This window comes from Ammodytes marinus (assembly GCF_949987685.1).
Source record: "Ammodytes marinus genome assembly, chromosome: 4".
In the NCBI taxonomy this organism is placed as follows: domain Eukaryota; kingdom Metazoa; phylum Chordata; class Actinopteri; order Uranoscopiformes; family Ammodytidae; genus Ammodytes; species Ammodytes marinus.
This window is the reverse complement of record NC_137233.1, coordinates 24569682-24692917: the sequence shown is the minus strand read 5'-3', so window position 1 is coordinate 24692917 and position 123236 is coordinate 24569682. Positions and strand designations below refer to the sequence as shown.

Genomic DNA, 123236 nt, shown 5'->3' with positions numbered 1-123236 from the left:
CCTATAGTCATAAACAGTAGTTGATGTGCACGCACTCACACACACACACACACACACACACACACACACACACACACACACACACACACACACACACACACACACACACACACACACACACACAGTACATTATCACTAGTGTTTGCTAGGTAAACTTATGCAATGTCGGAGAACAGCTGGAGAGACTCTCCCTAATTACAGCAGAGTGACAACCTCACACACTCTCTCACACAAACACACACAGAGAGTAAATTACCATCCTCATTGTAAGAGTGTGTCAACACACCTCTCTTTGCAAAGGGACTAACTCTGCAATCTAAATGAAAGACAACATATTTAAATTAATAACAAAATGTTTCTCCCCTCCTTTAATCTTCATTATTCATCATGACTCATTGATATGCTGCTCAGTCCACTGCTGTGCTCAGGAACATCTCGGAATGTGTCAGCTCCAACCATGCCTGACACCTCCGCTGAGCCATCGGTGTAGTGCCACTGCCCCCTGGTGGGGAGCAAACTGATAACAGCTGCCCTGGATGAGCCAAAGATCGGAAAGAGGGACCTCTTACACAAGAAAATATTACTATATAAAAACTAGCAGGTAGTGAACGTGAGAGAAAGATGAATAACCTTTCAAAACAACCTCTAGGAGGGAAACAGACGAAGAGATGTGAAGGTAAGATAATGAGAGGAGAGGAAATGAAAAAGGGAAGACTACGGAAAATACATTGTTTTAATTTGCATTTGTTTGTTTATTTGCGTGTGCAGCATCTATGACAGTGTTGGTGTAGTTGTGTGTCAATGTGTGTGAGTGTTTTATTCAAGTACAGTATGCTAAAGTGTGAGAGGGGCATGTGCTGTGTGAGCAGGGTGATTAGGCATGCTGCATGGTAGCACAGTAACCAATTTCTTATTCTCTTTTTAAAGGCTGGGCAATGGCATGCATTTTTATCAGCTTTGTTCTCTGATACACTCATTAAAAGAGCACAATAGTGCATGTGTGTTCATGTGTGTTCATGTGTGTGTATGTGTGTGTGTGTGTGTGTGTGTGTGTGTGTGTGTGTGTGTTAACAGAATTTAATTTGCTTTATTGTATAATATTTTAATGCACAATACATGCTTTCTGGCTGTTGAACTTTGTCCCAGTAAACTTAAAGAACTCCAAAGTGTTTTGCTACAAGTTGTTGTTTAGCCTTGAAGAAGAAACTGCCTAATAAGATTTTGGCACATACAGAGGTATGACGCATTCATGTGCACAGTAGTTTCACTCCCCATATTCTGTTATCAGACATTGTATGAAGGATAACACCAGCTGAGATGAATTTCTGGGAATATCTGCCTAATTAAAAACATTTCTGCTTTCGCCAGCAAAACAAGGGCTGGACACACCAAACCTAGTATGTGTTTGCGCACACACCACCTTCTCTTGCATATAATCTCTGTACACTGTTCATTCGATGTATTCAACCATGTATCAAGCCAGGTACATTGTTGATTCCCTTGTATGCTGTTTGCAAGTAAATTTCACCTGCTTTCAAGAAGGCCTGACTCAGTTTCAATTATTCAAACACTTGATGAAATAATTCTAGTAACAGTGTGTGTGTGTGTGTGTGTGTGTGTGTGTGTGTGTGTCTGTGCGTGCGCGTGTGTGTGTGCATGCGTGTGTGTGTGTGTGTGTGTGTGTGTGTGTGTGTGTGTCTGTGCGTGCGCGTGTGTGCATGCGTGTGTGTGTGTGTGTGTGCGCGCGTGCGTGCGTGCGTGCGTGCGTGCGTGCGTGCGTGTGTGTGTGTGTGTGTGTGTGTGTGTGTGTGTGTGTGTGTGTGTGCATAAGTGTGGTCTCCAGATGCAGCTCAGTCTCGTCAGGGCTTCAGGGACAATATGTCTCATCAGTCACAGCAACGTTGTCACCTCTTCTGGGTCTCACACGTACACACAGACTGTGGCCTTATAGGAGAGCATCATGAAGGAAGCTGAGGTGTGTACGGGACTCATTGGATCAGTCATTGGATTTGACAGCAGAAAGGACACACACACGTGAAAGAATAATAATAAACAAAGGTGTGTGTGTGTGTGTGGGGGGGGGGGGGGCTCATTGACAAGCAACGTGACGTGACAATCCAACTCGCGTCCAGAAATGCCCTGCATCCAAACAGCATCGTTTGACAGCAACTCTCTGAGCACACATGCACAAACATACGCAAATGAATTTACAAAATTTGGCATGTACGCAAAAGCCTCAGTGACCTCATCTGACACATCAGGAAGCAACACATCAGAAACAAAGCAGTGAGACACTCTCTCAGCATGATGGGCATGGGGCTGACACTCACAGGGATTATATCATTTTCCCAACAGTACAGGAAGTTCTTGTTCAACAGAACTGGGCTCCCAGGGAGAATACAAACTACAGCATTACTTGATAACCTCCGTGTCACCTGTTATGTATGCACCCAGTGTTCACATTTGGGCTTTTGTGAGTATTTCTGGCTTATCTTTCTTCAATGGATGAGCTATCTCTCATTGGACAAATTTAGAGTTAACGATCTTAATATCATTCCTGATCTTAAGAAATTGATACCTTTTGGGGAACTTTGACCTTATGTGAAGCACAAAAATAAATTTTGGTCAGGTAGAGGAATAATAAAAATCAAGGGAAAATATGCCTTGAGCTTTTATTTTGATGAACGTTTCTCTGACCCCCTTGAGTGTTTAAATTATCTTACCAAACCAAATCAAAATGAGCAGAATGGAATTGACCCTTTTAAAAACCCTCCCTCTTGTGCTTTATCTTAAGGTGTTTCTAGTGGTGTTTCTGGTATAGCTCTATAGTGTTCGTCCAACACTTATATGCTGTGGGACGGAATCATCGCTATAATCCTCTATTCCTGGCTATTTATTTTGTCTCTCACACACTCTCAATTTACAAACCTGCTCTACAGTCAGTATATTTTTACTAATTCAATTGACCAAACACTAAAATAATTGATTCATTTAATTCAATACAAATGTATTTTATATAGATATAATGAAATTAAATTAAATATAGCAACGAAAAAAGGATGTATCATAGAAAAAGTGTCACGCACAGTGTCAGTATTGGCTTTGTGATGTGGGCTTCAGTTGAAATCCAGTGTGCATCTGTGAAAAAAAAGACTGTGAGATTGAAGACCACACAAGCATCGCACCAGTATCTCAGTTTGCTGATTCTCTATGCCCAGACACATACACTAGCAGACAAAAAGCATATCAGTGTAAAACAATGTGCATCTCCCAAAGGCGGAAAGATACTGAAAATGAAACGGGCCAAAGCACAAGGCCCAATGGATTCTTATGCGATGCGTTTCAGATTTCTGCCGATATGCAGCGTATTAACATTCAGTTAGTGTGTGTAATGTTCTTCTTCGATATATTTGTCTGCCTTCGTCTCTAAACCATTACAGAATGCAGCTCCTCGCTATTTCCTCTGGGTCACTGGGCAGATAGAGTGGGTGTGTGAGCACACACAAAAAAAGCAAACACTCTCACACAACTTTAATTAAGACACCAGTATGTATTCAGAGGCCAGACAGAGCCCATTGCATTTTTATAACTCCTTAGGTTCAGGCCCCACAGCCTGCTATTTTGCTGTTTTTTGTTTGTTTCTCCTTATGTCTCACTATTTCTCTATACAGTATTCATGCTTCCATACCTGTGTCTTTTACTGTTTTTTTAATCTTCTATAGACAAAGTCAATACCATCCGAATACATGTTTGCGTGTGACACGCTAGACTGGGTAACTACTTAAGGTCCGCAAAAACTGTACATTTATATCATTGTACAACATAATATTATTTTATACGGTAAAGGTCAGGATTCGTCTGGGGGACACAATGCAGCTTTTTACTGCCAGCCATCAATCCATAGTGCCACACCTCCTCCTCTGTATTACTTCCTCCAGTAAACCAACAAGCAATTAAGTGGAGTACCCTCTGTTGGGTGGAATGGCCAGGTGGGGAGAGAAAGTTGAGAATGAAAGTCTGAATTCTGAACCAATACCTCTAGCCTCTGGTATTGACTGCAAAGTTCAAAGAATGGCCTTGGCACTAAGGTACCATTACAGCCCAATTGATCGGACTGCACTCAAGTCCAAATCCCACCTTGTTGCACAAGCCATCGTCTCAGTATCCGGTGACCAAGAGATATATGTGAGTGTGTGCATGTGTGTGTGTGTGTGTGTGTGTGTGTGTGTGTGTGTGTGTGTGTGTGTGTGTGTGTGTGTGTGTGTGTGTGTGTGTGTGTGTGTGTGTGTGTGTGTGTGTGTGTGTGTGTGTGTGTGTGTGTGTGTGTGTGTGTGTGTGTGTGTGTGTGTGTGTGTGTGTGTGTGTGTGTGTGTGTGTGTGTTTGTGTGCTTTGGGCGTGCATGTGCAATTGCTCAGAAATGTTATGTGTCTTGAGTCTTTGGTGTTTTCCAAGGTTGCTCTTTGCCCCCCACTTCTTTTTCTCTCTTTTATTCTCTCTCTCTTTTCCCTGCTCCACTTTCATGGATAAAAGGCAGAAATCATCTGAGTCCCAATGGGTGTTTCATGTGTCAAGGCGGGGAGTCTGGACCAAAACCTCCAGCTAGAACACACATAAAAACCCTGTTAGCAGACCACATAATCACACATACGATACCCATCCTGTTCAATCCTCTTACACAGTTTACAGAGAACGAGCAGGTGCATTTGTTTTTTTCGTTGTCGGATTTTGCTGAATGTACCTGTCACATTCACACATTGCAGGCAAGTCTCATTAGAGAATTTTTAACAATCTCTCCAACTTTAGCAAAGGAGGGGGAGAGGCAGATGCAAGCAGTTACTTGTTTTATGGAGGGGTAAAATCGCACTAACAGTCTCAATAATATTAGCTCAGTAACACAACAAGTCTTAAGCCACAGCCCACTCCCTGGTATCCTCTTTACAAGTGTGTTGTTTAAAACCCAGACAACATGTGCCAACATAGATCAGAGCGCGACCCTCCTCAGAGCCGCTGACAGACAGAAGGCAGAGCCCAGACTGTAAATCCAGCGCACTCTAATAAAGCAATAAAAGGCCATTAAAAGTCAGTGTCCCTCAGCACCGGAAGATGGATGGAAAGGTGCAAAGCAATGGAGACACTTTGAGATGGCTCTACACACCCACACACACTTTGACGGGTTTTCTCTTCTCCTCTCTGCTCGAGACAAACTAGGCATCTGCAATATTGATGCCTTTGTCCTGTTATTACTCCTCTTTTATCCTTGACGGCTGCGCCTTGCTTTTTGCCCTGAAGAAAACAAAAAAATAAACAGTGATTTAGAATGGTGAAAAACAATCTTTATGTAGTGCTATGCTCACTCAGTGATCACTCAGATCTCTGCCTCCACTACAGCAACATTTCCTGCTACACTGATCTCTTACCAGCCCTATAACACATTTTGTTCACACTATCTTGCAGAAAAAAAATATGTAAAGTTACTTCTGACATCTTGGCTTAGGTACCTAAGGAGCTATACTAGACTTCCTTATTAGGTCTTGGTGTTTAACTATTTAACACAATTATGAAAAATTGAACATTATCACTGAGGATAATGTTCCAGTCATGGGAAAACTCTTGTGTCAACTCTTATTTTCTTCCTTTCCTAATCTCATTCTTTCACTGCAAGCATCTATTTTTTTTCTTCCCTTTCCAACCTGTGGAGGGATCAAAAGGAAGAGATATCTACTAGAGGAGAAAACGGGTGAACCACAGCAGGACAAGGCGGTCAGCAGGGAAACAGGACAATGTAGCCAAGCAATAAAACACGGTTTCTACAAACCCATTGACTGATCCTTGCTACTATGTGTGTGTGTGTGTGTGTGTGTGTGTGTGTGTGTGTGTGTGTGTGTGTGTGTGTGTGTGTGTGTGTGTGTGTGTGTGTGTGTGTGTGTGTGTGTGTGTGTGTGTGTGTGTGTGTGTGTGACTGCCCCGACTGGACCCCTTCCTCTGTTGCTGCTGAAATCGAATGGCGGCCCGGAGCCAAACAAAAGCAGACCATAGGCCTTGACAGTGAGTCTCCCGAGAGCGGCGGCCATTCATTGTGCGTTGTACCCAAATTATGATTAATGGAAAATAAACAACCTTGATATGGAGCCTGCTTTGATTTTCTATGAGCCTTGGTCTTGCTGTAGACGTAGCGAGACTGCTCTGGCCAAGAGAAAAGTGCTGGGCAAATGCTCACAAAAGCTAAACTATTGGGCCCAATGACACTTTCAACAGCTTTATAGCAATTGAAACACAGACAAAGAAGCATCCTCTAGCTCGATACACCCACAGACACACACACACACACAAACACACACACCCTCTGTCTTTTGCAAATCTCTGCAAATCCGTACACTCACAGAAATGCATATGCAAACTGAAAATCTTGATTATATCAGTCCCCTCTGCTGTTAATGACCAGCTTGCGAGTAATTCTACATTAATTACCATACGTGCCACGCCTCTCAATGGGCCAGCCAAAGGAAAGGGAGAGCTTGATACAAGTAGATGGGAGAAAATGAGCGAAAGGAATGCATAGGAAAATACTGCCAGATGAAGGAGTTGGAGAGTTGCCGGAGTGGGAAACGGCAGAAAAGGAGGGAAGAAAGGAAGGAGGGAGGGAGAGAGAGAAGACGGGAAGATAGAGTGCAAGAGAGTGATGGAGAGACAAAGCCAAAGAGCAGGGGAGAGAGAGAGGAAACCTGATCAATTGTTCATTTTACAAAGTCACTGAGACGTGTCAGCAGTGTCAATAAGTGAATTAATTTGTCTGTGGGTCTCTGGAGCATGACACCATATCACTCTCCCCTGAGACAAGCGAGGCCTCTAACCCTCTCCCTGATACACACACACACACACACACACACACACACACACACTCACTCACAAGCAGGCACGCATACTTGCACACTTGTACAGAGCCATTCCATACCTACTTGTTGTAGTTTTGTTCTGGCTTTGCGAGACTATTCCATACCAGGAGGATCACGGACGGTTATCAGTTCCGAACAGATATGCTGACACAATAACATTTTCATACAAATGTTTGTGGATAATCTCACACATGTTTTTTTATCATATGTTAGGACAATCTGGAGACATGTACTCATTCCCTGCAGACTTACCTTAACTTAAGCCATAATCACAAGTGTACAGTATAACCCCTAAAAAAACTGTTTTAACCCAAAATGTATGGATTTTCCTCTAGGGGGACCCAGCTTTGTGTTTCCAAAGTGGATATGAACAGATTTTGATTCCCACATTGAGGTTAATACAAGACAACTTGATGGCAAACAACCATCAATTCTCTGCTATTTCACAGTGGATAGGATATGCGTGATCCTTTTGCGTAAATCCACTTGCTGGAGGATTTAAAGTAGAGGCAGGTAAAATGACTATAGTACACACACACATACACACACAAACCCACAGACAATCATGATTCACCCTCATCCGAGCAGCTGTCTCCAGGGGAGGCTATTGTCCGCTAGTGACTGACATCAGTCAGCCACCAAGAGGGACCCTCGACCGCTGCCTGCCTGCTGCTTTCATTACAAAGCCATCACTGCCAGCTCACACACACACACACACACACACACACGCACACGCACACACACACACACACACACACACACACACACACACACAAACAACAAATAGACTGCATGCACGGACATAGAGATACACACTTACACTTAACACTTACACTCACTCTCTTAACAAACCCGTCTATGTTGAAGCCTTTCTCTCATGCTATTCGCCTAACACACACACTGGGCCATGGGCTGAACCCCCCTATGAAGCATGGGTGTTGTTCGAGGCTGTTGCGACGATCACCCTGGGCTACGCCACCTCGCAGTGGACCCACACTGCAAAGCATGCTGGGAGCTTCTCATATAATCCCTCAAACCTAACACTCCCACACGCTCACACTGTCTCTAACAGTAACCGGCACATCTGCCAGCTGCCAGAGGGGAGCGAACAGGGACACACACAATGTCTGTCGCACAGACACACGATTGGACACACGCAGGCACACACACACACATACACACATACACACATACACACAAGTGGAAGCAGCCGATTGCATCCAAGGTGATAGATGGAGCACTGTAGGAAGGAACTGTGCCTGTTCAATTACAATCATTACTAGCACTTCGGGAGATTCGCCATGGTCGGGAGTGTGAAGAAAGCACCTTGAGGCCTGTGAGTTGGTGTCATTTTTGTGTTTTTATAAAAAGGGTTACAAAGTTCTCAAAATTGTCTCCCGATCAAATGACTAAAATGTTCAATTCATCACTCCGAAATAACAAACATATGTTGAAAACAGTAACCCTTGGCACTACATGACTGACTATTTAAAAGCATAGCAATAATCGGTAACACTTTATAATAACTATCCGTTGTAACTCGTTAATAGATCATTAGTAAACTCTTAATTAATGATTATTAATGATTTGTTAAGTGTTTGTTAGCAGTTTGTTAAGGATTTATAACAATGGTAGATAGTTAATAGCTTAATAATTGAATCAGTTCATCTGGGAGGTAATCCGAGATTAACTGATCACGTCACGTTCAAGTCCATGGCATGCACAGTGTGTATTGAGTTTATTTAAAAATATTTGAAAATGGGGCTGCCCTCAGTTGCCCATGCACTGTGTATAGTCTATAGCCTATTTCAGCCTCGTCGGTATCTCGGATTACCTCCCAGATGAACTGATTCAATTATTAAGCTATTAACTATCTACCATTGTTATAAATCCTTAACAAACTGCTAACAAACACTTAACAAATCATTAATAATCATTAATTAAGAGTTTACTAATGATCTATTAACGAGTTACAACGGATAGTTATTATAAAGTGTTACCCAATAATCCACTCACATGCTGCCAATCTGTCAACTATGTTCAAGAGAGCAGGAAGCTTGAGTGTGGCTACTGCTGTGCCTTTCTCCGTCTGCTGGGGTTGAAGAGGGTGGAGGCCGCATGGCAGTGTGAGCTGTCAGTCAAAGCAGGACCTGTTAGATGGAGAGTCTGGAAGGTGTGATGGTGCCACACAGGACTGATTGACAGAGGGGAGAATGGAAGACAAGGCACACACACGACCTCCACTGGTGGGGCCGGTCGGTATGTGATCTTACAATGTAATGACTGTGTAAGGGTAAAATTAGAATCAACTTCCACACCTTCAAACAGGACACATGTAGAAACTACAATGTGTTTAATTGTAAGGGTGCAAGATCCCTGTCTGTGCTGTGTTGGTGGTGAAAGTTTAAAAAGGTTCATTGGTGATGTCAAATGTCTTCAAATATTTCAATAAATAGATACTATGCTACAATGGCGTGTTATTAACAAAAAGGCAGCAATATTGTATACTATTTTGATGTTTTTCTGAAAAAAGGGGAGTATGTACAACACAATAAATGGAAAATATAAATTACAAAGGGATTGTATTTATAGCAGGATACTGGATTTTTGGTGCCAATATCAATATTAAGGATATTAAAATCCAATTACAAAATAGCGTGGGCACTAATACCAATGGAGCTTCAGTAAGCTATAGCGTCCTGTACAATTTATCATTCTCACTCTAATTGTAATACAAATGTGCGATGTTGCTGCTCTAAATATGGACTAAACAAGAGCTGCACAGGCTAAGAAAATGATTTCAATTGAGATCAAATTAAATCTTTTGATAAAATAAATAGCCTAGTTAGGTATTTTGACGAAGACTACACCAAAGTTAAAACCACTCTCACCTCTTGAGCACTTTGACAGATTTAGTTATTGATTACAATTAAAACCCTTTACTTATGCATGTAGAATACACCATAGATGAAACTACCCCATCCTGATTCACGGTAGTACAAACTCACTTACAGTAACATAAGTCTGCCGAGCAGTATAGACAACATGGGAGAAGACATGAGAGAGTGTTAGTTGAAGACGAGGACTATGTTTTCAAGTGGAATTTCTTCAGAAATTATTTCTGATTGTGAGCACCCATTTCATTCATGGAGGCCTAACCCATGTGGATCTAGTCTGAGCCACTGTGCATGGTTAATGCATTTTACCACTGTCCTGTCAGCAGCAGCTGAACTTTACCCTTTTTTAACCATGGGTCATGACCTCTGTCCAGCTGTGGTTTTGAGGTTGATGCAAGTAAACAGATACACACCAAGCTCACACTCATTGATCTAATACCTATCTGTCCTCCGTTAGGAGTCATGGACCTCCCTGCTCAGGAAGATAAGTATATTAGGGATATCTGAACCTGCTTTCATGAGGATGAGAGAAGGCATTATTGTCCGCTGTTGCTCTCGCATGACTCCTATTAATGTTTTCTGACTCAATACACCCCGGAAACTGCCCAAGATGAAAGATCCAGCACACTGTCATTTAAAAAATTAGAGACCTTTGTCCATCTTTCTGCCCATGGCATGATGGAGTGCCGCTCCTCTCGTCTCTTTCCTCCTCCTCCTCTTCTCAGTCGGTACGTATCCATTTATCACAGTCAATCTGCTAATGCCAGTGTGTGTGTGTGTGTGTGTGTGTGTGTGTGTGTGTGTGTGTGTGTGTGTGTGTGTGTGTGTGTCGAGGTGATCTCGAATATGTCGCGCTGCTGTCAACTCACCAGTCCTACATGCCTGATCCTTGCTTATTCATATCATATCATCCAGAACGCACACACACACATCATTATCATCTCAGTTTCTTCTCTCCCTAACACATGAAAAAACAATTTTCTTATATTCAAAAGATTCCGTTGTGAAAAGTTCCTCTCAGTTCCATATAGGCACACGTGCAGGTCATTTGGCTGTATATTGCTCCCTTTCACGCAGGCACACACACACACACACACACACACACACACACACACACACACACACACACACACACACTCACACACACACACACACACACACACACACACACAATCCTTTTCCTTCGCCTCATCTCCCACAAACATTTGTTCTGTCTCTCCAGCTCATTTCTCCCCTGCCTCCCCTGCTCTTTGCTGCAGTTTGTCACCTCTCTGCTTGGCCGTGTCCTCGCGCACAAATCGCAAATGCACACAATCCATTGCCCCTTATTCCCAAGCAGTCATCCTGAACAGCCCCGCGTTGGGTAAGTAGATAGCGGGCTGTTGAGGCATGCAGAGCTGAATGGCCTTCTGAGAATACAGGCTGTCCCACCGCTGGGACCTACTACAGGAGGAAGAGGAGGGGGGCAGAGAAGAGGAAGGGTCCAGATGAGATTGAGCCTAGAGATGGGAGTAATTGCCCAGTGTTTGAATGTGTGTGTTGTGTCTGTGTGTATGTGTTTTTGTATGTGAGTGTGTGTGTGTGTGTGTGTGGATATGTGAAAAGTGCAGTGGGAGAGAGGGAGGGTGGGGTGTGAAGAGATGGCAAAGGGTGACAAAGACAGAGGAGAAGCACAGCCAGACGTCAACGTGCCACCCTCATATAGGTGAGTGTGTGTGTGTGTGTGTGTGTGTGTGTGTGTGTGTGTGTGTGTGTGTGTGTGTGTGTGTGTGTGTGTGTGTGTGTGTGTGTGTGTGTGTGTGTGTGTGTGTGTGTGAAGGATGGCTGGCTGGGTGACAGGGGGTCAGGTTGGAGAGAGTAATCTCCACAGGATTAAGAGTGCTGCTCCTGTGTTAATGTGACTGTCAATGAGAATTAAGTCCCTGGACCGATCCTCTCCAACAGGCTCTGCTCTCCACCTCTCCAACCCCCCACCACACCATCTCTCTCTCTCTCTCTCTCTCTCTCTCTCTCTCTCTCTCTTTCCCTCCCTCTCTCCCTCCCTCCCCTGTTGGCCTGTCACACTAACGACACCTCTTTCTGTGGAGTGCCAGTGCCGCGCGCTAAAAACAATGGGGAAATAATTACACTCTCCCAATACAGTACACATTTGCAGACCTGAGCAACGGGAGAGCACAGGATAGAAGCAAGGGGAGATGGAGGAAAGGAAAAAAATGGGTTGGGGGATGAGAGAGAGGGAGGAGTGGAGACAAGGATGACTAACAATTACAACACGATAGGGGTTGGGTCTCATTACTGCGCTATTAACATGCACCAAGTAATTTTCCCCGCCTCAGTTTGTGTGTACGTGTGCGCATGAGAGAGAGAGAGAGAGAGAGAGAGAGAGAGAGAGAGAGAGAGAGAGAGAGAGAGAGAGAGAGAGAGAGAGAGAGAGTATGTGCGTGCTGTGTGTGCGACCAATAGAGAGGTTGCAACTCTGCGCTGCAACACACCTCCTAGCCCCCGTGCGCAATCTGCCCGGGGAACCCGCGACAGGCACCTCATTTCTCTCCCATATGAGAGGTCCGCGCACTCTCAGGCTATCCATCCCCGGGTGATCGCAATCCATTCAGGGCGATTAGAAGGCGCGCCAAAAGGGCTCGGTCAGCGGATCAGCCTCGCAGATCACTCAATAGCCACTAAACCGCGCAGAGCTTTCCGACCGATCGCTTATTTAACCTCACGGGTGGCGTAACACTGCATCAATCTCACCTCAATCTTCCCTGCTATCTCAGCGCGGGACCGCTGCTGCACATGGTCAGCAGAACTGACTACGTTCAATTTTTACGCATGGCGATCACGCGCCGGGAGAAAGCCGAGAAGTCACTCGGGGGATCAGGGAAGGTGGAAATCCCGCTGTTCGTTTAGGAGGATGACCGTTCCTCAGCTAAATGTGTTCGCGCGGCGCTCTGAGCCAAGAACGTCAAAGTTGCTCACAGTTCAGTTCGCCACTCATTGTGTCACTCAGTCAGACAGGCAGCCGCCAGCTCTTGTATCTCTGCTGCCCGTGGAAACAATGTTCCACATCTTTACAGCCAAAGCCAACCCCCCCCCCCCCCCGCCCCCCTCTCTGACCCCAGCCTCCTTCCATTAGCCCATTGACCGTGCGCAATGCCAAAACACTTGGAATTGAAATACAAATCTATACAAATTGAATTTAAATAAAAAAATAAATAGAAATAAAACACCACCTTACCCAAATCTATAAAATCGATGGCATGATGACTGGAGATTATAAAGGATCCAGGTGAAGGACAGTAGAGCGGTTTGCCACTTTCTGCTTCAATACCGCAGAATTTTGTTTCCCCACTAAACGGGGCAATCCTTCAGAGCGTCCAGTCCAGTTCCAGGAGCCCGCGCACAGACACACTGAAGCAGGGGGTGAGTAGAGAGAGCTACTGCCACGCCAGAGTAGCAGCCCTCCAGAGTCGGGTGAGAAAAGAGAGCTCGCGCTGGAGATGTGTGGTCCAACAACCTGCCATGATCTCGCCGCGTCAGAAAGTCATAGAAAAGTGCGTAATTCCCCAAAACAGACACCGGTCTGATGTTTTTTTTTTTTTTTTTTGCGAACTCTCCACACAAGTTCAAATCTCCCCACTGCACGCGACAGTCACACAAGAGGCGTTCTAGTCGCCGAAAAGAGACGCTGATGAGAGTGATGGTGTAGTGATGCAGGAGTGATAGTTGCGCTCCCGTCGCTCCTCCCGCGAGCAGGGATCGATTGGACATGAGAAATGCGTTGCGAGTCCGTCTTTCCCCATTCAGAACACGTGCAGCAGCGCCCGCCCAGTTCACCAGCTCCCAAGTACACCCCCTCTCTTCCCCACTGATGTCATGTAGTTTACAAGTAGCCTGGACTGTTGGAGTGGAGGGGGACAGAGGGTGGGCATTTCCGTGCCTGTGTGTCCACGGAGAGATGGGACACATAGCAGTCATTCATACACTACTGCGAAGAGTTCATTTTAGCCAGCTATAGGGTGTAATACTTCATCACTTTGCATCGCCACTTTTTATGGTTTGTTTCAATGAATTATCTGTCTTAGAAGGTATGTGTGTGTGTGTGTGTGTGTGTGTGTGTGTGTGTGTGTGTGTGTGTGTGTGTGTGTGTGTGTGTGTGTGTGTGTGTGTGTCTGTGTGTGTGTGTGTGTGTGTGTGTGTGTGTGTGTGTGTGTGTGTCTGTGGGGGGGGGGGGTTAAAACTACAGTTCATTAACGGGAAAAACGTATACTGTATTTTATTCTATTGTGTTAGTATTCTTTTTTTCTATGTGTGCCTTTGAATCTTAAATCATGCAAGTTGCAACAGGGACACATGAATAATCTTTTTTTAAACGAGCTATAAGGGAGTTTGACGCAACAGAGTACACACCATGGCCATGCGCCCCTTAAGGGTTTCATTCATTTAACAGAGTAAGATGTACACTAAGTACAAAGTCTGTGCAATGATTTTCTTTTCACATACCTTGTGATTGGAAGGAGTGTGCCTTGAGAAAAAGGCTGGAGGACATATCTTCCACGTTTTCACCACTTCATTACTTGTTTATAAGTAGTGAGTGAGTTTGGGTTGAGGAGGGGGTTTGATGACTGCACCATACCTGACTGACATGTGCTCGCCTGTGCATTAGTCAATGACCCCACCTCATCATGACACAATAGTCCACCTCGCCTATACACTTAGATCATGTTGCAGATGGTGTCTGGATATCAATACATTCTTGTGTGCTCAGCTTTACCCCCGGCCCTACCACCCTCCCACCGAGATGTTAAACAGCATTTAATCACCGCCGCCTCTCCGTTACGCACCGAGAGACAGCCTATCAATTAATCCATCCCTAGAATATTCTAGCGTGTTGATGGCGATTGATTGCTTTGCGCTGTATTTGCAGTCGTTAAGACTTAGAGGGGGTCGATGTCTGCTAACGACCCAAGGTGAGGAGTATCCGATACATTGGGAAGTCTTCCTTGTTTTCTTGTTGCCAGCTTCGCTGGTTGGGCCACACGGTGAGGCCCGAGTCAGAAAAGGAAATCGTGTTTTGGGGCGATTTAAAGACATGTGGCTTTGAATTTATGGAAGCAAAAGAGAAAAAAGAGAGAGAAGGAGATAGAGAGAGCCACGCACCTTGAAATGTAATGACTTTCAGGACTACAGCATGGAACACGGGCATTTATCTTTACAGCAATCGCATGGCACTGTCCTCAACCCCGTATGACCACTTTGCTCCACGAGCGTGAGTGAGAAAGTGCTGTAGGTTATTTTCAACCGATTAATTTAAGCTCGAATCTATTACAAATCGATCCGTCTGACTTTGAACTGAGAACAGATTAGTCATTGATGATGTGGGGTTTGTGGGACATGCAGCGCTTTAGTTGCAAGAGTAAACTAAAGTAAAACAAATAAAAATAATAGTACTTTCAGCACCATGGACAGGGCCAGACGCGCCGCGATTCTATGTTGTTGATGTTGGACACAATCTGTAATCTGTTGTATATGGCTAATCCATTTTTCAGACTCAAATAGACAAATTTAAAGTGTATGTGAAGAAAAAAATATGTAAAATTTAACCATAAAATTGGTAAAACATACTTACCGGATTCTCTCTGCACCGATAATTGTTTTTGTCTGCAGTACTGAACCAGGGGGAAGGAGGCCTTTAATTTTAAAGTGAGATAGCTAATGGATGCAAAAGCACTTGCATCATAGCCTTCCTTTGGAGGCCCAGATAGAAGGCTTAAGAGGAAACTATATGTGATGTAAACTTTAAAGTGTGAAGTCGAACGTTGTGGAATATAATTCCCCTTCCATTACACCTATATGTTTTAACAGAGCTTTCGGTTACCTCAACATATGTGTGTAAGCCTATTCGTTTTAGACATAAGCAGGAATGGCGAGTTAAAGGTCGTAGAATAATTTGTCACATACTTCAGCATTGTGGAAAAAGGTGCTGAAGTTCTCCTATAGCGTGTCATGTATCAGAGGCCCGGGGTCATAGGATCTCCTCTGGGATTATTGGCTCCAACGATCATCGCCCAGGGGAGGAAAACATTAAGGAAATATCTGCTCTTAACTTGGGGATATTTGCTTCCTACTAAATCGATATCCCTGCATTAATCCTTCGGGAAGACGCGAGTTTTCCTGGTGAAGGGGGACGCCATGCACGAGAAACCGGGCCAAGGTAGGATAGGATGAAAGCATTGTGATTGATTTGGTCTGAGTACAGTGGTGGGAAATGTTTTGTCTTTTGAGATAAACTAGATGATACTAACGATCATTTAGTAGCCTAAAGCACGCAGATAAATGGATGTAAAGTCAGCTTTAGGCATTAATCGCTCTGGGAGCACGCGAACCGTTCAGAGCTGCTGATATTATGGCTGTTCCAGCGGAAATGTCGGATGGACAGTGTAACATCTCTCTTGAAAACCCCAAATTGTCACGGTTCAGACGTGATCTAATGACTTTACTTAAAGCTTCCACCTCAGTGATTGATTAACCCTCTTCCCTTTGCGTATATCAGCTCTCCTTGTGCCCATTTCTTTACTCCAAGGACTGTTTTAGGGCGACATAGATAATTAATTCAATATTTATGCAAGAAAACACTCGATCACTTACGGCAGGACGAGATAAGGCCACCCAAACATGGCTGATGATGAAGAACTCTGGGTGGGTGTGCGGCCTGTTCAGCCACCACAGGTGAGAGAAAGTAGGCCTATACTTGCAGCACCACTGATTACACGAGTGCACGTACGCTGCGTCCTGACGCCAGAGACGCATCTACAAAGGTGAACTGTGCGCACGAACTCCCTCCACACGAACACAGTATGGTGTTTTGTACCTGATACTTCGCACACCGTTTTTCTTTCACTCCTTACACTTGCAAGTCATAAAGGAGGCTTGTGTGATCCGATGTGTTTTCTCGCGTGCTGCTGACGTGTTCTCTTCAACTCAAACACGCCACTTTTGGATACATCCAGCCCAGGATGCGGCAGGCGGGCTTTGCGCTGTAGGACATGGCCATCGATTTGGAGCCGCCATGAAGGTTAATGTGAACAGACATCTTGGTTCCTCTGCTTTTGATCTCTCCCCCTGCATAGAGATTCTTCATTTCTTTACGAGGTCACTGGCAGTAACCCGAGAAGGGCCATAAATAGTGTCCATCCCAGACAGGCCCGGTGTCTGTCAATGCTCAGAAAGTTCAGACACAACATCCGCAAAGAGCGGTATGACATCAAACTATTGAAGCAAATATGCTTAAACAAATGCGGGTCTTCTCATGACCCTGATGATATATTTGAGAATCAATTGTTCTCAGATCTCTGCACTGTTTGGAACAAGTCTGTCAGGGACGATCATACTGCGCAGGGTGACGGTTCCGTCTCATTCGTGGTGTGCTACTGCCCCCACGTGGCTATGAGGCGTCACTGTTAACAGGTAGTTTTTGAGGTCATGCAGATATATTAGTGACAGTAAAAACTGAACTATTGGCCTTTTGCGAAGAGCCTTTTCCCTCCTTATACTTTAACTCGCAAAAATAATGAAACCCACGGTCTTCTATCAGCAATAACTGGCAAGACAGAGGCTTCACTTTCCCCCACCAAGGTCAGACTTCAAAAGATGACTGGTAAACATTAAGATGGATTCAATCTTTGATGCTTAATATGGCTGGCACAGACAGATTGGCATACCTCAGCTTTTTTTATTTTTTTATTATTTATTTCAAAACATTACACAGCTTTTGATCAGGAAATTACCAACAAGTCAAGCAAAGACCTGACCACAAAGGTCCAACCGAGTTCAACGCGGTTTCTTTGATAAATAAAACATGAAACCCACGGAGGCAAAGAAACATGAAAATTATCTTGTGAACCTCTCGACTGCATCAGACAGCATTTAAATTGTACTCATTCCATTTCAGACTCATTTACTGTAAAGTATTAAAGTAACAGCATTCAAAAGATTTTAGGAAAGGTAAAAACAGCAGCACTGGCATCATCTGATCACTCTGACATTATAATCCCTTTGGTAAAATGCAAAGGAATTACATTTTATTTATTTATTTCTGTCAAACCAACAATAAATACATTAGTTTAAATAAGAAATTCTACCAATGCAAAGGACAACAATGTAAACTGTAAATATAGTTGCAAAAATAAAATGTAGTTTTAAAAAGCTGCCTGATAATTTTTTATATTTAGCAGAAAGACGTGACATTTGTTACATTATGTTGCTTTTAAAATTGAGTGTTACATTTCATTGACAGATACTTGAATGTATGTTTCACAGTACTTATCAGTATTTGAGTGTTTAAAAACGTAACTTGCAGATATACTGTATGAACGCATATATTCTTATATAAAAGAAAATCCCTCGCTCTCCTTCCGTCTATTATCTTTAGAGTTACTAGTGTTTGTCATGAGCATAACTTCAATCAACATGTCAAATTATCTGGGGGGAAAAAATCTTTAACTGTATGCGTGAATCCAGCATAATACTGCATGTAATATTAGACCGGTGTAAGCTGGTTGTTCATACTCTGGCATGATTGTCAGCAACTCTGAAGAGGTGACTCTTATCGAATGTGACAAGAAGTCGCATGTGAAGGGCCGTCGTAACAGCAGCTCATTAGCGTACTTTCTCAGCGTGGAATGAAGTAGACGCAGCGGAGGTAATGAAGAAACATAGGACACATCTTATCGCTCAACAGATGCTTTGACTGCACGTGCCTCGTCCTTTCACAGATTTGACACCGCTAGTTGGCCGCCATACTGTTTTTATAAACAATTTATTTCTAAGGATAAAACATTGTTAGAAATGAACAGGTGTTTAGATCAGCACAAACGGCAACATTATCTTTCGAGTTCTTCAGCATCCAGTTGTCACTGTCCCACACTCACAGAGACTCTACAGTTCATCACGACGGCTACAATGCTGCCACTTGGGATGGTGTGTGACGTAATCGGCGGCCTCCAGCACAAGGCGCATGAATTCCGCCACATCAAATGAGTAGTTGGTAAACTTGGGATGGTCCCCGAGGGTTGGATGGTGACCCTGAAAGAAGCGATAGAGAAAAGTGGATACATTAAGATAATATATCTAGGGAATTTGTGTTGCAAGAGTGTCCTTGAAATAAGACTAGGAGAGATAACTCAAGTGAAAAGAAGAAGTCTGTATGTTTGTTCTGCTGTGCCTGTATTTGGACACATTCGAATGTGTGCATTAGAGTGTTAAAGGGGAAGTCAGCGATTCTGGAGAATGCTTGTTGTCAAAAACCCTTTTTCCATACTGTGTGTGCTGAAAAAGAAAATCTGGTGTTTATAGACAGCTAAGGCTCTGTAAATGAGCATGTTGCTAGCTTACGGATGGCACCCTTTGTTTACATCCCCTTTGTTTACATACCCATTTACAGAGCCTAAGATGTGTATCATGAGGAGATAATCACTGATTTCTACAAAAAAGTAGCAAAAAAATACAAAAAAAATCCAGACTCACACGATGAGCAATAGACCTTCCTAACTCAAGGGTCGGCATCATTGCATGAATTTCAAATACCACTGCACATAATTGGTTAGCACTACGACCAACCAGAGCAATGAACAAGGTGACGTATTAAGCCCCGTTCATTTAGCGAACGGTGGGGTTAACTGGTAAATTCAACTTTTGCCGTGGTCGGTCGGCAAAACGGAAAATTCTTCTTTCTTGCTAATGAAAGATTTGAGTGTTGACTTCGACGGCGCATGCACAGCACTGTCGTCATCCGCTTACGACCGCCCCAGAGCCCCATAAATAGGGCTCTGGCCCGCCCATATCAGATAGAACGATTTGAGTGGTAGCTCCACATTTTCCGACATAGTTAATGACCTTCAATGGTTCGTGTCCAGAACCAAAAGGCTGAGCAAATTTAAATATGCCAGCGGCAGGTCTAACAAAAAAGAGATTTTTACAACAGATGTTTTCCAGAGTGTGTGTATATGTGAGCCAGGTGGGGATGTTATGAGAAAAGTTCATGCTGAGGTGTCAGGGAGTTAATCGCTGGTACAGGAGTTTCCCCTACCTTGTCTTGTGGGAGCACTTTGTCCATTTTCTGCCAAGTCATATATCGAATGCCACGCAGCCGAGCCAAATCTCGATAGCAGCTCTCATCCTGACAATTATATCTGGGAGGGACAGATGCTGACAATGTATCTCTTGCTCTTCTTGGTCTGCATTACTTTCACTCTTTATTGGTCCATCTTACTCTTCCTTTCTCCCTCCCTCCCTCCCTACCTCTCTCTCTCTCGCTGTATACAGACTCTTGTTCAACAAAATCCACACACATGGGCAGGCAAAGAGTGTCACTCACAGCTCAAAGATGACAGCCCAGTCAGGGAGGAAGAGGAGGTGTGTGAGACCCGCCCCGTGCATTCCTATAAAGATGTCAGCGTTGTGGGTGATCTTCAGCTGCAGCAGGAAGGGAACATCCCTGAAAGACAAGACAGGGAGTCACACATCAATCATCTTCATTGTGTAGGAGCTGTCAACTATTACACAATAGAAAATACAATAAAAAGCAAAACCCCTTCTTCATTCACACACAGCATTGTTACATCCTGTGCCAATGCTAAGCAGCAGCACTGGATATCTCATGTGATAATGTGGCAAACACCCTATAACTCACTTGTATTTGTAGTCCACCACGTTGACCTCCAGTAAAGGCACAGTCTTGAGGGCATTTACCAGCTGTAACAAAAACAACAACAACAGAGGAACGTGTTCTCTTATCAATGAGAGCGCAAACAAAAATGGACAGTGACCATATAAACCACACGTCTTGTTCACTTCTTTATAGCAAATAAGATTTTAAATAGGCACTTAACAGATGTGGGCATTAAATCAATGGCGGAAAGGAGGAGCTGGGGGAGTGGGAGAGTTGGATAGAGTGAAGGAAGAGACATAGATGAGGTAAGAGAAATTCAGAGAAGAAAGGAAAAGGGAGGACAGATGGCAGAACAAAATTAAGGGAAGAAAAAAAGTTAAAGAAAGTAGGAGAGAGGTAAGGGAGAAAGAAGGATGGGAGGGAGAGAAGGAAGTGCTGGACTCACTTCCACTTGGTTTAATATCCTTCTGTATTCTGTGCTGCGCGCCAGCAGGGTGACACGAACACGCCCCTCCTGAAAACAGCAATGCACCCAATAATCAATCAGCCAAGGACAGAAAAGATAGGCGGCAGGGAAGACATGATGCTCATTCAAACTAACTACAAAAAGCCTTAAATGTTTCTTTTACACAGCCCAGATGAAAGAATCACTTAGCTCAAAACACATAACAAAGTATGAATATAATAGTGGTATCAAAGGTCTTCCTTTCTGATGTGCTCCTATTGGTTAACACAGTGTCTATTCAGACGTTTCTCCTTATGTGTTCTTCTACTGCCACCTTGTGTTCTGAAAGGGAATTTTTTACTTTTTTTAAAAAGGTATCAACATTTGTAACAGATGGAAATAAGCAAGAATGATCAAAATTTCACTTTCCTTAAATAAAAGTAATGACACTATCACTAGCTAAACCAGCTAATATGCAGTAGGCATATGTATGTATTCAACACAGACCAAATTGTTGTCTTCTACTTCAGAATTATTTTTTTAAAGTATTGAAACATATGCAATTTTGAGGAAGACCAGATCAAAGCAAACAATGATGAAGGTTAGATTGGGAAAATGCACAAACGAATTGGACACAATAGGGGAGAACGAAAGTGTGAGTCTCTGGCTGTGCCATTAATCTAGGGATGAAAAGAGGAGCTGGGAAGAGGGTCAGGGTTGGGAAGACCTCTCATTCAGTCACCAGCCTGCTATGACTAGCAGCCCTATGTCTCGCTGAAAAGCCTCTTAGCATATTTCCAATGAAGACTATGAATACCCAATGAGCTGCTTCACAGGAAGGAAGAAGTTATTGGGCTTTGCTGGTCATAAAGATACAGTGAGGTGCTTCAAAGCTTGGATCATAAACATACCTGTGAGGAGTGCTGCTGAGTTATAAATGTAGGAGATGAACTCGGAGGTAGGTGCAGGGCTTTGAAAGTATGTAAATGTTCATGGACGAACAGGACTCATGCATGTACTGTTACAGGAACTAGAAGGCTACTAGTACCAGGAACCCAATGAGTTGAGAGAGTAATGAGATCACCAGTGACATGTGGTTGTAGTGAGTGACTATGACCTCCATCACATATCTCTGCTTATTCTGCCATTCACAAAATATCAAATGTACTGTAACAAAATTAACTTGGCTTAAAAATTGCAAAGTCCCAAAGCTCAAAGCTCCAAAACCAATACACAAATAGGGCACTGTTTGAATACTGGTTAAGCAACTGCTCTGGTTATTAATGTTTAAAAAAAAACATTACATGGCATGGTTTACGGCACCAGTCACGAACCCCACGGTGAAGTCTGACTGACAGATGCATGTACTGTACTTTTCTGACAAAATAGTTAGGAAGGAATAGGTTAAAAAAAATCTGACAAATAGTTACTGGATCAAGACCATTAAGAGCTATGATAAAACTATTTTAAAATATATTCTGAAGTTCACAAGGAGCCAGTGCAGAGTCTTGACGTCTTATAATTGGTGTAATGTAAAATAAATGTAACTTTAGTGTGCATACCAAAGCTAAGATTGAAGTCATTAAAGCACAATGTTTTTATTTAATGCAATGATATCGAGGGTGACTGCAGAACAAAAGAGACAAATCCCTTCTAAGTATGGCTCTTGGATTCTTGTAGATTGTGTTTTTCTCCTGAAAATGACTGAAATATTATTCCGTGGTGTTTCTATGCAAAATAATATATAAGTAAAGTATGGAATCAGAGAGTGAAATATGCAAGAGTGTGAAGGGTTGTTAAAAGTTGGAAACAATATTCAATAGGAATAGAATGACCAGAAGGAACCAGAATGGCAAATTTCTGTCATGGTCTGTCTGTGTCTTGTCTTGTTTTGGTGGTGTCCCGGTGTTTCCTGTTTTAGTTTGGTATGTCTGTCTTGTTTCTCCCCATGTCCTGTCAAGTTTCCCTCCTGTTTGATTACTGGCCCCGCCCTGATGTGTTACACCTGTGTCTCGTTGTGTCTAGTATATATACCCCTTGTCGTTCCTTTGTTTGTTGTCCTTGCATTATGGTTTGTCGTGTGGTCGTTGGTGAGTTCTTGTCCTGGCTATGTTCCTTGCGTTACCTGTGTTTGTTGTCTTTTGTCTTTTGGAGTTGCATTTTGGACAATAAATTACCCTTACTTGAAACGTTCTGCATTTGGGTCCTGCTTGCCTGCCACTACCCTAACGCATGCATTTATTTTTAGTAGACTTGACTACTGTAATAGTGTCTTTGCAGGCCTTCCTAAAAAATCAATCAGACAGCTTCAGCTAATTCAGAACGCTGCTGCTCGAGTCCTCACTAGGACCAAAAAAGTAGATCACATGACCCCAGTTCTTAGGTCTTTACACTGGCTTCCTGTCACTCAAATAATTGATTTTAAAATATTGATGATGGTCTACAAAGCCTTAAATGGTTTAGGGCCAAAATACATTACTGATCTGCTGATACGTTATGAGCCGCACAGAGCCCTTAGGTCGTCTGGGACAGGTCTTTTAAAAGTCCCCAGAGCTAGGACTAAACAGGGAGAGGCGGCATTCAGCGTTTATGCGCCCAATGTCTGGAACGGACTGCCAGAGAGTCTGAGGTCCGCTGAGACTCTCAGCTCTTTTAAATCAGATCTCAAAACGTTCTTGTTTCCCTTTTAACCTGTAATTATTATTTATTTTTTTGGTAAAATGTTTTAATTATTTTATTTAAATGTTGTATTTTTATCCATGTTTTAAATGTGTTCCTTTTTTCTTTCTTTTTTTTGTATTTGTATTCTTTATTTGATTTTAACCCTGTGAAGCACCTTGAGTGGCCCTGTGCCTGAAATGTGCTCTATAAATAAAATTGCCTTGCCTTGCCTAACAATTTCCTAACCAGGAATGGAACCATAGCCACTAGACCACCAGGGACCAGTGTTATACAATTATCGGTAACATTTTACAATAAGGTAACTGAGTTATTACTTCGTTAATGCTATTAATGGTTAGTTAATGAATAGCTAATGCTTATATTAAAACCCGCAGACCATTTCTTTTTTCAGTAAAATGTGTCACTTCAATTGGAATCTTTGTCAGCAATGGTGCCTTATCAAAAATAGGACTTGAAACACTTTTCAATCTACATTTACAAATGCACATTATTTACTCACAACTGGAAGATCAACTGTACATTTGACTGAATGATAGACATTCCTGGACTTCCCTACTTGTCCATATTGCTTATAGGGCATTAACTTACTGTTAATGCTTTTTAAGTTAAGGTAAGTTAATGCTTGGTTAACAATTAACTATGCTTAGTTAACAAATGTTAGTTAAGCATTAACTAAGCATAACTGTTACTTTTGCTTAGTTAGTTCTTATTAAAAATGAACTAATCATATAATAACAGTTTGTTAATGCCTATTAAGCACTAACTCAACGGTATGTCACAATTAATGTACCCTTCCTGTACAGTGTTACCAAATTATCAATCATAAAATAGGAACATATACCTTTTATGTCATTCTTTGATGAACATATACTGTCAGAGATCTTGCTGCATTTTATTATGTAAATTAGCCAGAAAGGTCATGCAACTATGTTTATGATGACCATTTTAAAATGCAGTAATTGGAACTTGCAAAGACATGTAACCCAAGATAGGCAAACAACTGTCAGTTGCGTCATGAACTCTTGCTATTTTGGTTCATGTGTTATAAGATACAAGTATCTGATGATCACAAGAACCGTACTGTCAGTTAAGCTATTTAAGTAAACAAAATTGATTACTTGAACCTAAGTCAAAATAGACAACTGCACCATATGTATATACAAAAATTCATAAGGCTAAGAGTAGGTCCTAACTTGCTTTTAGGTTTCTTTATTTTATTTTAAATCTGGCTGAATGCTGGCTGATGAAACTAAAAATTAGCAGAACTTCCCCGACAATCTAGCGGCATTATTCACTTGAATACCTGGATTACAGACTGTAAGGTTGTAGGACCCACTTAGCACAGATGAACAACTTCTTCCCTGAGAGCGCCAAATCCTAACCACAAGACTACCAGGGAGCCATGCACAGGCCTTCGTGAGTATTAAAGGCAATCATATATGGCTTGTTTTCTCAGTTACATTACTTTATATTTAAAGTTTAAACAGTATTCCAATCCATAGGTTCAAATGAAGGTCTTTCCATACATATATCAAAGTATGGAAGTCCACTAAAAGCCATCCAACCCATTTCTGGTAAATTGAAAAATTTTCTATGTCCTATTTTTGATAAGGCACCATTTCAGACCAAAATTCCAATTGAAATGACAAATAAGGAAAAGTATGGAAGTCCAGGAATGTCTATCATTAAGTCAAATGTAAGTAAGGTTCTACCCACTTCACACCATAAACGAGTTCTTCCCTGACGGGGAATCGAACCCCGGCCGCAGCGGTGAGAGCGCCGAATCCTAACCACTAGACTACCAGGGAGCCAAGCGCAGGCCCTCGTGAGTACTTACTGCAGTCATATATGGCTTGTGTTCTGATTGGACGGTTTCAGACTGTTAACCGTTACAATCCCCTACCGGTTTTTACGATTGAACCTGAGATTCATTCATGAACACCACAACATGATTATAACATTTAACAGACTGAAACCGACCAATCAGAGGACACAAGTCCACTAAATGCCATCCAACCCATTTCTGGCTGCTGAAACCATGTTTTTACAAGAATCTGGTCAAGTTTTTCTAGAGACTAGCTGGAAAATAACCAAAAAGTCATGTGGGTGGTGCTATTGTATAACTGTAAGTGTTTTGTTCTTTTCATCTGGCTGAAGGTTCCCCGATGAAACTCATCGTGAGTAGAAGGTCCTCCGCAATCTAGCCGCATTATTGACCCATAGACCTGTATTACAGACAGTAAGGTTCTGCCCACTTCACACCATAAACAAGTTCTTCCCTGACGGGGAATCGAACCCCGGCCGCGGCGGTGAGAGCGCCGAATCCTAACCACTAGACTACCAGGGAGCCATGCACGGGCCTTCGTGAGTATTAACGGCAATCATATATGGCTTGTTTTCTCAGTTACATTACTTTATATTTAAAGTTAAAACAGTATTCCGATCCATAGGTTCAAATGAAGGTCTTGCCATACGTATATGAAAGTATGGAAGTCCAGGACTGTCTATCATTCAGTCAAAATTACAATTTATTTACCATTTGTGAGTGAACGATGTACATTTGTAAATGTAAATTGAAAAATGTTCTATGTCCTATTTTTGACAAGGCACCATTGCTGACCAAAATTCCAATTGAAATGACAAATATGGACAAGTATGGAAGTCCAGGAATGTCTATCATTCAGTCAAATGTACAGTTGATCTTCCAGTTGTGAGTAAATAATGTGCATTTGTAAATGTAGATTGAAAAGTGTTTCAAGTCCTATTTTTGATAAGGCACCATTGCTGACAAAGATTCCAATTGAAGTGACACATTTTACTGAAAAAAGAAATGGTCTGCGGGTTTTAAAAATCTAACCCTGCATTATTTATAATGAAAATGAATGCAAAATGTACTTTCCTTTTTTAATTTCCCAAATGACAAAACGCAACTTAATTTCAAAAGTACAACTGCAGGCTGAGCTTAAGCTTTTGAATTATATCATCTTCATTAAAATCACAAAAAAAGTGAAGGAAAGCGGGGTTTCCTTTTTCATTTGGATAATAACAAGTTTCCCCCGGGTTTGTTTTGTTAAACCTGACATTCTTTCATAGAACGCAACTAGTTAGAGATACTAAGGTTCTAGGACCCACTTCATACACATAAATAACTTCTTCCCTGACGGGGAATCGAACCCCGGCCGCGGCGGTGAGAGCGCCGAATCCTAACCACTAGACTACCAGGGAGCCATGCACGGGCCTTCGTGAGTATTAACTGCAATCATATATGGCTTGTTTTCTCAGTTACATTACTTTATATTTAAAGTTAAAACAGTATTCCGATCCATAGGTTCAAATGAAGGTCTTGCCATACGTATATGAAAGTATGGAAGTCCAGGACTGTCTATCATTCAGTCAAAATTACAATTTATTTACCATTTGTGAGTGAACGATGTACATTTGTAAATGTAAATTGAAAAATGTTCTATGTCCTATTTTTGACAAGGCACCATTGCTGACCAAAATTCCAATTGAAATGACAAATATGGACAAGTATGGAAGTCCAGGAATGTCTATCATTCAGTCAAATGTACAGTTGATCTTCCAGTTGTGAGTAAATAATGTGCATTTGTAAATGTAGATTGAAAAGTGTTTCAAGTCCTATTTTTGATAAGGCACCATTGCTGACAAAGATTCCAATTGAAGTGACACATTTTACTGAAAAAAGAAATGGTCTGCGGGTTTTAAAAATCTAACCCTGCATTATTTATAATGAAAATGAATGCAAAATGTACTTTCCTTTTTTAATTTCCCAAATGACAAAACGCAACTTAATTTCAAAAGTACAACTGCAGGCTGAGCTTAAGCTTTTGAATTATATCATCTTCATTAAAATCACAAAAAAAGTGAAGGAAAGCGGGGTTTCCTTTTTCATTTGGATAATAACAAGTTTCCCCCGGGTTTGTTTTGTTAAACCTGACATTCTTTCATAGAACGCAACTAGTTAGAGATACTAAGGTTCTAGGACCCACTTCATACACATAAATAACTTCTTCCCTGACGGGGAATCGAACCCCGGCCGCGGCGGTGAGAGCGCCGAATCCTAACCACTAGACTACCAGGGAGCCATGCGCAGGCCCTCGTGAGTATTTAGCGCACTCATATATGGCTTGTGTTCTGATTGGACGGTTTCAGACTGTTAACCGTTACAATCCCCTACCGGTTTTTACGATTGAACCTGAGATTCATTCATGAACACCACAACATGATTATAACATTTAACAGACTGAAACCGACCAATCAGAGGACACAAGTCCACTAAATGCCATCCAACCCATTTCTGGCTGCTGAAACCATGTTTTTACAAGAATCTGGTCAAGTTTTTCTAGAGACTAGCTGGAAAATAACCAAAAAGTCATGTGGGTGGTGCTATTGTATAACTGTAAGTGTTTTGTTCTTTTCATCTGGCTGAAGGTTCCCCGATGAAACTCATCGTGAGTAGAAGGTCCTCCGCAATCTAGCCGCATTATTGACCCAAAGACCTGTATTACAGACAGTAAGGTTCTGCCCACTTCACACCATAAACAAATTCTTCCCTGACGGGGAATCGAACCCCGGCCGCGGCGGTGAGAGCGCCGAATCCTAACCACTAGACTACCAGGGAGCCATGCACGGGCCTTCGTGAGTATTAACGGCAATCATATATGGCTTGTTTTCTCAGTTACATTACTTTATATTTAAAGTTAAAACAGTATTCCGATCCATAGTTTCAAATGAAGGTCTTGCCATACGTATATGAAAGTATGGAAGTCCAGGACTGTCTATCATTCAGTCAAAATTACAATTTATTTACCATTTGTGAGTGAACGATGTACATTTGTAAATGTAAATTGAAAAATGTTCTATGTCCTATTTTTGACAAGGCACCATTGCTGACCAAAATTCCAATTGAAATGACAAATATGGACAAGTATGGAAGTCCAGGAATGTCTATCATTCAGTCAAATGTACAGTTGATCTTCCAGTTGTGAGTAAATAATGTGCATTTGTAAATGTAGATTGAAAAGTGTTTCAAGTCCTATTTTTGATAAGGCACCATTGCTGACAAAGATTCCAATTGAAGTGACACATTTTACTGAAAAAAGAAATGGTCTGCGGGTTTTAAAAATCTAACCCTGCATTATTTATAATGAAAATGAATGCAAAATGTACTTTCCTTTTTTAATTTCCCAAATGACAAAACGCAACTTAATTTCAAAAGTACAACTGCAGGCTGAGCTTAAGCTTTTGAATTATATCATCTTCATTAAAATCACAAAAAAAGTGAAGGAAAGCGGGGTTTCCTTTTTCATTTGGATAATAACAAGTTTCCCCCGGGTTTGTTTTGTTAAACCTGACATTCTTTCATAGAACGCAACTAGTTAGAGATACTAAGGTTCTAGGACCCACTTCATACACATAAATAACTTCTTCCCTGACGGGGAATCGAACCCCGGCCGCGGCGGTGAGAGCGCCGAATCCTAACCACTAGACTACCAGGGAGCCATGCGCAGGCCCTCGCGAGTATTTAGCGCACTCATATATGGCTTGTGTTCTGATTGGACGGTTTCAGACTGTTAACCGTTACAATCCCCTACCGGTTTTTACGATTGAACCTGAGATTCATTCATGAACACCACAACATGATTATAACATTTAACAGACTGAAACCGACCAATCAGAGGACACAAGTCCACTAAATGCCATCCAACCCATTTCTGGCTGCTGAAACCATGTTTTTACAAGAATCTGGTCAAGTTTTTCTAGAGACTAGCTGGAAAATAACCAAAAAGTCATGTGGGTGGTGCTATTGTATAACTGTAAGTGTTTTGTTCTTTTCATCTGGCTGAAGGTTCCCCGATGAAACTCATCGTGAGTAGAAGGTCCTCCGCAATCTAGCCGCATTATTGACCCATAGACCTGTATTACAGACAGTAAGGTTCTGCCCACTTCACACCATAAACAAGTTCTTCCCTGACGGGGAATCGAACCCCGGCCGCGGCGGTGAGAGCGCCGAATCCTAACCACTAGACTACCAGGGAGCCATGCACGGGCCTTCGTGAGTATTAACTGCAATCATATATGGCTTGTTTTCTCAGTTACATTACTTTATATTTAAAGTTAAAACAGTATTCCGATCCATAGGTTCAAATGAAGGTCTTGCCATACGTATATGAAAGTATGGAAGTCCAGGACTGTCTATCATTCAGTCAAAATTACAATTTATTTACCATTTGTGAGTGAACGATGTACATTTGTAAATGTAAATTGAAAAATGTTCTATGTCCTATTTTTGACAAGGCACCATTGCTGACCAAAATTCCAATTGAAATGACAAATATGGACAAGTATGGAAGTCCAGGAATGTCTATCATTCAGTCAAATGTACAGTTGATCTTCCAGTTGTGAGTAAATAATGTGCATTTGTAAATGTAGATTGAAAAGTGTTTCAAGTCCTATTTTTGATAAGGCACCATTGCTGACAAAGATTCCAATTGAAGTGACACATTTTACTGAAAAAAGAAATGGTCTGCGGGTTTTAAAAATCTAACCCTGCATTATTTATAATGAAAATGAATGCAAAATGTACTTTCCTTTTTTAATTTCCCAAATGACAAAACGCAACTTAATTTCAAAAGTACAACTGCAGGCTGAGCTTAAGCTTTTGAATTATATCATCTTCATTAAAATCACAAAAAAAGTGAAGGAAAGCGGGGTTTCCTTTTTCATTTGGATAATAACAAGTTTCCCCCGGGTTTGTTTTGTTAAACCTGACATTCTTTCATAGAACGCAACTAGTTAGAGATACTAAGGTTCTAGGACCCACTTCATACACATAAATAACTTCTTCCCTGACGGGGAATCGAACCCCGGCCGCGGCGGTGAGAGCGCCGAATCCTAACCACTAGACTACCAGGGAGCCATGCGCAGGCCCTCGTGAGTATTTAGCGCACTCATATATGGCTTGTGTTCTGATTGGACGGTTTCAGACTGTTAACCGTTACAATCCCCTACCGGTTTTTACGATTGAACCTGAGATTCATTCATGAACACCACAACATGATTATAACATTTAACAGACTGAAACCGACCAATCAGAGGACACAAGTCCACTAAATGCCATCCAACCCATTTCTGGCTGCTGAAACCATGTTTTTACAAGAATCTGGTCAAGTTTTTCTAGAGACTAGCTGGAAAATAACCAAAAAGTCATGTGGGTGGTGCTATTGTATAACTGTAAGTGTTTTGTTCTTTTCATCTGGCTGAAGGTTCCCCGATGAAACTCATCGTGAGTAGAAGGTCCTCCGCAATCTAGCCGCATTATTGACCCATAGACCTGTATTACAGACAGTAAGGTTCTGCCCACTTCACACCATAAACAAGTTCTTCCCTGACGGGGAATCGAACCCCGGCCGCGGCGGTGAGAGCGCCGAATCCTAACCACTAGACTACCAGGGAGCCATGCACGGGCCTTCGTGAGTATTAACTGCAATCATATATGGCTTGTTTTCTCAGTTACATTACTTTATATTTAAAGTTAAAACAGTATTCCGATCCATAGGTTCAAATGAAGGTCTTGCCATACGTATATGAAAGTATGGAAGTCCAGGACTGTCTATCATTCAGTCAAAATTACAATTTATTTACCATTTGTGAGTGAACGATGTACATTTGTAAATGTAAATTGAAAAATGTTCTATGTCCTATTTTTGACAAGGCACCATTGCTGACCAAAATTCCAATTGAAATGACAAATATGGACAAGTATGGAAGTCCAGGAATGTCTATCATTCAGTCAAATGTACAGTTGATCTTCCAGTTGTGAGTAAATAATGTGCATTTGTAAATGTAGATTGAAAAGTGTTTCAAGTCCTATTTTTGATAAGGCACCATTGCTGACAAAGATTCCAATTGAAGTGACACATTTTACTGAAAAAAGAAATGGTCTGCGGGTTTTAAAAATCTAACCCTGCATTATTTATAATGAAAATGAATGCAAAATGTACTTTCCTTTTTTAATTTCCCAAATGACAAAACGCAACTTAATTTCAAAAGTACAACTGCAGGCTGAGCTTAAGCTTTTGAATTATATCATCTTCATTAAAATCACAAAAAAAGTGAAGGAAAGCGGGGTTTCCTTTTTCATTTGGATAATAACAAGTTTCCCCCGGGTTTGTTTTGTTAAACCTGACATTCTTTCATAGAACGCAACTAGTTAGAGATACTAAGGTTCTAGGACCCACTTCATACACATAAATAACTTCTTCCCTGACGGGGAATCGAACCCCGGCCGCGGCGGTGAGAGCGCCGAATCCTAACCACTAGACTACCAGGGAGCCATGCGCAGGCCCTCGTGAGTATTTAGCGCACTCATATATGGCTTGTGTTCTGATTGGACGGTTTCAGACTGTTAACCGTTACAATCCCCTACCGGTTTTTACGATTGAACCTGAGATTCATTCATGAACACCACAACATGATTATAACATTTAACAGACTGAAACCGACCAATCAGAGGACACAAGTCCACTAAATGCCATCCAACCCATTTCTGGCTGCTGAAACCATGTTTTTACAAGAATCTGGTCAAGTTTTTCTAGAGACTAGCTGGAAAATAACCAAAAAGTCATGTGGGTGGTGCTATTGTATAACTGTAAGTGTTTTGTTCTTTTCATCTGGCTGAAGGTTCCCCGATGAAACTCATCGTGAGTAGAAGGTCCTCCGCAATCTAGCCGCATTATTGACCCATAGACCTGTATTACAGACAGTAAGGTTCTGCCCACTTCACACCATAAACAAGTTCTTCCCTGACGGGGAATCGAACCCCGGCCGCGGCGGTGAGAGCGCCGAATCCTAACCACTAGACTACCAGGGAGCCATGCACGGGCCTTCGTGAGTATTAACTGCAATCATATATGGCTTGTTTTCTCAGTTACATTACTTTATATTTAAAGTTAAAACAGTATTCCGATCCATAGGTTCAAATGAAGGTCTTGCCATACGTATATGAAAGTATGGAAGTCCAGGACTGTCTATCATTCAGTCAAAATTACAATTTATTTACCATTTGTGAGTGAACGATGTACATTTGTAAATGTAAATTGAAAAATGTTCTATGTCCTATTTTTGACAAGGCACCATTGCTGACCAAAATTCCAATTGAAATGACAAATATGGACAAGTATGGAAGTCCAGGAATGTCTATCATTCAGTCAAATGTACAGTTGATCTTCCAGTTGTGAGTAAATAATGTGCATTTGTAAATGTAGATTGAAAAGTGTTTCAAGTCCTATTTTTGATAAGGCACCATTGCTGACAAAGATTCCAATTGAAGTGACACATTTTACTGAAAAAAGAAATGGTCTGCGGGTTTTAAAAATCTAACCCTGCATTATTTATAATGAAAATGAATGCAAAATGTACTTTCCTTTTTTAATTTCCCAAATGACAAAACGCAACTTAATTTCAAAAGTACAACTGCAGGCTGAGCTTAAGCTTTTGAATTATATCATCTTCATTAAAATCACAAAAAAAGTGAAGGAAAGCGGGGTTTCCTTTTTCATTTGGATAATAACAAGTTTCCCCCGGGTTTGTTTTGTTAAACCTGACATTCTTTCATAGAACGCAACTAGTTAGAGATACTAAGGTTCTAGGACCCACTTCATACACATAAATAACTTCTTCCCTGACGGGGAATCGAACCCCGGCCGCGGCGGTGAGAGCGCCGAATCCTAACCACTAGACTACCAGGGAGCCATGCGCAGGCCCTCGTGAGTATTTAGCGCACTCATATATGGCTTGTGTTCTGATTGGACGGTTTCAGACTGTTAACCGTTACAATCCCCTACCGGTTTTTACGATTGAACCTGAGATTCATTCATGAACACCACAACATGATTATAACATTTAACAGACTGAAACCGACCAATCAGAGGACACAAGTCCACTAAATGCCATCCAACCCATTTCTGGCTGCTGAAACCATGTTTTTACAAGAATCTGGTCAAGTTTTTCTAGAGACTAGCTGGAAAATAACCAAAAAGTCATGTGGGTGGTGCTATTGTATAACTGTAAGTGTTTTGTTCTTTTCATCTGGCTGAAGGTTCCCCGATGAAACTCATCGTGAGTAGAAGGTCCTCCGCAATCTAGCCGCATTATTGACCCATAGACCTGTATTACAGACAGTAAGGTTCTGCCCACTTCACACCATAAACAAGTTCTTCCCTGACGGGGAATCGAACCCCGGCCGCGGCGGTGAGAGCGCCGAATCCTAACCACTAGACTACCAGGGAGCCATGCACGGGCCTTCGTGAGTATTAACTGCAATCATATATGGCTTGTTTTCTCAGTTACATTACTTTATATTTAAAGTTAAAACAGTATTCCGATCCATAGGTTCAAATGAAGGTCTTGCCATACGTATATGAAAGTATGGAAGTCCAGGACTGTCTATCATTCAGTCAAAATTACAATTTATTTACCATTTGTGAGTGAACGATGTACATTTGTAAATGTAAATTGAAAAATGTTCTATGTCCTATTTTTGACAAGGCACCATTGCTGACCAAAATTCCAATTGAAATGACAAATATGGACAAGTATGGAAGTCCAGGAATGTCTATCATTCAGTCAAATGTACAGTTGATCTTCCAGTTGTGAGTAAATAATGTGCATTTGTAAATGTAGATTGAAAAGTGTTTCAAGTCCTATTTTTGATAAGGCACCATTGCTGACAAAGATTCCAATTGAAGTGACACATTTTACTGAAAAAAGAAATGGTCTGCGGGTTTTAAAAATCTAACCCTGCATTATTTATAATGAAAATGAATGCAAAATGTACTTTCCTTTTTTAATTTCCCAAATGACAAAACGCAACTTAATTTCAAAAGTACAACTGCAGGCTGAGCTTAAGCTTTTGAATTATATCATCTTCATTAAAATCACAAAAAAAGTGAAGGAAAGCGGGGTTTCCTTTTTCATTTGGATAATAACAAGTTTCCCCCGGGTTTGTTTTGTTAAACCTGACATTCTTTCATAGAACGCAACTAGTTAGAGATACTAAGGTTCTAGGACCCACTTCATACACATAAATAACTTCTTCCCTGACGGGGAATCGAACCCCGGCCGCGGCGGTGAGAGCGCCGAATCCTAACCACTAGACTACCAGGGAGCCATGCGCAGGCCCTCGTGAGTATTTAGCGCACTCATATATGGCTTGTGTTCTGATTGGACGGTTTCAGACTGTTAACCGTTACAATCCCCTACCGGTTTTTACGATTGAACCTGAGATTCATTCATGAACACCACAACATGATTATAACATTTAACAGACTGAAACCGACCAATCAGAGGACACAAGTCCACTAAATGCCATCCAACCCATTTCTGGCTGCTGAAACCATGTTTTTACAAGAATCTGGTCAAGTTTTTCTAGAGACTAGCTGGAAAATAACCAAAAAGTCATGTGGGTGGTGCTATTGTATAACTGTAAGTGTTTTGTTCTTTTCATCTGGCTGAAGGTTCCCCGATGAAACTCATCGTGAGTAGAAGGTCCTCCGCAATCTAGCCGCATTATTGACCCATAGACCTGTATTACAGACAGTAAGGTTCTGCCCACTTCACACCATAAACAAGTTCTTCCCTGACGGGGAATCGAACCCCGGCCGCGGCGGTGAGAGCGCCGAATCCTAACCACTAGACTACCAGGGAGCCATGCACGGGCCTTCGTGAGTATTAACTGCAATCATATATGGCTTGTTTTCTCAGTTACATTACTTTATATTTAAAGTTAAAACAGTATTCCGATCCATAGGTTCAAATGAAGGTCTTGCCATACGTATATGAAAGTATGGAAGTCCAGGACTGTCTATCATTCAGTCAAAATTACAATTTATTTACCATTTGTGAGTGAACGATGTACATTTGTAAATGTAAATTGAAAAATGTTCTATGTCCTATTTTTGACAAGGCACCATTGCTGACCAAAATTCCAATTGAAATGACAAATATGGACAAGTATGGAAGTCCAGGAATGTCTATCATTCAGTCAAATGTACAGTTGATCTTCCAGTTGTGAGTAAATAATGTGCATTTGTAAATGTAGATTGAAAAGTGTTTCAAGTCCTATTTTTGATAAGGCACCATTGCTGACAAAGATTCCAATTGAAGTGACACATTTTACTGAAAAAAGAAATGGTCTGCGGGTTTTAAAAATCTAACCCTGCATTATTTATAATGAAAATGAATGCAAAATGTACTTTCCTTTTTTAATTTCCCAAATGACAAAACGCAACTTAATTTCAAAAGTACAACTGCAGGCTGAGCTTAAGCTTTTGAATTATATCATCTTCATTAAAATCACAAAAAAAGTGAAGGAAAGCGGGGTTTCCTTTTTCATTTGGATAATAACAAGTTTCCCCCGGGTTTGTTTTGTTAAACCTGACATTCTTTCATAGAACGCAACTAGTTAGAGATACTAAGGTTCTAGGACCCACTTCATACACATAAATAACTTCTTCCCTGACGGGGAATCGAACCCCGGCCGCGGCGGTGAGAGCGCCGAATCCTAACCACTAGACTACCAGGGAGCCATGCACGGGCCTTCGTGAGTATTAACGGCAATCATATATGGCTTGTTTTCTCAGTTACATTACTTTATATTTAAAGTTAAAACAGTATTCCGATCCATAGGTTCAAATGAAGGTCTTGCCATACGTATATGAAAGTATGGAAGTCCAGGACTGTCTATCATTCAGTCAAAATTACAATTTATTTACCATTTGTGAGTGAACGATGTACATTTGTAAATGTAAATTGAAAAATGTTCTATGTCCTATTTTTGACAAGGCACCATTGCTGACCAAAATTCCAATTGAAATGACAAATATGGACAAGTATGGAAGTCCAGGAATGTCTATCATTCAGTCAAATGTACAGTTGATCTTCCAGTTGTGAGTAAATAATGTGCATTTGTAAATGTAGATTGAAAAGTGTTTCAAGTCCTATTTTTGATAAGGCACCATTGCTGACAAAGATTCCAATTGAAGTGACACATTTTACTGAAAAAAGAAATGGTCTGCGGGTTTTAAAAATCTAACCCTGCATTATTTATAATGAAAATGAATGCAAAATGTACTTTCCTTTTTTAATTTCCCAAATGACAAAACGCAACTTAATTTCAAAAGTACAACTGCAGGCTGAGCTTAAGCTTTTGAATTATATCATCTTCATTAAAATCACAAAAAAAGTGAAGGAAAGCGGGGTTTCCTTTTTCATTTGGATAATAACAAGTTTCCCCCGGGTTTGTTTTGTTAAACCTGACATTCTTTCATAGAACGCAACTAGTTAGAGATACTAAGGTTCTAGGACCCACTTCATACACATAAATAACTTCTTCCCTGACGGGGAATCGAACCCCGGCCGCGGCGGTGAGAGCGCCGAATCCTAACCACTAGACTACCAGGGAGCCATGCGCAGGCCCTCGTGAGTATTTAGCGCACTCATATATGGCTTGTGTTCTGATTGGACGGTTTCAGACTGTTAACCGTTACAATCCCCTACCGGTTTTTACGATTGAACCTGAGATTCATTCATGAACACCACAACATGATTATAACATTTAACAGACTGAAACCGACCAATCAGAGGACACAAGTCCACTAAATGCCATCCAACCCATTTCTGGCTGCTGAAACCATGTTTTTACAAGAATCTGGTCAAGTTTTTCTAGAGACTAGCTGGAAAATAACCAAAAAGTCATGTGGGTGGTGCTATTGTATAACTGTAAGTGTTTTGTTCTTTTCATCTGGCTGAAGGTTCCCCGATGAAACTCATCGTGAGTAGAAGGTCCTCCGCAATCTTGCCGCATTATTGACCCATAGACCTGTATTACAGACAGTAAGGTTCTGCCCACTTCACACCATAAACAAGTTCTTCCCTGACGGGGAATCGAACCCCGGCCGCGGCGGTGAGAGCGCCGAATCCTAACCACTAGACTACCAGGGAGCCATGCACGGGCCTTCGTGAGTATTAACTGCAATCATATATGGCTTGTTTTCTCAGTTACATTACTTTATATTTAAAGTTAAAACAGTATTCCGATCCATAGGTTCAAATGAAGGTCTTGCCATACGTATATGAAAGTATGGAAGTCCAGGACTGTCTATCATTCAGTCAAAATTACAATTTATTTACCATTTGTGAGTGAACGATGTACATTTGTAAATGTAAATTGAAAAATGTTCTATGTCCTATTTTTGACAAGGCACCATTGCTGACCAAAATTCCAATTGAAATGACAAATATGGACAAGTATGGAAGTCCAGGAATGTCTATCATTCAGTCAAATGTACAGTTGATCTTCCAGTTGTGAGTAAATAATGTGCATTTGTAAATGTAGATTGAAAAGTGTTTCAAGTCCTATTTTTGATAAGGCACCATTGCTGACAAAGATTCCAATTGAAGTGACACATTTTACTGAAAAAAGAAATGGTCTGCGGGTTTTAAAAATCTAACCCTGCATTATTTATAATGAAAATGAATGCAAAATGTACTTTCCTTTTTTAATTTCCCAAATGACAAAACGCAACTTAATTTCAAAAGTACAACTGCAGGCTGAGCTTAAGCTTTTGAATTATATCATCTTCATTAAAATCACAAAAAAAGTGAAGGAAAGCGGGGTTTCCTTTTTCATTTGGATAATAACAAGTTTCCCCCGGGTTTGTTTTGTTAAACCTGACATTCTTTCATAGAACGCAACTAGTTAGAGATACTAAGGTTCTAGGACCCACTTCATACACATAAATAACTTCTTCCCTGACGGGGAATCGAACCCCGGCCGCGGCGGTGAGAGCGCCGAATCCTAACCACTAGACTACCAGGGAGCCATGCACGGGCCTTCGTGAGTATTAACGGCAATCATATATGGCTTGTTTTCTCAGTTACATTACTTTATATTTAAAGTTAAAACAGTATTCCGATCCATAGGTTCAAATGAAGGTCTTGCCATACGTATATGAAAGTATGGAAGTCCAGGACTGTCTATCATTCAGTCAAAATTACAATTTATTTACCATTTGTGAGTGAACGATGTACATTTGTAAATGTAAATTGAAAAATGTTCTATGTCCTATTTTTGACAAGGCACCATTGCTGACCAAAATTCCAATTGAAATGACAAATATGGACAAGTATGGAAGTCCAGGAATGTCTATCATTCAGTCAAATGTACAGTTGATCTTCCAGTTGTGAGTAAATAATGTGCATTTGTAAATGTAGATTGAAAAGTGTTTCAAGTCCTATTTTTGATAAGGCACCATTGCTGACAAAGATTCCAATTGAAGTGACACATTTTACTGAAAAAAGAAATGGTCTGCGGGTTTTAAAAATCTAACCCTGCATTATTTATAATGAAAATGAATGCAAAATGTACTTTCCTTTTTTAATTTCCCAAATGACAAAACGCAACTTAATTTCAAAAGTACAACTGCAGGCTGAGCTTAAGCTTTTGAATTATATCATCTTCATTAAAATCACAAAAAAAGTGAAGGAAAGCGGGGTTTCCTTTTTCATTTGGATAATAACAAGTTTCCCCCGGGTTTGTTTTGTTAAACCTGACATTCTTTCATAGAACGCAACTAGTTAGAGATACTAAGGTTCTAGGACCCACTTCATACACATAAATAACTTCTTCCCTGACGGGGAATCGAACCCCGGCCGCGGCGGTGAGAGCGCCGAATCCTAACCACTAGACTACCAGGGAGCCATGCACGGGCCTTCGTGAGTATTAACGGCAATCATATATGGCTTGTTTTCTCAGTTACATTACTTTATATTTAAAGTTAAAACAGTATTCCGATCCATAGGTTCAAATGAAGGTCTTGCCATACGTATATGAAAGTATGGAAGTCCAGGACTGTCTATCATTCAGTCAAAATTACAATTTATTTACCATTTGTGAGTGAACGATGTACATTTGTAAATGTAAATTGAAAAATGTTCTATGTCCTATTTTTGACAAGGCACCATTGCTGACCAAAATTCCAATTGAAATGACAAATATGGACAAGTATGGAAGTCCAGGAATGTCTATCATTCAGTCAAATGTACAGTTGATCTTCCAGTTGTGAGTAAATAATGTGCATTTGTAAATGTAGATTGAAAAGTGTTTCAAGTCCTATTTTTGATAAGGCACCATTGCTGACAAAGATTCCAATTGAAGTGACACATTTTACTGAAAAAAGAAATGGTCTGCGGGTTTTAAAAATCTAACCCTGCATTATTTATAATGAAAATGAATGCAAAATGTACTTTCCTTTTTTAATTTCCCAAATGACAAAACGCAACTTAATTTCAAAAGTACAACTGCAGGCTGAGCTTAAGCTTTTGAATTATATCATCTTCATTAAAATCACAAAAAAAGTGAAGGAAAGCGGGGTTTCCTTTTTCATTTGGATAATAACAAGTTTCCCCCGGGTTTGTTTTGTTAAACCTGACATTCTTTCATAGAACGCAACTAGTTAGAGATACTAAGGTTCTAGGACCCACTTCATACACATAAATAACTTCTTCCCTGACGGGGAATCGAACCCCGGCCGCGGCGGTGAGAGCGCCGAATCCTAACCACTAGACTACCAGGGAGCCATGCGCAGGCCCTCGTGAGTATTTAGCGCACTCATATATGGCTTGTGTTCTGATTGGACGGTTTCAGACTGTTAACCGTTACAATCCCCTACCGGTTTTTACGATTGAACCTGAGATTCATTCATGAACACCACAACATGATTATAACATTTAACAGACTGAAACCGACCAATCAGAGGACACAAGTCCACTAAATGCCATCCAACCCATTTCTGGCTGCTGAAACCATGTTTTTACAAGAATCTGGTCAAGTTTTTCTAGAGACTAGCTGGAAAATAACCAAAAAGTCATGTGGGTGGTGCTATTGTATAACTGTAAGTGTTTTGTTCTTTTCATCTGGCTGAAGGTTCCCCGATGAAACTCATCGTGAGTAGAAGGTCCTCCGCAATCTAGCCGCATTATTGACCCAAAGACCTGTATTACAGACAGTAAGGTTCTGCCCACTTCACACCATAAACAAATTCTTCCCTGACGGGGAATCGAACCCCGGCCGCGGCGGTGAGAGCGCCGAATCCTAACCACTAGACTACCAGGGAGCCATGCACGGGCCTTCGTGAGTATTAACGGCAATCATATATGGCTTGTTTTCTCAGTTACATTACTTTATATTTAAAGTTAAAACAGTATTCCGATCCATAGTTTCAAATGAAGGTCTTGCCATACGTATATGAAAGTATGGAAGTCCAGGACTGTCTATCATTCAGTCAAAATTACAATTTATTTACCATTTGTGAGTGAACGATGTACATTTGTAAATGTAAATTGAAAAATGTTCTATGTCCTATTTTTGACAAGGCACCATTGCTGACCAAAATTCCAATTGAAATGACAAATATGGACAAGTATGGAAGTCCAGGAATGTCTATCATTCAGTCAAATGTACAGTTGATCTTCCAGTTGTGAGTAAATAATGTGCATTTGTAAATGTAGATTGAAAAGTGTTTCAAGTCCTATTTTTGATAAGGCACCATTGCTGACAAAGATTCCAATTGAAGTGACACATTTTACTGAAAAAAGAAATGGTCTGCGGGTTTTAAAAATCTAACCCTGCATTATTTATAATGAAAATGAATGCAAAATGTACTTTCCTTTTTTAATTTCCCAAATGACAAAACGCAACTTAATTTCAAAAGTACAACTGCAGGCTGAGCTTAAGCTTTTGAATTATATCATCTTCATTAAAATCACAAAAAAAGTGAAGGAAAGCGGGGTTTCCTTTTTCATTTGGATAATAACAAGTTTCCCCCGGGTTTGTTTTGTTAAACCTGACATTCTTTCATAGAACGCAACTAGTTAGAGATACTAAGGTTCTAGGACCCACTTCATACACATAAATAACTTCTTCCCTGACGGGGAATCGAACCCCGGCCGCGGCGGTGAGAGCGCCGAATCCTAACCACTAGACTACCAGGGAGCCATGCGCAGGCCCTCGTGAGTATTTAGCGCACTCATATATGGCTTGTGTTCTGATTGGACGGTTTCAGACTGTTAACCGTTACAATCCCCTACCGGTTTTTACGATTGAACCTGAGATTCATTCATGAACACCACAACATGATTATAACATTTAACAGACTGAAACCGACCAATCAGAGGACACAAGTCCACTAAATGCCATCCAACCCATTTCTGGCTGCTGAAACCATGTTTTTACAAGAATCTGGTCAAGTTTTTCTAGAGACTAGCTGGAAAATAACCAAAAAGTCATGTGGGTGGTGCTATTGTATAACTGTAAGTGTTTTGTTCTTTTCATCTGGCTGAAGGTTCCCCGATGAAACTCATCGTGAGTAGAAGGTCCTCCGCAATCTAGCCGCATTATTGACCCAAAGACCTGTATTACAGACAGTAAGGTTCTGCCCACTTCACACCATAAACAAATTCTTCCCTGACGGGGAATCGAACCCCGGCCGCGGCGGTGAGAGCGCCGAATCCTAACCACTAGACTACCAGGGAGCCATGCACGGGCCTTCGTGAGTATTAACGGCAATCATATATGGCTTGTTTTCTCAGTTACATTACTTTATATTTAAAGTTAAAACAGTATTCCGATCCATAGTTTCAAATGAAGGTCTTGCCATACGTATATGAAAGTATGGAAGTCCAGGACTGTCTATCATTCAGTCAAAATTACAATTTATTTACCATTTGTGAGTGAACGATGTACATTTGTAAATGTAAATTGAAAAATGTTCTATGTCCTATTTTTGACAAGGCACCATTGCTGACCAAAATTCCAATTGAAATGACAAATATGGACAAGTATGGAAGTCCAGGAATGTCTATCATTCAGTCAAATGTACAGTTGATCTTCCAGTTGTGAGTAAATAATGTGCATTTGTAAATGTAGATTGAAAAGTGTTTCAAGTCCTATTTTTGATAAGGCACCATTGCTGACAAAGATTCCAATTGAAGTGACACATTTTACTGAAAAAAGAAATGGTCTGCGGGTTTTAAAAATCTAACCCTGCATTATTTATAATGAAAATGAATGCAAAATGTACTTTCCTTTTTTAATTTCCCAAATGACAAAACGCAACTTAATTTCAAAAGTACAACTGCAGGCTGAGCTTAAGCTTTTGAATTATATCATCTTCATTAAAATCACAAAAAAAGTGAAGGAAAGCGGGGTTTCCTTTTTCATTTGGATAATAACAAGTTTCCCCCGGGTTTGTTTTGTTAAACCTGACATTCTTTCATAGAACGCAACTAGTTAGAGATACTAAGGTTCTAGGACCCACTTCATACACATAAATAACTTCTTCCCTGACGGGGAATCGAACCCCGGCCGCGGCGGTGAGAGCGCCGAATCCTAACCACTAGACTACCAGGGAGCCATGCGCAGGCCCTCGTGAGTATTTAGCGCACTCATATATGGCTTGTGTTCTGATTGGACGGTTTCAGACTGTTAACCGTTACAATCCCCTACCGGTTTTTACGATTGAACCTGAGATTCATTCATGAACACCACAACATGATTATAACATTTAACAGACTGAAACCGACCAATCAGAGGACACAAGTCCACTAAATGCCATCCAACCCATTTCTGGCTGCTGAAACCATGTTTTTACAAGAATCTGGTCAAGTTTTTCTAGAGACTAGCTGGAAAATAACCAAAAAGTCATGTGGGTGGTGCTATTGTATAACTGTAAGTGTTTTGTTCTTTTCATCTGGCTGAAGGTTCCCCGATGAAACTCATCGTGAGTAGAAGGTCCTCCGCAATCTAGCCGCATTATTGACCCAAAGACCTGTATTACAGACAGTAAGGTTCTGCCCACTTCACACCATAAACAAATTCTTCCCTGACGGGGAATCGAACCCCGGCCGCGGCGGTGAGAGCGCCGAATCCTAACCACTAGACTACCAGGGAGCCATGCACGGGCCTTCGTGAGTATTAACGGCAATCATATATGGCTTGTTTTCTCAGTTACATTACTTTATATTTAAAGTTAAAACAGTATTCCGATCCATAGTTTCAAATGAAGGTCTTGCCATACGTATATGAAAGTATGGAAGTCCAGGACTGTCTATCATTCAGTCAAAATTACAATTTATTTACCATTTGTGAGTGAACGATGTACATTTGTAAATGTAAATTGAAAAATGTTCTATGTCCTATTTTTGACAAGGCACCATTGCTGACCAAAATTCCAATTGAAATGACAAATATGGACAAGTATGGAAGTCCAGGAATGTCTATCATTCAGTCAAATGTACAGTTGATCTTCCAGTTGTGAGTAAATAATGTGCATTTGTAAATGTAGATTGAAAAGTGTTTCAAGTCCTATTTTTGATAAGGCACCATTGCTGACAAAGATTCCAATTGAAGTGACACATTTTACTGAAAAAAGAAATGGTCTGCGGGTTTTAAAAATCTAACCCTGCATTATTTATAATGAAAATGAATGCAAAATGTACTTTCCTTTTTTAATTTCCCAAATGACAAAACGCAACTTAATTTCAAAAGTACAACTGCAGGCTGAGCTTAAGCTTTTGAATTATATCATCTTCATTAAAATCACAAAAAAAGTGAAGGAAAGCGGGGTTTCCTTTTTCATTTGGATAATAACAAGTTTCCCCCGGGTTTGTTTTGTTAAACCTGACATTCTTTCATAGAACGCAACTAGTTAGAGATACTAAGGTTCTAGGACCCACTTCATACACATAAATAACTTCTTCCCTGACGGGGAATCGAACCCCGGCCGCGGCGGTGAGAGCGCCGAATCCTAACCACTAGACTACCAGGGAGCCATGCGCAGGCCCTCGTGAGTATTTAGCGCACTCATATATGGCTTGTGTTCTGATTGGACGGTTTCAGACTGTTAACCGTTACAATCCCCTACCGGTTTTTACGATTGAACCTGAGATTCATTCATGAACACCACAACATGATTATAACATTTAACAGACTGAAACCGACCAATCAGAGGACACAAGTCCACTAAATGCCATCCAACCCATTTCTGGCTGCTGAAACCATGTTTTTACAAGAATCTGGTCAAGTTTTTCTAGAGACTAGCTGGAAAATAACCAAAAAGTCATGTGGGTGGTGCTATTGTATAACTGTAAGTGTTTTGTTCTTTTCATCTGGCTGAAGGTTCCCCGATGAAACTCATCGTGAGTAGAAGGTCCTCCGCAATCTAGCCGCATTATTGACCCAAAGACCTGTATTACAGACAGTAAGGTTCTGCCCACTTCACACCATAAACAAATTCTTCCCTGACGGGGAATCGAACCCCGGCCGCGGCGGTGAGAGCGCCGAATCCTAACCACTAGACTACCAGGGAGCCATGCACGGGCCTTCGTGAGTATTAACGGCAATCATATATGGCTTGTTTTCTCAGTTACATTACTTTATATTTAGGGGGCCAAGCCCGAGCAGGAGCTGGGACCGCGTTTTGCACAGCAACGCGGTTCCCAAGCCCTGCGGGGCAGGGAACCCTATTGTTTTTGTAAGGATTATTATTATTTGTCGCCGCTAGAACTGCGTGCACAGCCCAAACCGTAAAGGGTGCAGACATGCCAATTGCATGACTAGATCCAGGTCCGTGAATTCTCAGCATACAAAAAAATTCAGACATGCCGGCCACTAGGTGGCGCTACACCAAAGAAAACGCGTTTGGGGCCATAACTCCCACACCGAAACTCCCACAGTCAAAAACTTTATATGCACAGATTCACTGGAGTCAGCTGCATCTTTTGGCATAGGCCACGCCCATTTCCGTATATATAGATTTTTCGCAAAATCGCGAAAACTGAAAAAGTTATTTTTCGCTACTCCTCCCACAATTTCTGGACAATTGACACCAGACTTTGCACAGAACATCTACCGACCCACACGGAAAAAAGTTATTTGAAAGAATTTTGATACGACCTTCGATGACGAAACGGTAGCGCTTTGAATATTTGAAAATTAGCTCACAGTTACTTCCTTGTACGTAAATATTCATAAATCCAAAAGTATAAGTCGGATCAAGTCAAAATTTTAGACATATGTTGGTGCTACCCTTAATTGCGTTCAATAAAAAATTGGAGAATTTCGCCATAAGGGGGCGCCATAAAACGAGGAAATTTGATATCTCCTAATTGGCCCAAGGAATTTTTTTAAAACTCCAGGGAAACCATCAAGGGGCATACCCGAGTCGATATAAAAAATATGGCCAAGAAATAGTAATGTTCAAGGGACTTTTTAATAAAATTAGATTTTTTTTTTCCGTCAAAGAGATTTGGCGCAATTGCTAATCTCAGATAGCATGTCCATTGACATTACATTGTGCAATTAGCTCGGGTCGCCATTTTAATCTGCTTTTGCTCATAACTCGCCAACCGAACATCCCACAGTCAAAAACTTTACATCCACAGATTCTGTGAAGTGAGCGGCCGGCGCGGCGGTTGACGACGAGTTGCGTCGGAGGCTTGGCCCCCGGTAAAAACTGCTTGCAGTTCTAGTTAAAGTTAAAACAGTATTCCGATCCATAGTTTCAAATGAAGGTCTTGCCATACGTATATGAAAGTATGGAAGTCCAGGACTGTCTATCATTCAGTCAAAATTACAATTTATTTACCATTTGTGAGTGAACGATGTACATTTGTAAATGTAAATTGAAAAATGTTCTATGTCCTATTTTTGACAAGGCACCATTGCTGACCAAAATTCCAATTGAAATGACAAATATGGACAAGTATGGAAGTCCAGGAATGTCTATCATTCAGTCAAATGTACAGTTGATCTTCCAGTTGTGAGTAAATAATGTGCATTTGTAAATGTAGATTGAAAAGTGTTTCAAGTCCTATTTTTGATAAGGCACCATTGCTGACAAAGATTCCAATTGAAGTGACACATTTTACTGAAAAAAGAAATGGTCTGCGGGTTTTAAAAATCTAACCCTGCATTATTTATAATGAAAATGAATGCAAAATGTACTTTCCTTTTTTAATTTCCCAAATGACAAAACGCAACTTAATTTCAAAAGTACAACTGCAGGCTGAGCTTAAGCTTTTGAATTATATCATCTTCATTAAAATCACAAAAAAAGTGAAGGAAAGCGGGGTTTCCTTTTTCATTTGGATAATAACAAGTTTCCCCCGGGTTTGTTTTGTTAAACCTGACATTCTTTCATAGAACGCAACTAGTTAGAGATACTAAGGTTCTAGGACCCACTTCATACACATAAATAACTTCTTCCCTGACGGGGAATCGAACCCCGGCCGCGGCGGTGAGAGCGCCGAATCCTAACCACTAGACTACCAGGGAGCCATGCGCAGGCCTTCGTGAGTATTAACGGCAATCATATATGGCTTGTTTTCTCAGTTACATTACTTTATATTTAAAGTTAAAACAGTATTCCGATCCATAGGTTCAAATGAAGGTCTTGCCATACGTATATGAAAGTATGGAAGTCCAGGACTGTCTATCATTCAGTCAAAATTACAATTTATTTACCATTTGTGAGTGAACGATGTACATTTGTAAATGTAAATTGAAAAATGTTCTATGTCCTATTTTTGACAAGGCACCATTGCTGACCAAAATTCCAATTGAAATGACAAATATGGACAAGTATGGAAGTCCAGGAATGTCTATCATTCAGTCAAATGTACAGTTGATCTTCCAGTTGTGAGTAAATAATGTGCATTTGTAAATGTAGATTGAAAAGTGTTTCAAGTCCTATTTTTGATAAGGCACCATTGCTGACAAAGATTCCAATTGAAGTGACACATTTTACTGAAAAAAGAAATGGTCTGCGGGTTTTAAAAATCTAACCCTGCATTATTTATAATGAAAATGAATGCAAAATGTACTTTCCTTTTTTAATTTCCCAAATGACAAAACGCAACTTAATTTCAAAAGTACAACTGCAGGCTGAGCTTAAGCTTTTGAATTATATCATCTTCATTAAAATCACAAAAAAAGTGAAGGAAAGCGGGGTTTCCTTTTTCATTTGGATAATAACAAGTTTCCCCCGGGTTTGTTTTGTTAAACCTGACATTCTTTCATAGAACGCAACTAGTTAGAGATACTAAGGTTCTAGGACCCACTTCATACACATAAATAACTTCTTCCCTGACGGGGAATCGAACCCCGGCCGCGGCGGTGAGAGCGCCGAATCCTAACCACTAGACTACCAGGGAGCCATGCACGGGCCTTCGTGAGTATTAACGGCAATCATATATGGCTTGTTTTCTCAGTTACATTACTTTATATTTAAAGTTAAAACAGTATTCCGATCCATAGGTTCAAATGAAGGTCTTGCCATACGTATATGAAAGTATGGAAGTCCAGGACTGTCTATCATTCAGTCAAAATTACAATTTATTTACCATTTGTGAGTGAACGATGTACATTTGTAAATGTAAATTGAAAAATGTTCTATGTCCTATTTTTGACAAGGCACCATTGCTGACCAAAATTCCAATTGAAATGACAAATATGGACAAGTATGGAAGTCCAGGAATGTCTATCATTCAGTCAAATGTACAGTTGATCTTCCAGTTGTGAGTAAATAATGTGCATTTGTAAATGTAGATTGAAAAGTGTTTCAAGTCCTATTTTTGATAAGGCACCATTGCTGACAAAGATTCCAATTGAAGTGACACATTTTACTGAAAAAAGAAATGGTCTGCGGGTTTTAAAAATCTAACCCTGCATTATTTATAATGAAAATGAATGCAAAATGTACTTTCCTTTTTTAATTTCCCAAATGACAAAACGCAACTTAATTTCAAAAGTACAACTGCAGGCTGAGCTTAAGCTTTTGAATTATATCATCTTCATTAAAATCACAAAAAAAGTGAAGGAAAGCGGGGTTTCCTTTTTCATTTGGATAATAACAAGTTTCCCCCGGGTTTGTTTTGTTAAACCTGACATTCTTTCATAGAACGCAACTAGTTAGAGATACTAAGGTTCTAGGACCCACTTCATACACATAAATAACTTCTTCCCTGACGGGGAATCGAACCCCGGCCGCGGCGGTGAGAGCGCCGAATCCTAACCACTAGACTACCAGGGAGCCATGCGCAGGCCCTCGTGAGTATTTAGCGCACTCATATATGGCTTGTGTTCTGATTGGACGGTTTCAGACTGTTAACCGTTACAATCCCCTACCGGTTTTTACGATTGAACCTGAGATTCATTCATGAACACCACAACATGATTATAACATTTAACAGACTGAAACCGACCAATCAGAGGACACAAGTCCACTAAATGCCATCCAACCCATTTCTGGCTGCTGAAACCATGTTTTTACAAGAATCTGGTCAAGTTTTTCTAGAGACTAGCTGGAAAATAACCAAAAAGTCATGTGGGTGGTGCTATTGTATAACTGTAAGTGTTTTGTTCTTTTCATCTGGCTGAAGGTTCCCCGATGAAACTCATCGTGAGTAGAAGGTCCTCCGCAATCTAGCCGCATTATTGACCCATAGACCTGTATTACAGACAGTAAGGTTCTGCCCACTTCACACCATAAACAAGTTCTTCCCTGACGGGGAATCGAACCCCGGCCGCGGCGGTGAGAGCGCCGAATCCTAACCACTAGACTACCAGGGAGCCATGCACGGGCCTTCGTGAGTATTAACTGCAATCATATATGGCTTGTTTTCTCAGTTACATTACTTTATATTTAAAGTTAAAACAGTATTCCGATCCATAGGTTCAAATGAAGGTCTTGCCATACGTATATGAAAGTATGGAAGTCCAGGACTGTCTATCATTCAGTCAAAATTACAATTTATTTACCATTTGTGAGTGAACGATGTACATTTGTAAATGTAAATTGAAAAATGTTCTATGTCCTATTTTTGACAAGGCACCATTGCTGACCAAAATTCCAATTGAAATGACAAATATGGACAAGTATGGAAGTCCAGGAATGTCTATCATTCAGTCAAATGTACAGTTGATCTTCCAGTTGTGAGTAAATAATGTGCATTTGTAAATGTAGATTGAAAAGTGTTTCAAGTCCTATTTTTGATAAGGCACCATTGCTGACAAAGATTCCAATTGAAGTGACACATTTTACTGAAAAAAGAAATGGTCTGCGGGTTTTAAAAATCTAACCCTGCATTATTTATAATGAAAATGAATGCAAAATGTACTTTCCTTTTTTAATTTCCCAAATGACAAAACGCAACTTAATTTCAAAAGTACAACTGCAGGCTGAGCTTAAGCTTTTGAATTATATCATCTTCATTAAAATCACAAAAAAAGTGAAGGAAAGCGGGGTTTCCTTTTTCATTTGGATAATAACAAGTTTCCCCCGGGTTTGTTTTGTTAAACCTGACATTCTTTCATAGAACGCAACTAGTTAGAGATACTAAGGTTCTAGGACCCACTTCATACACATAAATAACTTCTTCCCTGACGGGGAATCGAACCCCGGCCGCGGCGGTGAGAGCGCCGAATCCTAACCACTAGACTACCAGGGAGCCATGCGCAGGCCCTCGTGAGTATTTAGCGCACTCATATATGGCTTGTGTTCTGATTGGACGGTTTCAGACTGTTAACCGTTACAATCCCCTACCGGTTTTTACGATTGAACCTGAGATTCATTCATGAACACCACAACATGATTATAACATTTAACAGACTGAAACCGACCAATCAGAGGACACAAGTCCACTAAATGCCATCCAACCCATTTCTGGCTGCTGAAACCATGTTTTTACAAGAATCTGGTCAAGTTTTTCTAGAGACTAGCTGGAAAATAACCAAAAAGTCATGTGGGTGGTGCTATTGTATAACTGTAAGTGTTTTGTTCTTTTCATCTGGCTGAAGGTTCCCCGATGAAACTCATCGTGAGTAGAAGGTCCTCCGCAATCTAGCCGCATTATTGACCCATAGACCTGTATTACAGACAGTAAGGTTCTGCCCACTTCACACCATAAACAAATTCTTCCCTGACGGGGAATCGAACCCCGGCCGCGGCGGTGAGAGCGCCGAATCCTAACCACTAGACTACCAGGGAGCCATGCACGGGCCTTCGTGAGTATTAAGTGCAATCATATATGGCTTGTTTTCTCAGTTACATTACTTTATATTTAAAGTTAAAACAGTATTCCGATCCATAGGTTCAAATGAAGGTCTTGCCATACGTATATGAAAGTATGGAAGTCCAGGACTGTCTATCATTCAGTCAAAATTACAATTTATTTACCATTTGTGAGTGAACGATGTACATTTGTAAATGTAAATTGAAAAATGTTCTATGTCCTATTTTTGACAAGGCACCATTGCTGACCAAAATTCCAATTGAAATGACAAATATGGACAAGTATGGAAGTCCAGGAATGTCTATCATTCAGTCAAATGTACAGTTGATCTTCCAGTTGTGAGTAAATAATGTGCATTTGTAAATGTAGATTGAAAAGTGTTTCAAGTCCTATTTTTGATAAGGCACCATTGCTGACAAAGATTCCAATTGAAGTGACACATTTTACTGAAAAAAGAAATGGTCTGCGGGTTTTAAAAATCTAACCCTGCATTATTTATAATGAAAATGAATGCAAAATGTACTTTCCTTTTTTAATTTCCCAAATGACAAAACGCAACTTAATTTCAAAAGTACAACTGCAGGCTGAGCTTAAGCTTTTGAATTATATCATCTTCATTAAAATCACAAAAAAAGTGAAGGAAAGCGGGGTTGCCTTTTTCATTTGGATAATAACAAGTTTCCCCCGGGTTTGTTTTGTTAAACCTGACATTCTTTCATAGAACGCAACTAGTTAGAGATACTAAGGTTCTAGGACCCACTTCATACACATTAATAACTTCTTCCCTGACGGGGAATCGAACCCCGGCCGCGGCGGTGAGAGCGCCGAATCCTAACCACTAGACTACCAGGGAGCCATGCGCAGGCCCTCGTGAGTATTTAGCGCACTCATATAAGGCTTGTGTTCTGATTGGACGCATTCAGACTGTTAACCGTTACAATCCCCTACCGGTTTTTACGATTGAACCTGAGATTCATTCATGAACACCACAACATGATTATAACATTTAACAGACTGAAACCGACCAATCAGAGGACACAAGTCCACTAAATGCCATCCAACCCATTTCTGGCTGCTGAAACCATGTTTCAGAATCTGGTCAAGTTTTTCTAGAGACTAGCTTGAAAATAACCAAAAAGTCATGTGGGTGCAGGTTGGTGCTATTTTATAACTGTGAGTGTTTTGTTTTTTTCATCTGGCTGAATGTTCCCCGATGAAACTCATCATAAATCCACAATCTAGCCGCATTATTGACCCGAAGACCTGGATTACAGACAGTAAGGTTCTACCCACTTCACACCATAAACAAGTTATTCCCTGACGGGGAATTGAACCCCAGCCGCGGCGAGAGCGCCGAATCCTTACCACTAGACTACCAGGGAGCCATGTGCATATATTCTTGTTTTTACAAGAATATAGGCTAGTTTTTCTAGAGACAAGCTTAGAAAATAACCCAAAAGTTATCTGGTTGCAGTTTCGTGCTTTTTTACAACTCTGTTATATTTATTTTTTTCATCTGGCTGAATGTTGGATTCTTTAACACTATCTGCAGAAATGTAGATTCACACTATCTTAATTTAACTGTATCTTGATCATAAAAACCTTTAGAAATGTTATAATAACAAAGTAATAGATGTTAAATTGTTTCTTTCCTTTCACCTACCTTTGGACCTTGTTGTGGGATATGCAGTCGATGGAGGACATGCTGGGAGAACGCCCTAAACATTCCTTCACTGTAGCAGTCTGAGATCTGCCATCAACACACAACGGAAAGCGCCAATGTGACTCACATACACAAGTCATCACCCATTCAATTAAAAAATATTGTATGAAAATTATCATTTTGTTAAAGGTTGTACATAGTCGTGCAATATTTGTATTCTAAGAGAAGATAACTGTGGTTTGAAATCAATTAAAGGCTAATTAAATCTCGGCCACACTAGTGCACTTGGATTTGATGAAAAATATGTAACACACTGGGAATATGAAGAAGATTGCTGTTATATTTCCCAATCTCCCCTGAATGAATATCAAATGAGCATATGCACTTGTCAAGAATCTCACACATAGACCGCTGAACTGCAGCTGTAAATGTGAGCACATGAATATAAACATGACGTGTGGTGCAGGGGCAATCAAAAGCATCAGCTTGAGGCCGACCTATCAATATATCACACCTCAAGGCTGGAACCACAGGGCAACACATATTTACATCAGATCTTCTTTATAGTAATCTCCTTGGAATTATCATTTAAATAACTAAGCACTTGCTGAGCTCTAGAATACATCACATGCATAACCTGAACTGAATGTTTATGACCAAAGTGGATATCTTTGTGCATGTAGGGATGGAGGAAACAAATAAATAAGCTAAATTAATCATTTAAAAAATCGATCACAAAGTGTGAGATAAATATATAAATGAAGACACAAACAAGGGAGCTGTAAAAGTATGAGACACTGCACATTATTCAAAGCAAATACATATCTAAAATACATCAGGTTTGTGGCTACACACACACACACAAACACACACACACATAATACATGAGGGGTTAACTTACGAGAGGCGTGTTGTAAAAGAGGCCGTATCTCATTCTCGGTAGGAGGGAGAAGAAGGCATCTTTGAAACACACCTATGGAAAAGTAAGGATAGGTCAATGAAGTAAGCATACAGCACAACACCGAACTCGGATGTTGTGTACACGACTGTCATCATGGTCTTATACACACATGAGCATGCAATAAAAAATGGTGGTATGCTGATTTTGGTGTACATGAACAATTAGCCACCATTCTATATAAATATTAATAGTGCTCATTACTGTGATGATGCTTTTTAATTGCAGTGCTCAGATTAATGAAGTGCTTATATCGGACATCATTTCCATTGGATTTTATATTGATGAAATTTGAGTCATTATTTTCTTATCTGTTCAGATATGGTTGGTCATACTAACATCACAGTTTCTTACGTATATATTTCATCAAGACCATTGTTGCTGCTTATGGATAAACCAAACACACCATTCCCTGTGCGCCAGAGAATTTGTCCTGTAAAAAAAACAGCACTGGGGTCTGTAACAACACTTTAATTAACTTCCACAGACCAAAAATTACCTATTTTTTGGGGTATTTCTAAAAGAAAATATGTGAGTATGTGATGAGTTCAACAACTTTACAAAGAAGGAGCATACAATGACCACCCATGGGGTACATTATACCTACTGTTTTCGAGTCAAAAGTCTTTAGGTGGATGATGTCATAGTCTGAAAAGGCCCTCCATGTTTCACTGAACAGATCTCCATAACCATACAAACTCTTAGACATAAACAAGAGGGAAACAATTATTATTATTATTATTACGCCTGAAATGAAAAAACAAGTAGATAGTTCAAAGTTTTCAAACTCGGTTAATTTTTTTTTTTTTCAAAATCTCTTATCACTGTTTGTACTGCAGTGTGCAGTTTGTGACCATTTTCACTTCCTCCCATTTCTTTCTCTCTCTCTCTCTTCCCTTTTCCAGTTTGCCTCTGTGCACAGTGGAGGGGAACAATGGGCCGGATAAGGCTGTCTGTAAAGCATTCTTTTTTTCAACTGCTGTTTCCCCTTGGTGCCTTCACTAGGCACATACTGTATGTCCCAGACTTGTTAAGACAAACTGCTGCTTGGGTTTTTTAACCGCTGTGAAGAGCTCAAATCCAATCTAACTTTTAAATTGCATGTTTGTATGACTGTGTCTTCTCATGTTACTCAGGACAGTAAAGTCAGATTGGGAGTTTTATAGATAAAGATTTATTTAATTATAAAGCTGTTCTTACATCTTACATAGAAACAAAATATTCAGATATATCTTCATCCTTGCCTCCATTGCTTCTGTAGTGGGAGGCACCAGGTACTCACCGTGTCCCACATGATGATGTTGATATCTGAGCTGAAGGAGTTGTTTATGTGCTGGGAGACGTACAGGTTAACAAAGTCACAGAAATGGTGGTACATGTTGACCCCTATTAGAAAAACACAAAACTATCCCTTTTGCAATCATGTCACAACTGAAAATGGAAAATTTTCTAAACATCAATCTTTTTAAGGCCTGATGACTAAAAGGGGAATAATAATCTGGGGACAAACTCTCAGTTTGTCACAGGAAAATAACAAGAAGGTTTTCATGAATTGTACCATTTGATGGAATCAAATTACACGCTATTACATTCTAGTAATGTAAGATTTAAATCAAAGTCCATCTAGCCTCAAACAAGTTTAAGGTGTGCATATAAACAACACCATGTGCATCGTTTTTATTATTAAGTAAAGGTTTTAGCTAATTTTGTGTATTACATTGAGGCACCTGAATCTTTGTTACCTACCAGCATCCAGTTTCATGAAAACAGTAGGTTTTTCAATTATGATGTCACAGTGTCCATCCTCTATGGGATAAAAGTCCAGCTGTGTGTATGTCTGCAGCTCAGCATACCTAAGAAAACAGCACAGCAAATCACACCAATTATGCACCGTAAATATAAATTGTAAAAATGCTTCATTATGGTACAAGGTGGCACACCGTGGAAATAACAAGCATAACAACCCAACTACATTTGTTCTAGTCTTCTACCATGATCTGTTTTCTTTTTAATGCTCCTATGTGTAGGATTGGCACATTTCTGACTTTGGTAACTGCTAAGTATCGGAAAATAAACTGCAGCAGACAGCAATGCATTTTGGCTCGTACACTCACTATACTAGACTCAGTATATCAGTCTGTCAGTGGAAGCTTTTCAGTTCCAATGCTATAGCACAAGTCTTACAGAGAGGACGGTATGAATTTCTATGAGTGGCGAAGCAGATCCAGAAGATTGTTGTCTTTTGACAGCAGCTTTTTCACACAGGGCTCATTGGTCTGAACCCGGCTTCTTGAGTTAATACCTATGGTAATTTGAACTAAAGCAATAACCTAAAGTTTAACAACTCAAATGGGATTCAAAAAACATACCATAGCTTATTAATGCCAAAATTTATTACGATGTGTTCATTAGAATAGGAGACGAATGACTAGGTTGATACTATACTGCAGTGGTTCTCAATTATTTTCTGTCATGCCCCCCCTAGGGGACATACATTTTTTCGCGCCCCCCCTAAATTGAAATACTGTTGAGAACCTGCTAATATTTATTTATTTATCTGTACAAAACCACTGTATGAGTTTCTGGCATGAGCATTCTGCATACAATCACCTTATTATCAAATTAGATGTTAGATTATAAAATTAGCTGAGATAACTTCTGCAGCAACTTAAAAAAAAGTCGAAGTTCAGTTTATTAGCTCAATTTGTAACATTTAAACAAGACTACTCAGTATGTGTGAATCTCAGGACAGAGAAACAAGAGCAAATGATTAACTGAGGTTTGCATTTCATTCAAAACACCACCCCACCATTTGAGAAGCACTGCTATACTGGGTGTTGTTGATTATACATTATTTCACAGAAAGTGTCTAAAAATTGCCTACACAGCACAACTCCCTTCACAAATTAGGTTAAAGAACGAGCCAGCCAGGAGTCGAACCTAGAATCTTCTGATCCGTAGTCAGACGCGTTATCCATTGCGCCACTGGCCCGCGGGAAGCATACCCCACTTCAAACAAAAGGTTTGCATGGAGCACAAATTCCACTCTCACATTCCTGACAGCCCCCCCCCCCCCTCCCTTTCAGGACTGATTTGTGTGTGTGTGTGTGTGTGTGTGTGTGTGTGTGTGTGTGTGTGTGTGTGTGTGTGTGTGTGTGTGTGTGTGTGTGTGTGTGTGTGTGTGTGTGTGTGTGTGTGTGTGTGTGTGTGTGTGTGTGTGTGTGTGTGTTCTTGACTGTGACGTGTGTTTCATTGCTTTCAGACATACGATCACAACAACATAAATGAGTTGTGATGCTATGTAAAAGACAACTTTACAGAATAATTTGAATTAGATTGAAAATATGCTGTGGCCTAGGAATGACATTTTATTTATATTAGTGACATTAGAACGGACATCATTAGTTCTATCTTACATTTTGAAGCAAGGTTACATCCTATTGTTTGACAAGTCTTTGTGTCTGTAACAGCTGTCCGCAGAGCTTCTCACTTTAAGATTATACTTGCACTGTTCTCACTATATTGGAGAAGAAGCTGTTCTGATGTGACACATACTGTAACTGCTAATTCCCCAGGCAGGACATTACCTGCACCTAATGCTGGGCTTACACTACACGACTTTTCACACGATTTGACAGTCGCAGACAATCTTCCAATGTCGGACTGAAATCACAGAAGTCGTGCTGGAGTTGTGGCGCGCGCACGTAATCTCAGTCGTTTGGTGTAAGGTGGTCATCCGACCCGATTTCAGCAAGTCTTCTTCCCGTCTTGACGTTCCGACATTATCAAACATGTTTGATATTATCGTTAGTCTTAAAGCTCCCATATTATACACTTTTCGGTACTATTATACACCATATTATATGGTCTTAGTGGTCCCTAATACGTTTTTCTTTAATTGTTTGCTGAAAAAAACTTTCAGATAATTTATTGTACTATGCTGATGTTCAGCTAATCTCACAATGGCCTATTTTTTAAAAAGAGCTGCAGCTCCCCTCGTAAATATACAATCTTTGAGCTGCCCCCTCCCCCTGTCCGGAAGCGAAGCCAGATACGCCTCGCCCTCTGTCTGTCGGGGCCGTGGACCAATAAGAAATAGGGGTGTGGGCTGCACAGTGGAAGCTTCTGGCTTTCCAGTTTGTGAGGTCAGAAACGAGGAGAATTCTGACTGGAGTATATTGGGGGGAGGGGTGGGGGTTTCAGAAAGGGGGAGAGTGAGAAAAGGAGAGATTGTTATTTTTTTAAATATTTTGGCAGTCTCTAGGCACACCGTGGACCCATGGATATGTTAGAACACATTTAAAAAGTGCATTTAGCATAATATGTGACCTTTAAGGGGTTGGCTCAAGCGAAATGACGTAAACACTGTCACACTCTCGCATGCACCAAGCACGACGTAGGAGGAGCGGCATTAGTCGCGACCTGTGTCCGCCTGTGCAGGGACTTATTTCGGACACTTTTTCCTTGAAGCATCGGCGGGAGAACCAGGCTGACAGCCGCGCAACCTTAACACTTTACCGTCAAATACAGGGTTAGAAGTTAAAGTTATTGGGGGACGAGATAAGCAAATAAAGATGGTCAAATAACTAAAGGAAGTCCCCCGCTCGGAATATTGAATTAACCTTTTTTTAATTAAATAATCACTATCGCGTTTGCGGAAATGATATTAATCTCAAAAGGAATCTAGTTGTAGTCTTGCAATATGAGACCCCCTGTCTTTTCAAAATCTCACTCTGCAACTGAAAACTAATGACTAGTTGTCTTCAGGTGTGAGTTGATTGTCTTTAGATGTAAAAGGGTTTCAGTCTTCAGTCTTTTCAAAGTCTTTTAAAAGTCCTCTAGTGTAAACCCAGCATAAGCCGCACAAGACACTAATACCTACAGATGCCTGTCTCAAAAGTCTGGCAATACAGTGCACTGAGTAGTATCATGAAGGAGAAAGCGCCACCTAGTGACAGGCTATTTATTTATCTATTGGGATACATGTATCAGCAACCCTTCCTTTCTAAATTCGGTTCACAAGTGAAGGAACACAAAGTGTGAACATACAGATCATGCAGCGTCATTATTGCCTCCAAATAAGAACATTTACATAAGAGGCACTTTACAAATCAACCTCGGATGCATTAACAATAAATACAAAAGTGTTATAGATGCACACATTTGAAAAGTGCTCAAACTAGTTTTTAGGATTTGGCACTCTCACAACCGCGCCCCGGGGTTCGATTTCCGGTAAGGGAATGGGATTTTGGCTCTAACTAAGTCATTGGCTAAGGGTTAGTCTGAGTGCGTGGGTGTGTGTCTTGTGTCTCACCAAGATTGTAAGGGGCTCTTGTGCTCTCCCTCTGCGGCCAGTGCTCGCTTGTTCAGTCTGCAACGACCGCCTATCTCCCCCGCCTGAATGAAGTCCTCGTTGTATCTAAAGCCCCCCCCCCAAAAAAAAGATGAGCTTCAAGACACCCTCATTAGTGCAATGTATTTTTCATGTACATGTAACATCCACATATACTCACCTATCATGACTTCTGTGTGGCTTACGCAAGTCCAGGTAAAGGTTAGTTGCCTTACAGAAGCGAGTGTGGCCACTACATTTTAATGATGAGTCCCCCTTGGGAAATATTAAGAGCAGAAATATGTATTATTCATATATTTCTTTTATATATATATTATTTTTCAATGGTATTTTGTCCACAATAACCATTCCACTTAGACCGTACAAAGACTATACTTCTTCTCTAAATCCTATTTGGAGTATTTACTGTCTGCCCCCTAAATTCACGCCAGAATCACACAGGCACTCATATATCAGGAAGTGATGTGAAATAAAAAATGTATTTCTAGCGACAACATTATTTTTTTTAAACACAAATCCGCTTTGGATAACTATATGGCTAATTATTTAGACATGGCAGTGCAGTCAATAAAAAGACCCCATATTCCTGTTACATAGTTACGTAGTACAGCTTTAAATTATACTGATAAACTCAGGACCTTAGAGATTTCAGTGAATGATCTATGCTCTCTCCGAACTATTGCTTTTGAACTGCAAATTATGTTCACACACCCATCGCCTGCAGAGTCTTTTGTTGAACACTGTGTCTGTTTCTACCTGTTGTTTCTTCCTGTTGACTCAGTATGCCCGTGGGAACTAAGGAAATGAGCAGACTTACTGGCTTGCTGGCCTTGCAGAGGGTTTTGAGCTCAGAGAGTCGCTCCTTCACATAACCAAAATCAGCCTGGTTCCAGAAAAGCTCCTGGGCTGCCTCCAGCGAACGGGCCCTGGCAGATAACAGATTTAAGCAGATCAGCAAAGCCGTAATGATTAATCCAATGATGCATGCTTTGACTGAGCACACTTTTACTTTGATAAAATAATTTGAGACTGTGGTTCCAATACTCATGAATAAAAGATTACTATTATGTGCTACTTATTTGCACCTGACACATTATGGATGGCTGCTAGGAGACTGTTGAAAGTAAGTTATGTAAACTGCATTATGTACTTATGAGAATGGCAAAGGGAGAATATAAAGAGTAGTCAAATGTGACGTGGGGAACAATACCATCCAGAGTCAGCCTTGGAACAGACTGGATAGCTGAAGCGCATTCTTGGATCACAGTTCTTCTCGTAGCCCCAACAGGCAGACCGGTCCTGCAGCACATCCTGTTGTGAAAGCAAGTGTGAGTATATATACACATGTGTGAGAGGCAGAGAAAGACACATTTTACATAGTGTTGTCGCAAAAGTTTAAAAATCAAATGTTATCTTTTTTAAAACGACACTGATGAATAAAATCTATAACAAACTATGGTGGGATAAAACTGTGACCTGCAATGTGAGATGTATAACAGCTGAGGAAGGTGGGTCTGACTATATTAAAGTAGATTCTTACCAATCCATTAAAGGAGCTTACAGAACTTAACTTGGGGCACAATAAAGAAACGTTCACATATAAGAAAGTATTGAAAACAGGGTTCTTCCTCTAACACTCTTATCACAAGTCACAACAACTGCAATTGTAATTGTAAATTATGCTCCAAAGCAACCCCCACTCATCAACTGTTAAAAAAACAGTAGGGTAGAACTAAATAATCCTGTACTTATCAAACAAATAACATACTGTAAGTGCTAAAAGGTAAATACAAAAACTAAATTACTTTCTGTCTGTGTGAGACCACAGACGAAGGGTAAAGACAGTCTTTCATGTCAATTTACATATACATAATCCTACACAAGACTAACAGACTAATTTTGCTATTATACATGATCTAAATCTTAAAGCACTTGACAGTCAATTTAAATAGCAGGGCTGTGTTAGAGCTTTTTCTCACTATAAAACCCCTAAAAAGTCCCTACACACTTTAGTGATAAATAAATTGAACAGGGAAAGTTGACAGAGTGCATCTCTTACTTTAAAAGGGCAGAGCGGATCCAGGCGGCACTGCTTGGCGACCCTCTTGTTGTTGTAGAGGAAGTAGGGTATGTGCTCTGGCGGCAGGGAGATGCTGCTGTAGTTGAACAGCGGTGCCGGCGGTTTGTGGTTGGCGTTCTCAGCAGTGACCACAGTGAAAGAAAAAATTATGTCCAGCGCTACCAAGAGCAGCATAGTCAGAATTACACTGACATGTGAGATAGCTGTCTCTCTTTGCAGCACCCTGAAGTAAAGAAAAAGAAGAAGAGGAGAGACAGAGACACATCTCAGAGTTGCCCTCTGTAATCTTGGTGGAAAGCCTAGCACCACAGTAAACAAGCCTGTGGACATAAGCAAGTGTGTGGGAGCTTAGCTCCAGGCAGATCTGAGCTCCACATAAGGAAAGGTGCTGTTGCAGGAAGTATTATACTGACCCTTTTTCCTTTTGTAGTCTGAGCAATCATAACTGAGGCTGAAGGGGGAAACTGCTGGTTGGCTGGTAATAAATAATGTGACCTACAAAGTTCCAGCTGGCCAAACCAGCATTTGCACACAATGCAAGTTATTTTGTTCAGTCCAGTGTATGCATGTTCTTATATCTCACAGCCACTGTCATTCCTTACTCTCCAAATAAATGACCAAAGCTTATAGTAGTAATACTGTTATTAGAGTTACCACAATAACAATGTCTGCACTGCACAAGCGGCAGAGCTGAGACCTGATGTTGCAGAACTTTCTATAGGCCAACAGTAGGTTTTGTACAACCATTCAATAATTACACATCATTTCAAAGGGCCCATTCAAGTGACGGTGAAAAGTCACTGATAAGGGGCATTTTCCTGAGGATGCCTGAAACTACTGTGCTCCATCAAAACAGCGGCTCCACAAGTAGCCTATCTCACGAGTAAAGCCGCATGTGAAACATGGCGCTGAAAAGCTTTACGTTTTCTTTTGATATAATCAATTGAAGCCAATTATCGTAACTGTGATTTAAATTGTTTGTGTTTGAGTCTTCTACGAGCACATATGTTTACTCACACGCTTTTCGCGCGTGCGCCCTCAAGCTAGAAGCAAACTTAATTTTAGCTAGCTAAGTATCTCTTACGTCTTACGTGTAGGCCTAATTATCAAACTTTCAGATAGCGTCCATTGACTAAAGTTAACAAGTTAAGCTTTAAGATAATGTTAACGTTACAGCCCGCCAGAAACACTGACAGGCATGTGGGATAAATATAAAGGGCAAGTGGAAGTTATAACACGTTACTTACTCTTATCTTTGTTTGGGGGTGAAATGCATGGACCTCTATAAGAGAGATTGAAATGCAAGAATTCATTATCAATGCGTAAAATGTGTATCTGTTGGCTAACATATATAGGGTTAGTTCTTGACAAAGAAATCCCTTGCATTGATTTAATCTGTACCGATGTGGCAGCAAGAGAAATGGACGGGAAAAAAGAAAAACATTTCCACGTTGCAACAACGTGCCACGGGCTCGAAACCCAACGTCACTGGTCGTCCACATTAGGTTTGATATGAGCTTAAGTGACTGAGAAGCAGTTTACCTGAATGCACAGCCTGCTATCCTCCAGACTGAAGCGATGATGTAGCCGCGGTGGTCGCCATAACACCGGAAATATTGTACCGGCGTGTAAGGTATAGAGACAGCCACGGGGTGGCGCTGTGTACCACACTTTTCCCCTAAATTACACTAAATCCCTAATATTTTGCAGAAAATGTTGACATCAAAACAAGGACACCTGGTCCTGTATTTAATGTTCTGTAGCATGTGGCACCTAAAAATATTTTGTTATAATCACATTTCTTACAAGTTTGGCTAGTATTGCATACAAATAGGCTTAAATTTGGACAATTGTATGAAATAGTTTATTTATTTATTTGTAGAGTTTTGTGTAGCATTGATATAATTGTGCGTTGTCTGTCAAATCAAAGGAAATCCTGGCTTCCTATGCGTAATGACATACTTTAAATCAAAACCCAGTCCTTTTCACCACCCAAATAAATGTTCATTTATTTACATATTTATACGGTTTAAAATCCATAATCAGGATTGCAATCACACACTACTCTCAGGTCTACACCACATTTTGTGATTTGAAAGAAGTTAAGTAAATACATTTCTCTGTACAATATTTTTAAATATTTCTTAAACTATTCTGATTATGGATTAAGAAATAAACATGGATGAATTTGTTTAGTGCAAAAAAACCTTCACCACCTTCTACAGTTCTAGACTGTCTATACAATATCATGTGAGGTTCGGCAATAAGACATTATGTCTATAGCGAAGTTAGTACTAAGACCCAAAGAATCCAAATGAACACCCAAATCACAAAATGTGGTTATCCTTCATACTGATTCTGTAATACATTTCATGTTATGCATAATCCCAACATTCAAATTTAAATAAAGTATCTGATGAATTATTAAAATAAAGTAAAAGATGCGTTTTAACACAGTGATTAAACTTAAATTCTCTACCATATCTTTTCCTTACAATGCAGGTTTGGCTAAGTTGGTCGATTGGTTTGTTTCTGAGAAGGAAGACAGCCCAAGAAAAACTGTTCATTTCTGGTTCTTCAACAGTTCATCAATCTGGGTTTTGTACATGTTCTTGACATCTTCAAGGTCCAGTTTCAGCTCCTCCGCCTCCTCAGCCTTTTCTCCATACATCTGCAGGATGGTGTTGTGCCTCTGCTCCAGATCCTGAAATGCAGGGACACAACCAATTAGAAAAGAACCTCCGCTAATACAACACTTCTCAATAGGAATGTTCAGGTTTACAACTTATATTAAAGTATCCCTACCCTATCTACATGCTTATATAGCCCGTACCTTGAGTAGAATTTTTAACTGTGGGATCTCCTGCACCTGCTCCTCCATCTCATCGTTTAGATTGGTGAGTCTGACCAGCTCTTCAGCCATCACAGAACGACTCCTCTCCAGACTGGAGATCTCAAGCTGCAACAACAGGATGAAACAAAGAGGGTAGTACAAAGCCGCTGGTACATGGCTGCCTTTTAGTGCTAGGGGGGGTGACTAATTTATTTTGATCAAAATGTTAATGTGACTCGTAGCAGACCCATTGTCAGTAGCTTTATGACGGTTTGTTCTGAATAGTTACCTGCAGCTGTGCAATCTCTCCCTCTCTCAGTTTGAGCTGAGATTGGAGGTTCTCCATGATGCTGGAGCCTCCAGACAGCCTGGCGGCCTCGTACAGGTTGGTGCCGCTCATGGACATGGACATGGTCATGGTACTCAGTGAGTGGTCTAAAGAGTCATCCTGTGGACAAATCAAACAAAGCAAATCCATGTGTTAAAAAAAGCATGTACAAAATAATCACATCTATATTATTAACTTTTTTTTCATGTGTCTACCTGAGAATAAATAGATGTGTGTAGACCACCATTGTCTGCCCCACTAATGGAGCTAGAGCGGGACAGAGAGGGTGTGGAAGAGGCTGGGGGCTCTCCCACAGAGTGGGTCATGGCTTTCCGCTCCTGATATGAAAAATAAATCACAACTATAAGAGAACAGAATTAAAAGAACACTATTTTCATCGAAGAGAACAGATTAAAGATTTAATTTGCTGTTAACGATGTCTAAAATTCTCCTAAACCTTTTCCTTGAGGGCCTCTTGTGCCAAGTAGCATTTCTTCTTCTCCTGCTCCACCTTCATCTTCTCCATCTCTAATTGATTGGTCAGCAGCAGCTGGTGGAAGAGGCAAGATGATGCACATGGTAAAGTTGTTTCATAGAGGATAACAACTGGAGTAGGAAAGAGCATTATGGTACCTTTTCTTTCTTTGCATCTTCTAGCATCCGAGTGTGTTCTCCTCGCAGATTTTCCAGCTCAACATGCTCCCTACATTGAGAGAACGAGCAATAAGTGACTACAAACAATCAGCAGTATCAAAGATTCAATAATAAATCAAAACTGCAAGCAGTGATGAACGGGCCCTCGCACTCTCGTGCTGGACGCAGTCCCGGCCGGCACATGGGACATACAATTGCATTTATGTGTGCCTTGGGCCATTACATACTGTCCTAACATTTCAGGCTTCTAGCCCAATTTTTGAGCATGCATTTCCTGAAAAACTGTTTGTGGCCACAGGAGGCGCCGTTTTTTTTGCACAAATCCTGAAACCACTGATAAGTTGCAATTTTTTGCAGGATCAGTTACCGCAAAGTTTTTCAACTTTTCCACCAGGGGAAGAGGGTGAAAAGTGCCAAAAATGACTAAGAATAAACGGAAGAATAAAAATCCAACCGATTTCAATAGGGCTTCGCACACTCTGTGCTTGGGCCCTAAAAATAACCCTCTGACATCCTTATAATTAAATCAAATACTTTTAAGTATAATGGTAGGAAATATGCAGAAAATCCTCTGTGCGCCTTTTCACTGAAGGAGCTACATGGTTATTTCAGCAGCCACAAGCTGTAAAGTACAAAAGCAGCTTAAATAGACTTTCTCAGCATTTTAATAGAGGCATTTTGTTATATCAAGATACATTTTCCCTACTTTATGTCACAAAACACCTGCACAGTGCATAATGTACCCCTTCAGCATGAGCTAAAAGCATGCCGAGCTAGCCAGGAGTCGAACCTAGAATCTTCTGATCCGTAGTCAGACGCGTTATCCATTGCGCCACTAGCCCTGCTGCAGCTGTTACGTAACCATGTGACTAAATGCCATGTGCTGCTCATGCATGACTGCTTCTGTAAGGGGGGAACCCCCCTGGCCTCTGCTTCACACTGACTCACAAATACTCTCCCCAGGAATCATTAGCATTACAAGGGGAGATGTGTTGGCAACATTTTCCAGCTAAAGTAAGATATTTTAATGCAGAAATCCAGGTAACAGGAAGGAATTGAGTACAGTATAACTTAAGCTTTATTGACTTCGTAAAGTTTGTGGAAACAATGCCAAAAATACTGCAGAAAAGCCAGAAAGACTGCTAATTGGAGAACAACAAACTTGTTTTAGAGTACTTATTGATGGTTAGCTCTGTCCCTCTGTCCTGCAACACACTTTATTGAGGGTTTAGTGGTTAATATAGAATTTAGTAGAAACAGCCTTTGAAAGCCATGTCAGAGTTAAAAATAAACCCACTAAGGCAATACATTTATTCATCTATCCAACCCTGCACATTCCAGATGCATAAAAGACATACATGGCGAATAGACAGTAGCAGTGACAATGACGGCTGGATGTTCCTTATCAGTTAACTGTGCAGACCTGCATTTTATCTTTTGTTACCTGCTGCTATCGTCCTCCAGTTTGTCTCTCTTGTTTTTCTCAGTCTCCAGCTGTGCCTGGATTCGGGCCTTCTCCTGTCGCATCAGGGAATTCTGGGAGTCCAGAGAGGTCAGCTGGGACTTGATGTTCAGCAGTTCTTCTGTTGCTGATCTCTCCTTCTCCACGGCAACAGCCAGCTGTGCCTGGGCATCCACTGTGAAAAAGAAAAGGGGGATTAAGGATGAGAAAGAACCGACGTTGTGCATTCTGCACGCTCTTAATTGTTTTACAGATACAGTCCAACTCCTGCCTCTTACCTAGCCTATCAGAGATGCTCTTCTCCAGTTTTTCCCAGGATGCTGTCTGCCCGCCCAATGAGGCCTGTAAGTTCTCAATCTGTCGCAGAAGGGGCCTTGTTGCCGAGGTAACACTCTGACTGAGCTCCTGGTTCCTAGCCTCTGCCTCCTGAAGCCTCTGTGGAAGACGATATGGAAAAAAATGGCAAGCATTGAATAAATCCTCTCCCTGCCAATTGACTATGACGATTAATTTAATAAAGATTATTAACATTTGTGTTCCTTTGAGATTTTTCTGTTGGTCTGTTCTGTACATCTATTGCATGTCTGTTCGTCCTGAGAGAGGGGTTCTTTTTTGGGAGTCGTTCTCTCAGTCAAGGGGAGTCAAGGGTCTAAGGGCAGGGGGTGTCATATTGTATATGGACTGTGAAGCCCACTGGGGAAAATGGCTATTTGTGATATTGGGCTATATAAATAAAACAGTTGTCTGTTTGCCTCAAAAGGAATCAGCTAGGTTGGACACCTTCTAACCATTACATTGTGTTACCTGCTGCAGCTCACTGATCTCCTCCTTCAAATAATCTTCTTTCCTTGCTTGCTGTTGCTCAGCCCTCTGCAGAGCCACTCTCAGGTCGGCCACCTGTACACAACATTAGAAATAGTTAATAAAGCATGTTCTGTTTAAATGGGCAGTGATTATAGAAATTGTGTAGTGTAGAAAAAAATAAAACACTGTTAGGAATATCAATCACAAAATGGTCTGACTTTGCTTACTTTAATCTATTTGCTAAATGAACCAAATTATCATAGATGTGTAAATACAAGAAAAAAATGTATCGAAATTGTTGCCTCACGTTTATTCATGGCCTGCATAGCATCTCCAACAAAATGATCGACAAAATGCCCTAGTGATTTTCAACACTTTACTTACAAGCAAGGCAGACACATTGTTCCATTGTGTGTGTCTACAGCATTAGCCTGTGTTACCTGATCAGCCAGGGCCTCCTGCTGCATCCTGGCCTCCTCCTGGGCCTTCTCAAGAGCCAGGCCCAGCTGCTCCTTCACCTGTGAATCCCTGCTCTGAGCTGCTTCTTCTGCCTTGCTGGCTCTGCTGGCATTCGACTTGTGAAGTTCTGCCAGCTCCCTGACAACAGAGATGTAGAAGTGGAATGTCAAAACCCTTCACAGAGGCCATCTATATTTGCAAAGCACAGTGAAAGATTTGTTGTTGTTGTTTGGCCCTGTACTTTGGTTTAAAATGAAACAATTTAGAATTACAATACAATGGGGTATTGATATATAATTTAAGTTTATGTTCATTTCCATGATTACTTTCTGTCCCCTTAAAACTAGTTTATACATTTATTTTCAAATATATATTTCTATTTTGTAGTTTTCACCTTTATTGGATACTATTAAGCACTTGGTTTAAATGGGGAGAGATAGGGGGAGGACATCAAGTAAACAGCCCGGGCCGGAGTTGAACCAGGGCCCGCTGGGACAAGGACTTTTGCCTTAATAGTACGTGCTATACCGATGATCTGGCAGGGCGCTGGGAAGTGGACAAATTAACCTAAAGTTTGTTTTTTTAAGTAATTTAAAATCCAATAAACAGTTTTTAGTAACACACAATAAATATGTCACTTTCAAACTACTTGGTACGCACTTACACGAAACATAAAATAATATAATGAAATGTGAAGTACAATACAATAGGTGGGGTTGTGTTTACAGTAAGAGCTCTGTTTGATCATATTCTGTGTACAAGGCAGGGTGTGTCAGTGCTTACTTATAAGAGTTGTCCAGAGCAGCCTGGACGCTCCTGTTCTTCTCCTGCAGCTCCTCAGAGTCTATCTGCAGCCTGCTCAGCTCCTTCTCCTGCCGCTCCACCACAGCGTTCAGCTTCTTGATGTTCTCCCTGTGCTGTTTCTCCACCTCCTCCTTCCCCTCTACAAACTAAACACAGACGGCATGGCCATGATTACAACCATGCTTATACTCAACATAATCCTAAAAAGTAACTGAGGAACACATGGTAAGTCTTTAGAATAAACAAATTATATTTTAAATAGGTTTATATGGTGGAGTGGAGGACATCTGACATAACAGTAATGACTCGTGGTAAACCAATACCCAGTGCATGACATTCAGAGGCCCTATATCAATAAAATAAAGCATTCCATGCATTTGTCAGCCCACGCAGTATTGTTAAGAGATGTTATTACGTTGTTTGTTGTGGGTTTTCTTTTTCAACAAACCCTTTACTAAAGGTCTTATTCACTGTAAAACTTCAACAAACAAATTACTTTAAAACAACCCATTCTGCTTATTCCACCATTATGCTAAACCTGCAAGGTACCACAATCCCTAAGAAAACTAGCACCAGCAGCAATAACATAGGTCTGAGTGCATTTGGGAGTCAATTTGCAAACCATTATTTTTTAACATTAAACCTTGACCGGTCAACTCCACTTTGTTTATTTATCTGACCTGCTGCAGTTGGCGGAGCTCCTCCTCCTGCTCCTGGACTTTCTTCTGTTGCTTGGTGATCCTGGTGTCGCTATCCTTCTCCTTGGAACGCAGCTTCTTGATGATGTTACTGTGCTGCAGCTGCTGCTTGGACAGCTTTTCACCTAAAAGTGATAGGATTTTATTTTATACTTCAGTGACAAGGTATAAAGATTGACATATGCATTATTTATGTTTATATCTCGAGACAATTGTAAATAATTTTCTATGGACTGGATTTATGTTTCATATTTTCTTGACTGTGCACAGGTGACGAAATATAATCTGCTAATATGAATTAGTCTTACCTTCTTCCAGCAGCCCTCGGATCTGCTCTTCCTTCTCTTTGATGATCTCCATTGTATCACTGGGATGGAGCCTTGTAGAAAGCTCTTCTCGCAAGCCCTTTATTTCCTGTAACATTGAAAAATGTCCTCTGTGACACCAATCTTTTACTATACATGTTAGATTTGAGAATTTAACATTGAAGTAGATAAATATGGCTTAGTCTTAAAAAAAACTTCATACTAATAGTACAAATAAAGCTTTGGGGAAGTTACCTTCTTGGCTATGTCTCTTTCTTTGCAGGCCAGCTGAGCCTTCCTCTCTGTATCTGCTATGCGCTGGGTGAACTCTTCCTTCAGGGACTGGACAGTGGAGGTCTCCTCCTTCAGGCTGACCACTTCACTGGAAGACAAACAGACTCATTAGTGCAAGAGCTCCTTGTCGAAATGTACACAGCCAAGGCCAAGATGGCGCAACTAAACTATTTTCTGCTCTCAACAATCAGAGTGACATGAATGAATGAAAACAGCACTTGCAGTTTTAAGCAGTATTTCTTTCTTGTAGTGAAATAAATTATTACATAAGTTTATAAAGCAGACGGTAGTATCTCCCTGGGTAAACAGACTGTTGTTGCCAGCCACCCCAACAACAGTCTGAGTTCTGCTGAAGGCCAACACAGAGAGGATGAGGAGGAGTTTCTTTCCTCAGGCCACCAGACTGACAATGTCACTTAGCCCACCACCCAGTGACCACCCAATCATTTTTATAATCAAATCTTGCACTTTATATAGTTGAATGACAGCCGGACTCGTACACAAGAATTTCACTATGCATTGCCCTGTGCAATTGCGTATGTGACAAATAATAAAACTAACTAACTAAATAACTAAAACTAACTAACTAAATGTATATAAATAAAGATTTGAAATGTTATTGTTGCAACCAGTTGTGTTATAACCACCGATAGTGCAATAACTGCCAATAACGTTATCATTTTTCAGTTTTTAATGTAACAAAAGCCAATAATGTTATAACTTGCCAATAACATAATAACATTTCTGAACCAATAATGTAATCACTTTTTGCCAATGATGTAACACAATACTGTATACATTAACCAATAACATTAACCAATGATGTAATAACCTTTTGCCAATAATGTTACAATGTCAAAAGGCTTTTACCTTATTGGTTCAGAAATTGTATCACGCTAGGTGCATGTTACTACATTATCAGCTTGTTTTAGATTAAAAACTGAAAAAAGTATTACATTATGTCATTTTTGATGCTTTATTAGACAGAAAGAGGCTTCAACATAGCTTAATGTACAGTTCAACATAATCATGCCATTTGATAGTTTCATAGAAAACAACATTATACTGTGTAATGTAGCCTCATCTGACCTGGAAAACAGCTTTATTATGAAAATATCTACAGCGCCATTGTGACCCAGATGTGTGTGCCATGTGCTTACTCTTTCAGATTGTCACACTCCTCTTCCAGCTTGGCCTTTCCTTTGCTGACTGCCAGCAGCTGGGCTTCTCTCTTCTCCAGGCGGCCTGACAGCTCATCAATCACCTACAACATGTCAACAAAGAATTTTTGCATTTTTATTTGAGCACCAAACTTATTTATAAGGAAAGCAGTGTGGTATTGTTTAAAGAGTTTAACGATTACCTTCTTCATATAGCATAACACATTTTGGGACTTATGGGGGGGGGGGGGGATTATAGCCTGGTCCAACCAGACCATCATACTTTATTTCCTATAGAAGGTCTGGTACTGCTCTATTGGCAAACTTTCACTCACTTGGAGGCGGGTTTCTGTTGAAGTTTAAAACTATAGGATCTGCCCAGTGCCACTCTGGATCAGCCAACCAATCGCATAACGTTTGGTCGTGACGTGTGTCATGAGTCGGCTTCTGACGGTGCGTTCCAGTTGTACTGGGAACTCGGAAATTTCCGACTTCACTACATATTGTAGTCTATGGATCTACCGGTACCCAGCAACGGTAACTCGCTAGAACCTAACGTTTAGTTATTTGGATGAGAAAGGTTGTAGGCATCCATACTTTCCCGAGCAGATGCACTGAAACACAGACAGGTCGGAACTCGGAACTACAAAGTCGGAAATTTCTGAGTTCCGAGTATAAAGGAGCGCGACTTCGACGTCATTGTTCTCAGCCGCTCCCTCAGTTCGCTGATTGGACATCCAAAAATCTGGACAAGCAGGAACAAATGAATGCACCGCAGCCCCCGACTGACTACTGAAGTGAAATGAAAATTGAGCGGAAGTAGGTAGGTGGGCAATGTCAGGCTAGGGAAATTCTGATATTTTTTAACAAAAAATCAAATATGTGCATTTAAAATACAATAGTGTCCAATGGCTGTCAACCACCGGGCAAAGTTGGGATACAAGCTATCAGGAAAAACACAAGTGTTGCTCTGGAAAGCAAGCTAGGAAAAAATACAAAGCTGAAATGTAAATATAACACGACAGTCTAGCAAAGCTATTTGTATATATATCTATATATCTAGGCTATTTTGCATTCTACAGAAGGCTATGCAAAAACTACTGAGTTAGCTTAAGGGCCTTTGTTGTTACTTTTGAAAATGTATGGATGTTGCTTTGTGATAACTACATAGTTATATATGTCATTTTTGATGAATGACTTAGACTTAGGATAAACATTGTTCTTGTACTTTTGAGATTGTTACATTGTACTAACATCTTCATAGTAATACACTAGCAACAGTTACCTTTTGTAGCTCCAAAATCTGAACTGTTGAGAAACTTTTCATCTCTTCTGTGATTGGTGGAGTGTTCTGCTCTTCAGCTGTGCAGGTTAGGGGATCACCCAGTGTGACATTAGCCTCAGATTCCTGATCTTGCAAGTCCAGCAACTCTTCGGGCTGCTCACTATTAACAGGCGTGGCACTTCGTCCACTCTCCTCCATCTCATCCGGCGACTGCTCCCTCATTGTTTCAGTAAAGCCTTCTTCTTCCTCCTCATCCTCCACTCCCTCTCTTTCCTCTTCTCCTTCCTTCTCCAGCGCTCCATGTTCCTGCTTGTTCTGAGATACAGCTGAGGACTCAATTAAAGGAGCTGAGCCCGCTGTGACTGACGCTAGTGTCCGACTGCCGGGGCTGTCATCGTCCGAGTTGACCTCGCTGACACTCCGGCTATCCAGTGACTGCACGCTGAAGGAATCTATGCGCTCGAATGCGTCCGAGGAAGAGCCGCAGCTCTCTGTGAGTTTGGAGTAGTCCTCCAGACGGGGGAAGTCTCCACAGGTGGAGGCAGAGAGAAGCTGGAAGGAGCCCTGCATCAGGTGAAGGCCAGACTTGCTCTCCCCCGTTTCCTGTCGGGAGCTGGCCGAGCTCTCGCTGAGCACAGACTCGTGGTCGAGCACTTCAATGTCACTGGTGGTAGAGGTTCCCGAGGAGAAAGCACTGACTGGAGGAGAGGGGGTATCAGTTTGACGGTCCTCAGATTTGGAGTCTTTTTGCTCAGTGAGAGCTTCTTTAGGCGAAGGAGAGGGCAAAGGATCTGAAGGGGTAGAGCTCTCAGGTTCACAAGTGACAGCAGGAGGCTCAGATGAATCCGTGGTATCCTGCCCAACCTGTTCATCTGATGGAGTCTGAGACAGATCTGTTTTTGGGTCAAAAGGATCCGTTGATCCTTCATCTGTTTTTACAGTGCTCGTTTGGCTATTGTCAGGGTTACAAGGAAGATCTGTGGTGGGAGAAGAATCAGGTGAAAGCGGCACCAGGAGGATAGTGTCTGCATAAGGTGCTGCCAGAGAGGACTCCACTGATTCACTCTCATCAAACGTCTGATCCTCATAACTCTCATCAAAAGGTGCTGGCTCTTGAGTCTCCTCTTCTTTTTGAACCACAGCCTCTTTATTTTTCTTTCCCTTCTCCCGGGTCCTCCTCTGAGACTTAGCAGGGGGTACGGACACCACCTGGTCGTTGGTGACACCTTGTACGTCTCCGGGTAACAAAAAGGCACTGAAGAAGTTTGCAGAATCGTCCACAACTGTGCGGGTGACAGGAGTGGTGATGGCCTCAGAGGAAGGAGGAGGAGTGGTGCTCCTTTCTTCTGGGGGTGCCTCCCACTGTGCCATTCCCCATCCTCCACTTAATGACAGCTTTCCAGGCAATGTATCTGGCAGGAAAGAAATGGTACCGGTTTTAACAGTAACTCAAAATTGTGCATATGGCAACATTAGCTATTAACGCCCTATGTTGCAGTACCTACCATCGAAGGGCATTACGACTGTGTCACCCCATTGGTCCTCTTCTTGGATATCCAGAACTCGGTCGATTGACTTCTGAGCTGTATTTAAAGCTTGTTTAGCGAAGCTGGAAAGGTGAGACGTGTTGAACCAACTCATTTTGACTATAAAGCTAGCAAGCTTGACCAAGTATAGAAACTGTCACGCGGAACTTGAAGGAAAATTGGCGTGACCACACAAAGATAGTCACTTTAAATGTATCTGAATTTTCCCTTATCAACGATAACTTGGTGCGAACAATATCTCGCAATAAGAAATGTTGTTCCGTCCAGAAAATCTATGTTGACAGCTAGCTACCACTTGGCTAGTTAGCCCAGCTGTACGTTAGCTAAAGCATAACGTAAGTAGAGTGGCAGCATTTAAATATCCCAGACCTAGGTACAGTAAACAGCTCGCTCAGCTGGCCGCTCTGCACTCAAAATACCATAATGTCTACGGGTCAGTCATGTACAAACACAGCTATCGCTAATACTGCGTCCACAACTCTACCAAGGCTATCAAAGCAAACGCATTCCCATGGTAAATCCAAGCTTTTTTCGGCTCCTTCGCTCCGCAGTCATCGTTTGTTTTGATCGATCTCAACTTGTAGCCAAGCTAGCATTAGCCTGCTCGCTACTTCCTTTCCACGTAGCACCGTGACGTCATGATCCGGGTTGTCTGGGCCAGAAAAACTGAGAGATGGTCCATTTGGTAGAGGGAGATCCTGCAAAGTCCACCAACTTCTTGCATGCATGCCAACCAACCTTTCTTCTTTTATCATTTTAATATTTGATCTAACGATTGTTAGCTCGTAGCTTGGAAATTAAAGGCTCTGTATTGATACATGTAAACAAACACCTCTAAAGCAAAGTAGATATTGCCTTTAGACCTCTCAATCCTAGATGCTTAACACCTTTGAGTAAGTCTTATTGCACTTCCACAAATAAATGTAAGAACATAAAGAAAACAGACAGTTTGTAAGAAAAACATTTTATTCCAGTTCACACAATAGTATCAGTGCCTATTGATTACCACTGCAGTGGGTACTGAAACTAAAAAACTGTTGGAATAAATAAATATTCAAAATATCCAAAACCAGAACAAATACAGAATAATATTTTCCAAAGTAACCGATGCCTGTATCTCGGTTTGCACCAAGCTCACTAGGTTGTAGTGCAGATTATACATTAATGCAGAAATCCTCAACATTTGCAGACCGTGTATCACCAAAACATGACAAGTTATAAACTATGATTTGGCTTTTCAGTGTAAAACAATAACTTTTGTCAATAAGTACTTTAAAACAATGCAATGAGCAATAGCCATTTACACTGTGACTGAATACACTGTAAACTGTTCTAGTTTTTAGGCCATTTTAAATGTTCTGCATCAAGTCATAGTTGGCCAAAAAAAACAAGAATGACATCAGATGGTTGTGGGAGTGTTGAGTTCATCCTATGAGGTAAAGTCGAGTCTGAACAACATGGTTTGAGGTGTGGTGACATCAGCTACAGCCAGCTCTTGTCCGTCATTTAGCCCCAACTCTGGAAAAAACATATTCATAACATAGGTGAGTCAGCATATGCACCGTCTATTTGTCTGGACATTCGTTCAGAGTGTAGGCATTGCCATTTCTAGGAAACCTATTCAGTAAAGAAAGCACCTCACCCTTCAGAGTTTTGGACAGATTTGGCCGCGTCCTCTGCTCAATTGAAGCGACAGACTGTAAAACAAAATACCAATTCATGCCAGCTCAAACAAAAACGTACATGATTGCATGCTGAATAATAATTTCATCACGACAAACCTCAGTCATTAACATGAGACCGAACTGAAAACACAAAACAGTGTGAACCCAGGATGGGCTTTATTACCGGTAAATATAATGTTTTGTTCTTTCCTTCCACTGTTGCCGTTATAGCAGGTGATTTCATTTGCCTAAAAGAATAAATAAAATGATGTTTGGTTATTGAAGACAATGTGCAATGAGTACATCTAAGAATCACACAAGTAAATCTGACCGTGAGCAGAATTTAAGAAGGGTGATACAGTCAAGTAATTAATTCGTAATAAAAGCCAACTTACAGGGAAGCACTTTCAGTTAAGTAGTCCAAAACCTCCTGGAGTTTGGAAGATGGAGAAAAGTGCAGGTCCAGAGGTACTTGGCTACAGGCTAAACAGTTTTCCTGCATCAGAAGTGAACAGAAACATGTGCTATACAAAAAGGCAACTTTATCACTGTGGCAATCATGAAACGACAGTTGAAATTCAGGGACAAACCTTCCGTTCTGCTTCAAAAGTGTAGGTATACAGGCCGTCGACATCATTGAAGACCATGTAGTTATTGAGAGGTATATAGGCGCTGCAGATGCAAAAGGTAATTTCATAAGAAACAGTCAAAGGCACCTGTGGTTTATTATAAACATTGTCACTATGTGCATATGGCTCCAGCACCTGTACACTCACCTTGATGCTATTTTGAAAACCTCTGTTGCGCAAGCAGCTGGGTCAAATAAATCAGGGAGAAAAAAGTGTTATGTCCGGGTAGAAAGTTCTGTTTACATAAAGTCAATATAGTACTCAATTGTTTGGAAATTATTAACTCTTATTTGGCAAGGCGTACAGTCTTTCATAAAGGCATCAGGTCCACAGGTCTCTACTAAAAGCACCTTGACAGTCTCAGCTACTTACCAGCTATGACAGCATTTGTAGAGGCTACAGCTGGGATTATCCTCTTTACAACGCCTGCAACATTCCAATAGGAAAATGTGTTTAGCTTGCTTATAAAATGGGAAATCAAAGATGTAAGCAGGGACCACAATGTAAATAAGCCTTTGGGCTTTTTTGTGTCATCCCTGACTAGTTATGTATTTTAATGTTTGACACAGAGTGCTGTTTATATTTTATATCAAAATGGTCAAATAAAATCAATCAATCAATCAATCAAAAGCTATCTAAATCTTCTGACCAGACCGTTCAGTAACTTCAAAATCAGTACAGTAGCTTGTTGTAGCAAGATACCAAACTTCCCAAATGCTTCAAACAGCAACAGTTTTCCGTGTGCTTGCTTCTTTGACTCATCTCCCAGAACAGTTGCAAGAATCGTAGCTCTGTTCTGGTGGTGACACATAGATGTGCTATGTTTGCTCACCCTGGGTTAGTCTGTATGTGACTCCTGTAATGCTGAACTCTGCTGCCCTCTCCAGGGATCTCTGGTACACCCACTGGATATGCTCTGGGTCATCCCCATCCAGGACCACACCATCTAACACACACACACACACACACACACACACACACACACACACACACACACACACACACACACACACACACACACACACACACACACACACACACACACACACACACACACACACACACACACACACACACACACACACACACACACACACACACACACACACAACACGAGAACTTACGTTTATTTGTTTGTACAAGTCTTGTAAGAGAGAAAGTGATTTTTAAGTCATTTCAAATGATCAACAATAACTAGCAGTGTGCAGTAAGTGTATTAGCAGTGTGATTTCATACCTCCAAAGGGTGTCTCTTTCGGCCACAGCAACATCCGCACATACTCAACGCAATGTTCTGGCAAACGAGGCATGGAGGCTATTGTACACATGGGGAAGTTGACCTAAAAATACAGGCACGTTTAAGCAACAACAAACTAGCTAATGTTTCTGTAAGACCACAAAATAGTGTTGGTTGTAAACGCTATTTGAGACCGTATTTTTACCACCTCACCTGAGGAGGGTAAAGCTCAAGGGTACAGTCGATGCAGGCGGTCATGCCAGGGAGAATCACTCTCGCATTTCCTTTAAAGCCTTCGGTCCCACCATCAATTAAAGGAATGATGGAACCAGGGTCCAAGACACCATCTTCATACGCCAGCAAAGACAGCTGCAAAGAAAGGCAGACTAATTGTTCCTTTTGGCATATTGCATTAAGCAGATAAATGTTTGCAAATACAGTTGAGAAAAGTACTGTGACTAAATTTGCAATGGTGAGGAACAACTTACCAGCATACCATTCATCCACCTCCTGGCAACTATAGAGTCCAATCCACAAACAATTATGTGGAATTCTAGATAAAAAATATAAAAAAGGAAAGATGAATGAATTCAAATGCTCATAATGACATAGTCCTAATAGTAAGGGTGTAACAAAATGTCATGAATCAAAGACATAATGATTTGCATTATAGAGTTTAAAAATATAATAAAGTTTTATTTAAAATCTTATCAATTGCCACATGTGAGGTAAGGGAGTGCTGTGAATCAGCTTTTCAGTCAGGGATACAGTGTTCGCCAAAATAACAATAAAGATGCAAGTGAATTGAATCATTGACCCTTAACTTTATTCGTAACAGCATAAGAATATAAATGTGACAATCACTGTATTGTGCATCAAACCGACTGGTAAACTGGCTGAATCGTAACATTCCTTCCAAGCCTACAATAGAAACAGTGGGAATTAAAACTCCCCATGATACTCACGTCTGTAGAAGGCTTCATCTAAGTCTTGAATTTTCTTAAAATGGCTGCAAAAAGCGTTAAGGAGAAGTTCATTTTAAGACAGAATGTTCCCTCACCATCATTACCTAAGAATAAGGTATGGTGTCCATGTTTGCATTCACAAATTGTGATTTTTTTAGAAGTGGATTATCCGCTGGCAACATTTTTACAGTTTTACAGTGAATTTTAGTATTAAGCATCTAAAATCTTGCAATAGTTGGTTACTCGAAAGGATACGGCACTACACAGCATCCAGGAATGCGGCTGTTGATGAAATCAGCTGCCACATCTGCCTTGGGCCGACCTACATCTTTTTGCCTGGACAAAATGACACACACATTAAAAGAACACATGTGCTTTATTCAAACATAACATTCACTGATAATATGGATCTATTAAATACTGACCTGAAGAGGAACTGTCGATTCAAGTTGGAAACATCAATGGTGTCCATGTCGACAACCTGGATGTTCCGAAAGCCTGATAAGGCCTGAGCCACAAACAAGTACAAAAACAAACCAAAAAATATTGGCCATTCATTAAAGCACAAACTATACATTCTACATATTCATACAAATACTGTATATAATAACAGTAACCATACCAGGTCTTTCAACAGCTCACATCCCAGACCACCGGCACCAATGACCAGGATTTTGCAGGTTTCTAGCATAAACTGCAACGACTGTGGTGATATGTGATAAAATACATTTTGTATTAGAGCAGCAGAAGAGGGCCCACCATAGCTTCAATGATAAAAGGCTTGCATCATTCTGCTCCCTGTGTGACTGTTACCTCTGTGCTGGGTTCAAAGTCAGGATGCGTGAAGGGGCCCAATCTTTCCAGAAACTTTTTGATATGGTTCCATCGCCCCTCCCACTCACAGGTGCGACCATTGCCTCCATCAATCACCATCCTGAAGACGACAATATTTACATTTAGGATGTCATCAGGATCATCTCCCCTTATCTAAAAGTATTTTTTAATGGCAGATGGAAGACATAATACTGTATGGGTTGACATCACACACAACTTAGCAGTAAGTCTTCTGAAACCATGCAACAACAACAAAAGTAAATCAAAACCTTAAACTTATTACTGATATTGACTACCAAATGTAAAATGTGCTATTTACAGTTCACAACAGATACATGCATGCATTCATTTAAAATGTTCAAGAAACTAACTAGGATTAGCTTCTGTACTATCATCCACTTGTCTGCTCAATGTCAATGCAACGAATGTCTATATGATTAACCTGTCTGTGACAATAAAGTTAAACTGCATACTCGTACAGCTGGATGTTTCTGAACCTCTGGCATAGTGTGGGTTCCCTAGCATTACGCTCTTCCCTGGCTTGACAGCTCCTTGTAGCTAGGTAAGGTGAATAGCTAGCATGTCAACTGTGAGAAATGTACAGAAAACACCTCTACCTTTTGTATAGGTGAATAATACCACATGATTTTATTGTAAAACGTTGGACGTGTGAGCTACTCGCGGCCAACCGATCAGTACTGAATTAAGTAGGCAATATGTCAGTGTACTGTTAACAACCATTATCAGTTTAGCTTCTTCAGCTAGCTAACGTAAACCTTCCTGTCTCGTAACCTCAAACCTGCCGCCACTTCTACCAATTCATCACTAACTTCTCAGTCAGCTCCACTACTCTCCTTCTTTTCTTCTCCCTAAAAAGAGAGAATAAAAGAAGGTTCATTCATGCTGTGCTTTCGTAGGTTAATGAGATTGAAAAGCATCTTTCGGGCAGTTAATGACTGTGTTTCTTGCTTGATCCTTCGGCAGCTACTTACGGCTCATCCGTGTCCGCCATGTTTGGCTGCTTAACTGCCTTCAAATGCCGATGTCGGTAGTAGTAAATACAAATCCTCCCGGCCAATTATATAAAAATGGTCGCATGGGCTAAGTTTATTTTTATTTTTAGATCTAAACAGCAATTGTGAAGTGCAGCTGGAGCCCAAGGATGATACAAATCCAATGGAGGAACTCAACATTAGCGGAATAGTTTGTTTAAAATACATTTCCGATAGTTATGAAGGCAGCATTGTCAACAGTCCACCACAAAGACGACCATAGATATTTTATATATATGAAAGACAGCAAGCACACCACAGATCCAACAGGTGGCAGCATTTATCTTCTATTTCGTTATGGCTCAACATGCGCCGTACGTAGGCTACATCATCCACCAATGTGTAGCCTATTATAGCCTAGATCATATCAAACTGTGTTTCTATGATAAATCTATATGGTTACATGGTTAAATTGTGTATTCACAACATAGTCCACGTTTTTTTGTACGTTTTGATGATGGATGAGTTTGCCCCGTTTCTAAAACAATGTAGGACATTGGATCAGGTTTAACAATGGCAAAGAGAGTTAAATAATTGACTCCACAAGTAATTACTTGATAATTGCTCTGCTCTGTGTGGTTCAGCCCTACGACTAAGGAGAGACAGCATGAGAGAAATGGCTCATTTGGGTCAAATTAACCTGTTTCAAGAGCAATAATCACTCTTATTGTACAGAATGGCACGGATGAAAACTCTAACTGGATTATAATTAAATCTTTCAGCGTTTTTACATCTTTTCTGTCTGTGTCTATTTAACTGGCAACAGAAATCAGAACAAAACAACCGTGTTAAACAGTATGAAAAACACGTCAAAGAAATGTATCACATTTAGTTACTTTGATTTTGAATTGCTGCACGAGTCACTTAGTATGAATAAAACATAAGCCTGCAGTTCCTGTTATTAAGTTAACGACGTTACAATATAGTGAGGACATCTCCCTCAAGTATCTGATTTACTGTTTTGTACTAATGAATCTTGGTGTTTAATCTAGTCTCACAGAATGATTAATAAACCTTTGATGGACTTTGTATCCAGAGACATGCCTTTGGGAACATTGACATAATTAATCCGTCTGTCCGCAACCTTTCCAATGTTAAAGGACCTGTAGTGAAGATACCTTTTGCAGAGGTCACAAGAGATCTGCCTAATGAAGGTACTGAAAATTGAATATTGTTTGACTCTGTTTAAGGAAACACCCTGTGTATCAGTGTGTGTGTGTGTGTGTGTGTGTGTGTGTGTGTGTGTGTGTGTGTGTGTGTGTGTGTGTGTGTGTGTGTGTGCGTGTGTGAGTGTGAGAGAGAAAGAGAGAGAGAGAGAGAGAGAGACAGAGAGCTTATTTTCCTTTGAGTTTTAGTGATTTGAATGGTTTGATGGAGCATCAAGATTTCTTTCAGATTTTTAATGAGATGTTCTGAATGACAGCCTGCGAAAACTGATAACTAAAAATAACTGCTGCGGCCATGTCCTTCATAGCTGACTGGCTGCCATCCCGGCCCTCCACTCCGCTCTCTTTTTTTCTATTTGTTCCGTCAGTCTTGTCCTCTTTAGCCTATTCTCTTAAACAGCAGGTAAGCGTGATGACATACAGTATATAATCAAAAAGGGTGGAAGGTGGAATCCCACAAGACACTTAAAACAAATCCATTATACTATGAATGAGGATCATTGCTGTGGGAGTTTTGCCCGGTAGGTCTGATTTTGTCCAGATCTAATAGCCTCTTCTATTGGTTTTGCCTGCAGCACTATTTTGAAGGTCCTTAAAGCATTGAGTGTTGTTGAATGGATCTAAAGTAGGGCAGCAGACTGAGGACTAGAAGTCAAAACATCTTCTAGTGGTGACACATTTTTATAGATTCCAATTTTGAAATGCCATCTGTCATTCCTGCACCTTAAGCAGGGACGTTCTTAATGTCACTACTGTGCCTTTGAGGTGACCCAGCTCCCCACCATCCATCACAGCCAACTACAGTCAACGTGCCCATGCAGAGGTTGAAGACTCCAGTGTTGGATAGAGCATTACTTGAAACACTTGATCATAGCAGGCTATCAGCGTTGTGACACGATGACAGAAGGGAGAGCCCTTAGAGGAGCCCATGATATTTTGTCTGTTTCTTTGTCAGGAAAGAAGAAATTCTCTTTTTCCTTGGCCCCTGTCCTTTTCCACGCATTGGGAATCAGGGTTTGGCAGCTTCATGGCCCTATATATCTCCATATCCATTTGCCACTTGATGGCTCTCCGTCAGGACATCCAAAGCAGTGTTGATTGCGCTAATGATAATGTGTCACAGTGATATGCCCCATGTTAGGCACAGAGCGGGGCTGCCAGCCATAAGACAAGACGAGACACTACAGGCTGTGTATGTTGTGTTGTGCTGCTGTAGTAAGTGATTGATGACTCTCTCTATTGTAGTGCTTTGATTAAGAATCCAGTGATTTATCGCCACTGCTCACAGTGTAATTAGACTTTTTCATATACGTCCAAAAAACAGTGTTGGCTTGCCAAAAGATTCCAGTATGTGTGAATGTGTTGTGTGGTATCTTCATATAGGCCTACTGTATTATTGCATTTTATTGTGGTTGAGTGCATCTCAATGAATCCCAAGTATGTTCTTATAGACTCCCAGGAAGAAGAAAAAAACAATTCCCTGTGTTCACTTCTCTATTAAACCAGGAAATGTAAGCAGGAAATGTGTTGTATGTGAGGTATTTATTAAATTATTTAATATGTGATTGATGTGTTTACCTTTTAGATGAAATTGCATGGAGTGTGTTCACTTCTAACCAAGTGGGTTTGTCTTGGTCTCTTAAGTTTGAATGAACAAGAGGGAAAATATGAGCAGATAGCACGAGGGTAGAATCTTAATTTGAGATGTGTTTATTTTAAAATAATGCAGGCTTTGTGTGGCGTTTTTCCCCCCCATGAAGATTGAAATTCCTTAAATTATTTTGGTTCCACATGGCAATGTCCCCATTGGAAGATGACCCAAAAACAAGAGGCTGGACCAGATGTTACATTCAGTTGATACAACATCACCAAGGTGTTCAACAATCCTTCCTAGCGTGAGGGGGTGCGGCGGCTTCGCTGGTTTGCACTTTGTTCTTCCTGTTTCTGATGGGCAGAGGCCCACAGACGATTTGCGCTCTGCACTTCCTGCCAACAGGGGTGGAGGACCGGCCATGATCTTGCTGCACAGTTTTGTTCCCCCCTCCGTTTGGTCCCCAAGAGTTAGTTCTAAGATTGAGGCAAAGCAGAGGATTGAAACCAAAAAGTGTTGATCACTTGGTGGCTTTGAATCAAATGGACACACACACACTATGCTAGTAGATGTGTAAGTCAATGTAGAGAGGATTTTGAAATGGCATCACTGCATTAATGTGTGTCTTAGGCTATACTGTCTGATCCTAAACCTGCGGTTATATTTTACATTAATACATTCTCATTACGTAGTAACAATAGTTTAATTTAATTTGACTTTGAAGGCAATATACTTTTTACGATATAGGTTATCATAAGTCTTGATGGTGGTATGATATAATATGAATGACTACCTCTATGACCAAAATTAAGCTAAATTGTTGTATTTGAAACTCTAGAAACACAGACATTTTACAAATGAGGAAACAGAGCACTTTGACACATTATTTATTTATATTTGAACTCAGATTGGTTACATATTGCAACTTGAAACTATATAAAAGCAAATCTGAATATACAAATTGGGCCTGCAACAATAGTATCTCAAATCTGAGTCCCAATCCCCATACAGACAAATGAAATATTTCTTATTGTAAGCTTCATCATTCAAGATGAAAGAAATGTGTATTTTGGGAAATGTGTTAATTGCTTATTCCTTTGATATCAAATATGCCATGTTTGGTAGCGGCTTGCTATCTGTGTCTTTCAAGGACAGCAGAGAAATCACTTGCAGGAGAACCTTAAGACAGTGGAACGGAAATTTCCCTCCGGCTATTTCAACATGGTTTATTCCTGCTTGCGCTTCCTATTTCCTGTGGTCCTCGGCATGCTTCCTGCTCTGCCATTCCTACTGTTCCTCCATCACTATTGTCCCCTCCTTGCTAAAAAGAGACATTGTGCATTGTGGAGACAACATCCAGTCTGTCAGCAGTCACCCAAGAATTTCCACACAGCAGCAAAACACAACTAGAAATCAAGTGGAAAACCACAGATGCTACAAGTATTTTTCCATCCAAGCAGGTTGCCGAACGTGATAGAGCAGGTGTACATGTCATATACTGTAAGCTTCCCTTGTCCTGAAATGTTTTTCAGGCGTGGGCATCAGTTAAGTGAAGCATGTGAATAGTGGACATACAATGCAAGAAGTGCACTTCAGCAGCGCTTTGTCAGCCAAAATATCTCTATGTACTCTGATGTAAGCTTAGTGCAAAAATGACCAAAACCAGAACTCAAGAGTCAATGTTTCATGCCTGCCCATGACAGGAATGAATGTCTGTGTCTGTGGTGCAAGGAATGGGGGATTTCTTTTCCCTCAAAACCTCAGACCTCTCATTGAATCAGTTAATTTTGGTGCAACAAAGTAGTGTCATGGCTTCAAACATTTCCTCTGACACCATTATTGTTGCCGGCTTTGGCCTTGACTCAATCCAAACAAGTAAATACAGTAATCACAGTAACAAAATCCAAACCTGAACTTACTCTAAGGTTAAGGCATGGCATGACAGGTCCCACACCCTGGGATACCATATAAACAGCCATGATTTATGATAGAGGGGCTGTCTGCGCTGTTCCCATCTTATGGTTGAAACCCTGGGAAGTTCCTCAGCCATGCATTTTATGTTCTCCTCTTTCCTCTGCAGAGCACGGGCCAGGGTGGAGCTTTAGGAAGTGGGGTATATCCTTCCTTCCACTGAGAACATGACTGGAGGCTTGCATGACTGGTGTTCTGAAGCAGTAATATGGCTTTACGTACAGTCACCACTAGCAACTTAAATGTCATCTTCTCTTTCACTATCCAAGTGATAAACAGCAGTGTACCTGGCAACGCGGCAGCCCTTAGAGTTAAATTGCCTGTGAGATTTGCATTGTAAAAGTGACATCTAAGAAGAAACATGCTCGTCTGTCAGAGCAACTTCATTGCAGGCAGCAATGTGTATTGAAAGTGTTTCACCCTTGTAATATTTTGGTGCTCTATGACTGGATCAGTGTGATGAATATGTTTCATCCACTGAAACAACAAGTCATTTTTACATGCATTCCAAAAGGTATTTATGATTTATTATATAATGCAATGAAAACAGGAACATTGTATTTGTTTCATACAAAGTGGCAAGCCCATAATATATATAATTATTAGTGCAGAGACTGTTAGTTGTTAGAACATCACGCACAGTATTACTCATGTTGAAATATCACCCATTAATGCATCATAAAATTATTCTTATGTGTGTCCTCTCAAATTTGAATCTTATGTTGGCTATATTTGCATGCAGCCTGCATTGTGAAGAGTCATAATTTAATCCTTGAACACACTTACAAATGTATCACCCCATTAAAACAAGCATAATGACATTAATGTGACTGTTTGCTTGTTACCGTCCCTCAGTGGTGGAGTCACTTGAGCCTGTTTGAATTTATACCTCGCATAAATAGAAGAAGAAGAAGAATCTTTATTTGTCCTGAGAGGGGAAATACAATATTTTCACTGGGTTGTATTTTTCAAACACACACACACACACACACACACACAGTCCAAAACACACACGCACAAACAGACAGGCCAAAACACATGCATAAACAGGACTTGTACCCATGCATTAATTAAATTATGACTATTTACAAGGTAGGCTCCATGTAGAGCAACGGGGCTGCCCCAAATCGGATGGCGAGCCAGGCAGTTGGGGGTTCGGTGCCTTGTTCAAGGGCACCGTGTCAGTGCCCAGGAGATGAACTGGTACCTCTCTAGCTATCAGTCACACTCCACACTTCATGTGACTGGTCTTGTGTTGGACTTGAACCAGCCACCCTCCAACCAGCTGCTGTTGACAAGAGCAACGCAGATCATATCATAATTCCAGTTTATAAAGAGTCAGCTTCTTATTTTTGTCTGTTTCTGTATTATGTTCATCTGGTTATTATAATGTTATGTTCACCTAATTAATTGTTGTAATGTGGGAATGTGCAGATGTCAATAGAATGAAGACAGAAAGCTGAGCAGTGAATCGATCATACGTGCTTTCAACAAACCTGTACTATCTAAATGAAGTGTTTGAGATTTGCTGTGGCAATGTCACAGTGTGCCCAGAACTTTACAAAGAACTCTGAGGGCAATGTTGTAAAACAAAATAGAAAGATATTAAAAAATGGAATTATCCTATAACTGTCGGAAAGATTCATACAGTTTCATAAGGTGCGATTTGTGATAGTCACAGATTCAGCTGTTTGTGGAGCCCCTAGTGCAGATGCAAGCAGCTCGCCTGCCAATGTTGAGCTCAGTGTTCTCCCCTACCCACCGTAAGGAATTCATTAGAGCGCAACTAAAATGAGATCTTGATTAAAAACAATTCGGGTGATAACTTATTTATTAAGGTGGTGGCCAAGTGGTGTTTATCTGCTCCTGTGGGCCACTCAGTGAAGTAATGGCTGTCACATGACTTAGCATACTGAATGTACTGTATAATAAAAAGCGGAGAGACAGCCACACAATGCTGTAACACTTGCGAATGTCTGTTGCACACATTCAGTTTCTCAATCCAGACCAGGTGGGGTCCCATTCATCCACATGCAATGGATTACCCTCTCTCTCTCTCTCTCTCTCTCTCTCTCTCTCTCTCTCTCTCTCTCTCTCTCTCTCTCTCTCTCTCTCTCTCTCTCTCTCTCTCTCTCTCTCTCTCTCTCTCTCTCTCTCTCTCTCTCTCTCTCTCCTATGCCCGAAGTGATGACTCAGTCGTATGTCACTGTCTCCCAGCATCACCCTGAGTGATTGCCAGTCCTGACACCCACCTGCTCGTACCAATAACCCACCAAAATGCCCTGGAAATTAAATGCTCGGCCGAGGTAATAAAGAGAGTAAATCCTGGTAGTGTTCTCAGCCGACGGCTGGGGATGTTGTGGGGGCAGGTATTACCATGTTAAGCCCGGTGCGGAAAAGATCACAGCCCAGCACTCCCTCATTACACCTCATCAAGTGGGGATTTACTGCCTTTCCAAAAACGCCTAGCCTACAGCTATAGCTTTAGCCTGTGCTGTGGGGGGGGGGGGAGTGTGCACCGTTTGAACACAGATTTTCAAAGTCATGACTTCCATGCATGAATGTGGTCAAAGTTTAGTTCAGTATTTTTGGAATGCGGTTTTATGGGGTACTTATGCATAGTTATTCTGTTACCTTATAGAGATGCCGTTCAGCACAGTCACTATGAGGAGTTTGAGGGAGATGTCGCTATAGCAGCAAATTATCTCAGTTTAGCGTACAATCGAACAAGATTTAGGTCTTAGGTTAGCATTTATATTTGTGGAAAAAAACCTTTTTCTTCTGGCCCCCTCTGCTGCAGTACAAGGCTGACTTCTGCTACAGCGACATCTCCCCCAAACTTCTTAAAGTGACTGCGCTGACCGCCATCTCCTTAACAATGTAAATATGCGTAAGTACCTCATACCCCCATTTCAAAAATACTGAACTATCCCTTTATAGTCCTGCTACTCTGTTCACATGACATGTTGGCTTTGTCTTTAAGTTGGGTCCATGCATACGGGATATAGTCTGTTAAAATCAACGGTCTCTTCACATCATTAAAGCTCACCGTGGTGTTTAAAACTTTATGTTTTTGAATCTTTATGTTATGTTTCATCACAGTAGGCTAATGTCATTTTCATATTTGTCATTATACCTCTCACCGTTGCGTACTGGCCAGTGAAGCAGTATGAACAGCTTGCACAGTGACTGCAACCAAACATGATGAAACCATTTATATTAAACAGGTTTTCCCTCCTGATAGCAGCTGCCGAGGAACAGATTAATAATGAAGAAGGAAATGAGATTATGCTGAGTCATTAAGTTCATAACTCTCTGAAGAAGTGGATAATGGTTCTGCCAGTGATCATAACTGTTTGCACAAAGTCACCAGAATGCTTGATTATGAATGAAGTCCTTGAAATCTTACACTACTGGGGGCTGGATGGCTTATTTTTTCCTTTTTAATCAAAGGGCAGAGTCAGTTTATGAGTTACCAACAGTTGTTTGACTCTTATAAGAGAAAGTAGCAAAACAAAAAAAATATTTTTAAAAGTTAAAGGGATAATCAGATAACTCAGCTAAAATGAACCATGACAGATAGACAATCTATTAATGATTTTCATTTCATCTGCTTACATTTATTAAAAGAGTGTATATGGCAGTGCCTTGGTAGCCTATGGGTTACTGTGCATGATGCATAATTTCGACGTATTTTTATATAATTTCGCTTCTTCGATTTAAGCCAGTGACCTTTGTTGCATGTCTGCCCCAATCTCTTTACCTATGTTTCCTTTCTGTCTTCTTAACAAAAAGCTATTCAATTAATTTACACAGTATCTTCTTCCCACAGTTGATAAAAATTGCAGTTTTTTTGTATCTGCGCAATCAATAGCCGATGGCTGGAGGCCTTATGTTTTTGGGTTGTCCGTCAGTCCGCATGTACATCTGTCCGTCCGTCCGGGCCATTCTTGTCAACTCAATATCTCATGAATGTTTTGAGGGATTTTCTTCTAACTTTGCTTAAACGCAGACTGACTCAATGGTGAACTGGTTAGATGTTGGTAATCATAGGTCAAAGGTTAAGGTCACGGTGACCTCATGCCTCATGAATGTGATATCTCAAAAATGCTTTAAGTTTTTTTTTTGTCAAATTTGGGACAAATTTACACTTGGGTTTAAAGATGAGCAGATTAGATTTTGGGAGTCAAATGTCACTGCAACCTTACATATTGTGCAGTCGCAGTGACCTTGTACCATATTGTGAAGCTTCTTAGGAGCTTTACCTTCTTTAAAGCATTGCCTACCATCACTGTACTTTCACTGTTCAGCAATTCTATGCCTCACAGAGGCATACAATTGCTAGTTAGTTCCAGTTATATCTTTTGGCACAGAAGAGGACAAATTAATTAACCTCAGAAGTTTGAAAATCCTTTATTTTTTTTCAAAATATGTGCACCAATGCACACTATAAAGTTTTAACACATGATACTCAGCAGGCAGTCAAAAGTTTGAAGCTCCTAGTCCAGAATACCCATCAGCAAAATCAAGCAAACTGCCTTGGCAACAAACTGGTGCACTGGTCTTTCATTTGAACTGTTTAACCACATGTATGCTGTAGTAACTATGCTGCTGTGTGTAGGTAAACTTAAGAAAAACAATCAAACTTGAATTTGACAAAGTATCACAGTTTTTGTTTGTGGAAGTGGGATTTTTGGAGAATTTGAAACCTGTGCCATCACTGACAATGTGTGCTTTATCACACACAGCCCACAGGCAAATGTCTGTTAAGTGTTCAATCACAGTTGTCAGAATGAGGATTTAGTATGGGAGGTGTTGATGGAAGGATCAATACAACTCCATCTCAGCTAAGCTGACCTCTCACTGCTAATAAACAAAAACCATTCACCACTTTATGATGTTCATGAACGAACCAAACTAACACACACAGTCCAGGGGCTTAAGATATAAACAAAGGAGGATGCTTCCATTTTTTACACTTGGGATGTAATCACATACGCACCACAGTAACCCAGCTCGGGTCAATCTGTTCCAAAATATCTCAGGCCTTACCTATTATCAGCTCCATATCACTGCCTTGATTTAAGTGAGTGTTGAAATAATGCATCATCTGCCACTATATAGGAAGAACTACATACGTTACATGTCGTGAAATCCAATAAGAACATGTGTTCCAATCCCATATTTTTCATAATGTGATAAAGCAAAGTGTATATCTGTGTGTGCAGGACCCTTGCTGAAATACGTGGACCCTTAAGCTACTGTTTGATAAGAGCCATAGATTTGTCTTGGTTATATTCTTCCCATGGGGATACTAAGGTTGGAAAAATCCCGCCACACAATACAGGGACAGCAATAAAAACATGGGTGTGAAAAAAAAGAAGAGATTGTTTATTGTGGGTTCGGAATTTTCATATTGCCTGAAACCAGTAACATAAATAGAGATACCCCAAGAGATATCGGCGATAGTTGAGAAGAAAGTAATCTCAAGTGGGAGGCCGTTTGTGGGTCCAGCCCTATGGTCCAGCCTCAGGTGGGCCAGTGCAAGGTAGGCTTTGTCTCCTGATTCAAAGCAGCCGAATTGCTCTAATCCAACACCGCAAAGAAGCAGCACATTCTCTCATCATTTCCACACAGCAAAAGGTTTTGTGTGTTAAGAGAAATAGGTGAGAGACAGATTAAATTGTAGCAATTAACAGATGAAAAGAGGAGCAGAAGACAAAGTTGCGAACAGGGGAATAGAACATGCATCAAACGCTGTGTAATTTTAAATGGAGTGGTAAGGGAAGGTGTTATTGGAAGTGTGTGGGGAGGATGGGGGTGGGAGTGTTAAGGTGGGGGCGTAACCATCTGTCTCTAGCAACAAAGTGTTACTAAACTTTTGCCTCTTGCACTGAAGCACATGCTCGACTGATACATTAGATCACTTGGCGTATGTGCTGAGGTGGGATGTTCCTGAAAGGCTGGTGGCTCACAGGAGACGCTGGGATTTACACCTTGGGCAAGTGACTGCTGCTCCCATCAGCAGCAAAATATCCAATCAGTAGGATGTCAAGCAGATAGAGCATTGTTATAATACACTTTAAAAACCTCACACTGAATAAGTAGATACATTCACTTGCTGTATATCACATTTAACACATTTAATCCATCTAACATTATCTGAATAAATTACAGCTCGTTCTGTAATCATTGTATGCGTTTATATTATTAATGTGTCCAGAAATAAAGCTAAGGGAATGTGTTCATCATTCTTCACTCTATCATTTTGTGCTGCTTTAACAGAATGTGATTTAGCAGCAATTGTTTTTTGAAAAAACGAATTACATTCCCGCCGGCCTCAGCTGTAATATGGGTTCAGTTCTAATTAGCACATGTTAGCCTGCTAATGCATTAAACTAAGATTGAGAATGCAGCACCTACTTGGCAGTTGCATGTTACCTTTGTCATTGTGAGCATGTTAGCATGCTGACATTGGCATTTAGCTCAAAGCAAGGCTGTGCATAGATGCAACCTCACAGTGCTGCTAACATGGCTGGTTCCGTCTGGTTTGACTACAGTTCCTCATGCTCACACTTTCTCCACCTTAAAGTAGCTACGAGAAACTTTTAGATATTTCTGAAACAGTCTAATTTTTCCTCTGATGAGCATAATCTACATGTAACGACAAACAAGACCATCGGTGCAAAGAATGCTTTTTTATATAGTTTTTCTTAATGTCTTTGTCCTGGTACGCTCACCCAGGAACAACAGCAGGCGCCGTAAAAACACTACCGCTTTTTTCCAAAGGGGCCACTAGAATGAACACTAACTGAAAATTCCTCAGAGCACCTTTTAATTAAAAGGAATATTTTCAATACATTTTCCATAGCTTTCCCGAGCAAAATTATAGATTTACTCTTTGCAATTTGTCTTCACAATGGGAAGCCTGTGGGGCTGTATAATCTGAAAGACGACAAGCCACTGCACAGTTTGTGTAGCCTAATTACAGAGATGGATGCTAGAACTATTTGCTACAGGTCTCAAATGTGTAAAATTGTGGTTCTGGCTAATTACATTTGCTGACAAAGTGTCAACTAAATGTTGGCATGATGTATAGTAGCCTGCCAAATCCCCCCACCTTCAACCCGTGCATCACATTGATTGAATAGCTTTAGAGGTATCAACAACACTCACCAATCGCTTGTCTGCCAGAAGTGAAAGTCAATGACACTGTGCCTATTTATGTGTTTTGATTCATTGTTAAGAATTGCCTTTTCAGTGAGCATCTCCCTGGCGCTTAGCGGGAATAGCTGTTGGCAGTCATTACCATAATCACGTTAGTGTTTGGCTCTGCCCTTGTAGTGGCTCTGTCCCATTATAATTCCACACAGTAATGGATGCACATCGCAGATGAGATGGAGACAGCCTTGTCCTCTGCAGGTTAGGACAGTGGTCACGGTTTTGCAAAACAAAATCAGTTTTAGAAATGCGCTTTAATCCCATTCAATTTGAAAACATGCACCTTACTAATGAAAATCTCTGTTCATGCGCACCCCTTTAGCCTGAAGTTGACGTAGCGTATAGCCTACTAGAGCAAATGTGTTTGTCTTATAATTTACGTTGTGCTCGGCTGATTCCGCCGTCTCTGCAGGGAGTTAGGGCTCTGCTGTTAGCTTGCTGCTAGACATCTGATTCAAATATCTTCCGTTCCATCTTAATGGCCCCCTAAAGCTTCATTTCCCTGCCTGTCACTGTCGGCCCGCTCGCTGTCTGCCGTAAGGATGCCTGCTTTGATAAAAGCCTCTCCGCCACACATTACATCTCATTTCTCTGACACATAGTCACCGATGCTGAGCTGGAAGACCCAAGCAGACCTCACTTCTTGACCTCACCTTATGAAAGTAATGAAAACTGTTGCTGGGGATAAATGTAGACACACACATTCACATCTCCCAAAGGAAGGAGGGTGGGAAATGCTGAAATGTGTTGTTGAAGCAGGTGTTTATTAAGCACAATAAGCATGTGTCCATCCTGAGGTGAGAAAAGGAATCCAATAGCCAGGTTTACCCTAGGGATGATATCACCTGTTTTATTGCCTGTTTATGTCTGTGTTAGCACAAACTTGGTAATGGAGCTCATAAAATGTGCATACTGCTTGAAGGTACAGATTTCATCACAGTGGGGACACATTGCTGCTACAATGGAAAGAGCACTGATGCATATACACTTTGAATGTTATTTGTATCTCTTTCATTGTCACCACAACTGCCAAAATAGAATCAATCTTTCATAGCTACATCCTGGAATGCTACAATAAAAACATTCAAAAAACATTCTTCCTTTAACACTGACATTCTACTTGACTTATGCCACGGTAATTCTGCAGACACCCAGAGACAGAGACATGACAGTCTGCCAGCTCACTCAGTTCACTGACAGCCGTGCCATTTGAATACATCTAGTTTATCCAGTCAGCCACATTTCATTAGCTTATAGTCTGAATTGTTGCTTCTATTGCCACATATATTTCTCAATTACAGTCAGATATGTTTTGCTGGTGGTTGAATTTGGCATCACTACTGGGAAGCCAAACGCAATTGAATAAAAACAGGACAGAAATGAATGCCCCAAATTATTCTGTCTGGTGCTCTAGCTATGACCTCAGCAAAGCTTTGCCCCCTGGTGCCACTCATTGGAGGGAAATGAAGAAAATAAAACACAAAACATATTTTTGTCTTCCCGTGCACACACAAATATTAACAAATATTTCAACATTTTCACACTGGATAGCCTACTTAAAAAGCCACCTTCTCTACAGCAATATATATCTTTATTACCTACTTAAGCTTAAAGTGTCCCCATCACCTGACATTTAAACCCTGGTTATTGCACTGGCGCCACAGTGTTGAATTCATAAACCAATACGACGCATAAGAGCCAAGACCCGGCTCAAGAAAACAAGAGTGGGCATTACAGACAATGGCCACTGGGTCAATGAGGGGTGAGGAAAGAAAGTCCCCGGAGACGGAGCAAGAGGGATTTTCACCTCGCCAAATAATGACAACTCAGGCAATATCACCCTGCCAATGTGTTGCGACCAGTAACGATTGGTGGTCATGGTTCATTGTATCAAAGCTGACCCTTTTGACCCCTAGGTTGCCATGGAAACATGTAGTCCCCTATAAGAGTGATAGCTGCCTATTGACATTAGCTGACACAGTGTTGAGAGAATGACACCAATCATTTGGGGCTAATATTACTTCTAAATAATGCAGTTTGAAGTGTCCTCCTTGGCCTCCTCTGTTTCCCACTGAGAGACAGATGAGCACACGTGCTAAAGGTCTCCACAGGTCAACGTCTTTTTCATTATCACCAGATCAAGCACACCGCCAGGATGCAGCAATGTTGTGACCTATGCATTGTTGCCATGATAAATTGTGTGCTCAAATATACACGCTAAAGCATATTCCACACTTTGGTGGTTTTGCAGCGTCCATAAACGAAAAATTGACCGTGCCGTTTGTGCTGATGTTGAAAGAAAACCCCTCCAGTTTGTACGTGAAGCATCCTCCCCCCGCCTCCCGCCACAGCCTTCGTCCCCCGAGGCTCACTGTGCGTGAGATTATATAGAGTCAATGGAGAATACACAAGAGCCCGCGACTGAAACCACCTCAGCATAATATCTGACTAGAGGCAGGACAGCTGTGTGTGTGTGTGTGTGTGTGTGTGTGTGCGTGCGTGCGTGCGTGCGTGCGTGCGTGCGTGCGTGCGTGCGTGTGCGTGATATAAAGGAAAACAACAAGAATGAGGATGTGACTGAGGTAGAGAGAAGTGAAAGGAAAAAAATAGATATTAGCGGTCAAATTTATTGAAATAAGCGTCAACATCCTGCCATAACAACCCCCTGCAGGGTCACCTTGTGTTCACAGAATAGACAGGAATGTCCAGGGAAAAAGTGTCTTCCCAAAGGAAACTCAACAATGAATTGAAGTGAAACCAAGCTAATAATTAGCACAGTGAACATTCAGAAAGGACGCAATACCACACGTGCTGTAAATATAGAGAACCCAATGGGTATGTGTAGTAGCCTGGTCCAACCAGACCATCGTACGTACTTCATTTCATTTGTACAGAAGGTCTGGAAGTGCTGTAATTGGCAAGCGTACACTTGGAGGCGGGTGTCTGTCGAAGTTTAAAACTATTGGATCTGCCCAGTGCCACTCTGGATTAGCCAACCAATCGCATCACGTTTGGTCGTCACGTGTGTCATGAGCCGGCTTTTGAGGTGCGTTCCAGTTGGACAGGGAACTCGGAAATTTCCGACTTCACTACATATTGTAGTCTATGAATCTACCGGTACCTGGCAACGGTAACTTGCTAGAGCCTAACGTTTAACGTTATTTGGATGAGAAAGGTTGTAGGCGTCCATACTTTCGCAAGCAGATGCACTGGAACACAGACAGGTCAGAACTCGGAACTACCAAGTCGGAAATCTCCTTCTTCCGAGTATAAAGGAACGCAGCATTCAACTGAAACTGGAGCGCGACTTCGACGTCATCGTTCTCAGCCACTCGCTCTGTTCGCTGATTGGACGACTGTAGATTCTCCGGCAAAAGCTTGGAAATGCACTGTACACCCAGACTGACTACTGAAGGGAAAATGAAATTTGGCCGGAAGTAGGCGGGCGGGCGGAGCCAGGCTATATGTGTAGTGCGTTGCTTAAAATAGTTGAGTTGAGTCTTTGAGTCACATTTGCTCATAAAAAATATATAGGATTTACATTTACAGTAAGAACCAATGGGCTTGTAGCTAACAGGGTTGACATTGGTATTGAAGAGCAGCATTTGGTGGAGGAATGCACTGTTTTTTGTGTGTGTGTGTGTGTGTGTGTGTGTGTGTGTGTGTGTGTGTGTGTGTGTGTGTGTGTGTGTGTGTGTGGGGGGGGGGGGGGGGGGGGGGGAGGTGCTATCCTTTAAGTCTTATCCTGTGGTCTTATCCCTTAAAATGAATGGTTTTATGCCTATAGAGTTTGAAAGCCCATGGATTGCACTTCATCTTGAATTGAAAGTTGATTAACAGACTTTTAATAGTAACAAATAAGCACAATGATCCACACTGGAAGCTCAGTAGCCTACCATTTGTATGCTTGTGAATACCTTTATCAAATACAAGGGGCCTCATGTTGTTACAAAGATTACTAAAAACATCATCTTATTTTAATGCGGAGATCTCATTTCCTGTCTGTTGGGGAGCTGTCTTGATTATAGAGGACTTTTTACAATTTATCCAAAACAAAAGCCTGGCGGAGACACAAAAGGGGAGGTCGCGGTGTTGGGCTGTTGATATTGTTCTATCAGATAGCTCGAAGAGAGGAAGTCCTCTGTCTGAGCTGCCAGGCCAGGCTGTTTTTTGGGCGGGGGGTTCTGGGGATAAGAGCCCGCCCTGTTATCTTTGTGCGAAGGGTCACACAGGTCTGGCGGAAGAAGCAAAAGCAACAACCATCTGTGTTTTCCACACACTCTGGTGCAGCTATCTAGACAGTGGAAGGGCTGAGAGAACACACAACACGCACACACTCATGCACACAGGCATCACATCGCTCACTCATATCTGTGCGCGTGTGTCGCACAATGAAAGATGCATTGTCAGAAGGAGTTGGAAACCCCCCAGATGTGTTTTCCTTCTTGTGATGTGAGCATAGGACTATAATTGTTTTTGTAGCGCACACATTTTATGAAACAGGCTTTTGCTTGAAATTAATAGTACTGATTTATCAGAGGTTTAGACTTCGGGAGTGTGGTGGTATTTATGGGCAGAGATTTGTGTCAGTAGAACTTGAATTCGAATTGATAGAACTTGAATTCGAATTGATCGACTTGAATAGGAATTGATCAACCTGCATTTGAATTATTGATACTTGAATTCGAATGTATACACTTGAATATGAATTATCCATTTGAATTTGAATTAATTGTACTTGAATCTGAATTTTATTTACTTGAATCTGAATCAGTTAATATTCCAAATGACTTTCAAATAAAAATTCAAAATTCAAGTTTTCAAATTCAAGTAGAAAAAATTCAAGTAGAAAAAATTCAAGTAGAAAAAATTCAGATTCAAGTAAAAATGTGCACATCCGGTTTCTTTGAGGAAGAGCAATCGAGTGCAGATCTCTGATCCTAGGCTACTGCGTCTGGCCGGTGACCGTTATTTAACGTTCAGGAAATATAAAGTCATACATTAATTTGTTTAATCATCGTCTGTATTTTTGACCTCTTGTTTTATAATCGAAGTATCTTTTAGAACACTAATCACGTTTGAGTAATGAAACTGAAAGTAGTTATAATATCGCCAATATGCTATATCAATGAAAACAGACGGTCAAACAGCGTCCAAATGAGCTAAAATCCTAAATCCAATAAACAGTAACATGGCAAACTTATTTTTAGGCAAGCTCTAATTGATTATTTATTCATTTTTTCAAACGTTTACATGTTTAGAGGCGGAGGATTCCTCCCTCTGTCCGGCTTATCAGACAGCACTCAGCTGTCTGTCAGTTGAACTGGACAAGCAAACGTAAAATCATCAGGAAATGATAAAAACATCCCGATGGAGATTTCTATGCAGTGATTTTTTGATTTTACAGGGTCACGTTGTGGCAGTCAGTGACACTCTTTCATCAGTCGGAGCTGCAGCGTAAAGTGAAAACAAACTCAGAGTAGGCCTATATATATAGTCATACTATAGTCAAAGGCGAACATATATGGGCCCTTTACTTGATGCATGCGCGCTCACCGGCCGGCGGGGACACAATTCTTATCAGCGGTAACTTGGCACGATACCGGCACACACCTTGGAGGAGCAGATGCGCAGGTGAACATTGCATCCTGTCAGCGCGTCTCTCTCTCTCTCTCTCTCTCTCTCTCTCTCTCTCTCTCTCTCTCTCTCTCTCTCTCTCTCTCTCTCTCTCTCTCTCTCCTGTGGTAGGGCGCTTAGCAGACGGAGCGAACGTATAGTGACTATGTTGAAGTTATCTACTGCTTTGTGCCATTACCCTGGATTTTTAATGATAACCTGATGCTCATTAGTGCGCGCCTCTCAGCACTCTGACTCTACCGAAGTGCGCATGGGAAGGCGGGGCACAAACGTAATCTTGTCCTGGGCACGGGGAAGAAATGCGACGGGCATAGGCCTATACTGTAGCCTATACAGTATAGCCTATAAACTGTATATATATATTATAGTGTATATTTATGATCTGTCAAGTTGATGTGAGGGAGCAGGAGATGGGAAAGAGGACATAGGCTATGAGACTGTTTACAGAGCAATCGCGGGAGCACAGGGCAAAGTGTAGGGGGGCGGAGAGGGGGTGCAGGCGGTGGTGATCTCTTATCTATTGTAGCCTAAGTGTTTATTAATGACTATATAGGCCTACTCTGAGTTTGTTTTCACTTTACGCTGCAGCTCCGACTGATGAAAGAGTGTCACTGCCACAACGTGACCCTGTAAAATCAAAAAATCACTGCATAGAAATCTCCATCGGGATGTTTTTATCATTTCCTGATGATTTTACGTTTGCTTGTCCAGTTCAACTGACAGCTGAGTGCTGTCTGATAAGCCGGACAGAGAGCGTCGGAGGAATCCTCCGCCTCTAAACATGTAAACGTGTGAAAAAATGAATAAATAATCAATTAGAGCTTGCCTAAAAATAAGTTTGCCATGTTACTGTTTATTGGATTTAGGATTTTAGCTCATTTGGACGCTGTTTGACCGTCTGTTTTCATTGATATAGCATATTGGCGATATTATAACTACTTTCAGTTTCATTTCTCAAACGTGATTAGTGTTCTAAAAGATACTTCGATTATAAAACAAGAGGTCAAAAATACAGACGATGATTAAACAAATTAATGTATGACTTTATATTTCCTGAACGTTAAATAACGGTCACCGGCCAGACGCTGTAGCCTAGGATCAGAGATCTGCACTCGATTGCTCTTCCTCAAAGAAACCGGATGTGCACATTTTTACTTGAATCTGAATTTTTTCTACTTGAATTTTTTCTACTTGAATTTTTTCTACTTGAATTTTTTCTACTTGAATTTTTTTCTACTTGAATTTGAAAACTTGAATTTTGAATTTTTATTTGAAAGTCATTTGGAATATTAACTGTTTCAGATTCAAGTAAATAAAATTCAGATTCAAGTACAATTAATTCAAATTCAAATGGATAATTCATATTCAAGTGTATACATTCGAATTCAAGTATCAATAATTCAAATGCAGGTTGATCAATTCCTATTCAAGTCGATTAATTCGAATTCAAGTTCTATCAATTCGAATTCAAGTTCTACTGACACAAATCTCTGCCCATAGGTATTGTGCAAAAAAATACTGATGTGCCAAACCTTCAAGGACAATATTTTATTTTGTAACTGACATATTTTGGTAACTCACAAATTCAATTACAAACATTCTGCGGATGCATGTTAGGTCATACAATAGGCTTTTCCCTACAGCTCCACTTGTGAGAGACCGGAAAAAAGCTCTGCCAAAGCTGTGTGCTTCGCTAGCAGGAGTATTTGCCATCTCCCAGTTTCACACTCACAGAAAGAGTAAGTTCTGACTTAGGGCTTTTTTTACAACCCTATTGTTTTCCCTCTAGATCCTTTAGTGCCTTACACATTCAGAATGGTGCTAGTGGACAGCATACACACATTTACGTACACTCTTATAGGCATTCACAGCACGCAGCTGCAAGAATACAAATAACACACACACACACACACACACACACACACACACACACACACACACACACACACACACACACACACACACACACACACACACACACACCATACATACTCAGAGCAGATCCCATGCAGGGAATTCCAGCAAGAGACAAGAATGTTCAAGGCAATTATAATGATCAACACAAACATACTGTAGTGAAAACCTACAGAGACACAATGAAAGGGCTCGACATTGCTCGTTAATCTGTGACGCCAAAAGCCAGGTTTTAATGTTTTGACTGTGCTATTGTACTTTATTTAAATGTGTCTTTTATAGGTCTCTTTAAAAACACTATTTGGGACCAGTAAATCATTGTTTTTACAGTATAGCGTGGAGGATTGTCTCTGCAGCAATAGAGAAAAAGAATAACAAATTCATCTGTTATCAGTCTGACCTACTCTCATGGCCTCAGGCTAATTAACGGCCATGTGACAGCTATTGTGTGGTAGCCATGGCCTTTTACTACAGAGCAATAATACTTTGTTATTTGTAATGGTGGCTGTGCTGCCACTTTATCTGAAAGTAGGCGAGACTGAAAGATGAAACACAAACAGCCCTTGTGAAATTACAAGATAATGAGACCTAATGAGCCACGGACACACCACTTAGTCATTATGATGACACGTTACATGTCATTTATAAAAAGTGCTAAAACATTGTGATGACTGCAGCGTGTAACAATAGCATAACTTGCCCTTCTTTAAATGTTAAACCAATCAAGTAACACTTTACCATAAGGGTACATTAATTAACGTTTAGTTAATGCGTAGTTAATGCTTATCATTGTGTGTGTGTGTGTGTGTGTGTGTGTGTGTGTGTGTGTGTGTGTGTGTGTGTGTGTGTGTGTGTGTGTGTGTTGTTGAAAGTGGGTCCTGGGTTTTTATTGTTTGGACTGCGAGAGTGGAGTATACTTTGCTGACAGCAGGGTTTTCTTATTACTTTCAGGTTACACAAAACTACCTTTGTGTATAAAGACACCTGAGTTTCTCGGGCAGCAGCAGTTTATGTGGTTCTGCATCATCTATCTTGTCACAGTTATTTGTATAAAACAACCAAGCTGTGTTATTCCTAAAATAATCTCTGCACTCTTCGTTTTTTTTGACATTTTAATAAAGTCTGTTCTCCTGTTTTATACATATCCTTTGCTATCAAGTCCCTCAATCAGAATTTAAAGCTTGGGGCAAATACACAAGTCTCAGTAGAGCCTTGTGGTCTTTACAGGTTGTGCACAATTGGGAATCAATAGAAAATGTCAATAATGATTCGATCCTTTATAGCAGTAAAATGCTTTGCCATCTAATTACAAAGTTGTTTGGGTCACTTTGAAGAGAGAAAGACCTAAGCCTGATTGCACTTGAGTATCACATAAATCAATAATTGTACTTCATACACTACAGCTAGTTTGCATAAACGGCATGATTAGGTGGCTTCATTGCTAAGAAATGAACTCTGTAGCAGGCTGCCACTGGCACACATTAAGGAACACACTGCACCATTTTAAAAGGAAAGCATGTGCTTTCTAGTAATCTGCTGCATTAAAGTGTGATGTCACTATAGATGTAGTCTCAGAGGGGAATAAAAACACTCAGCACATCCAGTCAGACCAGTGTTCAGTCGCTGGCAAAGCAGGTGTTATGGATTGTCTCAGCTCTGGGAACAAGTTGCTGACCCCTTTCCCTGATCCCTTTCCTGTTTGGCGTTGTGTGTGCCGTGGCGTGGAGGGGAGATATAGGTTGGTTTGTTCCCTCCTCTTACTACGGCGTGTTTTTCCCTAATGTCTCCATTCCCCTTTTCTCTTGCAGTCAGGTCGTGTTCCAGGTGGGGGGACAGATCGCAGCACGCAGCCACAGGCGGTCCAGGAAATTTGTGTCCCCCGTCCAAAAACATGTTTTGACCGTCTGTTCCACATCTGGAGGGATATTCACTCCGAAAGCCATTCTTTTCTGCAGCCACATGACACAATACTCTTGACAGGTTCTATTTGCACACCCGGCAAAAGCAAAACATATTTTGCTCAAACGAAAGTAAAAACAAAACAAAGTCCAGTGGAGCAATTGTGAGTAGAATACTCTTGAGAGGGTAAACTTGGCACTGCCAAAAGACCAGAGCGGAGCTATCTTTAGTCATCCAATTTGAAAAACAAAAGGTTACTTTATGGCAGCTATAAATGTGCTACTACTGACACATTAAAAAAATGGTCTTGGATTCAACACTCCATAATGGTTATTACAGTAACAAGGCTGAGCAAAACAACTGAGTCACAGTGATTGACTTGTTTTGGTGCTGTTGTAACCTATTGAAAAATATATTACTCAGCATCCTATTTACGCAAATACAAAGCTTATACCGAAGCACAGAAGACAATAGTTGCATCTTCAAATTAAATAATTTCATATTTAATGATCGTGAGATGCTTTAATTCAGAAACTGTACACACATACATATTCATTGTGTAATGAGTTAACACTTATGCAAATGCAATTATTACATGAGTTGGTTATTACATCAACACTCTAAGTATAGCTCTTTCAAGTCTGATAGAGCTTTGCACCTGCAGAAGTTTTGAAATCCTTCCTGAACCAAACCATCTGGAAGGGGAATTTTGCTGTGTGTGTAATGTATGAGTCTGTATGGCGCTGCAGCAGTCCGAACCAGAGCCCTGCGGTGATATGGCACTGCTAATTATTTTATTGTGCTTTTCTCCTCTATCAGTGTCCAATTCAACTCTGCTGTGTAAATCCCAGAAGTCTGCTACATTGTTTGACCTTCAAGGTGTGTATGTTAAACCAGCAACAGGAGCTGTCAAATCAAAGACCCCAAGAGGGCAACGATCCCAGCCTGCCTTCCCCCTGTGTTGCCCAAGGTGCCTCTGTCCTTGAAAGCCCACTGTGTAAGTGTCATAGCGTGAATGGTTAAAGTTTGTCTGTTTCTCGAATCGACAGGCTCTGCACAGCACCAGTCAGTCAATCAGCTTTGTTAGAGGTTACCTAAGGGGTTAACATCGCCAACCTTTCCCATCTGTTGCTAAGGAAGTGTTGCCTGTTGTGCAGGAAACAGGGAGAGCGGTTTCCTGTTATGAAGAGAGGTTTTTAAAGGCTTGCATTCATTCAATCATGCAACAGATGCCGGGCCAGGAAGCCTGGCCAATAGCAAAAGTCTTGGTTGTCCTAGAGAAACTGCATTTGGAAACTGCTTTTAGGAACCTGTATGCACTTGTTGTAGTTCAGGAACATGCTGCAGAAAACACTGAGATGAATCTATGCCCGAGTGTCTGATATATGCGCAATCCTCTCTAAAAATGCATGTTCTAGTCATGTCAAACCTGAAAAGTATGTTATGACAAATTTAAGCAGCTCATGTAACTGTGTGGGTCTTAACTATCTAACGACTGTCAACTGAATGTCAATAAAGGGAAGTGTGCCTACCATGCACCAAAACATGGGCAGATGTGTTGTGAAAATTTGAACTGTTTGCCCTGAAACTGTAGCTGCAGATTTAAAGCTCTCCATCTGCACAATGAAACACAATTTGCTGCTTAAAGTCTCATATTTTTATTCTGCATCTCTTATACTAAGTGGATTTGGTTTTCTATTCTATGCCCTGCTGCCATATGGCAGCGTTTCACACATCTATGTTTAAAAAAAAAGATGATCAAATGTGGATGTCATAACCCACTGATGTTCTCTGTGCAAACACTTACTTGCTGTAACTGGGATATAACGCTGTGCATTGCAAACCCAATATGTATGGTTCGCGCTCCGTGTCCGCGCGCTGCTGTAGTCCTGCCTCAGGAAGCGCTCAGCTGCACCTCCCGTCTCCACACAAGAGCGCACCAGTTTACTGTAGCATCAGCACTGGAGATGCACGCCCGCTGAAAGCTCAGCTGCCACTCTGCGAACACAGGCGTCTTCCACAAGTACACTTTCACTGGAAAAATAAACAAGACGAAATGCTCTGCAACTGATTTTTCCCGTAATGTGTTTGTATTTGGATTAAGTTTCCGCGTCATTTCGAGGGACACCGTGCTGTGGGGAAAACATGAGGAAAACTGTCGGTTCCTGTGGATGATGATGTCCCACAATGAACACAGGTTGGTTCTACTTTTTTATATTTTTAAAACATTTGTTAATTTCAAGAGTTAAGAAACCACACTTTAAATGATTTACAGCAAACAAATTGGCTCACGACAGTGTGTAATCGTGTGAACATGACGTGTGAGGGATGGGGCCGGTGGTGTTAATTCATAATTGGTTATTTCTGCCGGGAAACATATTTCACCTGTTAATTTAACACATATCCTATAGCCTAATTTACGCTACAAAGCTAGTGATATTTTATGCAACTTGATTCACCCTGTTGTAGTGCTTGAAGTGAGTTATTCCAGTTCATTGGCAGTTAATGGAATATGAACAATCTTCATTTAAATGATTCTGTTTCAGCATAATGACAATGCAAGTGAGATGAATACAATATATGAATTAGTTTAAATCCATACTTATGGATACAGTTGTATCAGTGGGGAAATTATCTGTTAGGATGAGTAGGTTTATATGTTTAGATTATAGGATTATGATTTGTTCTGTATACAGATGGTCACCTGTCTTGCAAGTGCAGTCTCCAATACATGTATTCATTTTTTTTAAAGGTGGAAAAAGGCCCCTGTGAAGAATTTCTATTTAATTTTAGAAATAATATACTTAATTGTACAGCCTTTGAATTTTAGACAGTTTTTAAGACTTGATGGCTGACATTTCATGATGAGAACATAGTCTAAAATCATATCCTGTGAGTTTGGCACAGCCAAGGTCCCAGTGTCTATCTCTTCCTTTGTTTTTTCAAACATTTGTTGTAAATGAATTCTTGCTGCATAATTCATATCCTGTTGTTCGCAGTCGGGTACTTTGTCAGACGGGGATCCTTGTTTTCTCTCCCGGTTTTATTGTTCTTTGACGCACTCTAAGGACCTGTTCAGCAACAAAAAAAGTGTGTGTGCTAGAGTACTGTATGTGTGTGTTTCTGCTTCTGTGTGAGGCAGTGTTTCGTGATAATTGGGGAAGAATGACGAAAAGGAAGTCCATTTGTGTTGTGTAAATCTGTAGTCCTAGAGAGGTTAATGGAAGAGTTATGGGGGGCCATGCTGTTAATGTCCTTTCCCCCATGGACATCCTGTGTTGGGTCCTTCAAGGAGGCTCTGAGTAGCTAATGAACATTTAATTATTTAAAAAAAAGAAAGAGTGTGTTGATGATAATAGAGAACAAATATGCATAAGTGTGGACTGAAAGTAATAGGAAGGCAAGGAAGGGCAATTTCTTAGAAAAAAAATCATATAAGACTGATGTCTAGAGAGAGAGAGAACACTCAGAGATAGCCAGAGTGCACACAGGGTTTAATAGGATGTGCGTCAGGGCAGGTACTAAATAACAGGAAGAGACAAGGGGTGTACACACTGTTAAGTACGGGTGTGTTTAATGACAATTCAAAATTTCATAAGCCGTGCTCTGTAATGTTTTCGAAATTATTTCAAAAAGTTTAATTTAAAAGCTCCACATAGACATAGGCTACTGTGTCAAAATGTAATTCGGAAAGAAATCAGATGCTTTATCATCCTTTATGTTGTGTGTCAAATACAGTTTTGGAGTAATAACTAAATCATCTTTAAAGTTTTTGATTATACTTGTTTGTTAAATCAGATTCTGTTATAAGCGTCCAACCTGCATGTGTCATTTCCCAGACAGGGAGATGTTATTGTTCCTCCTCTAAGTACCCTGTGGCTCTGTTGTTTTTCCTGCTGATAATGTCCCCTGCAGCATTCTGCATGTCACTGACTATTGTACAGGACTTGACTTCCTTTTAGCATTCTATAACAACACAGGACCCACATATTTATCTGTATGTAAGCTGAGATATTAGGTAAAGCAAATAAAAGCAAGTAAGAATATTGTGAATTATTGTTTACATTTTTTATTCACTAACTTTTACTCTCTTTGCCCAGATTTTCAAAATCCACTGCAAGTCCCTAGACCAAAGGTCCGCAGTCATCTGACCATCAAAGTGCAGTCGAAGCTGATGTCCAGGCCGTGTCCCCCCAGGCCAAAACCTCCTGTCGCACCCAAGCCCAGACCCCTCTATAAGCCTTGTGCACAAGGGGAGCCCTGCCCCTCTCCGAGCCTGAGTAACGGAGATCTGGCTCACTCTGATGGGGAAACGGAAGATCTCCGTGAAATGGCAGGGACAAATGAGGACAAAGAGGAGGAAGATAAGGCAGAGGGCCTTAATGATGGTGGCATGGGACACAATGACAAAGAGGACACAGTAGGAGAAGAAATTGAGAAGGAAACAGAAAATGAAGTAGACATATTGGATAATGATGGCGACAGCATTGGCTCTGAGGACACAGTCAAAGCAGATGATTGCTCTACTGTTGACACTACTGAGGATGAAAACACTGACAATGACTTGAACCAGCCGGAAGGTTGCAAACACACTGTTGTTGAGAATACATCAACGGCCTCACTTCTTCCTGTTGAAATGGAGGGTGAAACAGGAGACGTGACAGAGGAGTTGGAACAAAGTTGTAGTAAAAAGACTGAAATTCTTTGTGAATCTTCAGGACACTCAGACCAGCATGTAGAGGAACAATACCTTGATAAGACAAAATCCCTTAGTCAGGTCGAAGAGAACAATGATACTGGACCTAATGATACTGGACCTAATGAAGTGGACGATGAACTGATCTGTCCAGATGAGACCGAGCTAGAAGATGGAGGATTTGCTTTTGGATTCAGCGTTCTGCCAACTGTAACTGAGGAGTATCTCTACGATGTGATTGGCCCCACGGATGATGCTAGTGATACATGCGAGTCATGTGACCCGGCTGAAACAGAGGTATGGCAACCAGAAAGGGCCACCAAGGACCCATCTGGCTGTTTTCGATTCACCTCCAGCACTGAGGACGTGTTTGGGCCTTATGCGATGATTGAAGCTGTTCCGGAAAATATGGTGACCACTGCTGACCCAGAGTGGGGTCAGGATGCCACTGATGACCAACCTTCAAATGAACAGCAAACAGCAGGTGCCTCTAACCAGGAACCTTTCTACGTGTCATCAGATGACGTGGACAAGCTAGAGGATAAGCAAGCTCTCTCACAACTGGGTGAGATTGAGGAGGACTCTGAGCCGTCAAATCAGCACAAAGACAAAGCCAAGGAAAGCGAGTCAGCAGATGAGTATGCTGACATTGAAGACACACTGTGCACTAAAGCAGATGATTTGGAGCCTTCGGAATGTGTCTCTTCAGAGGATTATGTTGAGATAGGCGATGATGATGAAGAGGAAGAAACAGAAAAGAAACATATAAAAGGAAAAAGTGTAAAAGAGAGAACAGCTAAACGAGAGCAGGCTCACCTCAGCAAGCGAGCAAGCTGCCAGCCTCGCCTCCGGCTGTGCAACATCACAGTGCCAGTAGGCCTAGAGCATGGCCGCACCCCAGAGCTCACCAACAGGGTGGTGTTTGCCCACACCACAGAGGCCTTTGAAGAAGACATTGAGGAACTGGACTGCCATATTGTGCCTTACTATGAAGACACAGACACAGACAGTGAAGAGCATATATATGAAGAGGCAGGGTTTGACTCAGAAGGAGAGAACTTTGTGACACTTGATCGGAAGACAATTGTCACACGATCACGCTCTTATTCTGGAAAGGTTACTGGTTTCGTCCCAGAAACTGTACCAGAGGAAACAGGGACAGAGTACCAGACTCATGACTACTGCACAGTGGCCTTGGATAATAATAATGAAACACTTAACCATTCACAGCAGCATGGGGTCAACAGTTTGATCCCCTCTATGAAGTCCCGCCGCTTCATGCTGTATTCCCGATCTGCAGAGGGTCCAGAATTGTCCTTGGCCACTCCCACAGAGACAGGAAGGTCTCTGAAGGATGAAATCAGGATGAAGAGGAAAGATGATACCCTTTCACTCCCATGTGTCATAACCTCTTCTGGAAGCTTCTCCCAGCGTAGCCATCAGTCATCCAGTGGCGTTTCCACACCATCCTCATTATCGGACATCCCACCACCCTTTGAGCTGGCATACATCACTAAAAGACCAGTCACCAAGAGTTCCCCATCCCTCCTGATCCAGCACGAATCCAATGACATACCTAAAAAGAAGAAGTCTTCCTTCAAGCGCTTTCTGGCTCTCAAGTTCAAGAGGAAGTCAGATTCAAAGGGTTTTAGTGATGGAAGTGTGCGCTCTTCAAGGTCTTCCTCTGAGTCCAGTCACCACGGCCCAGCAAGAGTCATAGAGCTTGATCATAGAAGCACCAGTGGCTCTCCTCAGCTTCAGTCCCGCTTGGTGAACCCCCAGCTGCGTCCTTCAGACTTTCCATCCACACTTGTCCTCTACAAAGACCAACAGAGGAGGAAAGGTGACCCCAAAACTTACGGCAGGGGCGTCTCCAGAGTGGAGTCCTTCGAAGAACGTTCTCGGCGCTCCTTTATGCCGCTGCCTTTGACCAAACCTCGCTCCATCTCCTTCCCCAGTGCAGACACTTCAGACTATGAAAACATCCCAGCCATGAGCTCAGAATATGAGAACATCCAGATCCCAGGCAGACCCACCAGATCCCACACCGTGACTGAGTTTTTTGAGGACCCAAACCGCAATACAGTCCCTTGCAATGAGAATGATGGCTATGTGGATATGAACAGTTTTGGGATTGACAGCAAACCCCAGACATCAAATGAAGAGACTGAAAGGTACAGTAAGAATGTTATTGAGTTAGAATAGTATTCCTCGATCTCAAGCAATCTGAAATGGTTGTTCTTACCCACAATACAAAAAACACAACCTTAATTTGCATGCTGTACCTTGCCTCTAGTAGTATCTAGCCATACAGACCCTTCTGTTTCTTGTTCAACTGAAACCAACTAACCGACGTGGACCCATAAGACCATTTAGGGTGTATTGCATTTTGTTTCTGGCGCCAAGGAAATTGAAAATTACATTTCCTCTCTACAATGCACATACCTCACTGTGAGCAAATTTCCCAGAAACAACTGTCCACCAAGGAATAGTCTGAATGAAAACTGTTGACAGTGTTGCTGCTGAAAACAGTAAGCAGCAACACTGTCAACAGTTTTCATTGTAATGTGAAAAACTAAACATTTAAGCAATTTTCCTGGCAAATATTGTTTCCTAAAATGTGTTTTCGCTGGTTTTTCTAGTCATCTGTAATGGTTATTTGAACATACTGTATTTGACTTTTGGACTTTTGGAAAGACAATTTAAAGGAATACTTCACCCATACGGAACCAGCATTCTATCATTATAAAATAACTATTATAATATAATGAATTAGGTTTTTCTTCCCTCAGTCTTGCCTTAGTCTTCCCTTAGCCCAGCTGTCCTGTTAATCCTAACCCTTACTGTGATGTCACAAGAAGGAAACTGTAGGGTTAGACAGTGAGACCATAAAACACTCTTTCTACCTTTTCTCAGACTAAGATGATCCGATTTCAATTTTTTTTGCACATTTATACTAAATAGGATCTCCGAGTTCAATACACCTTCATATTCCAACCGGTGAAGTAGGCCTTTAAGCTGTTTGAAGACATCACCTTGGAATCTTGGCCCTGGGGTGCCATTTGGCAATTTGTTCTGACCTTTTATAGATTGAACATAACACAATAAGCCTGAAATGTGTTTTTTTCAAGTAAGCTTCTTTTACATGCCAGTTAATATATAAACAAAGCATATCATGTACATTCGCTTTGTAGTCTATGAAATGGGTAAGAACTGTAATCTCTCAACTGAGTTGTTGACCCATCTGCTCAGAAGGCCAATCTTGACCCCTGAACAGCTGACAGATATTCTTACACTGCATCTCAGATGAGCAGAGGGCACCTGGCTGAATAGCTGAGTAGAAGTGGGTCTCCCTCTTGTAGGAAAGTGTTCAGTGAGAGATGAGCAGCCTGCTGTGTCAGGCATCGCTGGCTTTGGGAAGATGGACAATGTGGCTTGTGGGAAAGCTTACTCCTGTTTTTCATTTGGCGGATTTAGAGGTCACATCTGGTGCCACTGCTTCCTCTTAAAGTCTGAGGTGATAGAACAGGTAACAGCATTTGGGTAGCTCACTGAGCGTAGGTTATGCACATTAGTCAAGTCATTATGGGCCACAATTAAAAGTGGGAAAAAACTGTGGGGGAGTTCCTTTCACACAAGGAAGACCAGAAGGATGAGGGAAAGGGTGAGAGCGCAAAGGGAGGGGATGTGTTAATAAAAGGTGCAGAAGAGTAATAAAACAAAGAGTATAGCGATAAAGTGATAGAAAGGAGGGGGAAGGGGAGTGAGAACAGTAGAAGGGGAGACAGAGCAGCTGGTGTAATTGCACTCCTGTACCTGACACTTATGGTTAAGTTTAGGAGAGCTTTTATTAAAGGTGCTCTCTCTCCATGTGCTCCTCTTTCATTGGACCCTTGAGGGGCCGCAGGATTTACTGCAGCGTGTGATAGAGTTAGGAATCACTGTGGTCAGACTGTACCAAATTACCCCGGCTTGTGCCACAGCTTCAGCCTCTACGGGCCACAGTCTTTCCCCAGTCTTAATAAAATAGTTGTATTTGATGACCTGTGTGTAGTCAAAGTGACAGGCCAATACCAAGAGTTTATTTTAAAAGGTTTAACATAATCTTTGGGCAGAAAGCTTCTTCCTCAATTTTTTTCTATATCTTATAATGCCTTCTGGTTATATTTCATGGGCAGCAAAGTGTTCATTTCACCACTTTATTTTGCAGATACTGTCTTTCTTAACTATTTTGTGGAAATGGTTCAGATGCAAGATTTATATCATGCAACTTCATATACACCATAGTCAACTCTCCAGGCATTCTGTGCCGCAGAATACACAATACAATGATTTCCCCACTGTTTATTTCCAGTGTACTTTAAACTCTACACATATCTCAGCATTTGAAACCCTTCCATTTCCTGGACAATGGTCCTTCAGAAAGGGCTCTTTTTCTCCCAGTGAAGGTATCGATGTGGCTCATTGTCTGGTGGAGGTCTCACACCACTCACAATGATGCAAATAACCTATCTGTCATGTCAACTTGCCTTCCCTGCATTCCCCCTAGAGATGCGTCTGTTGCCAGGGCCATTCTTTTATGTGCCCATACGGGGCTTGCTTACGTATTTGAGTGAGAGTGTATGTGCCTGTACCCACAATATAAGTCATGTGTATAGTCAGTGTAAACGTTTGTCCCTACCTTTGTGTGTGAGTGTCTGTTCAAAGCTTGACATTGCCACCATCCCAGCTGATGATGGCAGTGATTTATTGAGAACAAACTGAACAATCAAATGTGGTTTTGGACCCATATGGAGAGAAAGTACATTTTTGTGGTGAGGATAATGACCGAATGGCCCCAGCGTGCTGCACACAGGAGCAGACACGCATTTTAAGGAGAACGCACAAAGCTGCTGTGCCATAGGCTTGGCTAGTTTCCACTTGTTTGATTAATGTACAGCACCATGCAGACACTACCTCAGCACAAGCATTCAGGCTTAGCAAAGAGACATGTTCATTAGCAAGCTAACATAGTGTACAATAGGAAAAGAAAAGGCACATTAGGGATTCATCCCAAACCTACCCCACAGATGTGTTTATTCGTGTGTGTGTGTGTGTGTGTGTGTGTGTGTGTGTGTGTGTGTGTGTGTGTGTGTGTGTGTGTGTGTGTGTGTGCGTGTGTGTTTGCATGTGTGTACACGCAGGTACAACTCAGTGCTGCTTTATCAAAGATGAGGCTCAAGCTGAGAATGCAGACTCAGCAGAATTGTCTTTGGCAAGAAGCCGTGTAGCATCAAATGTGTTTGTAAAAAAAATGTGTTTCAACCAAAAAGAAAGCTGTTGTTATTGTGCTCAACTTAACGTCCATCACTGTAAGTCAGATGTGTCGTTGTCCCAGTGCACATAGTAACTGCAGCTCTAAAGTGATGTTCAGTAAGGTACTGCAAGTTTATGCAAAATTGTACATCTCTAGCTTACCCTATGGCGTAGAGTGATGACAAAGCCCTGCCATGGCCTCTACAACAGCTCCTCCACCCACTGTTATGTTAGTGTTAGTAGTGATGAGGGAGCCATCTTAAGTACATTGTTGTACTGGGTGGTGCCTGTGTGCTGTGTGGCGAGGTGGTGGACAGGGTGTGTCGTTGGCTAGCCAGGCCCTGTGCCAGGCGCTCTGAGGTCATTGCCAGGTCATCCCCGGGGAGGAAGTGTCCAGCCTAGGAGCTTCGCACCAGCCTGTTTACAGGAAATGCAGGACGAGGGTGTGGCTCTGGCGGGGAGGTGGGGACAGGAGGGGACAGATAGGATGGCGGGAGGAGGAGAAGGGGGTCACCATGGTTGGGCGGAGGTTCCCAGACTCTCCCTTTAACAACAAGATGAGGTGTGGCTCAGTCAGGAATGCCAGGTCTGCTTTAATTGTAGCTCAATTGTCAGGAATGCCTCCATACCAGCCACCCACCCCATATACCCCAAAGTACAGTAGCACGGAGGATAGTTCAACTGAAAGCAAAGTGAGCCAAGGTTACAACACTGTTGCATAGGTGGCTGTGCAGCACAGCCTGTCACATGATGTGCGGTTGTTATTATTATCCAAAGCAATCGTCTACCAATTGACAGGTGAGGTGGCAGCAGTCAGAGCACCAGCGTCTTCAGAAATCACTTCATCACACACTTTCAGAGCCATAGATTACATGTAATCATCATCACCAAAATCGGCAAACAATTTAAAGCTGCTCCGACTAAATCCCATCCCCTTAGTATCCACGTCTTCCATACTTTGCAGGATAATGAATCTATTCAGCTGCTCCTATTTCCTATAATAGGGCCATTACAACCCGAGGGTTTAATCGACAGGCCTGTTGTCTTGCTCCCAATATATATTTTAAAACTCAATGTTTAGCTCAATTGAATTACAAATTACAGGCATCATCAAATTCAGATGGCATTTGTGGCTAACGGGTTATTGCTTCCTCCTCTGAATTTGACACAGTACTTTTACATTTGTCATGTTATAAAAGACATAAAATGTTGCCGGCATAATAGCATTGCCTAAATGGTCTTGTTACTGTAACATGTGTTGACATATTAGAGTATTAGAATATCACATCTGAATGTAGAAACTTTCTATGAAGCTGACTAGAGTTGCTCTACTTGAAACATGGGAAAATGTGCAGAGATATAAATTTAAGGTCACCTTTAATTCAAAATGCACTTTTTCACATTACATTACAGTAATATGGGTCCCTGTTGTAACTAGACTACCAAAGAATGGGGATAAAACAACCCTCTCTCTTTTTCGCAACCTTCACCTTTCTGAAATAAGTCAGATTACTCTCGCTTTATTGCGTCACAAGGCCTTTTCTTGGAGATAGAGACTTTATTACTGTATATATTGAACCCTCAGTCATCCAATCCATTACAGCACAGAAGGTGCGTTTTTGTAGATTTGTGCTGTTGAGGGTCAGGGGTGAATAGGTGATGGTGAGAATTCCGCAGTGCATTCCTCTTGGACATTTACAGTAAAGTAATTCCCCTCACTTGTAGAATAAATCAGAGCTTACTGTAAGAATGAGTTCAAAGAAGACCCATCCCTCCAGTTCTCTTTTCGTACCAACATAACCTAGGAGCCTACACCAGGCCGACCTGTGTACTCTGAGGTCAACTATGAGTAATGGCCTGTAGGTGCTTTGTTCAGCCCACCCAATAGAGCTGACGGCTGTGTGTGTGTGTGTGTGTGTGTGTGTGTGTGTGTGTGTGTGTGTGTGTGTGTGTGTGTGTGTGTGTGTGTGTGTGTGTGTGTGTGTGTGTGTGTGTGTGTGTGTGTGTGTGTGTGTGTGTGTGTGTGTGTGTGTAGTGGAATGTCTGAATGGAGAGATGTCTAGTGGCTAACTCTTAACCTTTGAACTTCTAGCCATTTATCTGTACACAAGGGGGCTGTTTAAGGTGAAGTAAGCGGTTTATTTATATTAATATAAGTGTTAAATCGCTCTTTATTCATACAGTAATCACTTACATGATGTGCGCGTTTCATAAAGCCAATCTCTTAGTCAGCTGCTCTGCATGTAATTAACAATTAAACTTTATGTAGTATCCCGCAATTGTATCCAATCACAAGAGAGAACGCTACAAACCGACACCCGTCCGCACCCGTCTCACTCATGGTCTCACTGCCGGTGCACACCAGAGCGACACATGGGTGAATGTTTATGCGCCTACAATGGCGGAGCAGGTAAAAATCCTTCCCAATGTCTGTTTTGATGGTTTTTATCATGTTTTATCACACTTATGGATCTGAGATGATGCTAGATAACTTGCTGCTTGTAGACCGCAGTGCATTAATGTGGTGACGCAGGGACAAGCGAGGGGACCGCTAACTGCAGTAACTGACAGGAAGTTAGCTAAAAGAACCATTCCGCTGACAGCACCTTTAAAGACATCAGGAAAAACCTGTATTGAAAACATTCTTCATGAAAACAATTTCCTAAGGCCCAATTTGACTTCTTAATAATGCTTACTTTGTAGCCAAACAGGCTCAAACCCACAGATATTCACAAAACTATAACATAAAACATATAAAGCAGAAAATGCAAATACTCACAACATAGAAACCAGCATCAGAGAATGCTATGCATTTTTGCTTGAAGAATAACTCCAAACGATGTTAAAATAGTAGCAGATCATATTTATGTCCATTCATTCATCAAATAATTGCTACAGCTTGATATGGAATCATCTGTAAGGAAAATCCTAACAAAATAATTTACAGTTGTGATGTAGTTTTGTTGTTTGGTGTTATTTCAAAATTCCTGGTAATTTAAAAATTAACGATTGTGCACAATTTTTCACAGCAACGATCAATACTCTTGCTGGATAAGATATGTTTCCTTGTGGCAGTTAATTTTTATTTTCTACGCGTTCTGCTATTCTTCTCTGCATCTCATTGTAAATCTATCCCATTTATGTCCAATATCAAGTGACATTCTGCAAAATTCAGCTTTTTATATTGTACACTGAAGAGGTAGTATACTGCATAACAAGAATGCTAAAAAATCATTCCAGTAGTTTTGGAATCTACCCACAGTCTCAGTGTGGCGTATAGCTGCTTCAAGACCACTTGTTATCCCGTTATCATTCTTGCAATGTGAAATTGGTCAAACATAATGCATGGGTCTCAATTGGCAAGAGGACATTAATAATTACCACAGGTGGCATTTAAAAGGATTACATGTGAAGTGACCTAAACCGTGGCCCCCTCAGGTACAGCAGAACATAAATGGATTACCGGCGCATATAGGATCACAAGAGTGCCATCTGTGAGGAGAATAATCATGAAAGGGCTTAGTGTGTGCCACAGGAGAACTCCTATATGAGGAGGGAAAACGTTCAGAGACACACACAGGAAAAAGCAAAAACCTATATTTATACAGGGACTTGGAGTATTGCTCAGTGTTTTGAGAATACGCTGCGGCAAAGACGACATACAGTGGCTTTTAACTGTTAATGCGCTGTTTGGAGTTTGTGTCCTCTCAATGCCTCCCTGCATTTCCAATTGAAAATATTCAGCAAATTGATCATGCGCTATACTGCAGTGCTGATGCTGTAATAGTGTTAAGTATTCATATTTCAGAACCATTGCTGTTTTGCTGTTTTCATACTGTCTTTTCTTCCTTTGCCAGTGCCTACACAGAGCCTTTCCCAATGAACCCTGTGTCCGCTGGGCTGTCAGCGGACGAGGACCACGGGCGTACCTCAGAGGAAGAAGAAGGGGCTGCAGAGCAAAATTATGACCGACAGGTGAGATACAGGATAAGGAGACGAAATGGAAGCCGGCTAGAGTGTGGTTAATTCAGTCCCCTGAGCAACCAACTAGTTAAGCAAATCAACTTGATGAGCAGAATGATGCTGCAAGGATCCTATTGAATTTAGGGATTGTAAATATTTTACATGATAAAATAAAAATTGCATGATGTCATAAAATATTAGGACATTATCAAATGCTCTATGGGACATATATACAGGCAGGCCCAGAATGATCCATTCAAAACTTGGGACATAATATATACGTACATGAACTTCTCCTTCTGGTTGACAGTTGTGCTTGTTGAAATGTATCAATTTAAACTCTGCGGACACACATACCGTACAGTAAAAGGCAGCCATTTTACAGTAGCTCAGAGATGGACCCCACCCTTCCTGCTGCTACCACGGCAACATCAGGCCCCTATTCTTCCATCACGTGGCACACATTTCCTTGTTTTCTTCTTCTTCAAATGCCAAAAAACGAGTGATACAAATTCAGGCAAAAACAAAGAGGAAGTGAACCAGAGGGACAGGAGTTGGCCCTAGGAACATTTTCATTTAATGGAAGTGTGTTTGGGTTTTATTTTCTAGGAAACGGGCATCAGTGCGCCTTTTAATGCTGTGTTTGTGAAATGCCCCACAGAGGAAAAAACAACACTGATAAAGCGCAGGATCAGGGCCCTGTCGGTAAACCCCCCTAATAGTCTTTAATGTTATGCTTTGGCGCGGATGTTTTGAGACCCTGTGATTAGCCTCTAAATCAATGGGCAGCACTGTTGTCACCACACACGCAGCGCTCTCATACATAATGCATGAATTTTAAAAAGTCCCGGATTTGAGGAAAAACCTCTGCGTCTGTTCTGCGCTGTAATGAAGTAATCAGTCTCATTTTTGACACATTATTTGCCACTCTCCCTGGCAGAGTGCCTGTAGCTGCTCCTATTAATACTTGAGAGGAATAAGCGCCCACAGAGCTCCTTTACACATTGGTTGTGTTCATACATCTCCCACTACTGTTCTCCCTTCCTGTCACCCAGATGGATGGCCAATCCCGAGCCTTCTACGTCGCCAAAGAGCTCGTCGACTCAGAGAGACTGTGAGCAACTTCACACACACACTCCTCCCGCATATCATCATACACAAACACCCCCCACCCAAATGTAATGTTTTGTCTTTCTTGTGGCCGCATATCTACTCTTTTATTCTCCTACTCTTATTCTTCAAACTGTATCTCTCCTGCTCCTGAGCTAATTCATCCACCTGCATGCAGCGAAGCTAAAAGACACAAGTGTCTGGTTTAACTTATTATGTACACCAGCCTTGCCCTTGCCCTGCTACACACTTAACCCATTCTTCTGATGTGCTTTTCTCATCACGCATAATTGAAGTCATTTAATTCAAGTCTTGTAAAAAAGAAAGATTAACGTAGCTGTGTGGAAGGTTGTAAATTATGTTTCACAGTTTAATTAAATCTTGTTTTTCTCTCTCTCTTTTTCTTTTCCAGACATGTCAGCTCCCTCAAGTACCTGCACGAGGTAAGAAAATCTTTGCTGTCTGTTACACCATTAAACATGTCACGTCAACCGTGTTTGTCCTCCTATTTCAAGGCCTGTTAGACTTTCTTGAAAACCTACTGATAAAATCATATCCTGTGTGTCTGCTCCCCAGTGTCTGTCTCCTTCTCCTCCTCCCCTCGTTGTAAAGGTTCAGCTCACATTTATCAATGTTGTTGCAGCAGGATCTACTTCCTGACAAAGTTGATGTGTCGTACTCTGGTGCGCTCTGTTGTAAGATGACGCGGCGTGCATCCACCAGGGCTCTCTTGCTGATGCTGTCCTTGTGTCTTCACTCAACTGATACCTTTGGGTGGCAGAGTGCCAGCTGAGTTGTTGGCGCCCTGCCACCTATAGGTCAGAAAAAGGCTGTTGGTGCCTTTCATACTGGTTATATTGGATGCACATGAACTCCTTACGACCTAGTTGGCCATCAAATAGAGAATTTTCCCTCTCAGTAGAATAACAATTTTTAACGATTGAACGGTGAGCTGTGGTAAGCCTCTGGAGGGCTTCCCTGCATGGCAGCCACTCTTGTAGTTTATTTCCATCCTGCCTCACGCGCTGTATGTCAAAACAAGACCCAATCCCTGCGGAGTTAGGGGAAAAGATGGATATTTACCAAAAACAAATACCACATAAATAACATGGAAACAGTTTATAAAAACAATATTACATTTTATATATACTGTATATATCAGAATGAAAATTCATTCAGGAAAGGTCAGGCACACACCTTTTAAAGAATGGTTTGAAGAAGTTGCTATTAAGGTGATGGTTGCCAGTACAAGTCTGACAGGTAGAGTCATTGAACCCAGAGAAGCCCATCAGTCAGCTTGTACCTTATAACCTTGAATAAGGTCATAACCTGAATTCCTTGTGTACCCCCCACCATGATTTATGAACGCCGGCTGTGAGTGTAAAAGCTGCTGATTTGAGTAACGCAAAATTCCATGCCATTAAACGGCAAGTAATGCAAATATTATACAACGGGCCCCTCTAATGATCATAAATCTGCAATCTCATCATGAAGCTCAATTTCACTAATAAGCGGCTGCGTGCCAAAGTACAGACATAGGCATAGCATGCAAGTCAATATGGGCTTTAGTGCCTCAGGAGTGACATTTTGACAGTGGCATCCAAGTGTAGCCTCAACTATTAAATGCAAGTTTCAGTGTAAATTGTATGTTTTCATAAATTCTCACTTTGAACGGTAGTGAGTCAAGTGAGTAACCTTGACCGGCGCTCCTCCACAGTGTTAGTTACCACACCACTTAATTGAATCTTTTTGTCACCTTTAAAAGGTGACATTGAGGGCTTCCTACCCATGCTGTTGCATAATGGATAGGCACAGTGTTAGTGTCCTATTATTATTCAAACTTCCAACGGTGAAGTGTCCCGATATTAACCGTCGACTGTTGTGACGGACTGATGTCACAATTAGCATGAAACTGAGTACTTCAGCTGGAAACACTGCAGCTGCACAACATGCACAAAACCAAAGTTTGGGGAGGAGGGGGCAAAACAGGAGCAGCGTAAAATAAGAGGCACATGAGCTATTGTTCCATTGTTTGATAAGGAATAACAAGAATACAAAGAATTTCCAGACCCTGTCTCCAACATAGGAAGGGAGGCCGTGCTCTTCTTCTAAAGGACTTTCCCCATTACAGCTTCAGTACACGAGGACTATGAGACCTTTCATTTTTTTCTCGTTTGTAGCGCGTGACCCCTGAGCAGATTCTCTGCGCTGAGCTATCACCGAGCATGACTGGCTGCTCAACCAACTGCTTGATGTTGCGTCTTGACCCGTGTATACGTGAGGAAAATAGGGATAAGGTGTAGAGTGGGCCGGCAAAATGGAGAGTTAATGCTCCACTCATTCATGCGTCCGAGTCTGTGTGTGTGTGTGTGTGTGTGTGTGTGTGTGTGTGTGTGTGTGTGTGTGTGTGTGTGTGTGTGTGTGTGTGTGTGTGTGTGTGTGTGTGTGTGTGTGTGTGTGCGTGTTTGTGTGTAACCTGTGAGACAGAGTCGCCCAGAGCCGTTATAAGTGGCTGTTCTTCTCCCTGGCAGACGTGATGGATGTTAACTCATACGCGGTCGATTGTGCATGATGAACGGCACATTCGGAGGCGCCCGGTGTCACAACATTATCTCACGGCCAACCGGGACAACTCTGTTTGTTTTATGTATGTGCTTTACTCTGAACTGGGATATGTGAGCTCCAGATACATATCCCTCACGGACACATTGAAGCTTTATATATGGCGTTACTTTGCCAGACAGCTTTGCCCACAGAGAAAACTAGAATTCTCTTCAAGGCATACCTTCTAATGATTAACCTACTTTTCATGTCTTCATCTGCTGTGTGGGAAAAAAACATCTCTTCTTGTTTATTACTCCAACGTACCATAACTCTTCATATTAATCCTCTTAGTCACTGACACTGCAGCTATTAATGCCTGTTGATTATGTTTTATGCGTGCAGAATGGACTTGGATGGACCAGAAATCATTGCATGATATTAGTGACTTTTAAAGGCTCTTGTCTGCAGAGAAAGCGGGTACAATGAATGTACAAAACAGCACTGTGTCATTGAGTATAGCAAGGTCATTATGCAACAGCACCTGGCGTGTAACTCTTGCACAAGCAGTGCCGCCTTTCCTGAATGCCTGGACAGAGCAGGAATGCACTGAGGTGATTGGAAGGGAGGGTGGCAGGAAGGATGTTTTGGAGGACCTGAACTTCCTTCCTAATACCCCCCCCCCCTTCTTGATTCCTCATTCCTCTATCCCTTTTTAATTTCTCCTGCTCTCCCTCCCTTCCTCCTTTCATCCAACTACCATATAGTCCATCCTTTTCTCCTTTAGTTCTTTTTCTCACCCACACTTTTGTCTTATTAAAGCTATTGTGCGTAACTTTTTCATATAAATGAATGTTGGTCACATTCAAGCCATCGCCAAACGAGTTGACACAAAGTTGATTAAGCCTATCAGCTCCAAGGAACTCTCTTTGTATTTCTTAGTTTGAAAGTGTTTACAAAATGGTGTCAGCCACCACCTGACACTGGAGCAGGAGTTTAGGAAAATCCCAAGGAACGCCCAAGAAAAGTTTCAGTTGTCAATTCATCTGCTTAGAAAACACCTGGACGTACAGCAGAAGGAATAAAAATCAATGCGTGATCACCGGCAACTTACCTCATGTAGATGTGCCGACATCTACATGATGTTGTTGTAATTACTCAGAATTCCTCATGAGGGCAACAGAAGTTACGCAATGTAGTTTTAAAGGACTCTTTTTTTCCGTCTCTTGTGCAGGACTTTAGGTCAGCAGTGACAGAGGCGGAGGGTGATGATGGGGAGCCCTTGCTGGACGAGCAAAGGTTAGGAGAGATACTGGGCGTGCTCTCCCAGGTCTACGCCCTCCACAGCAGCATCCTGACTGAGCTGGAGGAACGCATTAGTCTTTGGTAAGAAACACAGCGGCCTATGGTCGGCTGCTGTACTCAAGGGGCAATGTCTGCCCTCAATTGTATCCGGCACCCCCATAAAAAAATATTGTAAAAAAAAAGATCATAGGAAGGTGTCATACATGTTAAGCTAGCATGTTGGGAAGCTGTCGTAATATGCCTTCCAAGTGGGCAATGCTTTTGAAAACCTAAATGGGAATAGATGTTTTTAAACGGGTCCATTAAACTCTCACATCAAGATATGTGAATCATGAATGAACTATATTTTGGCTTTGGTGAGAGTTTCAGTTTTACAGTCTGAATCATGTCAGCTAGCTAGCCTTGGCAAGTTAAGTTCCGAGTTCTGCATAAAGTGAAAATAAAATTGATTCAAAACAGTATATTAGTTTTTAATTTTTCCATTCTCTGTTTCTACACACTCTGGTGCCCCTAAGTCTTGGCATTATAGAAATTGTATATGGGATTATACTTCTTTTTACTTGACATTGGGCAACTGTATAAAATAATCAATTCAGAATTTTAAGTGTTTTTCTAGTCACAACCATGATGGTCTACTCTATAATGACATAACAATGCACAGTTTCTTTGTAAAATAACTTTTTTGTCAAATTACATTAAAATGGTGCCAGGCACCCATAATGCTCTGATCCTAGAATCGCCCCTGCTATACTTAGTAGCTGATGCTCAGTTTTCATGGTGATGTATTTCATAAGTGACACACAGTCGAATCACTCAGACAGATTACTGCAGTATGGACTCATGAGACTTCTGCTATGGCCATCATTCATTATCCACCGAGGTCCCTATAATTACCTACACTACACCATCCCAACTCTGCTTTATAATCATCCTTCAACCGAAAAGCCTTCCAAGGCACTAAGCACTTGCCTTCTTCTTAATTTCATTTACATAAAACATTTTGGGTGATCATTTGACATTTTGGGAGTTCTTAATTTGCTTTTTTGCACATAGTTACATAGAAATTCAATCCCACCCTCATATCTGTACCCTACATGCAACACACCCGCCTAGCTTAGTTTAGCAAAAAGGTCCTCCTGCCAGCCCCTCTATAGATCGCCTGTAAACAAGTTTGTGTTAAGGTTTGTGCTAAGCTAGGCTGGTTGACAGACATGAGAGTGGCAAATACACGTTTCTGGAGTCAACACAACTCGACAAAGAATTGTTAACAACTGTTTTTTGCTTGGTGAACATCAATATGGAAACAGTAGGATAACAGTAACTGTAGAAGTAGACTTTACATTTTTGGATAGATTTCTTTCTTTAAATCACATAACGAAAGAGAATGTACTCAATCTCCTATTTCCTTTCCATATAGGGAGGAGAGCCAAAGGGTGGTGGATGTGATCCTGTCTCGTAGGGAGGACTTTGGTGTATTTGACACCTATATCTCAGAGTATGATCGCAGTATGTCCATACTGGAGGAGAGCTGCAGGAACAACCCGGCCTTCAACAGCATCGTCAAGAAATTTGAGGTAAAGAGGTGTAGACACACTGGAACTTGAGCAAATAAAAGCACCTCTTAATTCTATCTCTTGCAAATTGTTCTTATTTTTATGGTCCACTTGTGTCATCATGGGTTAGGGTAATCATGTTACTGCTTGTGCTGAATGTGGGTTCAGAGCAATACAAAACCTTTACAGGGGAACTGGTGTTTTGGCAGCCACGTATTTACATAAATCTCTGGTTCACCTTTCATGTCTGTGGAGGGAAAGGGAAGTTTCTGGGGAAGTATTTTTACCTTGGCACTCTACTCACTCTGCTGCTCTCAACTCAGATTTTGTCACCCAGCATCCACGGGGATACATTGGCCTTTCTAAACCCTCTTTGTCATGCCTCTCTCCATAGGACTGACATTTTCATTGTCATGCATGCATATTTAAGACCCACTCAACACAGAATACGCCATCTTTGTCCGCGTAGATCTCTCCATCCTTGATCCTCCCTGGAGAGCGGGGAAGTGGGATTTGGGTGACAGAATCACAATTCAGCAAAAGCTCATTCTAACACCGTCACAGCCAGGGCTGTACAGTGCGACAGTTTTGATCGCATTTGCTACTGAAATTGATCACGTGCGATGATGAATACGAATCCTTTCGCACTCCTGCGACAGGTTGATAATGAGGAGAGGCTGTCTTTGAAACACAGAGGACAGATGCACAACACTGCTTAGAGGGCTCTACATTAACACTGCGGGTAAATGAGTCTTAGGCAAGTAAGTTATTGAGTCCACCCTTCACTTTGGCTGGTGAAAGATGTGTGCTCGGGATCTGTGTTCGTGCAGCGATTCTAGGTATAAAAACTTCACGGCTTCAACGGCAATTACCGGAAGGAGACGGCACATTACCGCAGTTAAGTTAGCGTGTGTACAAACAGAACATTTCCTGTGCGCCTTCACATTAAAAGCCTGTTACTAGCCAAACGTGAGTTGACTTTTATTTTGAAGCCGGTAAGAACAGGAAGTTAGCGCTTGTTTCTAGCTTAAAAGGCAACTCCTTCAGCTGCAGAGAGCAGTCAACAGTAGCCTATAGTCTATTTAAACAAAGTTTTAAATAAGCCACTGAAAAGCTACTCCCAACACATTCACAACAACCTATTTAATTTATCCTAAATTGTACCAATATGTATACTTGTTTATTTAATAGGCTATGTTTAATGTTTTAAAGTTTGGTTTTAATTAACAGAAGGACATTATAATAATAATTCTGAATCAGCAAAAAATTGCAATTGGCAGGTTAGATTCTTTTTTCTAAATTGCAATCAGTGCACCCCTATTCATTTTTCTACAATTATTACTGCACACACTAGGATATCATATTAATTGTGAATCTCAAATGAGACCAGGATGACATGCTCAAAGGTAATTAGAGCAAAATGCAAGGGTTAAGGTTATGCAAGTTTTCAATCATAGCCTACTTTGTGTGCTACCAAATTTATTTTTGTGCTACTGAATTTTTTTGCTTGCTAGCACCGGTGCTACCACCTAAAAAAATAAGCGTACAGCCCTGACAGCGGTCCAAGATTGTG

At 41.1% G+C, this 123236-nt stretch overlaps 4 protein-coding genes across 8 annotated transcripts in view; 1 reads left to right on the top strand and 3 right to left on the bottom strand.

Annotated features, from left to right (window-relative positions):
- Nucleotides 1–17617: 17617 nt before the first annotated feature.
- On the bottom strand, nucleotides 17618–62383 carry eogt (EGF domain-specific O-linked N-acetylglucosamine (GlcNAc) transferase). 2 transcript variants are annotated; one of them, XM_080027047.1, is made up of 16 exons: nucleotides 62331–62383; nucleotides 60768–61011; nucleotides 59919–60019; nucleotides 59526–59634; nucleotides 58869–58963; nucleotides 58670–58774; nucleotides 55102–55208; nucleotides 54638–54741; nucleotides 53963–54055; nucleotides 53299–53370; nucleotides 52398–52484; nucleotides 20903–20971; nucleotides 20479–20540; nucleotides 20164–20283; nucleotides 19876–19978; nucleotides 17618–18872 (listed from the first exon to the last, which is right to left on the bottom strand). In XM_080027047.1, the coding sequence occupies exons 2-16, from the start codon at nucleotides 60960–60962 to the stop codon at nucleotides 18726–18728; spliced, it is 1569 nt and encodes a 522-aa protein (XP_079883173.1). In that variant the 5' UTR covers nucleotides 60963–61011; nucleotides 62331–62383; the 3' UTR covers nucleotides 17618–18725. The 2 variants fall into 2 exon arrangements, with proteins under 2 accessions (XP_079883173.1, XP_079883174.1); XM_080027048.1 differs by lacking the exon at nucleotides 19876–19978.
- A 368-nt stretch (nucleotides 62384–62751) lies between these two features.
- Nucleotides 62752–73992, bottom strand: tmf1 (TATA element modulatory factor 1). Its single transcript, XM_080026848.1, has 17 exons — nucleotides 73380–73992; nucleotides 71875–73286; nucleotides 70590–70693; nucleotides 69391–69517; nucleotides 69139–69244; nucleotides 68813–68955; nucleotides 68112–68278; nucleotides 67310–67466; nucleotides 66870–66962; nucleotides 66344–66500; nucleotides 66048–66240; nucleotides 64583–64652; nucleotides 64407–64499; nucleotides 64165–64287; nucleotides 63911–64069; nucleotides 63622–63747; nucleotides 62752–63492 (listed from the first exon to the last, which is right to left on the bottom strand). The coding sequence occupies exons 1-17, from the start codon at nucleotides 73513–73515 to the stop codon at nucleotides 63352–63354; spliced, it is 3507 nt and encodes a 1168-aa protein (XP_079882974.1). The 5' UTR covers nucleotides 73516–73992; the 3' UTR covers nucleotides 62752–63351.
- A 427-nt stretch (nucleotides 73993–74419) lies between these two features.
- uba3 (ubiquitin-like modifier activating enzyme 3) lies at nucleotides 74420–79771 on the bottom strand (the record flags this gene model as incomplete). Of its 3 annotated transcripts, XM_080025529.1 has the most annotated exons (18): nucleotides 74420–74939; nucleotides 75064–75118; nucleotides 75270–75333; nucleotides 75481–75581; nucleotides 75676–75757; nucleotides 75862–75898; nucleotides 76087–76140; nucleotides 76547–76660; nucleotides 76951–77053; nucleotides 77164–77319; nucleotides 77439–77503; nucleotides 77916–77959; nucleotides 78171–78251; nucleotides 78341–78423; nucleotides 78538–78618; nucleotides 78729–78849; nucleotides 79580–79618; nucleotides 79742–79761. In XM_080025529.1, 18 exons carry the CDS (start codon nucleotides 79759–79761, stop codon nucleotides 74851–74853), a joined length of 1389 nt encoding a protein of 462 aa, XP_079881655.1. In that variant the 3' UTR covers nucleotides 74420–74850. The 3 variants fall into 3 exon arrangements, with proteins under 3 accessions (XP_079881655.1, XP_079881656.1, XP_079881654.1); XM_080025530.1 differs by lacking the exon at nucleotides 79580–79618 and having other exon boundaries at nucleotides 79742–79771; XM_080025528.1 differs by lacking the exon at nucleotides 79742–79761 and having other exon boundaries at nucleotides 79580–79647.
- Nucleotides 79772–103253: 23482 nt separating this feature from the next.
- The window catches only part of fgd5a (FYVE, RhoGEF and PH domain containing 5a), a 37127-nt gene continuing 17144 nt past the window's right edge, over nucleotides 103254–123236 (top strand). For both annotated transcript variants that reach the window (XM_080026837.1, XM_080026836.1), the window contains exons 1-7: nucleotides 103254–103397; nucleotides 105301–108070; nucleotides 115049–115166; nucleotides 116210–116268; nucleotides 116677–116707; nucleotides 120040–120191; nucleotides 121528–121684. In XM_080026837.1, coding sequence (XP_079882963.1) covers nucleotides 103388–103397; nucleotides 105301–108070; nucleotides 115049–115166; nucleotides 116210–116268; nucleotides 116677–116707; nucleotides 120040–120191; nucleotides 121528–121684 — 3297 coding nt within the window. In that variant the 5' untranslated portion in view covers nucleotides 103254–103387. The remainder of the gene's footprint in view (nucleotides 103398–105300; nucleotides 108071–115048; nucleotides 115167–116209; nucleotides 116269–116676; nucleotides 116708–120039; nucleotides 120192–121527; nucleotides 121685–123236) is intronic.

Coding starts and splice junctions, on each gene's coding strand:
- eogt (XM_080027047.1), bottom strand. CDS start 60,962: ATGCTGCTCTTGGTAGCGCTGGACATAATTTTTTCTTTCACTGTGGTC. Junction 58,964..59,525: donor TCTGCAAGGCCAGCAAGCCA/GTAAGTCTGCTC, acceptor ATATTTCCCAAG/GGGGACTCATCATTAAAATG. Junction 19,979..20,163: donor TGGGCTGTCATCTTTGAGCT/GTGAGTGACACT, acceptor TGTCCCTCCCAG/ATATAATTGTCAGGATGAGA.
- tmf1 (XM_080026848.1), bottom strand. CDS start 73,515: ATGAGTTGGTTCAACACGTCTCACCTTTCCAGCTTCGCTAAACAAGCT. Junction 69,245..69,390: donor AAAGAGACATAGCCAAGAAG/GTAACTTCCCCA, acceptor TCAATGTTACAG/GAAATAAAGGGCTTGCGAGA. Junction 64,500..64,582: donor AAGATGCAAAGAAAGAAAAG/GTACCATAATGC, acceptor CTCTTCCACCAG/CTGCTGCTGACCAATCAATT.